Raw genomic sequence first — 103,713 nt, 5'->3', positions numbered from 1 at the left:
GCAGCAGCGGCGGTGGCAGCGGCAGCGGCGACGGCAGCAGCGGCGGTGGCAGCGGCGCAGCGGTGGCAGCAGCGGCAGCAGCAGCGGCGGCAGCAGCAGCAGTGGCGACAGCAGCAGCGGCAGGGGCAGTGGTGGCGGCAGAGGTTTTGGCACTGACTCCTGTCTGTGCAAATTGCAGTGTTCATGTCAACATCAGGGCTTGAGCAGCCTTCCTTGTGTGCTTTGAATAACAAGTTCACAGTTACATAATAGTCTCTGTGTTTGACTGACTCTGGATTCTCAAAGATTCTGGAAGCCTTTTGCAATGTTTTCTTTTTTTTTTGTCTTTTTGAGACAGGGTTTCTCTGTAATTTTGGAGCCTGTCCTGGAACTTGCTCTGTAGACCAGGCTGGTCTCGAACTCACAGAGATCCGCCTGCCTCTGCCTCCCGAGTGCTGGGATTAAAGGCATGCGCCACCACCGCCCGGCTGCAATGTTTTCTAAATAAAGCTTTATTTATTTTTATTTTATGCATATGGGTGTTCTATCCGCATGTATGTATGTGAACCACATGTGTGCAATGCCCAAAAAGGACAGAAGACATCAGATCTCCTAGAACTGAAGTAACAGAGTTGTGAGCTGCCACGTGGGTACTGGGGATTGAAACTGGGTTTTCTGGAAGAGCAGCCCGTGCTCTTAAGTGCTGAGTCTCTCTGGCTCCCTTTCTGCCATTTTTAAAGAAATTGTAGCACTCAAATACATAGATACAGTAATGATACCCATAGGAGTGTTGACGTCAGCAAAGCAAGAGCTGGGCCTCGGAGGGAGATTGGGAAACCGCTGTTCTCGGGCTGCAAACAGGAAGTCCGAGGAGAAAATAATTGTGAAATCCACAGTAACCACAGACCGCCTGTTCTTCTGCTGTGACTGATGAATGTGCCCTAATGTGTGTGCTCATGAGTGTGCAGGGCTGCACGCGTGAGTGTGTGCATGCCCTCCATAGAAGCACTGTCCTCTGAGTTCGTCCCCATTGGCTTGCTCTCACCAGTAAGACTAGACTGCCGGCCAGTGAGCCCCAGGGATACCACTGTCCCTGTCCCTCAGCCCCGGGGTTCTGAGGGTGTGCCACCATGTCTGGAGTCTGTACTTTGCTTCTGTGGATCCATGCTCCTCCTAGGCCTCGTGAGGTAAAGCCCTTCACCTGACCCTACATATTTGATTTTGCCTTTTTATTTTGGCAGGGGAGGGGGCTTTTAGCTTTGATTCCCTCTGTATATATTTGTACCCCCAAACAGACATGGCTCAGTTTCTTAGTGGGAAATGAACATTGTTTTAGGTGGGGTTTCCAGTGCTGGGATATAACATATGAGCAAAGCCACGTGGGAGGGGAGGGTTTGTTCCGCTTACAGCTTCAGAGCACAGGGCACAGTCCATGCCATGGGAAGAGCCTGCAGGAGGAGCTGGCGCAAGGCCATGGAGGAATTCTGCTTCCTGGCTTGCTTAGCCTGCCTTCATATGGTTCTTAGGACCACCTGACCAGAGTAGAACCGCCACAGTGGGCTGTCCCTCCCACACCAATCATCCATCAAGAAGAGGCGGCTGCAGGCCAGTCTGGTGGAGGAATTTTCTCCACTGAGGTTTCCTCTTCCAGAATGACTCTAGCCTGTGGCAAGCTGACAAAGAAAACTAAGCCAGACAAGGCTAAAACAAAAATATTTCTGGTGGGCGGTGGTGGCTTATGCCTTTAATCCCAGCACTTGGGATCTCTGTGAGTTCAAGGCCAGCCTGGTCTACAGAGTGAGTTCTAGGACGGCTAGGGCTACACAGAGAAACCTTGTCTAAACACACACACACAACAAACAAACAAACAAGCCGGGCAGTGGTGGCGCACGCCTTTAATCCCAGCACTTGGGAGGCAGAGGCAGGCGGATCTCTGTGAGTTCGAGACCAGCCTGGTCTACAGAGCTAGTTCCAGGACAGGCTCCAAAACCACAGAGAAACCCTGTCTCGAAAAAACCAAAAAAAACAACAACAACAACAACAACAACAACAAACAAACAAACAAAAATCCAAATTCTACCAAGATAAAACAAAATGTAAAATAGGCTTTAGTGACACAAATCTACAATTTTATGTCTTGGGAGGCTGAGGCAGGAAGATTAGGAATTCAAGATTATTCTTGGCCTTTAGCAGTTAGTTCAAGACCAGCTTGGGCACATGAGACCCTGCTGGAGAAGGAAGAGAAAGAAAATTTGAAATTTTTTTCATACAATATTTTGATCATGCTTTTCCCACAATCAAAATTATTTTCTTTATTAAGTGTGGTTTAGATAGATGCTCAGCACACCTGAGCTGGTGTGGAAGTTGGAAGAGGACATGGGGCTCCTTCAAGCGGAAGGCGGGCTTGACAGCTGGTTTGTCGGTTGGGTACTGGGCTCTAAGCTCCGCCCCTCACCCTTGTCTGTCAAGCTCTTTTCTCTTCCCAGCACAGCAGGGGACCTTGTTATCTGTTACTTATTTGAGACCAGGGCTCACTCTTACCCCAGCCTGGGCTCCCTGTCTCAGTCTCTTAAGGGTTGAGATTACAAGCAGGAGACAGTATGCCTGATTTGAATCAACTGTGTGTGTGTGGTCGTGGGGATTGCACTGATGGGGGCCAGAGGAGGACACCAAGTTCGTCCTTTTCCTTGAAGACAGGTTCTTTCTCTGAGCCCAGAGCTAGGCTGGGAGCCAGCATGCCCCAGGGATTTGTCTGTCTCTGCCCTGTTGTTCTGGGTTCTGCTCCCCGCCTGGGTTTTCCCGTGGGGCTGATGATTTGAATTCAGGTTCTCACCTTTGTGTAGCAAATGCTCCTCCTGCTTTTAAGACTCCTCCCCACAAAATGCCCACTCTTGAGCATCATACTCAATTTGGAGCAGGTTTTCCTGTGAGCCCCATCTGTGCAGAAGCCATGCTCTCACCGGCCTTGTGCCCTGCCCAGCCATTCTCACCTCTTCCTGGCTTTCTCTATTCCTTGACCTCTGTCTGGAAGATCCTCTTCAAGAACTTTTAGGATGCTGGGCAGTGGTGCATGTGAAGGACTCTTCTCTGTCATTTTCACCCCAGCCTAAGACATCTTTATTGGGATCAGACCACAAAAGATCACAAAGAAGACCTTGATTTGGTACATCAGTTGGTCTCTGCAGATTGAAGATCTGGTGATAAACCTCCATGACAGCAGAATATCTTCTCATCCACGATGGCTGCTATTGGTAGGCAGTTAAAACAGTCTGTGAACGTTTTCCATAGTTTAATGTTGTATCCCCTTTTGCATTCATTGTAAAATCCGTAGATTCTGTTGATGCTGGCACACTCAAGGTTCCCTCTGAGAAGGAAAAAAGTTCTCGGGATACTTGATTTTGTAGGCTAGCAAGAGGCAGATCATCTCCAGTGACTGCTTGCCCCTGTCCACATGTGCCTCCTGTAATTTCTCCTCAACAATCAACAATTCCTTTTCCTCTTCAGCTATTAATTCTCTGGGACTATTTAAGTCCTTATCACCAGCTAAAGTTTTATTCAAATGAACTATTAGGTCAGGTGTTATCCTAACAGCCGGTTGTAGACTGGAGATGTCTCCCAATAATCTTTGAAAGTCTTTAAGAGTCTGCAACTGGTCTCTCCTAATTTGTGCCTTTTGTGTTCTCATCTTCTGCAAACCTATTCTGTAACCTAGGTAATTAACAGAATCTCCTCTTTGAATCTTTTCAGGAGCAATTTGTAATCCCCATTTAGGCAAAACTTTCTTTACTTTTTCAAACATCCTTTCTAAAGTATCTGTGTTTGAATAATACAACAAAATGTCATCCATGTAATGGTAAATTATAGACTTAGGAAATTGCTTACATATTATTTCCAATGGCTGACTGACAAAGTATTGGCACAGGGTGGGGCTATTGAGCATTCCCTGCAGGAGGATAGTCCATTGATATCTCCTAGTAGGGTGAGAATTATTATAAGTAGGCACTATGAAGGCAAATTTTTCTCTAACCTTTTCTTGTAAAAGCATAGTGAAGAAACAATAACTATGAGAGGCCATCCCTTTGGTAATAGAGAAGGCAGAAGAATTCCAGATTGTAGAGGGCCCATAGGTTGAATAACCTTGTTGACAGCTCTAAGATCTGTCACCATTCTCCATTTTTCAGATTTCTTTTTAACAACAAATGCAGGAGAATTCAAGGGCTGGTAGATTCTTCAATATGTCGAGCATCTAGTTGCTCTTGTACCAGCTGTTGTACAGCCTGCAGCTTTTCTTCAGCTAGAGGCCACTGTTTAACCCATATTGGTTTCCCAGTTAACCATTTTAAAGGCAGGGCTGTTAGTACCTCTGAAGGTTTATCAATTGCTTTGTGTTCTTGTACAGCCCAAATGGCTGGTGACTGTCATCTATAATCCAAATTCTGAAGTTAAGATACCTTTATAATATGCATGCTGGTTTAGATTAGCAGACCATACAACGAAATGTCTCTCTGTACTTAGCTCCTTCACAGTCAAAAAATTCAAAGAAAACACAATAATATTCATAATCCAGACTCTCTGTGTATAGTCCATCTTTATGTGGTTTATTTTTCTTTACTCCTTTTAATTTATGACTATCTGTACTCTGTCTCTTTAAAGACTTACTTTTTAAAAACAATTTACTTCTTTTCCAATCCTCTATACTCTTTTTCTTCTCTCTCCCAAGCCTACATATATTTATCCAACACTATGACCCATTTAGATGTCTTTTCCATCTGGATTTGTCTTTATTGCATATATGTAATTCTTTTCTGTCCTGAAGAGCTTTTAAAATGGTAAGCAGCTTGGTTGCAGCGACCCTGGGTGCTGGCTCTGCCTCTCTCTTTCTTTCTTTCTTTCTTTCTTTCTTTCTTTCTTTCTTTCTTTCTTTCTTTCTTTCTTTCTTTCTTTCTTATGTATACAATATTCTGTCTGTGTGTATGTTGTTCACACGCCAGAAGAGGGCACCAGACCTCATTACAGATGGTTGTGAGCCACCATGTGGTTGCTGGGAACTGAACTCAGGACCTTTGGAAGAGCAGGCAATGCTTTTAACCTCTGAGCCATCTCTCCAGCCCCTCTCTCCACTTTCAAAATGGTGGAGGTACCATTATTGCCAGCTCTGGGGTCACCAGGTAGGAGCTACACTCGGCACTTTAACTCTGAGAATGGGCATGCAGTACATAAACACTTTTTATCTGAGTAATAGCTAAATCTGCCATGCAGAGCTCTGCACAGCCTGGAAACATCTTTGTGTATGGTGGTGGGAATCCGCCATGCTCTCCTGCCTGTGCAAGCCTTGTAGACCTGATTCTGCCACCTGCCCAGGTGGGGAGCTCTGAGCCATGGGCATAGTCTCAGCTACTTTCCTCCTGACCCCGAGAGGGTACAACAAACACCTGGGTCCCAAGTAAAATGCTCCATAGCTGGAGTTTGTGCTGGCAGCATGGCCCAGGAAGCCATGTTTGAAAACCATGCAGCTTTTTTTCTGCTATGGCTGAATCAGGAAAACCTCCCTTAAGGGAGCCTGGGAAATGAGGCTAAACTTTATTTTTCTGTGTCTATAGTTCCTTTTCAAGCCTTTTTAGGTTATACATGGATTTAGTCTACCACATTGCATGCCAAATGTAGTGGGAGGCTGCTTGTTGGTTCCCAGCTAGGTTAGATCCAAAATAATCACACAGAAACTGTATTAGTTAAATCACTGCTTGGCCCATTAGCTCTAGCTTCTTACTGGCTAACTCTTACACATAAATTTAACCCATTTCTATGAATCTATATATTGCCACATGGCAGTGGCTTACTGGCAAAATTTTGGCATGTCTGACTCTGGCAGCAGCTCCATAGCTTCTCCCTGACTCTGCCTTTCTTTCTCCCAGCATACAGCCTAGTTTTCCCCACCTAGTTCTGTTCTTCCCTGCCATAGGCTCAAAACAGTTCTTTATTAATTAACCAATGAAAACAACACATAGACAGAAGGACCTCCCACACCACTTCCCCTTTTCTGTTTAAACAAAAAGGAAGGCTTTAATTTTAACATAGTAAAATTACATATAACAAAACATATGTCAAGCAAGAATTACAGTTACAATATTTATATCTACTTTATCTTTTATCATAACTAAGGAAAACTATAACTATAATAATAAATTCTTCAACTCCATCAAAGACTCCAGAAGGATATAATATTACCTAAGTAAACAGGAAGTACATTGTAAGCGACTTCTAAAACTCTAGAATTGACAGAGACATCTCACTACCTGGACAGTCACCCAAAATTCTTCTGTACTGTTGGGGCATCCATCTTCAGCTCACAGGCCTATAGCATCTGGCAGGCTTTTCCATGAAGTAGGAAATTTCAAAGACAGTTCCACCTATATTGGCAGTTTGTCCGTCACATTTTTCTGTGTCCTGCAGAATGTCTGGCAGACTCTTCCATGAAGCAGGAACCCTGAAGGATCATCTTACCTTTAGGCAAGTTCAGCAGTCATTTCTCTGTGGGTCCTGCATGTCCAGTTCATATAGCATACCACCAAGCAGTCCAGGCAAGAGCAATTTCTTGCCCCAATGACTAACAAACTCCACAAGGAGCCTCTTCAATGCCCATCTTTCTCTTGAAGTAGCTGGTGCTGCCAGGAGCAGATGAGTCTCATTGTCATGAAAAGTCCTAAGTTATTAAAACATTTTAAATGCCATATTTTGAAGGTCTCTGAAAGACTTGAAGAATATCAATCTAACTGAAATATATCTCTATACATCTAGAAAATCTAACTAACATGACTACAAGCTTGACTATTATAGATGATTATCTATTAACCTATATTTTTTAATTATACATTACATTTTAAAAATAAACTACACAATCACAATACCTTAACCAAGAGAAGAAATATACATATAACAAGATTGACCTTAAATTTGTATCAATAAACCAAGATCTATACCAATGCAAATCTCAATAGCCTATCCCCCTTTAAATGTAAAGAAGCATTTACAAACAATATTTGGGAATATGGGTGTAGTTTTGTCCAAACTTCTTTCTGCTGTTTATTGGGCAAAGTAATTTTTGGGGGTGTTCATGGCAACCTCTCAGGGGGTCGTGGTCTATCAAAACATATTAGCCTGGAATGAATCTACAGGTTTTCATCCGCTGTAGAAACAAAAGAAGAACCTCTTTTCCTTAGAATACCAACGTAAATTACCCATAAATAATAGCTCACAAATATTCACTCTATTACCCACTATTACTATGGTGCAGCAAGCAGATTTAGACTCCTTAGGATAGAATGTTTATTGTATTTCTAATCTTATACTTGATATCTGTTCCTAGTGTATATAGTTTTGTATTGGGTTTGGAACTGTCTTATTTAAACAAAAGAGCTAGGTGTTGTGGGAACGCCTGCTTCTGGAACATTCCGAGGCAGCAAATTGGACTTTGTATACCAGATCTCCCCAGAAATGGTGCACACCAGCCACTCCAGGACCATCCAACTAGAGCGATGGGAAGAAAGGAGAGAGGCAGGCCGCTTGAAGGCTGGCGCCTTGTCGCTGAGGAAACACTCTCCCGATGGCTGGGAGGGAGAAATGAAAGGAGAAAGGGGAAGCACGGCCCAGCCACAGCCTGTCCTCTCTGCCCTGACACGGCCTGTCCTCTCTGCCCAGACACGGCCTGTTCTCTCTGCCCACACATGGCCTGTTCTCTCTGCCCAGACAACACAGCCTGTCCTCTCTGCCCAGACACGGCCTGTCCTCTCTGCCCAGACACGGACTGTTCTCTGCCCAGACACGGCCTGTCCTCTCTGCCCAGACAACACAGCCTGTCCTCTCTGCCCAGACACGGCCTGTCCTCTCTGTCCAGACACGGCCTGTCCTCTCTGCCCAGACACGGCCTGTCCTCTCTGCCCAGACACGGCCTGTCCTCTCTGCCCTGACACGGCCTGTTCTCTCTGCCCAGACAACACAGCCTGTCCTCTCTGCCCTGACACGGTCTGTCTTCTCTGCCCTGACACGGCCTGTCCTCTGAGTTTGGAAACCATCACCCCTCTGCTTCGTGATCCTGAAACAGCTGCTTCAAGGCCTTCTGAGGAACTGTCTTAATTTTAAAAGGCTCTGAACTTTAGGATGCTGATACAATGGCTGCTTTTTGTCTCCGACTCTACATGATCGAGCTGGGGATTTACAGCAGACAGTATCTTCACAGGAAAACTCACTCACCTACTCTTCCTGCATGGAGCTCACAGAAGCGAGGTGGAAGTGTAAAGGGCTTAGTAAGCAGGAAGGATTTAGGAAGGATAATGGGGGCTGAGGATCTGCACAGTGGGTAAAAGTGTGTCTGTGACAGCAAGGTCCTGAGTCTGAATCCCAGCACCCATGTACCAAGCCAGGAGGAGCTGCATGGTCCTTGTAACGCTGGCATTTCAGGGCGGGGACAGGCAGATCCCAAGAGCTTGCTGACCAGATAGCTTAGCTTCTGGTCCAATGAGATAACCTGTTTTAAAGGAACATGGACAATAAGGACAGAGAAAGGCACTTGATTGATGGAGGAAGGTCATTGGCTAATAAAGAAACTGCCTTGGCCCATTTAATTGGCCAACCTTTAGGTGGGTGGAGTAAACAGAATAGAATGCTGGGAGGAAGAAGAAGTGAGCTCAGATGCAGGGCAGCTCCTCTCAGAGCCAGACGCAATGAAGCAAGCCGCCAGGTCAGACATGCTGAATCTTTCCCGGTAAGACTGGTGTTACACAGATTATTAGAGATGGGTTGATCGGGATATGAGAATTAGCCAGTAAGGGCTAGAGCTAATGGGCCAAGCAGTGTTTAAAAGAATACAGTTTGTGTGTTGTTATTTTGGGGCATAAGCTAGCCAGGTGACCAGGAGCTAGGGCGGCAGGAACTCAGCCCGCAGCTCCCCACAACACTTGATATCATCCCTGCATGTGCATGGAGACATAGCCCCTACACATTACAATCGCATACGTGTAACACACATGTGGTTGGATTTTTCTTTGTGTTGCCAGTGTGGAGACTTATTATTATAAAAGTTTGACCTTAGCTTAGGCTTGTTCCACACTAGTCTTATAATTTAAATTAACCATATTTTTTAAATCTACGTTCTTCCACAAGGGTCGTTACCTCATTTCTTTACTGCCTGTCCTGCTTCCTCTGGTATGGCTATGGTGGCTGGTGACCCCTTCCCAGAGTCCTCTCTCCCCCAAGTCACTCTTCCTGCCTAGCTACTAGCTATTCGGCTCTTTATTAAACCAATCAGAAGGTGCCATAGCAAAGACACATCTTCACAGCGTAATCAGATATTCGGCAACACAAACCCACAGAGTAAATAGAGTAAGTAAATAGAAAGGATAATTGTAATATGCAGTTAGTTGAGGGAGAGTCTCTGCTAAACATTACATTAAATTACGTGGTAATGAATGGCGGGCGGAACGCTCCTATAATCCAAGGACAGTTTTGAGTCTGCGGCCAGCCACAGCTACGTATCAAAGACCCTGTCTCAAAAAACTGAAACGCTACCGTTACCAGACCATTTTAAAAAGTAGACGGCTTTTTACAGTAGTTTTAGGTTCCCAAAAAAGGGGGAGGGATAGAAAGTAGAGTTACAACAAACTTCTTCCCCGCACAACAACACATCCCTCTGTCATTTCCCACCCCCTGCTTTCCTCTTGAGCAGTAACCCGGAGCCCACTGCCTCCCCATCCGTGTGCTCTGTCCCCACGTGTGGAAGCGTGTGGACGGTTTACTAGGCTCACTTCACTTACTCTTTCTCTCTCTCTTTTTTTTTTTTTTTTTTTTTGATTTTTGAGACAGGGTTTCTCCATAGCTTCTTGGTTTCTGTCCTGCTACTAGCTCTTGTAGACCAGGCTGGCCTCGAACTCACTGAGATCCGCCTGCCTCTGCCTCCCGAGTGCTGGGACTAAAGGCGTGCGCCACCACCGCCCGGCTCACTTACTCTTTCTAAAGGTCCAGACATGTGTAGAATAGAGTTCTGTTTGTTTGAGATAGGATTCACCACTTAGCTCAGGCTGACCCGGAACTCACTATTCAGTCCCGGCCAGCCTTGGAATTGCGGCAGTGGTCCTTGCCCCTGCCTCCAGTGCTGGGATTGTAGGTGTGTGCTCCCTTTCCCAGCTCAGCGTTTCTCATGCCTGGATAACACTGACGAAAGCGTATGGAATAGTAATTTACCTTTTATTAGTCATTCATCTGTCTGATGGCTTCTTGTGTTGTAACTTCTGATTATTTTTTAAAAATGCCTCTACGATACAGCTCTCTCTGAATCCCTGCTTTCAAGCGGCTCTGTCTCTTGGAGCGAAATCAGCGGGCCACAGATAATTGAGTGTTTAACTTTCTGAAGACCCACAGACTGCTTTCCGCACTGGCTGAGTCATTTTGCACACCTTCCACTTGTTTGCTTTCTTTTTTCTCGGAGAGTGATAGGGTCTCATCACTAGCCCGGGCAGACTTAGAACTCACTATGTTGAGAATGGCTTTGAACTTGCAGCAATCCTCCTGCCTCAGCCTTCCAAGTGCTGGGACTACACACATGAACCACCATACCTAGGTTTTAGATAGGTTTTCTTTATGTTTGCTTTTATTTTCTCATTTTACTTTTACAGACTTGCTATGTAGCACTGGCTGGCCCAGAACTCACTGTGTAGACCAGGCCTCCACCTTACACTGGTCCTGCCTCTGCCTCCTGAGAGCTGAGATTGCGTGTGTCCTTCCTTGGCCAGCCTTTCTTAGCTCTCTAAAACAGAATTTTGTGGTTTGGTGTGGTTTTGTAATTGCTGTGCTTTATGTTTTTTCATTATTCTTTTGGATGTTACACTTTAGAGTTTTCTTAATTTTATGTTCAGATTATATAACCTCGTGTGTGTGTGTGTGTGTGTGTGTGTGTGTTTGAGACAGGGTTTCTCTGGGCTGTCCTGGGATTTCTCTGCCTGCCTCTGCCTCCCAAGTGCTGGGATTAAAGATTTGTTGCACTAGACCTGTCTGCCTTTTAAATCTTGATATTATGTTCTGCAACTATGTCAAACTCATTTCATTAATTCTGATTTTTTCAATGAATTTCCTATACATAAGGCCTTTCATTCATACATACACACACACCAAATCAACAATAAAAACTAACTAACTAATTAACTAACTAACTAACTAACTAACTAACTAACTAACTAACTAACTAACCAGCACCTTTATTCTATAGATCCATAGACGAAATATGGTGGTCTATGCCTATAATCACAGTGCTGAGGATTACAAGTCTGATGCTGGCCTGGGCTGTAGAGTAAGTTCCAGGGCAGCCTGAGGTAGAGCAAGAGCCTGTGTTAAAATAATAAAAATCCATCCATAGAAACTGTTCCAGGAGCCTAGGGAGATGGTTTAGCAGAAGGGGTTTATTGCTCCATCAGTTTGCATCCCTCTTCTACCCTGAGGTGGCTCCAGAAGATCTGGTGCCCTCTTCTGGCCTCTGAGGACACTGCACTCCCTACCTGCTTCCCCCTACTAATAAAATAACAAATCTTTTTTTAAAGAGCCTCGGGTTCTAGAGATAGGCTCCGCGTCTTAAGGGCCTGGATGGATCTGCTGTGGTCTTGGTCACACAGATAGCGTAGTGGTCATCTGGGCTATCAGCCACCTCTGGTCCAGACAATGCAGATGTCACCTAGACTATTAAGCATCTCCAGTCCTGCCTGGGGGAGCTTGGCGTGACCTGGCTCTACAGGTAGCACAGATCACCTGGTTTTTTATCATCTCCATTCCCAGTTGTCTGGGCAGAAAAAGAGGTTATACATCTCTTCATTGCAAAGACAATCCTGCCTGCACCCGCTTTCCTGAGTGCTTATCTGTGAGGATGAGGGTTTTTGTGCTCCAACAAGTAAAGATGAAGACAGCATTGTATGAGGAGGATGGGAGTGGGAAGGGCAGCTGATAAAGAAACAGCACGTGTGTTCATTGTGTATGGGCACACGCATGCGTATACCACAATATGTGTGTGTAGGTCAGAGGACAAGTTAGAGGAGTCTGCGCCCTCCTTCCACCGTGTAGGTCCTGAGGACCGAACTCAGGACCTCAGGCTTGATGGCAAGTTCCTGTACTTGCTGAACCACCTTGCCAGCCCCGCTGTAGACTTAATAACATCGTGTGGAAAGCTGCTTCCGTTCTGACTTGAAATAACTGACAGTGAAAAGGTACTTTAAGCAACTGAAGGAAAATTTAGACATGGACTAAATAGTAAATGATTTTTAACAATTGTGAGGCCTGGGGAGATAGCTCAGCAGCGGAGACTCTTGCTTTTCTGTAGAGGATCTAAGTTCAGTTCCCAGCTCCCATACCAGGAGGCCCAGAGCTGCTGTACCTCCAGCTGTGCCACTCAGACATCTTCTGAACTCTACGACACACACACAATATACATACTCACACGGACATCTTCTGAACTCTATGACATGCACACACACACACAATATACATACTCACACGGACATCTTCTGAACTCTACGACACGCACACACACACAAATATACATACTCACACAGACATCTTCTGAACTCTGCAACACACAAACACACAAATATACATACCCACAAGTAAAGTTTTGATGTTTTCCTTTTTAAAGCATGGGCAGGGCTGGAGAAATTGCTCAGTGGCTGAGGATTGGCAGAAAACCTGGATTCCGTTCCAGCACCCATATGGAGGTGAAAGACCTGGATAAATCCAGACCCCTCCAGCAGGAAGAGAAGAGCCAAAAATCTAGGGTTGGCTGGTTCAATGACTCTGTTTCAGGAACTAGCTGAAGATAAAGTTAGATTGTAATCTTGAGAATAATCTTGAGAAACAGGGAGTAAACCCCCTTGTGATTATCACTGGTATTTTCAGAATTTTCCAATGATGCCCTCCCTACCTCCTGTGCACTGGCTCCTGTCAATAAACCTCATGTGATTGCAGCAAGGGCGGTCTTTCATGAGTTACTGGGGGGGGGTCATGTTATCCCGAGACTTGAGTGAGAGTCTCCCTACACCGAGGGTCTTTCAGAAGCTCCCAACTGTCTAACTTCAGTTCTGGACAATCCACTGACTTTTTCTGGCCTCCCTGGGTACCAAGTAGGCAAGTAGAACTCACACTGATATGGAAAAAAATAATGTTAACAAAAATTAGCTAGGGCCATGAGTGACGAGTGGTTGTCACCCCAGGGCTAAGGAAGCAGGATAGGCGATTCCCTAATGCCTACTGGCCGCCAGACTCGCCAACTTGGAGAGTTCAATGAGCGACCGTGTAAAAGGAAGGACAACATCTGAGAAATAACATGCCAGGTGGTCCTCTGACTTCCACATACACAAGAACATATGTATATATGTACTCCCGCAAAGCACTAAAAAGACTGACAAATTCATCATTTTAAACTGTCTGTATCAAAAATATCAACTATTGGTTGCAACATTATTCATAACCTATAACGCTGAAAGTCATGTTTGATTAATGGGCGCTAAATAAATAAGTATATCTTCACTTTTCTTTACATTTACTCATTCATCGTGTATGTGTGTGAGTTAGACAACTAGTAGGCATCAGCTCTCTTATTCCATCATGGGGGTCTCAAGGTTAGCATCTGAATCATCAGGCATGGTGGCAAGAGCTCTACCCCAACTCAACTCACTGGCCCTGCGCATTCCACAGTGGAATTCATTGCACCTACAAAAATAATTATGTCTCTGGATCAAGATATTTTTTCTTTTTTTTTTTTTTGTTTTTTCGAGACAGGGTTTCTCTGTAGCTTTGGTGCCCGTCCCGGAATTAGCCAGGCTGGCCTCGAACTCCCAGAGATCCACCTGCCTCTGCCTCCCGAGTGCTGGGATTAAAGGTGTGCGCCACCACCACCTGGCTAAAACTGTATGTTTTTTGAGACAGTCTTGCTATGATATACAGTTAGGCTTTGAATCCCTGGGCGTAAGTAATTCTCTTGCTTCGCCTTTCAAAGAGTTAAAACTGCAGGACATGGCAAGACCACACGTGGCAGTCTATGACATTCTCAAAGTCAGAACTAATTTTTTTCATCCTTCTAGGTTTAAGTATAGCTTTCCACATGTCCACATATTTTCGGGTGGATAGGTTTAAGATAGGATCTCACTGGCTGTCTTGGGACTCAATATATAGAAGGGGCTGGGCTCAAATTCACAGAGGTCCACAGATTAAAGGCATATGCTACTCCAAAAATACCTGGCATGGGGAGGGTTTACCAAGAATGAAATAAGAGTTATGACATGGGAGAGGCTCAGAGGTTGAGAGCACTGACTGCTCTTCCAAAGGACGTAAGTTTGACTCTCAGCATCCACACTCCAGTCCCAGGAGATCTGACACCCTCTTCTGGCCTGTGTGGGCACCCGGCATGCACACGGCACACAGACATACATGCAGATATAACATCATATATATATCAAATAATTCAAATGTATAATTTTTTGTTTTGTTTTGTTTTGTTTTTCAAGACAGAGTTCTCTGTGTAGCCCTGTCTATCCTGGACTCTATCTGTAGATCAGGCTGGGCTTGAACTCAAAGATCCACCTGCCTCTACCTCCTGAGTGCTGGGATTAAAAGCATGCACCACCACCAACTGACTAAATTTAAAAACCACCGGTCTAGCAGCGACACATCCTAAAATCTGTTACTAAAGCACTGCACAAGACCATAAAGCCGTCTCTTGAATCTCTGAGGATCTTGAATCTCAGGCCAGCATATGCTACACGTGACTGGTTTGTTTTTCTTAAAAAGAAAACAAAACTTTGACCAGGAGTTTAGTTTGTGGTCTATCTCAGGTTCATAGTGAGTTTGAGGACAGCCTTATCTAGTTGAGGCTCTATCTCAAAAATAAAATTAAAACAATGTAAGGAAAACTGATTTTTGAAGGTTTAGGTATTCATGTCACTGCTGTGGTCCTCCTGCCTCTGCCTCTCAAGTGCTGGGACCTCGGGAACACACCACCGTGTCCAGCTTCATGGCAGTTTTAAATACTGCGATATCTTCTTGGGTGCACTTAATCCCAGAAATGTGTAGTTTCCATGATACAGTAAGTACTTAATAAATATAGCCTCGTACCATATCCGCTGTGAGTGTGGATACAATGTCATTTATTAAATTGTAAATGAGATACTTTATTTCAAATGCAAAGAAGGAAAAGAACACACATTTCTTATATCATGCAAATATGTCAGAGAATTATGAACAGGTTTGCGAATCTTGGCACTGGAGACGGGGATTTGGGGAGGTCACTCCAGCCTGCTGGAGACCTCCACTGTGTATCTACACAGTATCAGCCCCCAGACAGCAGAACCCAGTGAGTCAGGACCAGATCTCAGCCTCAGAGAACTGGGTGGAGAGAGGGAAAGTTACAGAGGTATCACCAGGAGCACGCCCACTCCAGGGGCGCTTTCTCAGCTCCCTTCCAAATACACCGCTACATGGCACCGTGGAAGAAGGAACAGGAGAACAGGATGTCTTGCCTGGCTGGATCACATCTTGGGGAAACTGGCCAGGTTGGTAATGCCACAGGCGTTGTTTTTATTCCGAGCCAAGAGAATATATCCTTTGTTTCCCCAGCTTTCTCCCCAGCTGTAGAACCAATCGAGAAAAATACTTAGCATCTTATCTATATCGTCCTTAAAACACTGTATTTTACTAGGCACTGATAATATACAAAAAATGAGCAAGTTGGTTTTTTTTTTTTTTTTTTGTAGTTTTTTGAGACAGGGTTCCTATGTAGCTTTGGAGCCTGTCCTGGACCTAGCTCTTATAAACCAGGCTGGCCTCGAACTCAGAGATCTGCGTGCTTCTGCCTCCTGAGCGCTGAGATTAAAGGCTTGCGCCACCGTTGCCCAACTAGAATGCCAATGTTTTTATTTTTCTTTGTTTGTTTTTGTTTTTTTGAGACAGAGTTTCTCTGTGTAGCCCTGGCTGTCCTGGAACTCACCGTGTAGACCAGGCTGATCTCGAACTCACAGAGATCGGCCTGTTTCTGCCTCCCGAGTGCTGGGATTAAGGCGTGAGCCACCAGCACTGGCTGGGTTTTATTTTTAAGGGCGTTATCTCCATTATGTTAACTGATGTGGGAGAACTATTCCCGGGACAGACCCTGGGTAGCCCAGCACTAGCATGCAATCTTCAGACTCAGCTCTCTGTTCCTGGCTGTGGCTGGGATGTGCGGCTTCAGCTCCTGCCGCCGAGACACTGCTGCCACAACTCCAGTGCCCTGAGACCGAGATAAGCCTTGTCCTCCTTATGTAACTTAGAACCCTCTACCACAGCAACCGAAGAAACCAAACCAAGGTCTTACAGATAATTGAGATGGCTGAGTGTGGTGGCGCATGGCTTTAATCCCAGCACCCGGGAGGCAGAGGTGGTCTACGCAGCAAGTTCAGGAAGCCTGTCTCCAGAGGAGGAGGAGAGATGAGGAAGAGGTGGTATTTAAGGCAGAACCTGAAGGATGAACAGACTTGGCATCTGCGGAGATGGGAGGTAAAGGATGTAAAACTGAGGACAGATGGGAAAGGGAGATGTGTTATGACAACGTGGCTAAAAACAGGGTATAAAGCAAATTCAAGTGGGAGACAGATCTGAGGAGGTGAATTAAGATAACATTGAAGAGTTCAGACCATATTGATCTCAAAGCTAACCTGAGACATAGGAGACCCTGTCTCACGAAATCAAAATCCATCGGCCAACCAAACACATTAGGCTGAGTGGCTTTTACTGTCATCTAGGGTGCTTAGCTTTACTCTGGGCGGGGACATTTGGAGTAGAACCGGGTGAGCCAGAGAGAGCGCTGGGAAAGAACTGCTCTCTGTCTGACTTCATCAGCAAAGTCTTCCTGATGGGCTGCACCAGCACGGACACAGCGTCTGCCCGTTGTCTGTGTGCACAAGGAGCAACTGAGCAGTACATACTTTGGACATTCATGTCCACCCATCGCATGGTAAGTTTTGTGGTTATGAACCTGAAGGAAATACTGGGAAGCTGGAGGGGAGGCTCAGCATTACAGAAGGGACAGAGGGACAGCAGTGCTGACTGTTACCTGTTTTTAATTATCCAGTGCTTGTTTCCCTTTTGCACGCCATAGCCCACCACCAACACTGCGTGGTTCACATTCTCACGGTCACAATTTTCATCATAGTACACACCTACGAAACAAACCGGGGATGAGGCCGTGTGGTCCCAGTCAGGGTTTACAACTGAGAACCAGACTTAGCAGATGGCACCGGGACCACGCCCACATCCTAGAAGGGGGCTCCACAGGAAGGGGCTCTCACCTCTGCTGTAAAACTGGAAAGATGTCAAGCTCGCGTCAACTGACACAGAGATAGGCCCCACCCGAGCCACTGCTCTCTTCAGGGCCTTCTCGTTCCCCACAGGAATCTCTCGGTACCCTCTGCATTTAGCTGCCTTTGCTGTTGGGTTGTACATACAACTTTGATCCTGGAAAGAAAATCAAAGGTGGAGAGGACTGTAGTCAATCGACTGGCAATAAGCTGGTAAGAAAGCAAACCAATGTGAGCGGCAATGGACCAGCTGTTGGGTCTTACCATTTTAGAAAACTATGAAAAGAAGCCAGGTTTGGTGATGCACACTGGTAAACCCAGCAATCAAGTGGCAGAGGCAGGAGGACTTCCATGAGTTCAAAGCCAGCCTGGGCTACAGTAGGATCCTGTCTCAAAAACAAAAAACAAAAAATGTGAGGAAAAAAGGTCAAGTAGTTTCCTGCTTTCTCACAAAAATCAGCTCCACAAGAGAAGAGACTGTTTCTCCTGGCAGCTGCGCTGTCTCTCCACAAGAGAAGACTGTTTCTCCTGGCCGCTGCGGTGTCTCTCCACAAGAGAAGACTGTTTCTCCTGGCCACTGCGCTGTCTCTCCACAAGAGAAGACTGTTTCTCCTGGCCACTGCGCTGTCTCTCCACAAGAGAAGACTGTTTCTCCTGGCCGCTGCGGTGTCTCTCCAGCCCTTGCCATCAGCATCTTCTTCTTCTTATTGAGACTGTGTACCATGTAGCAGGCTAGCCTTGAACTCACTACATAGTTATATAGTGATGACCCTAAACTCCTGACCCTCTCTGGCCTCTGTCTCCATGTGCTGGGATTACAAGCATGCCCTACCTCTTCCACCCTGAGAGGCAGTTTTTACTAATGCAGGATATGGAAACATTTTTCAAATAAAAGCTTTTTTTAAATGTAATTATCATCCGCCTGGACAGTATACATAAGGTTCAGGGTGCAGGAAGGTACCAGCTGCTCCTTGGGGAGTTTGCCAACACCAAGTCCAGCTGCAGAGATGGCCTTGATCACTGTATACTACTCAACAATGCTAGTATGGACAAAAGAGTTTAAGCTAAATCTTATGTTTTTATCAGAGACAGAAATAAGTACATAACATGACATGAAAATAAATTAACAGCTAAGTAATTTAACTTCTGATCTTTCAGAACCATGCAAGCTTTGCAGGCCCCACTAACAACACGAGGTCTGTCAAGGTGATGCGCTCTTTATGCAGCTCTCCTACATACTAGACCTTGAGCGCACTAAGGTAGGCTCTGTAAGAGCACATACCTAACACCAACAGTACTGCCAGCATTTGATGTCTAAGGTGACATGACCTACTGCCTCAATTTCTCAAAACCTGTTTGTTCGCTGCCACATGATTCTGGTGTTAAACTTCTCAGATCAACAAGACATTGTTGTGTGGCAACATTCCTGTGAGCTCAGCACGATACAGAGGATCTCAAATTCAGGCTAAGCTTGGCATTGCATGATCTTAAAGAGAAAGAAAGGAAGAAGGAGAGAGAGGGAGAAGAAGAGAGAGAGAGAAAGAGAGAGAGAGAGAGAGAGAGAGAGAACCTTGTGCAAATGAAATATCATATCTACAAAGGAAATGAAGTATCCTGTGAATGGACTTAGTAAGTATCAGGGCCTGGCCTGGCACAGACTTTGACCCACTCAGGAGGCAGAGCGACTGGGTCTGTGTGTACTCAAGCCGGTCTGGACTACAGTCTCAAAGCAAACAAACAAAACTCCAGGCCAAAAAAAAAATTCTCACCAATTTGATGAATGTAGTGCTGGCTAAACCGTTCTAGCCAGACTGGAGGGACCGACCGTTCAGCAGTTAAGACACCTGCTTTTGCAGGGGACCCAGGTGTGGCTCCCAGCACCCACAGGGTGGCTCACAACATCTGTAACTCCAGCTCCAGGGGTCCAATGTCCTTCTGACCTCTGGGGCACCAGGCATACACATGATGGACATGCAATCACTCATACACATAAAATAAAAAACAATCTTCTAAAAAGATGGAAGTTGTCAATTGTTAAGTGACTAATTGCTAGTTCTTTATACTTTTCTCAAATCTATCCTCTAACTGGTGAGTGGGAAATATGTGAAGTAACGTCAGTACATTAACAGGCAATAGGCTAGACTATAGGAGTCTCTCCTTTACTATTTTATTTTGGTTTTTGGTGTTTTGTTCCATCCTCCCCCCATAGAAGAGCTCATGTAGCTCAGGCTGGCTACATTCAGATTCACCATGTAGTTTAGGATGATCTTGAACTCCTAACCCTTGTGTCCCACCCCCAGGTGCTGGATTACAGGCATGCCCCTGGGCTCTCATCCTCAGTCTAAAAGAAGAAACACAGATGGCTGGGGACGTGGCAGTGAATCAGTGGGACTTCGTGTATACTGCAGGCAAACAATTGGACATTATATAGTAAATTTTAAGACACAGACAACTTCAAGCCCAGGTGACTCTGTTCCAAGGTAACAGCATATTATAAAGGTCTTACATGAACACGTGGGAGGAAAGGCTGTGCCAGAAAAGCAGGCTTGGAGGATAAATCTTGTTTGGTGAGATGGCTTAGTAGGTAAAACTCTTGCCGAATAAGCCTGATAACTAGAGCTTGATGCAGAGCCCATGGTGGAAGAAGAGAATCCAGGAAGCTTTTCTCTGGGCTTCACATGCATAAGAAAGCGCGAGCCCACCTTCACATACTGACATGTACCGTCCACACAAATACACACAGTAATGCGTTTTATAAAATCTTGGTTTTTGCTACAGACTGCAGTGTCAATTTGAGCATGTTGTAATATCTCCTTAAAAAGCAAGGATAAGCCAGCCTTTTAAGGAAATACGCCGAGCACACACGTTAGCAGATAGTCGCCAACATCTGTATCACTGGAACTTGCTCCTTTCTGAGGTCTGCATCACAGAGAATTCTATTGCCTACTATCTTATCTACATTAAAAACTCCAGGGGAGCCGGGCGATGGTGGCGCATGCCTTTAATCCCAGCACTCGGGAGGCAGAGGCAGGCGGATCTCTGTGAGTTCGAGACCAGCCTGGTCTACAGAGCTAGTTCCAGGACAGGCTCCAAAGCCACAGAGAAACCCTGTCTCGAAAAACCAAAAAAACAAAAACAAAAACAAAAACTCCAGGGGACTGGTGAGATGCTCAAAGTTTTTCTACATTATGGAAATTTTGGCTTTCTATGGCCATTTTATTAAGAAAGCAGGATAGCCATGTGTGGGACCCAGGCCTGTGATCCCAGCACTTGAAAGCTCGAGGCAAGAGGAGTTCAGGGTCATCCTCAGCTACATAGTAAGTTCAAGGCCAAAATGGACTACCTAAGATCTTGTCTCAAAAAAGGGGGCACCCTAGGATACCTAGTTGTGACTAGCTTGGGATACACAGTAAAATATTGTCTCAAAATTAAAAGATAAAAAGAGAGAAAGGGGGAGGGAGAGGAAGAAAGGAAGGAAGGAAGGAAAGAAGGAGAGAAAGAAAGGAGAGGAGAGAAGAAAAGGAAGGAAAGGCAGCAGTACAGTAACAAGAAACAAGATCGTGCTGGGGGAAGAGTCAGCACAGGGCTCCACCCTGCGGTGGGCGGAGTCTCACCTGCCCCACGTATGGATAAGCATCTTCAGAGTCAATGCCCCCATTCGTCTGCACGTAGCGGAAGGCAGTGGTCATATAGCCGCCCCCACAGCCATAATTCTCAGACACACAATCCACAAGGTTCTGAGGACTCAGATTTAAGAGTTTGCCAGTCTTCTTCTTGAGCTGGCCCTCCAGGGCACCCGCAGAGCTAAAAGCCCAACAGGAACCACAGTCACCCTGAGAGACACACAGAAAAACTGTCAGTCATCACTTCTCACGCCGGGTGCATCTTCCTAGCAGCCTGAAAACATCCGCACGCGAGTGTGCGCTATAAATTCAAGCACAAGCACCACCTTTGTTCTGAGGCCTTGTTAGCTCCCACTGATAACAACTGTGACCACTGCTTCCTTTACAGCTGTGGACCTTCTCCTGGATTCTAACCCTGACTCCACACTAGTGAAGTGACCTTGAGAGGCAGAGGCAAGAGGATCAGGAGTTCAAGGTCAGTCTCAGCCTGAGTGGAGTGGAGGCCAGCCTGGGCAACATGAGATCTTGTCTCAAAAGAAGAGAAAAAGGGAGTGATACCATAGCTAATGAATTGACTCTTGTGAGCACTGAGAGACTCCATTAAATGGAAATCGTAGGAACTCCTTGTGCACAGCAATCTCAGAAATCGTCAGCTATTATTAGTGTTTGCTCTCCTGGACTGTAGAATTTTCTACTCTTTAAGAATGAGAATTTCCTGAGGAGGAAGTCTTGAATCTTTACCAGCTGGACTTGTTTGGCTCTAGGAGAGGGGTGGTGTTTGCTGAATGAGTATTACATCAATTATTCCCCTTACTGATGACATAGCCCTGTACTGTTAAGGTCCTAGGAAAACTGAGATTCTCCTGAAGATAAGAACCTAACACTGCAAAAACCTTTTCTGGGGAAAGATTTTCTATGTCCTAGTAATTACAATTTCAGAATTTATTTTGCACAAATATTTCTACTTGAGCAGGAAAATATATGTGCAACGTGCTTGTTGTGACACTGCAAGTTCTTTAAAGTAGAAAAATCCTAAACATACAAAATAGGTGATGAATTAAATAACAGAACACGCTATATTCTTGTAGCATGAGATATACCACACTTCAGGCCAGACTCACACACAAGAAGGCACCTGATTTTTGACCGGAGTAACATATCCTTTCTTTCGATAGTCGATGGCGTCGGGGGCTCTGCCCTCCCACTCTGGGATGTAGAGAGTGTCATTACTGTGGGACTGAGAGGGTGGTGGTAATCTGAGTCCTGTCATCTTCCGAACCACTTCCTCACTGGTCTGAGACAAGGGAGGAGGTCAAGCATTAGCAAGGATGGGGGCGGGGGACAGTGGGTGGGCCTGGATCTGAGGGCAACTCACCATGTCTCCCAAGTGATTCATGGCCAGTTCATATGTATGGACACCAAGAGAGGCCTCAAGATTATGGATGGAAATATGCTTCAGGTTTTTTTCCCAAATTAAACGCCGAGAGATTTCATCTACCTAAATAGAATAGTCAATAGATCATAGTCATAGTCTGTGTGCAGTTATCTATGTAGGCTTTAGGAGAAAAGATGCACCATAACCAGAAAGTCTGGTCTAGCTAGGGAACAATGGACTCTCAAGAGTACACACGAGAATGTACGCAAAGTTCTCGAGAGACAATAGGATACTAAGACTACTATGAGAAGCATTCCCACATACACACCACACAGCCACGTCTGTGGTGCAGAATACTGGACTCGTGCTATTCCTGAGCCACCCCTCCAGCTAATATATCTGTGCAGCAGATACAGGGCTGAGCACACAAGCCAAAGTCAGCTGGAGTTAGGAAATAGGGACTGCTTGCTGGGGTGAAGCCCGCTATTTGATGGAAGCAGAGGCCTTAGGTCCCAGCCCTCCTACATGCTCCCCTCGCAGGACCAGGCACCTTGCTGTTATACTGCTTCCTGTGGGTCTTCTTCCATAGCTCCCACTGGGTATCCAGCATTTCCTCAGGGTAGAGAGCAAAGCTCAACATGGGTAACAGTAGAAACTTGAACACCCACATCCTGTCAAAGAAATAATTAGGGCAGACTTCCATTGGCAGGAGGTTCACAGGACTAGCCAGCCTGTGGGTGTGGAAATGACGGCAGACACGTTACCAGGAAGGTGGCTTTTAACCTTTCGCGAGCTTTAGAAATACGTTCTTAAAATTACAGAAAATCACACACACATGTATTAATCCTAAGGGATTCATAAACCCAAAAGAAACCACACACACACTCACTCACACACACACACTTTCTTGATTTTCTTGCTTTGTAAGTCTTGGCTATCCTTGAGCTCATTATGTTAGCCAAGATGGTTTTGAATTCAAAGATCTGCCCCCCTTCCACCCTGTGCTGGGATTAAAGGCCTGAGCTACTATGCCCAACCCAAGAATTGCTTCTTTTGAACTACAAGGCTGGCAAACTTGGCTGTATGTGGAAAATAGACAAGGAAGTGCAGGTAATTTTCATGATAAGCAGTAATGGGCGAAGTTGGGGGAGGGTACAAAAACATCTGCTTTCAATTATTGCAATTCAAAATGTCCCACCAACACTGCACACAGGCAACCAGAATGGTAACGGGAAAGGCTCAGCAGCGAACTTCTCCAGTATCCCCATGCACATGCAGTGAATGTGCTCAGAGACAGAGTCCTAACTCAGGAATGCGTCATGCTTTGTTGATGGCATCCTTTCTATCCTGCCAGGAGAGAACAGGACTGATGTGACAGCATTTATCTATGGCATGTTCTCTGTGCCTTCATTTGCCGTATTCATTTCTTCTTTCCTCACTCTCTCCCTCTTTTGGCAGGAAATGGCCCTAATCTTAACCAGATGCCATGGGTTTTCTTTTTTTTTTTCCAGAGACGTGGCTGCTTCACAGGACAAAAGCCTCAGATGCATAAGTGGAAAATGCAGGACAGACAGACAATATTCTGTAATAACCAAGTTCACAGTTCACAGCGTTTTAGGGATTTGCTCTGGCTTCATTAACTTCTTGCATTGGCTTAACTGCACACACTTAATTTAAAAACCATGTCCTGTCACCAGTACAAATACAACTTGTGCAACACTGACTACACTTTTATGTGCTCTTTGCAAAGCAACACAATATGCAGCAGAACATTTAGTGACTGGAATGTTACAGGCTTGGACGTGGCTGTTAACTATTCCTCTTCCTCAGGAGTCAGTTAACCCTTTAGTTAAGCAGAACTCCAGAAAAAAATCCACTTTTGGGGCAAGCTCACAATCCTCTTTCGCTTTTACCAACAACCACATATTCATTCACATACACAATCATACACAGAATCCTAAAGATTTCCAGACAGATTTCATTTAGCCAGAAAATAAACTAAGAAAGGATTATGCTTTTTATTCAGGGAACTTCAGTTATTTGATCCCCAACTCACTATATCTTTCTCTTCTTAAGAGAACCTAACTGGTAGGAATAAGAAGCTAAAAGATCTAGAAGTTAAAAACATTACCTGTGGTCGAGAATCTGTTGTCTAGGCTCCTTTCAGACAGGAAGTGTGGCTACTGTGAGCAGAAGACTAAGGGTGCTAGATTTATCCACCAGGATTGCGGAAGTCAACTCCAGCGGTGGCTGGAAAATTTGGATAAGGGAGGGAGGCAGGGATAGGATGAGAGAGGGGGGTTAGGGAGGAAGGATGAACACACATTTGCACAATGTTCCTGAGAGCTGCTAAATGTTCTGTTTCATCTGACTGTCTTTGGGGGGAAAATAAGACAGCATATTACTCAAACTGAGGCTTTGGAGAGGAAATGAAAGGACACAGCCCTAGCTGTCTCCATCCTTCCTCAAATGTCTTCTTGGAGAATTCCATCTTTTTCTACCCTTGCAGTCATGGACCAACCCCCTTACCCTGAACCATTTTCAACTTTGTGTCAGATCTTCTGAGATGACAGCAGGCACAGAGCAGTGTATGAGCACACGGAGGGGAAGGGGGCACCAGAGCTAGACTAGAGTAACATGTGGCATACAAGGCTCCAATTTAAACATTTAAAAAATTCTGTGACTCCTGGCTAGTGTTACTGCTTCTGGGAGGGAGCAGCTGCTCTAACCCACATGGCTGTGCACAAAGTCAGGGTGGAATGGGGTAGAAGCGGTCAGGAAGTTGAGTGCGTGTGGTGGTGCACACACTCAAGAAGCTGAAGTAAAATCAAAGCTGGCTGTGGGCACACCTTTCCCCCTGGCACAGGTTCTCTGTGAGGTCAGGCCAGGCCAGTCTACAGAGTGAGTCTGAAGTCAGTCAGGGTGATACAGCGAGATGCTGTCTCTAAATAAATAAGAGCAGACTCACAAGTTCAAGCCCACCCTAGATCCTGTCGAAAACTGAAAAGTTAAAAAAAGATTGAGGAACATAACTCAGTGGTGGTGTGCTTGCCAAACAGTATGAGGCCCAGGGCTCAGCGGCCACAGCACTAAGAAAGCAACCCAATGTAGCACCTTATTATTTACAACACCGGAATCAACATTAACAGGCTGATGGACACACGTGACTCTACTGTCAAACTCTCAGATGGGAGGATCTGATGAGCACTGCATCTCAATTATAAAACCCAACTAGACCCAGTCACAAGACCTTCTCCAAATGCTTCTCCAAAACCCATGCATGTGGCAGATCATAAGACTCTAGCTCAGCCAACCATAACCCTAAACTCCATTTCTTTCTATAAACAGATGTGAGAAATTAGAAAATGAGGGATCCTGAAATAAAAAGGATATTACCACAAATCTAGATTCCGTTTCAAGCTGGATTCCTCACGTAGACCCCAATTCCAGAGCCCAGGTTTGCCTTTGGATTTCAAGGCAAACCATGAATGTAGAGGGAGCCCAGATCCATATTCGAACAGTTTATCACTGACAATTCCCTCATTTCTCTAACCACCTTCAAACTGGGAGGACATACGGGGGAAAAGACATTCAGATGTCCCCCAGTGGCTTCAAGTTCCAAGAGCTCTTCCCAGCAACTTCTAAGAGACTAGACAGCCCCCACTCCCAGAGTGTGACTACTGACATTACTCACAATGTGTCAGGATCAGGAGGTAAGTGAGGAACAGGGGGCTGAGTGATCAGGGCCCTATGATCTCTAATTCCCGAAATCAACTCAACTATGCTTTATGTTTATGTGTCTGGAGTCCAATTAGGGATTCTTTTAGTTGCGCATGTCTGTTATTTATGAGTTGGAAGGGGATAATGAAGCCGCAAACAACATCACACAACACAATAAACTTTATAAAAGAAAAATACTTTGTTTTAAAATCTTTGCTACATGTCATTATTTTTGCCACTGTAAGGCTTAGCACAGATGGCTAACAAGAAAAAACAATCAAAAATAAAACCCTGAAGGAAAAGCAGAACAAAACCCTCAGAGTAGCTTCTCCCTCCCGCCCCTTCTTCAAAAGCCCTGTAATAACTGTACATTATAGTTCAGATCACATTTAAAAACAAGCTGATTATTAAAAAAAACAAATATTTCATTGGAAACTCAACTTTTTGGTTCTGTAAATTGTGATATAAATATATATGATACTGTATGTGTGCATATAGAATAAAAAAATAGCCTCCTTTTCCACTCTATTGCCTGGCACCAGACTGAAGAGAAACGGAGGGAAACTTAGTACACAACAATTCCTCAGCCTCGCCACGAGCCTCTCCATCCGGGCTCCTTACCCTATGAATACACTTAATACATCTTTTCTGTATTAGTTTAATCTTTCACTTATATACTGACAGGAGTCAGTAAAAAGAAGAAAGAAAAAGGCTACTGATACGTGAGACGCACCTGAGGACAGGAAAGGGTGAAGGCAGTAGCTTGTATCTGCGTTTCTATGGCTGTGATTATCAAGTGATCCTGTGCAGATTTGAGTCCGGACTCAACAACACATTGACTCACATTTATTCCAAAGCAAAGCCCAAATCCAGGTTTGGAGAGGGAGCAAAGGGCAGACTTCAGGAAGACCTACACGTGCTTCTGACAACAGGAAGGAGAGGCTAGTGTGTAGCAGGGCTTTCTATTTGGTTTATACCCTCGTCACTCAGCTGATCCAAGAAGTTGAGCTTCCATGCGGAAATAACCTCTCCAGAACATGTGTGACTCTGACAGAAAAATGCAGCATTAACTTATGGGCAAGTCTGAGATTTCTGACAGTGTTTATCTGGCCAGCCTATTTTGATCTGCAGATCTTCCACATAAATTGAGAGCACCAAAGAGGAGTAATCCAGCTTGATCATTAATGTGTTCTGTACAAACAGAAGACTGTACATTGGCCTAAAGTTCCATTTTGGCTGGGCATTGGTTTAAGTGCAGCAAAGACTTCATTTAAATACTCTTTGGCTGCAATACTAAACACAAAAATACCTGGAAAAATTACCTTTTTAGGACTCTTTGAAGACCAAGCAGAAAGACAAAGAACATCTGGGACAAACTTTGCATATACTCCCTAACAGGGAGGAAGGACACGACAGAGGGGCTCAGATACACACATACATACACACGCGCACACACACACACACTCTTTCATGTTCCTTTCCAGGGGATTGTTCACCTCCTAAAGCTCCACATATACCTATGAATTTTCATGATCCTTGGTTATGAGGATGTTTCTTTCTCTTCTCCTCCATTCTATTCAGAGTTTCTATTCAAAACAAGCCACAGTCTCCAAGGCAATTAGTGCTGTCAGGTTCTTCTATTCTGCCCCTTGACTCAGGCAAACACCACTTCTGTGCCACTTCTGGTGAGAAGACGTAAGGACAAGACTTCCAACCTCACCCGTCTTCAGATTTTCAGAGGACCCTAAAAGCCTGGGAATTCATTACATTTCTTCTATAAATGTTACTTCAGAGTCAAGGGGTGAAGGGGGGTACATATCAGGGGTGAGGGAAGGGAAGGGAGAGGAACTTTTATTCTGTTTACAAAAGATTTGCTTTTAAAAACAAACAGTGATTTCCCCCGCCCTTATCCTCACCCCAATAGTTCTATTCTGAAAAGGGGGGAAACATAGTTAGATCAGGAAATTCTTCATTGTTGTAGCTGTTGCTCTGGTCTCCCAGCATGGACAACATTTCCTAATGAAGAAAAAGATTAGAATTGGGTCACACACCCTTACTTTTATTGTGTCCCCTCAACATTCCCTGCCCACCATTCTTGACCTGCAGAAGCCTCGGCTCACAGCTTTTTTCCTAGTCCTGTCTCCATCTTCCTCCTATAGTTCCTTTATTTTTCTTGTTTCTAGGCCTTGATATTTTCTTTCTTTTCTAATTGTTCTGTGCGCTGGTGTTTGTCTGCATGTGTGTCTGTTTGAAGGTGCTGGAGGTACACACAGTGGTGAGCCGCCATGTAGGTGCTAGGAATTGAACCCAGGCCTCCTAGAAGAGCAGCCAGTGCCCTTTACAGCTAAGTCATGTCTCCAGCCCCACTTGGTATTTTCAAAGGAAGAAAATATGCATGCCAACATTTCACTTAACCCCTACAGTCATGTCTGAAATGTATCTCATCAATTTGTTTCCGACCAAACCCTATTTTGTCTTCTTTTTGCTGTGTTTTTGACTAGTTTATTCTCTGCCTAAGATTATCCCATTCAATCTTGTAGCACCCCTCAGGGGAAAACAAATATTTATAGCTATAATCAGTATGTTCTATGTAGTGTACTTTTAAATTATCCTATTTAAATCCAAAGCTACTTTGAGATGTAGATCTCTGTACATGAAATAAAATAACTTATCTTTACACGGTGCTTCACATCAGTAATTCTGGTCTGAACGAGTGTGTTCATAATGATCATGACAATTACTGACATTCATCCCTAGTTTCCTGTCTTCCCTTCTGCTCATCTCCTCGTATGACCCCAATCAGTACCATGTCTGCTCCCTTCTATCTCTCCTCCCCGACTCTCTCTCCGAAGTATGAATCTACTCACCTGGAAGACCTCAGGCTGGCTAGATGGTTGCGCTGACGCTGGCTGAACATGTTGCTCGTTGGAACTGGACCGATGATGGGGCTGCTGGCTCTGCCACTGTGGCCAGACACCCACACCCTCTGCTGTCCTGGTCTGGAACTGTCCTGAAGTCTGTCCACTCTCAGGAGCTAGAAATATAGTTAAGGATAAACATCTTGAATCTATTAATTTCAATGGAGAAGAGAAACCAGCACACAGCTACATAAAACTTAGTAATTTTATATATGATACCTTCTGCCCGTCTAGCTGCTAACCAATGCCTCTACTTCAAAGACCAGTCTCAAATTAAGTTTCATTCTCGAGACAGCATTTCTAAAGAATTCTGTTAATTTAAATATGCATTCCATTAAGTATATGTGGGTTTTGTAGTACTAGTGTTGTAAATTTTACAATAACTTTTTATAAAGGTTTTAAAAGTTTATTATTGTTTTGTGTTTGGTGCATGTGAGCGTATGTGCTGTGGCTCCCGATGGTCAGAAGACAGCATGGTGGAGTCAGCTTGCTCCTGTACACGGGCTCTGGGGAAGCACTTCGCTCAATGGGCCATTTCAACATCCTCTCTGCAAGGTTTTTAATTTCAAACAGACTGGGACTTTGCATTTCCTTTATAACTAGGTCAGCACATCAAGGACACAGGGAAACAATTCTAACCACCAAATCCTCCTTCTTTAGTAGTTTGGTTTTCTTGTTATCTTCCCTCTCATCTGAACTTACCGAAGTTGGATGCACGGTTGGTGAGAGCAGGGTAGGCTGCAGTACCCTGGGAGGCCGTGGGAGCACCCGGGAGAGACATAGCACTGAAGGAGGAGGAAGTCTGAAAGTTGCTCACACCAAATTGGGAAGAACGAGTCTTGGCTGTAGCCTGGGTGGGCACCTGGTAGAGAAAAGGAGGTCAGAACAAGGGAAACCTGTGCACTTCATTTCTGCACCAATGCTCATCAACCACTAGATTCTAGACACAGCGCATCACCAGCTCTGCCTGTGGACTGCTGATTTACTCCCAGCTCCCCTAAAACTATTTTCTTTAGGTAACTAAAAGTACAAAAAGCAAAGAATTACAGGTTTAATAAAAATTATAATAATTAGCTAAGCTCACTGGGTCAAGAAATAAGGGGAAAAGACATTAAAATAGAATAGGGATTGATTGATAAGAGGAAGAGGTATCAGTCTAGAGTAGAACAAGAGGTCATGGTCAAGATACATTATACACATACATGAAGGCATCTTAACAAACCCGTTCTTATGTATAATGAGCTCATAAAATTTTAAGAATCAACAGAAAGCATGTTATAAATTGCACATGTGTTTAACATATATGTGCAAGTGCGTGTGCACAAACATAGCAGCCAGAGATCAATGTGTCTTCTTCAGTTGTTCACCTTATGTGTGTGTTCATGTGTACATCTGTGGGTAGGTGGGTGCATGTACACACGTGTATAGAAGCCAGATGCCAACGTTACGTGTCTTCCTTTACTGCCCTCTACCTTACATTTTGTGTTATTTTTTGAGGCAAGGTTCCTCTCTGTAAACCAGGTTGGTCTGCAACTCACAGAGATTCACCTGCCTCTGCCTCTCAAGTGCTGGGATTAAAGATGTGCACCATCACCACCACCAGGTTCCACCTTATTTTATGAGACTGGGCTTCTCACTGACCCTGGAACTTATCCATCTGGCTTGACTAATTGGCTAGGAAGTTCTAGGGATCTGTCTCCACTTTCCCAGTGCTGGGAATACAGGTGTGTTCTATCACACCTGATTTACTTTGTTTTCTTTTTAAATATTTTGAGTGCATGAGCACACACACACATGAACACACGCATGCGTGAACACACACGCATGAACACGTGCATGCATGAGCACATACATGTGAACACATGCATGCATGAGCCTAGACGTTACGAGATAACATGCAGGAGTTGGTTCTCTTCCCACCATGTGGGTCTTGGGGATTACCATCAGGCACTTTACCACAGAGTCATCCCCCCAGTTCCCAGAAGATGTTTTAGAAATGAAAACCAGGGCATCATTGTCCTCAGTCTGCATTCCATCTCTTCCAGATTCTGTTCCTAAAGGAGTGACCTTTTCCTTCTGACGGGAATATATGTGTATTACAGGACAATGTGGTGACAGCTCTCTTAGGGAGTTCACGCCCATGCTCAGTTATATCTTTCTGAGTGCCTTTCTTTTGCTCTTGAATTTCATCTTAAATCTGCATGTAAAGAGTCTTTTAATAAAAATTCTAGATTTGCTTCAAAAAGAAAAGGAAAAAAAACTGGAAAAAGACGAAGCCTCATTACTAAGCTCACCAGGAGACTCATGGCTGATACTTTCTTTGGACAACAACTTCCTGCTTTTATTTTTCCTTGCATTTGTTTTTGTTCTTCCTTTTTTGAAACAGTTTACCTCGCTGTGTGGCCCAGGCAGGTCTTGTGTGTAGGACTGAAGCTGTGCACTGTCACACCCAGTTGTACTGTTTATTGCTATCCTGTAACTCACTCTGTAGACCAGGCTGGCCTTGAACTCACGGAGATCCTCCTGCCTCTGCCTCCCATATGCTATGGTTAAAGGTGTGTGCCACCACCAGAGTGGAATCATAATTTCTGCAAACATTTGTAAATACCACAATTTTAAAAATAACTCCGAGGGAGACAATATATGTATGCTTGATTATACCAAAGCCCTGAAAACTATGGCAGTAACTGTCTTCAACCTCGATGCTCGTCCTGGACAATAGAGAAATGGATCACCTTCTGTGTATTTTTACACAACTCTGAAGCCTGGTTTGTTTTCATTTTTTTACTTTTCTAAATATTATTTATACAAGAGAAATAAGCCTAATATATTTACTATATGTTATATACATGGATACTATGCCAAAATTTTCACTATTTTCACAAATAAACAGTCAACTAATTTCCTACTTTGGTACTGTATTACATAGTCCTAAATGAAGACAAACTCTTTGAATTTGCTCTAAACAAGCCTGAAATCAAAGTTGTTTAAACTGTTCTGACTTAAGGTGAAAATGTGAAAACCATAGGTACTAAGAAGATTTTTTTTTTTAAATCTTTGGTATTGTAATCATGTGGTTGCTCTCAACAAACATGAAAATTGTAAGTAAGATCAAGAGAGGGATCGGAGAGGAGGTGTCTAAGACGACAATAATAAATTCACTTATAAGGAAAAAAGACCCCAACAAACAAAAACAACATACCTGGGTAGAGAAGCCTGGCCGGGTACTAGGGGTCCAAGTTGGAGCTGCTCCCTGGGTAGGGTTGGAGTGACGAGAAATCTGGGCCAACATCTGCCCTGCAGAAGATGACGGCTGGACAATGGTTACAGGAGGGCTCAGACCACTATTCCTACGAACAAACAGACAGGTAAAAGATTAAAAGGTGACCCTATCAAGGAAGCTATGAAACAAAGGACAACGAAATTCTATCCCTAGATCCCTCTGATTCCCTTGGAGTTAAGGAAAACCTGATAAACCTGAAAACCATTAAGAAAGACTGACAGCACACACTGACCACACAGAGAGCCTACAAGGCAATAGGACAGGTGCAAGGAATAGGCGGAAAAAGCAGCTCCTTTGTCTCACCCTAGGTCCAGTGAGTTCTACTGCTTTGTCTGAAACGACCAGAGAAAGCAAGGGAAGAATGGCATGTGGATCCACCAACTGAATCCTGCAGAGCCTGTCAAGCAGCACACACATATGGGCTCACCTGAAGTTCTCTGCCGGCCGGGGGGTAGGAGGGAATGAGCTGCCCTGGGAGAATAGCTGTTGGGTGGCAGGGGCAGTGCTGGAGGAGATGCCTTTACTTTGATCTGTGGACCAAAAGGAGTTGGGGGAGGGCCATCAAGGGGCTGTAGCATATAGTTTAATAATTTCCTATTTACTACGAAGTACGTAATTTAGGTGGAAGTATGCTGGAAGACTACTGATTGGGCAGTAGCAGTCCCATCAGTGATGATAGAATCAGACTGTAAAAGGAATCTGCAGAAGAAAGCTGTACCTGCACTGATGTTGGGATAGATTTCTGAAAACCTTGGATCTCTGTCCTGGGCAAAGAGGCCGTCTGACTTTTCAAGGGGCTTGCTGCGTTCTGCTCCTGTAGCTGCCACAGGCTGGACAGAGACCTAGGGAATAAAATAATGAAAATCAATAAATGGTTAATGTAGCAATTCAATAGCATTAAACTTCATATTCTCACTGACACTGGGAGTTTTTAGGATTTATTTTATTTGATTGAGACAGAGTTTCTCTGTAGCTTTGGAGTCTGGAACTTGCTCTGTAGACCAGGCTGGCCTTGAACTCATAGAAATCGGCCTGCCTCTGCCTCCTGAGTGCTGGGATTAAAGGTGTTAGCCACCACTGCCTGGCAATTTTTTTAATCTTTTTAAATTATGCATGTTTGTATATACATACACGCATGAATACAGTGCCTCCTGAGGTCAGAGGCATCAGACCTGGAGCTAAAGTTACGGGTGGTTGTGAGTCACCTCACCCACTGTAGGTACTAGGAACTGAACTTGGGTCTTCTGCAAAAGTGGCTAACTCCCTTAACTACTAAGCCATCCTGCCAGCCTCGAGATACATTTTAAAAAAAATGTTCACTTTTCTCTTAAAAGAAAAAGAAACACACACATACACACACCTGGGAATGGTTATAGCTGGCTAGCCCATCTCTTCCTGGTACCATATCCAATTCTGCTTGCTGCTGCTGCTGCTGTTGCTGCTGCTGCCTGTTATGTCAAATGTCAGTGTGGAAAACAATAGGGAAAAAAAGATTTTTGACAAAGAATTTGGAGAAAATGCCTTTAAAAACATAAAACACATAAAGCAACAGTAAAAATATGACTGCACATCACTATTTTCTGGCTAGTGATTGCTCAAAACATAATTACTTCACCATTTCTTACCTGGATGCCAGCTGCCCTGTACCCATCTCTAGGGATAAACTGGTCGTCGAACCTAGCTGTGACCTCTGAATTGTGTTAGAAAGTGTAGGCCGTGGTTCCTGGCTAGTGTTCCTAAGAAAATAAAGTAGACAAGAACACAGAAAGGGGAAACAAGGAATGACTCACAAAATAAATTCCACACATTGACCTGTAATGGGAGGCAATCACTAACAGAGCTTTACAAAGTGCAGTCCCATAGGTAGCCTATGACCTTGGTTTCAGCAAAAAGACGTATGTTATGGACTACATGGTACTAACTGAAACATGTCTAAGAAACAAGGGTCTATCCTGTTTTTATTTGTTGTTGTTGCTCTGAAACGGCTTCAGACAGCCCAGGCTGGCATAAACTCACAAGTATGGTGACTTTTAGTTTCTGATCACCTGCCTGGACCTCCAAGGACGGGGATTACAGACATGCACCATCACATTCAGTTTATGAGGTGCTGGGGATCAAACTCAGGGTCACAGGCATGCTAGACAGGCACTCTACCAACTGAGCTATGGCCCTAGCCCAGCAGGTCTGTTTTCTAACTCCTTCAAGCTATTTGATACCTGGGTATTGTGAATATGTGTGTGTCCATATCCCGAGTTTTTAAAATTGTAAGTAAGAACTAAGATGAATGAATACATTAAAACAATTTGACCTTTTTGCTTTTTTAAGACAGAGTATCTCTATGAAACCCTGACTGTACTGGAACTCTCTAGGTCAGTGGTTCTCAATCTTCCTAATGTTAAGACCATTTATTTCAGTTCCTCATGTTGTGGTGGCCTCAACCATAAAATTATTTTTGTTGCTACTTCATAATTGTAATTTTGCTACAGTTATAAATTGTAATGTAAATATCCAATATGCAACCCCTATGAATGGGTCATTTGACCCCAGGGGTCATGACCCACAGGTTGAAAACCACTGTTCTAGGTAGACTAGGCTGGCCTCAAACTCACAGAGATCTGCCTGAGTACCACTACACTTTGTTAACAATCTGATCTTTAAAAAATAAGTTCAAAGCCGGGCGGTGGTGGCGCACGCCTTTAATCCCAGCACTCGGGAGGCAGAGGCAGGCGGATCTCTGTGAGTTCGAGACCAGCCTGGTCTACAAGAGCTAGTTCCAGGACAGGCTCCAAAACCACAGAGAAACCCTGTCTCAAAAAACCAAAAAAAAAAAAAAAAAAAAAAAAAAAAAGTTCAAGCCAGGCACGGTGGTGCTCAACTTTAATTCTAGCATTTGAAGGTCTGCAGAGGCGGGGGATTTCTATAAGTTTGAGGCCTATGTAGCATTCCTATGCTACACAAAACTTGCATAGGAATATTTACACTTCATCCTGAATAGCCAAATAGTAGAAATAACCCAGTGTCCAACAACTGATAAAGAGAATGGGCTCTCCATGTTTATTTTAGTACATCACACCTGACAAAAAGCTATCTGGAACTAATACTCACTTGCAAAAGAAAAATTAATTTTCTCCAATGGAATCTCATTAGGTGTATTAACCAGACTTCAAAGTAGGATCCTTGTCTATGAGCGGCTAGCCAACATGAAGTGTACTTGCTGGTATTTTTGTAGACTTTTTGTCTCATATTGCTCTGTTTGGGCATTTTTTATTTGCCTTATTTGTTTTTTGATATACATTTTTATTTCTGCTTGTGTGGGGGTAGGTGTGCGTGTGTGTGTGTACATGCATGCATTACGAGAAAGGAAAAAGGGGTATGGAGTTGGGTAGGTGGAGAGAACTGGGGGGGGGGGAGTGTGATCAGAATATAGTGTATGCAACTTTAAAACAAAAAAAATGCTATTTTCATAAAATGGAGCATTAATTCACAGCACCAAAAATAAAATGAGGTACTAATAATATCACATGGTTGACCCAGGAAACAGTGAGATCACTCACAAAGGAACCATCCTGTGATTTACATATCTCTAAAATAAGCAGGTTTATAGAGATAGTGAATTAAGAGTTTAGAGGAAAGGGGAGAATGGACAATTTTAGTGGGTAGGGATGAAAATGTTCTGAAAATTGGTGGTTGTATGAGTTACATGACTATATAATAAACTAAAAACAGTTCCTGTGTAATGGGTGGGATATACGGCCTGTGCAATGTAGTTAAAGAAAATGTTTTAAAACCCTGAGAGCTAGGGGCTGGAGAGATGGCTCAGTTGGTTGAGAGCACTTCCTGTCCTTGCAAAGGACCCAGGTTCAGTTCCTAGGACTCGTGGCTTCTCACAACTGTCTCCAACTCTAGTTCCAAGGGATCTGATCCCCTTCTTCTGACCTCTGAGGACATCAGACACATACGTAGTGCAGAGAGATACATGGAGGCAAAACACTCAAAACTGAAGGCTTGGCATGGTGTTGCATACCTGCTGTGAGGTCAAGTCCAGCCTGGTCTACTTAATGAGCTTCAGATCATTCAGGACTACATAGAGAAGAAGCCTTGTCTCAAAAAACCAAGTCAAACCAGACAAGACCAACAACAACAAAAAGCAAGTTCAGAGAAAGGAACAAAAATTAATAAAATTGTGTGATGCGACCATGCTCTGCAACAAGACCTGATTCATGGATCAACTTTAATCCATTGCCTGTTTTATATATGAAAATTCCAGGAGACAGCCATGTTATTTCTGTGCCCGTTTCCATGCACAACAGCAGAGCTGGGCAGCTGCAGTAAAGACCATATGGTCCAGACAAGGCTGAAGCATTTATCGTCCTGTCCTTCATAGAAAAGTCTGCCAACTTTGTCCTAGATGAAAATCTTCCTAGACTAGAACACTGGTGGCTAAAACAAAATCATGAAGGCAAGTGGAGCACACCTTTAACCCCGGCATTCAGGGAGAGAGGTAGCTATCTGTGAATGCAAGGCCAGCCTGGCCGGCAAGTCGAGTTCCAGACCAGCCAGGACTACACACCAAGACCCTGACTTAAAAACAAACAAATACAAAACCCTTCCAAAAAATCCTGAGGTAGGGAAACAGTTCAGTGGTCAGGAGTTTGCCTACTTTCTGCAAATCCCTTGGTTTGACCATTAGCAGCGCAATAAGTAAATTAACTAATAAAGGAAAATAAAATTATTACTAAGCAAATAAAACCTAGAAAATTGAAATGAGAATCTTTCCATCTCAAGAACTAATCTTTAAATTACTGTTTTATTTGCACCCTCTCACAGAAAGAAGTTCACTGAGTAGACTGCGTCAGCAGCAGGTGTGGGCACTGTCCACAGCATGAACTACTGCTGCTTACTAAAACTTACTCTACTGCGAGCCAGTAGACGGTTTGGTGGGAAAGGTGCTTGCCCCCAGGCTGACAACATAGGTTCATGCTTGGGCCCCACTTGGTGAAAGGAGAGGACTACCCCCACAAGCTGTCTTCTAATGTTCATACATGTTCTATTCCATGCCAGAGTGATATACACCAATTACTAAATGGCTGTCAACAGCAAACAGAATCTACCTTACTCTCTGCCTCAACTATATCAAATTCTATAGAAAGCTGTTAAGTGAGGACTCTCAAACTAATGGTATTTCATAAGTCAAGATTGACGAGAAGGCCATAAGGTTAAGACTTGCCCTCTCCCACCCCCCACCCCACCCCACCCCATGGGTGGCCACAGGAGAAATATCCCAACATGAGAAAAAGATAGAAGAGTACATACTTCACATTGGTGTTGGTACAGATAATATACTCAATTTCATCTGAATAAGGGTTTTGGAACGTAAATGAGCTGGTTCTCATCCAGAGCCATTCTCGGTTCTTAGATCGGAATCGGAACATGACAGATAGCACCTGGCCTTTTAATTTCACCACCTGAAAGGGTTTTCATCCATCAGTGGACTTAAAGAAAATTAAGTAATAATCGTCCCACTTTTACAACCTCAGGACTCTTGTGTTGTTGTCCTTGAAGCACCAGTCTTTTTCAATGGTCAAAAAAGAGGAAGAGGAGATTAAGGGGATCTATCTATCTATCTATCTATCTATCTATCTATCTATCTATCTATCTATCTATCTATCATCTATCTATCTATCATCCATCATCTATCTATCTATCTATCTATCTATCTATCTATCTATCTATCTATCTATCTATCTATCTATCTATCTATCTATCTATCTATCTATCTATCTATCTATCTTCTTCCCAGAGCTGCAGACTGCATGACTGTACAGTCAGGGGAGCACAGAAGAGACTGTCTCCATGTTTCCTTTTCTGCAGACACACTAGATGAACTGGCTTTGTAAGTCTATACCAGGAATTCCAGTTTGGTGACACCAAATACATTTTACACATTATTTACCAATCCCAGCTATTCTACTCAAAATTTGAGAATTTTGGTTTCCATAAAACCCTACACACACGAAGCCTTAGTTTTGCTAGAGTTTTAGTTCCTGCTCTTACAGAACAGAAGAGAATCTTTTAGTCCTCCATTTCTAATAATAGCATATTAGCAATTACTATTTATTTTTTATGTATCAAATGCTGGGCTATATGTGCCTTATGGCATTACCTTATTTAACCTTCCTAAAAGCTTCTACCTCTAAGTATTAGTATAGCCACTGTATCAGTAAGATCACTAAAGAGACTTAATTAAAATAGTTATCCAAAGCCAAGTCCATTATTTTCATGACGTATTTTCAGGAGCTCAGGCCTGAAAATTACAATTAGTTACAAGTGAGTTAACCTTCAGTTATCTATAAAAGAATTCTGAGGAAACTTTCCTGCTATGATCTAAGGTCAGTGAAACAAGTAATGCTTTAAGTGCTTTGAAGATAATTTCTTGGATACAGTTAGTTGAGTAGAAGACAGTAAGTAGCTAAAGCCCAGCAGAAACACCTTGGATTTTTATCTAGTTTCAAAGTATTATCATTTTCTATTTCTTAGAATATAAGCTCAGTATAAAGATTAGTATCCACCACAGTGCTCAAATGAACACTGACCAATAAGTATCTAGAACAAACATAAGGAATTGAGCAAAATATGTATTCAGACCCAAACCAGGAAAAATGTTACCTGTTGAAAGCTGTCTCTTAGAAGCTGTTGATCTTCAGGATGACAAAATTCTACAATATTCTTTCCTAAGAGCTCCTAGGTGGAGAGAGAAAAGTAAAATGTACATCTTCCTGTCAGCTAGAGATGTCAATGTTATTTCTTGCCTTTATCCTACTAAAAACAGGTGTGTGGAGGGGGAAAAGGAAACAAACAGAAGACAGAAGCAGAGCCAGTGAGACAGTGCAATGAGTACTTGCCACTAAGCCTGGTGACCACATGGTGGAGAACTGGCTCCTGCAAGCTCTCCTCTTAGCTCTAGCTGTGCTCTAAGGGACATGCATGTATGCACGTATTTGTAGGCCACAACACAGCAGCGGAAAACAAAGGGCCTTTCTTAAAAAGTCATCTTACTGGCTGTCTTAATGATAGCAGTTTAGAGGAGAAACTTTTGTCAGGCAAACCCTATAATCTCAGCATCTCAGGAGGCTAGGACATAAAGATTTCCAGTTTGAGGTAGGGAGAGAACCTATCTCAGAAAAAAAAAGACAGGGAAAGAAAACCACACATAGATAACATTCATACCTTGTAAATATGAAGACCTGAGTTTGGTCATTAGAATATGTATTTTCAAAAAGGTGGGGGAGTTGAGGTGAGACAGAAGAAATGGCTCATCCCTTAAGAGCACTTCTTGCTCTTAAAAAGATCATATACCAGGCAGTTAAAAATGAAGAGCCAAGTTGGAGGATTTACAATCTCTGAACCAACAGTTCCTAAAAAGTAGCTGTTATCAAGACGAGTGTTCTAACCATATAAACCCAGTTCCAGGGAATCCAAGGCATTCTTCTGGTCTCTGTGATGCCAGATATACACATGGTACACATACATATTCAGGTACTCACACCTACACATAAAATAAAAAATAGCTGGGCATGGTAGTGTACGCCTTTAATCGAAGCACCTAGGTGGCAAAGGCAGGCACATTTCTGAGCCTGAGGCCAGCCTGGTCCAAATACATAGAGTCAAGGCTGCAGAGTAAAACACTGTTTCAAAAATAAAAATAAAAAATAAAATCAAGTCAAGTGTGGTACATTCTCACAATTCCAGAGGAACCACAGACAGGTGAATTATGGGAGTTCAGAGGCCAGAAAGCTTAGATAGCTTTTCAAGTTCCAGGCCAATGAGAGACCATGCCTCAAAATGAAAAAGACAAATGGTACCCGGTGACCCCCAAGGCCGTGCCCTGGTCTTACCTATGTGCATGCACAAAGACTTTCTTATAAAAGCTTATTTCCAACTTTAGTTCTTAGCATTTAGGGCTCTGAGTTGATTTTTGTCTATGGTATGATGGTTTTTAGGGGTAATGGTGCATATACATCTGATATACTTTACTTGTTAAATCTTTTCCCCTTGAAATGTCTCAGCACCTTTGCTGAAAATCCAATGACCATGAATGTAAAAAAGGCTCTCTTCTGGCCTCGTCATCAGAGCAGATCAGTAAGTTAATACCTCCCTATAATAATGCCACACTGCCTTGATAAAATCTTGACAGGAAGGGTTGGATCAAGATGTAAGTAAATCCTCCAACTTAGTTCTTCATTTTCAAGATTTCTTCTTCACTGACCATTTCTTACATGTATAGCCAGGCTCATACAGATCACAGAGGTCATGTAAGTCAGGGAGAGTTAACGGATCTACTGCATGAGAACAATCTAATAACCAGTGCTACACTTACATTTATTATAGGTTATTATTCCATTAGTAATTATATAAATTACCTAAATGAGAGTAGCTATACTAGAATAATTAAAATAAATACTTTAGAATTATCTGTATTAATGTCAGAAATAAAAAGTAAGAATACATTTATACCCACTATTTCCATGTGGTTTCATAAACTATATTTCTCTATATGGGGTGACAGCCTTGGTAGGAAGTTGAGACTAGATTTTGCTATTAGTAAAGTAGGAGAATCTCTTTTCCTGAACTGGACTGCTATATTTTGATCGTCCCTGGAATTACATAGCCATGTAACCTCAACACTAGCATCAGAAAGCAAAGGCTTCAGTATCAACAATGTAGTAACGCCATTCTCACCTGTGGCTGGTAGCCAACAGTAGCCACACAGCGATGATCTACAAAAGTGAATATCCCCTCAATGTTGTGTCGGGAGATGAACTCTGTTGGTTGGCAAATGTTACTCATGTCTGTACAGTTGGGAGAACTAGTTACCTGAGAGTGGAGAGAGAAAATGAGCCAAAATAATACCATTACTTACAAAAAACATTTTCAATCCTCTTATGAGTATCTGCGTAGATATGAGACTATCAGATTTAGGAACTTATAAATGTTTCCCCCAGAAATGCAAAAATGGCAATCCCAATGAGATGCATAAAGTCTAGCTCTACTCCTATACATGTTTTCTTTACTACATTAGTCAAGTAAAAAATATATGAATGCAACTCTAAGCTAGCTACCTGTTATTTGGTTAGCCTGTGTTCATTATTCAGAATGGTTCAAGTTTCTGAGAAACTTAACTGTGTTCAGGAAAAGAATCAAAATCAAGGTGCTAGAGATGGTCGAATGGCTAAGGACACTGGCTGCTCTTCCTGAGACCCTGAGTTCAGTTCTAGAACCCATATGGCAGGTCACTTGATTCGAAATGGGTTAGTTTAAGTCACAAGAACTAGCTAAAAACAAGCTTAAGTCTCTGTCATTGTCTGGGAGCTGGTGGGACAGAGAAAGACTTGTCACATCTGGTGTCTAACCCGGGGCACATATTTCCACAAAGGACTGAGAAAGCTTAAAAAGAAAAGTTCCAAACACACAAACATGAAGCCAGATAGTTTCCTAGTCTGCAGTCTCTTAGGTGGACCACACTGTACAGAGGTGCAGTTCCTGACTGCTGCCTGTAGGCCTGAGCCAGCCAGCTCCAAGTGGAGACATGTGGTAGGTTTCAGGATGGCTCACATGGTCAGAGAAGGCTGTGGGTATGCAGTGAAGCGGTCCAAGTTAGAAAACCTTTAAACAGATACAGCAAAAACTGGGTATAGACAATCATAGGAAAAAATAAAGAAAGAGTAAAGTAATATAAAGGAAAAATGCTACATAAGGATGGGAAATACAGAGAGCGTCCGGATCCTATGTGGTGTTTTGCTCATTTGAATTTCATAAATGCTGATGAGTGAATGGCAGCTGCTGAGACAATGGATTATGGAAGGGACTGCTGAATTAAAACAGCATGCACGTGTGTGTGTGTGTGTGTGTGTGTGTGTGTGTGTGTGTGTATTAGAGATGTACTGGCATTTGAATGGAAGTTGGGGAATGTGTTGCATTGGGGAAGGGGTTATGCCTTTGTTTCCACAGAAAATAACAAGTTGTGGTTCTCTTCAAAATTAATAAAGATCAGATTTGATTGGGGAGACCTCATGAAAATCTTGGTTATAGACATAAAGAAGAAACCAAGAAAGACTACAGGACAGATGACGTATATGCTGATCCCTCTACTATGGGAACAGCTCTGAGACTGGATGATACATGATAAATCTTGTTGGCTACAGAGCCCTCATGACTTATAATTACATGCCATCCTTTCATATGGCATGGATAGAGATTATATTACAGTTTGGTTATATAGTTTAAATGGACTTATAAAGTTGATAGATGCCTTCTACCTGCTAAAACATAGGAAAAAAATTATCTTTAAATGTGCACACCACACATTCCAAACTTGTATTAATGCAGATATATGTTACCTTTAAAAGTTTATGCATTTTTCAGAAAGAAACAACAGGACCAGACCCCAATGAAGACAATTAGGCCAGGTGATCCAGCCTCTCAGAATGCCTCTGCTTGCAGTTTCCTCAAAATTCTGCATCAGAGCAACTGCAAAGCTGCTAGCTAAGATAGTCCAGCCTCACAGACTACTGCAGCCAAGACTTCAGGCAAGCTCTACACTTTCCCATCACACAGACACTAAACAAAAAACAATACAGCTGGCTCTCCCAGGACTTGATGATTATATTAATTTTCTCAGGGTCCCCTAAAGATGCCATTGCCCCAGACAACAAGAAGCAACCTAGAGAATATGATGCCCGCATTCCTAAGAGGTGGGTGGGATGGGTGGTTTTTGGTGATTCACTGGGTTATGGATGTTTGTCACTGTTCAGTGGAATTGGTTACAAGTAGTTATTGTTCATGGTCAGGAACTAAGCTGAACAAAGGGGATTAGATTGAGGAACTCTTTCTGAAGGGACAAAAGGGGGATATAGTATAAAAATGATTAAATAAAAGGGTGGATTAGTGAGTCTACTTTTGAACAATCACTAGTCTCAAATATTTTACATTGGTATGGATTTTTGTATATTGATAAAAAAATTAAAGTTATTTTTATTATACTTTATATATGCTTCTAATCTTAAGGTATCGTACCTATGTGGCACATTTAAAAACATAATTTAAAGTTTTAGTCCCTAAAAGTTATTTAAGATACGAAAGACATACTAGTAGTTAGTCATCTATAATAATCAAACTTGTAGTCTTATTAGGTATGTTTTCAAGATTAAAACAGATATATTTAGATAGACAGAAGGTCTTCAAACACTTCAAAGATGTGTAAATACACATGGCATTTAAAATGTTTTAATAACATGAGACTTTTTTTTTTCTGACAGTGAGACACATATGCTCCTGGCAGCACTAATTTACTTCAAAAGAAGATAAGCATCAAAGAAACTCCATGAAATTTGCTTCCCTTATGGTAAAAAGCTAGCAAAAATTTGGGCAAGAAACTGCCCTTGCTGACAGTATTCCGTCCAAACTGGACAAGCAGGTGCAAAAAAAGGGGACTGTCAAACCTTGCTAAGACAGGGTAGGACAGTACTTCAAAATTCCCTGCTTCCCAGAAATGTCTATTACAACATACTAGGCCTATAGGCCAGAGGTAGATGCCCCAACATTACAGAAGAACTTTGGGCAATTGTCTAGGCAGCTAGATGTCCCTGTCGTTAGGTAACATTACACCCTTCTGAGGTCTTTGATGAAGTTAGTCTAAGACCTAAAGTTTTCCTAAGTTATGACAAAAGGCAAATGAGGTATAAAACTTTAGACTCACAAAGATAAGATAAATAATAGAGCATTTTCTTTAATTTTGCCAAATACAAATGGATTGGATGATGTAACTGCAATTCTTACTTGATAACTGCTTTGCCGTATTTAATTTTACTATGTTAAAAGTTAACGACTTTCCTTTGTAATTAGACAAAGTGGGAGAAATGCTGTGGAACAATTTTTTTATATTGTAAATATGTATTATTCTTACTGGTTAATAAAAAGCTGACTGGCCTATAGCTGGGCAGTAAGAGATTGGACAGGAGAGCCAGACTAGGATGAATCTGGGGAGATGGGCAGAGTCAAGGGCTGGAGAGATGGCTTAGAAGAGCACTCACTGATCTTCCAGAGGACCCAGGTTCAATTCCCAGCACCCACATGCACCTCACAATTGACTGTAACTCTAGTTCCAGGTAGCTGACAACCTCAGACATATATGCAGGCAAATAAACAAACAAATAAACAAACAAATAAGAGGGGTGGAGTCAGAGGAGACACCATTAAACTGTAGAGTGAGCAGAATGGGAAGTATATACATGAGGTAAACGGGCCCGGGGGCAGCACATAGATTAATAGAGATGGGTTATGTTATAAGAACTAGTTAAAAATGAGCCTAAGCCTCACAACCATCTGTAATAAGATCTGGTGCCCTCTTCTGGCCTGAAGGCATGCTTGCAGGCAGAATACTGTATATATAATAATAAAGATAACATAAAAAATGTTATAAATTATATATATACATATATATATGTGTATACATATATATATATATATGCTAAGCATTTATAATTAATATTAAGTGTCTGTGATGGTGGGACAGAAAAGTCCACCTATACAAGTCCTAGCACCCATATGGCAGGTCAAGTGGTACACATACATGCAAGCAAAATACCCATAAACAAAATAAAAATAAACTTTAAAAATATTTTTAAAAAATCTATCATAAGGCATGTAATAACAAAAGAAAACCAGTTTGTACTTGTTTTGCACAGGGACAAAAGAAATTAACCAGAAATGGAAAAGTAACTACTGTAAAACTATAAATAACAGAGTCAAGCGAAGCCTGGCATGGTGTTGCCTTCTTAAACTTCAAGCTCTCAAAGGCTAACGTGGAAGGGTCCCTTGAATTATGAGCTAGAGGTCTAGACAACAGAGGGAAGTGTCGTCAGCAGTATCAACAACAAAAAGATTACCACCCTCTTTCACGCTCTTGATTTTTGGCAAATCTGAGAATAAGCAAGGTTTACTATAATTAACATATTTTTTCAGATTTTTACATTGATGGATTTTTTTCTATGTATTCACAGAGTAAAAAAGAATTAACACAAGTAAGTCCTGCAAAGATTTATTTCCTAATCTGAAAGGAACATAGATGTGAAGATTCACACTTGCCTGCAACCTGCCAATGGCCACTAGGCAGAATTTGCTCCCCTGGCCAGCCTCTGGGTCATCGTCTGGGAGGGAGACACCTTCATGAAGGAAAACAAGAATGACTCAGAGATCTCAAACTCAAATCCCTTTAAAGGCAAGTGACTAAAGGTTCACCAATACATTTCAGGATATATTATGCCAAATCATAGATGAGAAAACTGATGTAAAGATCAAGTAACTTACCATAGGTTAAACTGCTGACATAATGCCAGAAAGAAAATGCAGGTTTTTCCAAAACAATGTTAATTTTTTCTTAAAATTTTCTTAAAAACAGGAGTTGAGAAAAGACTCAATGGTTAAGATCACTGGCTCTTCCAGAGGACCCAGGTTTAATTCCCAGCACCCACACAGCAGCTCAAAACCATCTGTAACTCCAATCCCAGGTGATCTTATACTGTTTTCTGGACTCTGTGGGCACCAGGCAAACAGGTGGTGCCTAGACATACATGCAGACAAAACACCCATACACATAAAATAAATAATAATTAAAACTTGTCTCTCTTTTCTCTGCATTTCCGGCTTCTGTAAATGCCCGTTTCCCAATAATACTCTTCCAGTGGGGAAGTAGTAAAGAAGGTAAGATTTGGAAACTCTTGACAGCCAACGTAAAAAGCTGATTTTACTAGGCATGGAAAATCAAGTCTGTAATTCTGACACTCGTGAGGCTGAGGTGGGAGAGCATCTTCAAGGTCTTAAGACAAAACAAAAATCTGATCTGAACACAGTACCACCTTTGCTGCATCTCTGGTTTAATCTCAAATAAAAGTATTCTACTCACATGTACACTTTCCAGAGAAAAGTCCCCTTTTAAAATTACTGCAATCAAGGTATTTTCCATTTACTCCTCAAAGCCTGGCTCCCATTTCAGTTTGCCCAAATTAATTGCATGACATTCTAATGTTTCCAGCTGGGCACAGTGATGGCACACCTTTAATCCTAGCATTTAACCGGCAAAGGCAGGTGGAACTGTGTGGGTCTGAGGTTAGCTTGATCTATATAAAGAGTTCCAGGATATCCAGGGTAACATAGTGAGACCCTGTCTAAAGTAAAATAAAATCCCAGTGTTTCTTTGCCACAACTGCTTAAAGACATAGTATTTAGTGTAAAATATTATGAATTTGGATATTTTAAAACTATAATATAATAGTTACTTGGTTATTTGTTTGTTCATGTTTGGCAATTCCAGGAAGAGGTTGAAGAGGGGAAACTGCTTGAACTCAGGAGTCCAGGGCAGCAATAAGTATCTATTTTATATATGCTGTTACATGCTAAAAAATGAGTATCTATTTTATATATGCTGTTACATGCTAAAAAATGAGTATCTATTTTATATATGCTGTTACATGCTAAAAAATGAGTATCTATTTTATATATGCTGTTACATGCTAAAAAATGAGTATCTATTTTATATATGCTGTTACATGCTAAAAAATGAGTATCTATTTTATATATGCTGTTACATGCTAAAAAATGAGTATCTATTTTATATATGCTGTTACATGCTAAAAAATGAGTATCTATTTTATATATGCTGTTACATGCTAAAAAATGAGTAAGTATCAGCAATATACTTTAAAAGATTTATTTATTTTTGTGTATTTGCGTGTGTGAGTTCAGGGCACCACACGTGTATAGGAACCTGCAGAGGCCAGAAGAGGGTATCAGATCCCAACGAGCTGGAGTTGTAGGTGGCTGTAACCCAATATATGGGTGCTGAGAACTGTACCCGGGTTTTCTGCAAGAGTAGTAAGTGCTCTTAACTGCTGAGCCCTCTTTCCAGCCTCTTTTAATGTTTCCAATAACACATTAAGGAGGAAAAAAAAAAAAAAGCCAGGAGGTAGTGGCACACACCTTTAATCCAAGCACTCAGGAGGCAGAGGTAGGAGGCTCTCTGTGAGTTTGAGGTAAGCCTGGTCTACAAAGAGAGTTCCAGGATAGCCAGAGCTGTCACACAGAGAAACCCTGCCTAGAAAAACCCCACCAAAAGTTTTTTTCTTTTTAATCGACAATTTTCTAAGTAAGCAAGTGCATCAAGAGAGAAATTGTGACATTACTTTCTTACCTGCTGGAGGCCAGGCCTTGATGTAGCCTGTGCAGTGGACCACCACAAAGTGAGGTTCTCCGTCCTTCACAGAGCCAAGGCCATTCCTGGAAGAGATAGGAAACAGGGGCATGTCCTCTAAAAGCATTCATTCATCCACTTATTTACTTATCCATTTATTAGTCCTAACATATGTATGGTAAGTGTGGGGTTTTATATACCACCTAAAACCTGTGGAGGTAGGCAGTCAGAGGAGAACAACTCCGTGGAATCGAGTCTTTCCATCTTCCCTTTTGTGGACCGTGGGGACTGAATTCATTTTGAAGCAAGTGACTTTATCTGCTAAGCCATCTTGCTGGCCCCATTGGCTTGTTTATGTAAGTGTGTGTGTGTGTGGGGGGGACATGGAAGTCAGAGGACAACCTAAGAAAGTCAGTTCACTCCTTTTACCATGTGTGTGCCAGCTGTCAGGGTTGGCAGCAATTACCTTTATCAGATGAGCCACTCCAGAAGCTCCCACAAAGCAAATTTTTAGGGAAACAAAGTCTATGCACCTTTAACTTCAGCTTCCCGGAGAGCCAGAAAACTACCTACTCAGTGCCTGCTCTTTCCCACCCCAAAAATAGCCAAGTTTTTAACCCCTGTTGAAGTAAACCACACCATATAACAAAACAAAAAACACACACACCAAGAAAAATAGGTAAAGTAGAAGCAACTTTCTTAAACAGAATGAGCAAGAGAAGCTTTTAAAGTTCAGCAACTGGACACACACCTTTAAATAATAGCAGAACTCGGGAGGCAGAGGCAGGTGGATCTCTGTGTTCAAGGCCAGCCTCGTCTACAGAATGAGTTCCAGGAAAGCTAGGGCTACACAGAGAAACCCAAAAATAAGAAATAAGCTGAGAAACACTGCTAGAAAGTAAGTAACAGTGAGATAAAAGAGAGAGAGTGGTTAGCTAAAGCAAACCCCGTTTTCATTGCTACGGATTTTACCTGCATCTATTCCTCAAAAAGCTCAGTCTATTCATGGAAACTGGGTCCACGGAGCTATTGCCACACCTGTTTTAAAAGACAAAAAAATAAAATTTGCAGGGCTATGATAAATAACAACAGGAGGAAAAGAGATCCAACTATATATATAAAACTGGCAACAACAAGGAAGTCAAGATGACTTGTCAAACTAATATTTTTGTTGTTTTGTTTGAGACAGCACCTTTACGCGGGGCTGGCCTGGAAATATCTAAGGCCCAGAGAGTGCCTTCAACTGACCCTTCCTTCTGCCACCAGTACCTGAGTGATGGTATTTCAAGCATGTACCAACATACCAATTTTATATGGTGTTGGATATTGAACCCATAGCTCCATGCATTTTAGACAAGCACTCTACCAAAAATGTCATACTCCCAGACCATTTAAAAACACACATATACATACATGTCTGTCTGTATATATAATTTATTTGGTGTGTGTGTGTGTCACTGTGTACATGTAAAGGCAGAAAAAAATGCAGGGGAGCTGGCTCTCCTCACTATGTGGCTCTCTGCCAAGTCTCCTTACCCACTACACTATCTCTGTGGTCACCAACCCAGACCAGCCTTTGAGACAAGCTCTGGTGCAGCACAGCATGACCTCAGACTCTCTGGCTGCCTGCCTTTAACTGCCAAGCGATGAGATTACAGGGAAGCACCACCATGCCAACAATTTTGTGGACTACTTTAAAAAAACTGTTTTTAATAGTATTAACACATAAAAATTTTACTTTTTGGGGGGAGGTGGGGCGTTTTGAGACAGGGTTTCTCTGTAGCTTTGGAGCCTGTCCTGGAACTTCGCTCTGTAGATCAGGATGGCCTTGAACTCACCTGCCTCTGTCTCCCAAGTGCTGGGATTAAAGGCATGCGCCACAACCACCGCCTGGCCTAAAAAAAAGTTGTTTTTTTGTTTATAAGAGTACTAAGACTTTTGTGTAGCCAGGTGGTAGTAGCACATACCTTTAATCCCAGCACTCGGGAGGCAGAGGCGGGTGGATCTCTGTGAGTTTGAGGTCAGCCTGGTCTACAGAGCTAGTTTCAGGACAGCTAGGACTACACAGAGAAACTCTGGCCTGAAAATTCAAACAAACAGAATAACAATAAAAACAAAATAAAAAAAAAAAAAACTTTTGTGTATCCCAGGCAAGCATAATACCACTGAGCAGTAAGTCCCCTTTTCTATTTCATTTTATTTTTTATTTTTTTTAGAGATAGAGTATTATTATATAGTTTATGCTAGCCTAGAACTGATGATCTTCCCTCCTTGGCCTCCAAGGTTCTAGGATTACAAGCATGTACTACCAGATCTTGACTGTTTCCTTTAAGACAAGATCTCACTATAGGCCATGCTGGCCTTATAGAAATCCTCCTGCCTCAGCCTTTTAAGGGCTGGCAAAGGCCTGTGCCACCATACAACAAAAATGTCCATAATCCCAGAACTTAGATGCTGAAGCATGTTGATACTGAGTCTGAATACATGTAAGTGGGAGGGGGGTAAGGTCTTAACCATTGAGCCATCACTCCAGCTGGCCCTTCGACCTTGATGTTTGAGACAGAGTCTCTCAATAGGACCTGGGTTCACCAATCTGGCTAGGCCTCTCCAGAAATGGGATGAGCAGAGTGACCATGTCCAGCTTTCTCTGTGGGTTTTGGAACTAAATTCAGTTTCTCATGCTTGTACAGAAAGCACTTAGTATTGAACTATCTCTTCAGATTCTCTATCCAGTTTTTTTAAAGACTTATTTTTATATTTTGTGTATTTTTCCTGCATCGCACAGTTGTGCAATAAAGAATACAGAACTAAGGAGAAACATAGGACCTATCAACTATGCCATAAGAATACAGAACTAAGGAGAAACACAGGACCTATCAACTATGCCACATTAAGTGTTGTTTCTCTAAGGACTATTTAGAACTATGACAAAACATCCGGTTCTTGGGAATTAAATATAACCCACTGTGACCAGGAACGTAGCTCTAGGAATTCAATGTTAAAGCCTTTGACAGAATGGAAGCCTCAGCTGCTCATTATTCCTACCGCAACACAATCCCAACTTCACACTCACCTCATCCGACAAATAAACGACCTCCTGGAGCCCATACACATCCTCATGGAAGACTGCTGACCTTCCTTTTTCACTGTTCCAGTCTTCAGATCCAGGATTCGCCCTGGAGAAGGATGTGGAGAGCAATCTGAAGTTAATTCTTGTGATGGGAAAAGGAGGAGATACAGGAGGCAAGAGGAAGTGCCCTTCCCTGCCCTCCAGTCTTCTTGTTTATGATAGAGATGCTTTTCTTTTTTAAAGCCATAACTACTCCAATCCTCATCTAGGACTCTCACTGTGAGTTCTAAGACAGCACTGGAAATGTCTCTGAGCAAGGCAGGAATTTCCATTCCAATACCGGAAGAAGCAAGAGGCAATGTGTGTGTCTCTCTGTCTATCTCGCTCTCTCTTTTGGTTTTAGGAAACAGGGCTCTCTGTATAGCCCTGGCTGTCCTGGAACTCATTATTGTAGACCAGGCTGGCCTCAAACCCAGAGATCTGCCTGCCTCTGCCTCCCGAGTGCTGGGATTAAAGCGTGTGACACCATTGCTTTGGCCAAGCAAGGTGTATTCTTATGCTTGATTTTTTTTTTTTCACAAAACTTCAGTATTTTTGTTGCTGCGTGCATGAGTCTATTCATATACATGAGGTCAGAGGACAGCTCTGTGGAGTTATCTCCCCTCCACTTCATCCGGGCTCTGCAGGCTAAGTTGAGGTTGCTGGGCTCACACAACAAGTTCCTTTACCCACTAAGCCGTCTAGCCAGTTTACTAATTATCTTCAGGCTTGGGAATGGGGTGCCTTGTTTAAAAACTAGTAATTTTACATGCTAAGAAACATATCTGTCTGAAAACAAAACTTTTCTTTCCTTTATTTATTAAAAAGAAAACAGCAGTAACCTCTGGGGAAACAGAAAACTAGAGAAGTAAAATGTACAAAAATCACAAAAGAAGGAAAAAATTAAACTACAAAATTAATTCAAACATGTCCACCACAGAGATATTAGAATTTCATGGATTTTTAACTACCAGTTATTTCTTTCCATTTTATAACTTTCTATACAGTCGCCCAGAACAAATAACACTTATTCCTCTACCCAAATGCTGGCAGAGGACTGAATCTCATTTAAGCGGGTGGAGGAAGAATGACAAAGTAGAAACACAAGGGTAACAATCAAGTACCGTATACACTGATGAATAACCACTCTCCTATAATATTAGAATCTATTATCATAGAACCTAGCACTAAGTCAAGCACAAGTTGGTATGAAAAAAAGGCAGATAATAAATGAAATACAAGCACAGATAGTTCTTTTATTATGTAGAGACGGGAAGGAAACTATTGCAACATTTTAATTTCCCTGTTTTTTTAACAGTATAATTAGGACACAAAACAACTTATGAACACAACCACTTATGAAACATTTTCCAAGAATAAGCCACAGAGTAGATATTCTGCATGTGAATAAAATTTAAGAATTATATTCATAAAGGGAAAATTTTTATAAGCTCTGTCAGATTCAACAAACCAATATAAGGGCTTAAATATCTCTAATGCCTCAGCAAAATAAAGACTTTTCCCCACTCATTTACTATCCACCCAACTCTCACCTGTCAGGGCATTTTCTGAAGTAGACAGCTGCTCTCGGAGTTTATCCACATCGTCTGGGTGCACCTGATCATAGAGTGTGCTCCCGAACCATTCAGACTGTGGCTGATTCAAAACAGGAGTCACTGAATCAGAGACATAAACCACGCGGCCAGTCTCACAGGAAACAATAAATAGAAAGCCGTCTGCTGCCTCCAAGATCAAATGTTTCAGTTCCTGGTCAAGAAAATAAGTCAAGTCAGCAGTGAACTCTGAAAAACCATATATTTCTAGTCATGAGAAACAGGAAGACCCTTTGTATATACACATTGCTCCATTACAAATTCCAGGCTCATACCTCAGCCAAGCCATGGGTTCCCATCCTAAATATCCACTGGCAAAGTTTTTTACAATAAATATTTATTCCATTTCTCTAAGATGCTAGCTACCTCTTTTTCTTAAGACTCAAGGGAGAATAAAAAGACTTACAATGATAAAGTTTTTGGAGGGGGGCAGGGGTCTTCTGGCCTTGGACTCATGGCAATCCTCTAGCTTCAGCCTCTCAAGTACCGGAATTAGAATTAACACATATAGCTAATAACTGGCTAAAGGCATGGTCACAGTAATCACACACTGCATGTGTACACATATTTATTTTAGATAAGGTGTTATGTATAAAGGCTGGCCCTTGGGAGGATGACTTCCAACTTCTTACTCCTACCCTAGTGCTAAAATCACAGGTTATGAGCTACCATGTCTAGCTGTATTTGGTGTTAGGGATCAAGCTCAGTGTTTTTTGCTTTCTTGTTATGAATGATCATATATCTTTTTTAGTTTTTGAAAAAGGGTCTTGCTACATAGCTCAGGCTGACCTAGAATTCTCTATGTAAACCAGGCTGGCCTTGGCTTCCTTAGTGCTGGGATTAAAGGCATGTCCTGGATTTCTAATTAAAATGTAACTTGTCTTCCACAGTTACTTTCATTCAAGGTTAGAGAGACTAAATAAATTTAGACATCTCACCTTTATATTTACCACAAATAAAATACTAACAAAAAAGCCATCCGGCTCTCCATATGCCTCTTTCCATCATTTTTCATTCATAATTTTACCACTCACATATGTATTATGTTCAAATTTAGGTCTTTCTTCTGGCAGTAGCATAGACTGAACCGAGGATCTCCAGCACAGCCATAGCTCTTACATGGAGTTCCTGAATGACAGAACCATTTCTGCCATCCGTTTTCATGTGTATACCAAATTTAACAGAACGCATCATGGAGCAACAGCGACTGCCTGTTAGACTAGAAGTTGCTTCAGGGGTGAGACAGAACTCTTCCATCTTCTAGTATTCTAAACCTAAGGAATCCTGGTTCCGTGAACATGGTCCTCTCTCTGGCAGTCAGCCTCCTTCCACCTCACAGGCTGTATGTATGAGTCAAGTTCTAAAACACCTACAACCTACTGCTAAATAGTGCTCACAACTCTTGTCTACTTCTCACTACCCTAATACTTAGTTATACCCAAAGACCGAAATTCTTTTTTTTTTGGGGGGGGGGGGGGAGTGGAGTTTCAAGTCTGTTGTCCTGGAACTAGTGGTGCAGACCAGGCTGGCCTCGAACTCATAGGGATCTGCCTGTCTGAGCCTCCTGAGTGCTAGAATTAAAGGCGTGTGCCACCACTGCCTGGCTCTGAAATTCATTTTTCCATGTGGTCTGCTGTTTCCTGAGCAAACTTCTGAAGTTGGTCATGGTGGCACGTGGGAGATGGAGGCAAGAGATCAGGCCAATGTCACTGCTGACAGTATAGAAAGTTGGAGGCCACATGAGATCTTACCTCAAAAACAAAACAACAAAAACCCCACGAAATTAGTCTAAAGCTTTCAACTTATCTACTCAGAGTCACTTTAAGTTCCAGAGACCTGATCAGTGAGGAAAGATGGCTTGTAGGAGCCATCAGTGGATGTGTTGCCAGTTCCCCTCAAGGACTTCATGTGAGAAACAGCCATTCGTAAGATGGTCAGCTTGTCTGGTTTTCGAGCCAGGGCGCTACAGGTAGGTACCATGTCTGACAGTTCTGTGATGTAAGCTGTCATCTTGTTCCGTCGCCGCCGCTCTATTTCACTATGGTTTTCCCTGCATGGAGAGAGAGAGAGAAGCTCCATTCTAGGTCACGTCTGGCCCTCTGGTATCAGGAGAGTGATACAGGTACCAGGTCAGCTGCTGAAAGATATAGTACTTAGGTTTTAATGAAATTCAAGTCTCAGAAGTCAAGCAGGTCAACCTCATGCAGAGTAAGCATGAAACAAACCAAGGAAGTCTAGACAAAGAACAAGGATATAATGCCTTTCCAGGAAACCACTTCCTCTAGATTACTATTTCTTCAGAGTAAAGAAATGTCTTAAAAATAATAGTTAAAGATGGGCATGGTGGCACATGCCTTTAATCCCAGAACTCAGGAGGCAGAGACAGGGATATCTCTTGAGTTCAAGGCCAGAATGGTCTACAGAGTGAGTTCCAGGACAGCCAGAGTTACACAGAGAACCGCTGTCTCAAACAACAAACAAACAAACAATAGAAATAATAGTTTTTTAAAATGTTGATTTCATTTACTTAAGTTCCTAAGGGAGCAAGTCTCAGCTTCACTGACTGCATAGTTACTAATTAAAACACCTGAAGGCTAGAAAATGACCGACTTTTGCTGACTGAAGTACATGAATAGCTGATGAAAGAAGTAGCAGTACAGAGTCCAGACATGGGCAGCACTCGCTTATAACTCCAGCACAAGACTTTTAAGTCTGAGGCCAGTTTGAGCTACACAGTAAGATCTAGGGGAACTTAAACTACACAGTAATAGCCTGTTCTAAAAGAACCAAATGAGGCCAGGCATGGTGGCACATCCCAGCAACTGGGAGGCTAAGACAAGAGAATCATCATGAACTTCAAAGTGAGTTTAAGACCAGCCTGGGCTACACAGCAACACTGGTCTCAAAACTACCCCTGCTTCCTGCCCCTTTTAAAGGAGGAGAAGAAAAAGCAGCAGCAACCACCACCTCAGATTGGGAATTTACTTCAGCTAGTCGAGTGCTTGTTTAGCATGCACAAAGCTCTGGGTTTGATCTCCAGCAGCTCATAAAACAGGTGTAATTGTATAAATCTATAATCCCAGCATCTGAGTGGATCAAAAGTTTAAGTTCATTCTTGGCTACATATCAAGTCCATGGCCAGCTTGGAATACATAAAACTGTGCTTAAAAAAAAAAAAAAGAAAGAAAGAAAGAAAAAGAAAAGACAGAAAGGAAGAGGGAGAGGGAAAGGGGAAAGAGAAGCCACATATGGTGGTATCCGTCTTTAATCCCAGTACTCAAGAGGTAGAGGCAGAAGGATCTCTGTGAGCTCCATGACAGCCAGGGCTACAAAATGAGACCTGTCCCAAAAAGAAAAAAAGGAAGAAAAAAGAAAACATGATAGCATAAGTTCTCTTAGGATACTAAATGCTGCTTTGTTGTAAGTTTCTATGACATTAAAATGCAGAACTGAAAGATTCTGGAATTTTATTTGTTAGGCTAATGCACAAAAGTCCTACCTTCGTATCTGGTTTGGCAGTGCACTGAACTGAAGAGTACAAAGTTATCATGTGGGTCGGCAGACAGAGCAAATGTATGCAGGGACTAGGAGCAGAGTAGGGAGATGTGGAATTGAAAGCATGGAAAGAGAATTTGGATTTCACCAGGGTAACAAAGATTTCAACCAAGATAACAAAGATCTTCAAACTGAGGCAGAATTACGATGTGACTGTTAAGAGGAATAAGCTAAGAGTCAGTTGACAATCAGGAATTCCAGAAAGTTAAAAGGTTGCTCAGGGGCTTCCATGATGATGGAAGAGAAAGCCTCAAAGAGAAAGCCGAACAGGCTGCGTTTTGGCTCCTGGATGAACAACTTGGCTTTACCATCTTTATATACTTCCTTACCACTTACAGTGGCTATTCTGTAGAGACGGGAAGAGGGGGAGAATGATGGGGGGAGAGAGACACCAAACAAACCAAAAACCAAACCAAAACAACAACAAAAAAACCCACACTAATCTAACACAAATGTACTTCTTCTAAATGACAAATGAAGTCAAAAGATTAAAGGCTTTCCCAGAGCTTTCCTCCTCCTCCGTGCAATGCTTTCTTCACAACTGTCAGGTGAGTCAGGTCTCTGAAGGGTGGAAGCATTAGCAGTAGGCATGGGTTGAGATAGCCCCAGAATGAATTTGTGGCCCAGCTTGAAGAAGTAATATAGGGGGAAAGTAGTAAAAATATTTGTATTAATAATCCAGGTACTAGTAAGGCATGCCAACTCAAAGAGCAGACCAGAAAGGTTTGGGTGTAAAGCAGTATTTCTTTATCATGGTCAGTAGCCTAAAGAGAACTAACAGAGGGAGGGGCACAGTGTTCATCCACAGCACACAAAGCTAACTCCAACCCCTAGTACTCCCTCAAAAGAAAATCTGACTGTAGAGATTATTTATCTGGACATGATGGCACATACCTGGAATCCTAGTAATTGGAAGGTAGAAGCAGGAGAACCATGAGTTTAAGGCCAGCATAAGTATACAAGACCCTGTCTTGAAAGAGGAAAGATGGGCTGATTGTAAAGTCTCTTTCCAAAACACTAAAAGGTCCCACTACATAGGTTCATATTTAGTTGCCTTGTCTGGGACATAGAAAAAAATCTGCTCTCAAATTTAAAGTACCCATTTTCTTTGTACCTGACACATTTGAGTGTGATGTCCAGAGAAGTAATATGTGCACATATGCACACTGCAGGAGTGTGTGTGAGCACTTGTGTGCATGGATGTGGAAAAAGGCAAATCTCAGGAGTTACTTTTTTTTATTTTTGGCTTTCCAAGACAGGGTTTTTCTGTGTATCTTGGCTGTCCTGGAACTCACTTTGTAGAACAAGCTGGCCTCGAACTCACAGAGATTTGCCTACCTCTGCCTCTTGAGTGCTGGGAATAGAGGTGTGTGTCACCACACAGGTGTTAGTTCTCAGGACACCAGCCTCCCACCTTGTTTTCTAAGAGAGCATCTCTCAGTGGGACTCGGGTTTGACTACTAAGCTAGCATAGCTGCCTGGTGACTTGAGGGATTTGCTTGCTACTGCTTCCCTATTGTGCTAGAATTACACACATATGCAGAGTTATAAACCCATACCCTGCTTTTTAGTGGGTTCTGAGGACAAAACTCTGGTAATCATGCCTGCACAGCATGCTTTACAGACCAAGCAATCTCTCCAGCCTAGAAAAACCCATCTTTAAACAGTCATACTAAGGTAGCTAAAACTTTCCTCAGAAATGACAAGGATTCAATCAGTTCTGCTGACAGAGTAATCTAGTCTGTAAGTCTACATAGGGAAGTGCAAAGTAAGTGCTATGTCCTAAATATTGGGAATTATGGCGATTAGAGGTATTCTAATAGAGTATTTTTCTGTTAAAGCACCAATGAACATACATTATTTATTTTTTAAAGATTTATTTATTAGGTATACAATATACATAACTGTACAATGTTTTGCCTGCATGTATACCTGAATGCCAGAAGAGGGCACCAGATCTCATGATAGCTGGTTGTGAGCCACCATGTGGTTGCTGGGAACTAAACTCAGGACCTCTGGAAGAGCAGCCAGTGCTTGCTCTTAAACTTTGAGCCATTTCTCCAGCCCCCACTACATTATTTCTAAATTCTTTTCATTCTGTGAATTTAGTAATAGAGAAAATAAAAAATTTAAAATAATGAATACAGCAATTTCTAATCTTTGTTCTTTTTAGTTTGTTTTTAAGTTTTTCAAGGCAGGGTTACTCTGTCTTAGAACTCACTCTGTAGACCAGGCTGGTCTCAAACTCACAGAGATCCACCTGCCTCTGCTTCGCCACACCTGGGATTAAGAGAGTCTGCCACCACTGCCCAGCTTAACAACTTTCTGAAGGGGTAGCCGAAGTTCCTGTTACACCCAAACTTGTTAAAAACTGTGTCCTTTTTTTTTTTTTTTTTTTGCCACAGATAAGAGAAAATACAGAAAGGGGAAGAAATGATGGGTGAGACAAAGGTAAGAAGAACAGCAGCATCTGTTTCATGCTAACACACAGTTCCTACCTGGCCAGTCTCTCCTTATCCGCAGAGCTCTGCTCATCATCCGACCTAAAAACAGAATTGGTGAACTAAGCGAAAATTAAAATAAAAAGGAAGAAAGGAGAGAAGAGAGAAAGAGGGGATGAAAGGAGAAAAATGAGATGCAAATGGGGAAAAAAATCAAATGGATACAGAGAAAAGGAAGGAAAAGGAGATACAAGCAGGAACCTTGCTTATAATCTACAGAACCATTTTTTTTTAAGTAACTTATAAGACAAAAGGCAAGGCCAATCAGGAACTAACATGATCTCAACTCAGCAAAACATTTTGCCAGCCCATCTCTCTAGAGAACAAAGACAGAGTTTGAAGAGGAGCCAATCAGAGAGCTCAGGATGATCATCCTTGTAAGTTGTTGCCAACCTGGGAAGAAAATCATACCCACACAATATTCTACAGTGACTAAATCAAGCAGCTTCAAACAACTGACCAGAAATATAACTCAGTAACATAAACATGCACACATACACACACACACACATACACACACAAAATGATGACCAGATTTGTTTTTCCCAGTGTAATGTTTAGTGAATCTGTGTGCGTGCATATGCATGTCAAGAGTATACACAGACGTTAGAGGGCAATTTCTGGGTCTGTTCTCTCCTTTCATCATGAGATTTGGGGGTTAGAACTTGGGTCCTCAGGCTTGGTGGTATGAGTTATATGCTGAGCCATCTAGTTGGACGATGACCAGATGTTACTCATGAATTTATACCCTTGAACCGAGAGCATATCTTCTTGCATCATCTTCTCTATCACTGACATACTCCTAAGCTAATCGATTCTGATTTGGTCACCTTAGCACTTTTTCTGTAGTTTAATCAATATCAATTCCTTCTCCCTTGGAGAAAGACAGAAGTTATCACTAAATTCTTCCAGCAAACCAAGATACTGTTAAGACTGGGTGGCAGGTGGCAGAGAGTAGGTGTGGTGGTACATGTCTTTAATTTCAGCACTTGAGGATCTCAAGGCCAGCCTGGTCTACATAGTGAGTTCCAGAACAACCAGGGCTATGTACAAAGATCATCTCAAAATCCTCACCCCCAAAAAAGAGGTGTGGGGTAGCAAATGAAAAAACAAGGTATTAGCTAATTTACTCAATCAGTACTTACTTTAAGAGAGATAAGCCTCAAATAAATTTTCTAAGTAAAATATATTAACAGATCAAAAACGTTTAGCTATTAAAAATGACAACAATGGGGCTGGAGAGACAGCCAGTAGCTAAGAGCACTAGCTGCTCCTGCTGGGTTCAATCCCCAGCAGACACAAGACGTTCATAACAGTCTCTCGCTCCAGGTCTAGAAGATCTGACACTATCTTCTGTCCTCTATGGACACCAGGCATGCACAGGCTGGCTGCAGAGACATGCATGCAGGCAAGAGAAATACAGATAAAATAAGTGAATTTAAAGAAAAAAATTTAAGATGACAAGGAGTACGTATCTCAATGTTAGAACATATATGAACATGAGAACTGAGCAACAGGCTAGAGATTATCTCATATAAACAAAGACAATAAAACCAGTCATGCAAATAAAATAAGTTAAGACTCTGTGTTAGGATGGACACAGCAGGAGGCAGGGGCCTTATAGTTTCAGCTACTAGGGATAATGAAACAGGAGAACTGCTTGTGCCTAGGAATTTGCAAAAGAGCTAAACTTGAGTTTAATATTAATAACAATGAGCTTTATTGTTATTATTATTATGTTTTAAGAATATATGGAAAAATTCTAATAAAATAGAAACGCAAAATCCTTGGAACCTTGGCACTGGGAAGGCAGAGATAGGAGGATCCCAGGAGCTTACTAACAGCAGCCTAGCCAATTTGGTGACTCCCAAGACAGAGAAATGAGACCCTGTCTGAGGGCAGGGAGCAGATGGAGAGAAAGGTGGTGGCTCCTGATGAATGACAATGACACCTAAAGTTGTCCCTCTGGACTCTGTATGCATATATTCTTACTCAAAAAATGGTCAGTAGAAAAAGAAGAGCTGACTTTAATGCCAGTTCTTGGAAATCAGAGGCAAAATAATACCTGAAGGTTCCAGAAAAGTCAAGGATGGTGAAATCTTAGTTCAAAAAAAGAGACTAGAGATATTGCTAAGAGATTAAGAGCACACACTGTTCTGGAAGAGGATTTGAGTTTGGTTCCTAGCACTTATGTTGAACAGCTCACAACTGCCTATAAATCAAACTCTGGGGAACCCTATGGCTTCCAAGGGCACATACCCTCATATGCACAACATGCAGACAAACACAAACATATGCACAATCAACTAATGTTTAAAGACAGAATATTAATAGGCCATGTTTTAAAATGATTTAGAAGAGCCTCCTTAGCCTGATGGTGGTGGCACATGTCTTTAATCCCAGCACTCAGAAGGCAGAAGTAGGCGAATCTCTGAGTTCTGAGTTTGAGACCAGCCTCATCTACAGAGAGAATTCCAGGGCTACACAGAGAAACCCTGTCTTGAAAAACCAACTTAAAAAAGAAATGAAATTTTAAAAATATTTATTTATTTATTTATTTATTTATTTATTTATTTATTTATTTATTATGTATACAACATTCTGTCTGTGTGTATGCCTGCAGGCCAGAAGAGGGCACCAGACCTCATAACAGATGGTTGTGAGCCACTATGTGGTTGCTGGGAATTGAACTCAGGACCTCTGGAAGAACAGGCAATGCTCTTAACCTCTGAGCCATCTCTCCAGCCCCAAAATAAATGAATTTTTGTTTTAAAAATCCCTTTTAGTAGGTATATCTTGTCTACTCCAGTATTTCTGAACAGAACAGGAATAGGTAGATTAAAATACTCCAGGTTGTGTTTTTATGGATTTCTAGACTTTCAATCAAGAGATTGTGAACCTATACTACATGCCTTAATGATCTGGAACTTGCTCTTTAATCCAGGATAGCCTTAAATACATAAAGATCCACCTGTGTGCTGGTATTAAAGGCATGTGCTACCACTGCCTGGCTGCCAAATAACTTTTTTTAAAAAAAAGTATCTATTTTTATTTTTCTGTATGTTTTGCTTGTTATGTATGAATGTGCACCACAAGCATTCAAGGCCCAGAAGAGGGCCTGGGCATGTAAGTCCAGAGAAGGGTATTGGATCCGCTGGAATTGGACTCATAGACGGTTGTGAACCACCAGGTGAGTGCTGGGAATCGAATCCTTGTCATCTGCAGGAGCAGCCAGTGCTCTTAACTGTTGAGCCATCTCTCCAGACCCTAACACAGACTTCTGATAGTTTGCCTCTGCCTCTAGAGCACAGAGATTACAAGTGTCCAACCACATCCAGTTTTTTTTTGTTTTTTTTTTTTGTTTTTTTTTTTTTTTTTTTTTTGAGTCAGGCTTTCTATCTATAACAGCCCTAGCTGTCCTGGAACTAGTTCTGTAGACCAGGCTGGCCTTGAAATCAGAGATCCACCTGCCTCTGCCTCCTAGGTACTGGGATTAAAGGCGTGTGTCACCAGTTTTATGGCTTGACTTTTTAATAGAATCTAGATCATTACCACAAAAATCAGTAACTAACTTTTCACTTTGGAGACCATTTGTATCCTTAAAATTTCATTTATTTCAACACATTTTTAATAAACTCTTTACCTAGTGCCAAGGCCACTTCTCTGTGCCCAAGGACTCATGATTTCATAGCTGTCCTAACAGTTCAGCAGCTTCTGTCTACCTCCCTCCTTCTTTCTGCCTACCTACCTGTTTTCTTCAACCAGCCCTATACACTGCGAACACTGTTTCTAAGAGTTTTAAATTAATCTGCCTGATGCTTCTCGTTTCTCTGGATCAGTAACCTCAAAGTGGACCCCAGACAGGCAGGGTCAACAACGAATAAATACTATTACTAAGTACTCACAGAAGTGCTGGCAGGTGGCTCAGTGGGTTAAAGGCAAGAATCCACCCCCAGAAGTTGTGCTCTAAGTTCCACGTGTAGAATGCGGCTTTCTCTCTTTCTCTGTCAATTAATCAATCAATGAATGTAATAAAATCTTAAATCAATACTCACGGGGCTAGAGAAACAGCTCAGTGTGAAGAGTGCTTGCTGCTCTTCCTGCCTCTCTCGACACCCAACACTCACACGTGTGTTCCCATACACAGACACATATAAGCATAATTAAAAATAAATCATTTTGGGAGCTGGAGAGATGGCTCAGAGGTTAAGAGCACTGCCTGCTCTTCCAAAGGTCCTGAGTTCAATTCCCAGCAACCACATGGTGGCTCACAACCATCTGTAGAGGGGTCTGGTGCCCTCTTCTGGCCTGCAGGCATACACACAGACAGAATATTGTATACATAATAAATAAATAAATATTTAAAAAAATAAATAAATAAATCCTTTTTTAAAGTACTCAAATAAATATAACATTTAAAAATAAAATTACTTATCCTGGTGGTTACAACTGGGATGTATGTGGTGCATGGGAAGGTTAAAGGACAGCCTCAGGTGTTGGTCTATGCCTGGTCTGAGATAGGATGACTCTATTGTTCACTCTGCACACATCAAGTTAGCTGATTCATGGGCTTCTGTCTCTCCAAAGGATGCACTAGGATTATCGACTCTTGGGATATTGTATCAAGATTTTATGTGAGTTCTGGGGATAAGTACTTTAGACCCTGAGCCATCTCGTCATCCAAAAATTTAGTATTTTCTAAATTTTTATTTATTATCATTATGTGCATCTATATGATGTGCATGTGTATAAGTACAGGCACCTGAGTGACACAGTGTGTGTGGAAGGGGGTAACTTTCGGGAATAAGTCCTTCCTTTTACAGTTGGACTTAGGGATTGAGCTTAAAGTATTTATTTATTAATTTTCAGTGATTAGTAGAAGACCTATTTATGCTAGAATAAAAGTCATCTTTGCCAAACTTAATATGAGAAGTTAAATGTTCCTCCAATTTTCCTTCCTGGCTAAGTCTTTCCTTTCTGTCCCTGTTTTGAAACATAATATCAGAAGCTGAGGGGCCCAAATCCTCAAAGTTAGTTCCTAGGAGTGTTATAAAATTATGATGACATTTGCTGAACTTGCTTAGGTCCAGTGAGTCAAGATAAGATTTTTGATGTGTGTTTGGCATTTGGAGTCATTGTACTGAAGAAGATGCTCCTGTTTAGGACGGGGTGCTTCGTGCTTGACCTGTACCTTTCTGATCTCCTGGAACATGTCACACTGCTGGGTCAAGGGTACTGAGGAGAGTGGCCAGGGGCACAGGCTTATACTTGGAACCTGACATCGTGGCTCCCCAAGTATCTGCATGTCTGTATGATCATGTGCATTTGTAAGTCCCCAGAAGCCAAGAGGATGTCATATTCCCTGGAGCTAGAGTTACAGGTGGTTAAGAGCCACCATGTTCATGCTGGAAACAGAATTCAGGTCCTCTGCAAACGCAGCAGGTATTCTCACCCACAGAGCCATGTCTCCAGCCCCATAACCTCCTTTTGAAGAGTAACTCATAGCAAGAATTTGCTAAAAGTAAAACCAGTATCTGGGTTGAGAAATATTACTCTTTAATAAAAAATAAAATAAGCATATTTCATAATCTTCTAACACTTATTTAAACCATTTTAAGTTTATTATGTAGAAAAAATCATTTAAATGAGTAAAAATCATTTTCTTTAAAAATTCTTCCATTATCTGTACCAATTAATAATAAGTATATCCAGCCATGCGGTGGTGATGCACACTTTTAATCCCAGCACTTGGGAGGCAGAGGCAGGATGGATCTCTGAGCTCGAGGCCAGCCTGATCTACAGAATGAGTTCTAGGACAGCAGAGCTACACAGAGAAACACTGTCTCAAAAATAAACCAACCAACACAAGAAGTTCACAATTTGTGTTCCCAAAGATACAGTAAACATAATATTGTTACTTGTATACATGAGAAAAGCACTATGTAAAAATACATCACTAGTTTCAAGTCAGGTAATCTGAACACACATAAATTATAGGCTGTTTCAAAACTATTCAGAAAAGAAAAGACACTAAACAGAGAAATCCACTCTCACCTAGATAAAGTTTAAATCCAATATTTAGATGGCTTGATCCCATAACCAGGACAAAAATTCTAGTACATTACCTGGCAAAACGCTCTTTGTCATTACACATCTGTTCGTCATCACATCTGAAAAGAAGGGGCAGGGAAAAGATTAATTCAAACCACTGCACTTATCGATTCTACCCTGAAATAAAAACTAGAAAGAAGTAAAAATATTCAACAGGGAAAGGGCCAATGAACAAGCATCACAAAGCAACAGATACTAGTAGCAATTGACAGAATTTTAAACCTAACGATTATCACCTGCCATGGTTCTCAGTTATCAGACACACAAAAAGATGATGTGACAAGAACATGAGATGTCTCACAACTGCCCTGAAGTAGGGAATATATGTGGGTTTGTTGTTTATTTGTTTGTTTCTGATAGTCTGTTGTTGTTGCTGTTTTGTCTTGTTTGAGATGGGGTCTCAGGTATCCAGTCCTGGCTAGCCTGGTACTCACTGTGAACTTACAGAGACCCTGTTGCCTCTGTCTTCCAAATTCTGGGATGACAAGTGTGAAGTACTAGGTTTTTTTGTTTTTTGTTTTTTTAAATGTGGCTTTAACTGTTCTCTTTGGAGGGATCCCTTGCTCAGTCTGGATACAGGGGGGAGGGTCTTGGTCCTGTATCAAAGTGATGTACCAGACTTTGTTGACAGTGTTGTAATTAATATTATTTCTTTTTTATGATTTGGGTTAAGAAAGGACTTCCTGACTCAGCATTGGCAGCAAAGGTTGTGCAGCTCTTTTTAGGGGAGGGCTTCCTGGTTGGCTCTGGCACGAAAGGCTCTGGCTCTTTCAGGAGGTCCAGCTACAGAGCATTTGAATGGAGTTTGTGAGCAGAGTGCTACAGGTTGATGGTGAAGTGGACCTGCTGTGTCCCCGGAGCTGGGGTAGAGAGCATAGCTCACAGAGCTGGCAGTAAACATACCTCTGCCATGCTGGGCTAGGCAGAGCCAAAAGGCAAAGCAGTCTTAGTCCTAGCCACTTCCACTTAGCATTTAAAAAAAAAAAAAAAGGTGCTCCTGGTCAGAAAATAATTACCGATATGCAATAAAGACAGATTCAGATGTAAGAGCTAGTTAGTAATAAGGGAATATGGGTTAACTTAAAATGCAAGAGCTAGTTAGTAGTAAGCCCCAGCTATTGGCCGAGCATTTACACTTTATATTAAACCTCTGAGTGATTATTTGAGAGCAGCTGTGGGACGGAAAAACTCCACCTACAAGACAGTATCACCTGCCAAAACTAAAACAAATGCCTAATCTGTCCAAGTCCACAGTTCTGGGAAAGTCTCTAAATGGACTACCTTGCCTTTTAGCTTCTGTAGTCCTGTTTCTGGCTAACTGTTCTTGTTAATTTAAGTATGCCAACCCAAAACAAGGTTTTTGTGCTAAAAATCTCACCCTGAGAAAGGCTCAATGATCCACTTGGATTCCAAACACCTACTGTAGCTGTTAGTCAGCAAACAAAGACTTTCTATTGGACTAAATCCATGTCTTGGCAATCTTCTCTGGTGAATACCCCACAATACCAACACGGTGGCTCACAATCATCTGTAACTTTAGTTCCAGAGGATCTAATGCCTTCTTCTGGTCCCTGCCAACACCATATGCATGTGGTGCACCAACAATACTTGCAGGTAAAATATCCAGATACCTAAATGGTGTGGGAGAATTGTCTGTATTCTATCAATCATGTGAGAATTCTGGGAAGGAGGAAGCTGATTCCTCCCACTCCTGCCCAGCCCACCGAAGAAGCAATATATGAGCTGCCCTGCTGAGAAAGTTACCGAGCCACGTGGCTAACATAGATCAGAATAATGGATTAATAAATGCTACAAGAGCTAATAAGTAGCCTGACCTAATGGGCCAATCAGCTTTATAACTTATAGAGATCTCTGTGTGATTTTCTTTGGGGCTTCCCAGCTGTGGGGTACCAGGCAGGACAGAAAACCCCAACAAACAGGCCCCTCATGTTACAAGCAGCTCAGCCCGATTATGTTACACCTAAAAATACAAAAATTTAGAAAGAACAATAAAGAAGTCTGTCTACTGCCAGAAAGTGAATTTTTTTCCCTTCTTCACATTTATTAAGAGTCACTAAGTGTCAAGAAGAACTATTTTCAATTGCTGTGTTGATTGGGTTTTGTCAACTTGACACAAACTTAGATATATCTGAGAAAGGGAATCTAAGATGAGACAATGCCTCCATCAAATGGCCTGTGAGCAAGCCTGTAGGGTATTTTTCTTAGTAATTGATGAGGGCCCATCAATTGGCAGTTGGCAGTGCCTCCTCTGGGTAGGTAGCCCTGGAAGCATCTGATGGGGAGGCAAAGGGGCGCTGGCACAAAGAGTTGAGATCTCACATCTTGTTCCACAAACAAGAGGCAGAGAGAGTACACTAGGGATGGTCTAAGTCTTTCGAAACCTTAGAGAATGCCCCATTGACACACACCTCATCTAACAAGGCCACACCCAACACTTCCCAAACAGGTCCACCAATTGGGGACCCATGTATTCAAACATACAAGCCTATGGGGAACTTTCTCATTCAAACCACCATACACTCTTAGGTTCCAAATTTGAGGCTGGCCTGGATCCTGCCACCCAATCCCAAAACACATATACACACATATATACACAAAATTTCCAATTCCTGTTACCTAAAAGAGGAGTCAACAGGTACTGGAGTGTGACAAAGTAGAACATTATCAATTATACTTTCCAACACCCACATCCTTTTGTAGCCCTCTCCAACAGTGATGTAGGGCATGCATATACAAGCTGCTCTGGCCGGGCAGTGGTGGCGCACACCTTTAATCCCAGCACTCGGGAGGCAGAGGCAGGCGGATCTCTGTGAGTTCGAGACCAGCCTGGTCTACAAGAGCTAGCTCCAGGACAAGCTCCAAAGCTACAGAGAAACCCTGTCTTGAAAAAACAAAACAAGCTGCTCTGGCCAATATTAGTACAAGTCACAGAAGCAGAGGTTTATTAAGCACACAAAGACTTGCCCTTTGTATTACAGTCATCATCATACACTGCCCTGTTTCAAGATGAGGAAATGGGGGTGGAAAGAGGTAGGAACAGGAAGTTGCGGGAAGAATGGAGAAAGAGAGACTGGTGCAACTATGCTGGTTGAGTATAACTTTCAACAGACCAGATGACTGAGCACAGTCTTACCATGAATCCAAGTAAGAGTCAGTCAACCCACTGACTCTTTTCCAACACACAATTCTCCATTTGTGTGTATGTGCACATATGCATGTATATGGGCAAAGGTCTGTATGGGCGTACATGAAGAGGCGCAAAGTTGATGTGGGGAATGATCCTTCATCTCTCTTCTATCTTATGAGATGAGGGAGAATCATTTCCTCACAAGCAAGGCTCATGGAAGTGAAGGAAATAAAATAATAAATTCAGCACTCATATGTGTAGGTGCATATATGTATAGAGAAGCCCAAGGTCAATGTCAGGAATCCTTCTCTATCCCTCTCCCACCTTATTCAGTGAGACAGGATTTCTCAAATTCAGAGCGTGCAGATAACTACTCTCCATGCTAGCTTGCTCTAGGGGTCTCCTATCTCCACCTTCCAAGGCTAGAATTACAAGCATGGTGCCATGCCCACCTGACATTTATGTGGGTTCTGGGGATCTGATCCTTAGATTTGCAAAGTCAAACCCTTAACCACTGAGTTATCTTCCAAGCCTGCTATTCTTTTAAAGTCATGAATCAACACATGACTTGGTTTATGGATGGTCTTCTAAATTTTCTGTGCCCTCTTCTCTGATGTGCTATCTCTAAAAATAATAGAATCCCTAAAATTGTCCTATGATATAAGAAAACGTACAGTTTTAGGATAAAGCATATTCTTTTTTGTTTGTTTGTTTTTCAAGACAGGGTTTCTCTGTAGCTTTGGAGCCTGTCCTGGAATTAGCCCTTGTAGACCAGGCTGGCCTCGAACTCACAGAGATACGCCTGCCTCTGCCTCCCGAGTGCTGGGATGAAAGGCGTGCGCCACCACCTCCCGGCTATAAAGCATATTCTCTAGGCCAATAAACAAAAACATTATAAGCCAAAAGTATAAAGATACTTAAATAACATTTTTGGTACTAAGGACTGACCCAAAAGCCTTGTGTGAGGCAAGCACTCTTGTGAGCTACATTCCCAGTCCACTGATTTTAAATAATTTTATGAAAGGTACTTGTCCCATACGCAGTATGTGGAGATCAGAGGACAATTTGCAACAGTCAGTTTTTCCCTTTGGTAATGTGAGTTCTGGGAAATCAAACTTAGACCATCAGGCTTGGTAGAAATACCATTACCCATTGATCCAGCCCTCCAGCCCCCAGTCCACTCATCAGAGGGCACATTATCAGAAGCATTTAAAAAAAATCGAAACTCTTACCTCAAAAATTTACTGTTCCCTTCTCCGTCATCATCAAAATCCAACCTGGGAAAAACAATGAAAAGTATTCTGAGTCTATAGATAATACAGAATCTTAAGAAAGTACGATATATTAATACAAGATGCCTATGTGCTCACCTAAATAGAAGGAAAAGAAGTGGGAAGAAGCAAAACAAATCTAAAATACATGTTTTTCATAGTGTCATGACAAAACAGCCATGGTGGCACATGCCTAAAACCCATCAACCAGAACCAGAGAGGAAGACTGAAAGGCCACCCTCGGATACATAGGGAGTTCTAGGCTAGCCCTGGCTACACAATTAGAAACCATTTCAAAAAGCCAAAGGAAGAAGAGGGGAAAAGCAGCAGCAGCACAACTGATACCTCCAGCAGGGTTTTGTATACACGAGGCAAGTACTGTAACCAGGAACAGACCCAAGAGAAGTATAAATAGTTCCTATGATCTTAAGAACATGTATGAAGTTTCCTTTATAGCATAAAACTAGGCATGGTGGCACACACATGTAATCTCGTCACATGGGAGGTGGCAACAGGATGATTAGGAGCTCAAGCTCAACCCTGGTTATATTGTTGAGTTCAAGGTTAGCCTGGTCTGCATGAGACCCTGCCTGGGGGAAAAAAAGTCCTAAGATCCTAAGATCTCATTTTTATGGTCTAATCTAAAGCTCTGTCATCAGTTTTCTGAAACATCTTTCAAAGCAATGATATTACATAAAGGAAAGAAGACATAACATACTGTTAGTCTAAAAGTGAAATATACACTATATTCAAGGCACTATGCTAAGTGGCCAGCTTTGGTGGCACATACCTTTAACTCAAGTAGAAGCAAAAGAATGGTAAGTTCAAGGCCACCTTAAGCTACATAGACAGACACCGTCAGAGAGAGAAGAAGCAAAACAAATCTAAAATGCATGTTTTTCATAGTGTTACAACTGGGCAAGCAAGATCACATGCACACAAGATATTGGGGACATACGACAAAGATAAACTAGCCTTGCAGGCCCTTTCAGCCCAGACAACTACTAATGTAAAAGAAAGGGCTAGAGAGACAGCTCTACAGGTTAAGGCACTTGTCACCAAGCCTGAACTAGATCCCTGAATAGTGAAGAAATAACCACAAGTTCTTTTTTTTTTTTTTTTTTTTTTTTTTTTTGGTTTTTCGAGACAGGGTTTCTCTGTGGTTTTGGAGCCTGTCCTGGAACTAGCTCTTGTAGACCAGGCTGGTCTCGAACTCACAGAGATCCGCCTACCTCTGCCTCCCAAGTGCTGGGATTAAAGGCGTGCGCCACCACCGCCCGGCTAACCACAAGTTCTTTTCTGACCTAAACACATACTGAGTAAGTAAGTAAGTAAATAAATAAGTGAATAAATAAATGTTAATATAGTTTTGGTGCCTGTCCTGGAACTCACTCAGTACACCAGGCTGGCCTCAAATTCACAGAGATCCACCTGCCTCTGCCTCCCAAGGGCTGGAATTAAAGGTGTGCTGAAACAGGATCTTTCTACATTGCTCTGGCTGACCTGGAAATCACTATGTATACCAGGCTGGCCTCTCTCAAGTGCTGGGATCAAAGACCTGTAGTGGCAATTGGTTGTACCTTTGGAACATCTAGCAGAGGCAAGAGGAGTATGAGTGGGAGGTCAGCTTGGGCAACAAGGTGAACTCCAGGCCAACACAGCTACACAGCAGGACTGTGGTGGTCACAGGTTTTTGTTTCCAAGCACTTGGGAAGTGGAACCAAGAGGAACAGGAGCCCAACTGGCGCCACAAGAAAGCTGTATCAAACAACAAAAACAGACTGTGCTACAAAATAAAAAAAGTAAACACTTTTTTAAATGTGTGTTTGATATTGAAGAGACCATCTCTTAAGATTTCTAAAAAGATTTTATTTTCTTATGTCTTTCGGGGACATGTGCACACGTGAAGGTTATGTGCCCAAAGTCTAGAAAAGGGCATCAGATCCCCTGGACCTGGAGTCATAGATGGTTGTGACCCACCAAAAGGAGGTACTAGCAACTGAATTCAGGTGTTCTGTAAGAGCACTATGTACTCTTAACCACTAAACCATCTCACTGAAACAAAAGATTTCATGTATTTTTCTGCAAGGAATGGTGATACAAAACTGTGGTCCTAGCATTCAGGGGATGATCATGAGTTCCAGATCATGATCATGGGATATACAAGATCTTATTTCAAAAACAAAAACAAAAGCAGGTAACAGCTGTGGAAACTACCTTGTTAGTAGACTACTGGTCTAAGAATTCACAAGGCTTTGTGTTTGAGCCCCAACACCACTCCCTACCACACACACACAAATTTTGTAGCAAAAAGTGGGTAAAACAGTATTCACTGTCCCAGGTGCTTCTAAAAGAACTTTGTTTCATTTACTTATTTATACATTTAGTATTTTTTTGTGTTTGAGAGTATGATGTATATATGGGCACCACACTCACGTAGAAGTCAGGGAACAACTTGGTGGAGGTAATTTTCTCTTTCTACCTTTACGTGGGTTCTGGGGACCAAACAAAGGTAACTGGCCTCAAAGGCAAGCATCTTCAACCACTGAGCGACCTCACTGACCCTACAGCAGCAGGTCTGTCCTCACCATCATATCATTTATGCCCGGGCAATGCCTAAGCGTGCATGGGCAGCCTGTGCATGGCGGTTCTCCAGTTGTTCCTGTCCTGGCAGTCCTAGATGCCTGTGTTATTGTCACACCCGAGGTTCACTGCGGACCTTGGGTAGTTCTATCCTACATATCAGATATTCCCATTACAATTTAAAACAAGAGCAAAATTAGAATTATGAAGTAGCAACAAAATAATTTTATGGTTGGGAGTCACCACTATATGAGGAACTATATTAAAGGTCAAACATTAGAGAGGGTAAGAATCACTGCCCCAAAGCAACCTTCTTTCAAAAACTGTTCTGAATCTTTTCCATCCAAAATTAGTTTTTATATGCTTTAAAAAAAAAAAAAAAGGTAGCCGGGTGGTGGTCTCTGTGAGTTCAAGGCAAGTCTGGTCTATAAGAGCTAGTTCTAGGAATAGGCTCCAAAGCTACAGAAAACCCTCTCTCGAAGAAACCAAAACAAACTTTTTCCTGTTGTGTATTTTTAGTTAATTTTCTTTGTTTTCAGTTTTGTTTTGAGACAGAGCATCACTATGTAACCCAGGATGGTCTCATAGTCTCCATCCTCCTGAGTAGTAGAGTACTAGGATTTCAGGTATGAGACACCACGTCTCACTTATTTTTGCCATATTCTATCTTGCATGATATCTATCTATCTATCTATCTATCTATCTATCTATCTATCTATCTATCTATCTATCTCACCATCATCTATCATCTATCTATCTATCTATCTATCTATCTATCTATCTATCTACCTACCTACCTATCGATCTATCTATCTATCTCATCATCATCCATCTATCTATCTATCTACCTACCTACCTACCTACCTACCTACCTACCTACCTATCTGCGATTCAGAGTTGTAATGAAGGCAGCTCAAGACAAGTATCTCATATACTTGTAAATTTTTGCTCCTTAGAACAGTGGCTGAATATGTTCAAGATGGCATGTCGCAGGAGGATTCTAGCTGTCACACAAAGAGATAGGCTGCACATCGATGACATTAAGAAACATCTCCATCTACAGAAGAAAGTAAACTACAGGATACAGCAACAGCGCTTGAAATACCTCAACTATGTTATGAGAATGAATGATGGCAGATATCCAAAGATAGTCCTGCTTAGAGGAGTGCACGGGATAAAGCGAAGAGGAAGCCCCCAAAATGCTGGATAGACAGCATAAAGGAAGACTGTGGAAGCTTGGATATGACAAGAACACACGCATCTAGGACTGCCCAGGATAGGAACAACTGGAGAACCACCATAAACAGGTTGCCCATGAACATGTAAACATTTGAATCTAGTACTTAATAAATACTTTTGGGGGCTGGAGAGATGGCTCTGAGGTCAAGAGCACTGGCTGCTCTTCCAGAGGTTCTGAGTTCAATTTCCAGCAATCACTTGGTGGCTCACAACCATCTGTAATGAGATCTGGTGCCCTTTTCTGGCCTGCAGGTGTACATGCAGACAGAACACTGTACACATAATAGGTAGGTAGGTAGGTAGGTAGGTAGGTAGGTAGGTAGGTAGGTAGGTAGGAAAGTAGTCTTTAAAATAAACAGATAAATAAATAAATACTTTGGAACCTTAAATGGACTGTGCTTTTCAGGTCAATAACTTAGAAAATGATTTAAGAATGCAAACACAAGAACTTAAAGAAAGCCAACAGTTTTCTTTTTTGGAGGGGTGTGGGATTGTTTAAGACAAAGTTTCTTTGTGTAACCTTAGCTGTTCTGGAACTCACAAAGACCCGCCTGCCTCTGCCTCCCAAGTGCGGGAAGTAAAGGCACTACCGCCTAGCCCTCAGAGGGTTTTTTGTTTGTTTGGCTTGGGGTTTTGTTTTTGGTGTATGTATGGGATTTTTTTTTTTTTTGATATTTTGTTTGTTTTTTGCTTTTTTGTTTCAGCCTGCTTATCAATAAAGATACATTGAAAAAGAAGCTTTCAAAGTTCAGAAACCATAGGGCAGTGATGGTATACATCTTTGATCCCAGTATTCTGGATGCAGAAGCAGGTGGATCTCTGAATTCAAGGTCAGCCTGGTCTACAGAGTGAGTTCCAGGACAGCCAGGGCTACACAGAGAAACCCTGTCTAGAAAGACAAAACAAAACAAAAAGATACATCAACAGAAAAATTTTTTAACCTGCTTAGAAATTTTCATGTGGGTCAGGTGGTGGTGCATGCTTTAATCCCAGCACTTGGGAGGCAGAGTCAGGTGGATCTTCGTGAGTTTGAGTCCAGCCTGGTCTACAAAGCAAGTTCCAGGACAGTTAGGACTATTACAAAGAGAAACCCTGTCTTGAAAAATAAAAATAAAAAATAAAAAGGAAAAGAGAAAGAAATTTTCTTGTGAGATATAGGAAAGTAGTGTAATAACTGGAGTCAATACTACATGTGAAACACTTGGTTCTCTGAATGAGGTAAGATGAGAGCAAAGTGACGGGCAACTGGCACAACATGTTCATCTTTTTCTCCGCAGCTATGCTATATTTCTACTCAAATTATATAGATTTTTTAAAAATAAATTTACATAGGATAGCAAGCCTATATAAGGAAAAATCCGGGACTAAGAATTAGTTATGTGACAGCAGTGTAGTGAGGAACCAGTTAAAGCTCAGGAACAGACAAGTAGAAGCAGAGACTAAGTCAATCAAATTGATTTTACAAGAGAGACACTGAGGATATACATTCAAACTTACCCTGATCGTCGCTTAATAGCCCTCTGTACAACAGCTCCTCCACCCTGAATCCCAGGTCCAGGGTTTCCAGAAGCAATGGTGGGACCCAGCGATGGTACATCTGATGACATTTCTGTTAGGAAAGAAAATCATCATCAGTATCCTCAACAATCAATGTCATGACGCCGGCTAAAGACAGTACTCTCACCAGGGGTCATCACACAGTTCAACAGGTAAAGGTACTTACTGCTAACTCCGATGACTTTAGTTCAATACTTAGCACCCACATGGTGGTGCAAAGAGACAACTGACTCATAAAGTGGCCTCTGACCTCGACACATGCACTGTGATATCCCACAGTCATACACACAAATAAATATAACTTAAAAGTTAAAAGAAAGAAAGAAAGAAAGAGAGAGAGAGAGAGAGAGAGAGAGAGAGAGAGAGAGAGAGAGAGAGAGAGAAAGAAAGAAATGCTCAGGCCAGGCCTGGTGGGAAACATCTGTGATCCCAGTACTTGGAAGGCTAGAGAGAGGAAAATCAAGAATTCAAAGTGAGCCGAACAGTGGTAGCTCACGTCTTTTATCTCAGCACTGAAAAGACAGGCAGATCTCTGAGTTCAAGGCCAGCCTGGTCTACAGAGTGAGCTCCAGAACAGCCAGATCTGTTACACAGAGAACCAACCCTGTCTCAAAAAACCAAAAAGAGTTCAAAGTCATCTTCCCATACAAAGTAAATTTGGGTCTAAGTTTTGCAAGCAAAAATGATAAAATTCTTTGATAAGCAACTAAAAAAAATTTGAAACAAACGTTTAAAACACAAAGACAGCCATTAGCAAATAAAGCCACAGGACACGAAAAAACAAAAACTGGAAACTTTGAAATAAAAACTCTTAAGTGGGCTAGGTATGGTGGTTCATCTCTATAATGCTTGCACTTGAAAGGCAGAGGCAAAGGACTGAAAGCTGGAGGTCAACCTGTGCTATATATAGTTTGAGGCAGCATGGACTAACTTCACAGTACGACAGTCACAAGTGTGGACGAGGGGAGGAAGTAGGAAGTGTATTATGTGTACAGATATATGCACAATTCAAATAAAAATGTCCTATGGTCTTAGCAATAGATAGTGGACATCAATGAAAATGAGTCAGAGCTATAGAAAACAAAACAAAACTATCTGAACTGAGAGAAAACAGGTTGAGGGCAAAAACAAACAGAAGAAAAACTTCCAGAACTTCAGATATCATGGGGCTACAGCAGAAAGAGCTAACGTTTTGTCATAGGAGTCATGAAAAGAGATGAAGAAGAAAACAAGGCTAAAAAAATTGTGGAAAATTCTTAATTTTGACAAGTGTAAACCTTCATAATAAAGAAGTTGCAAAAAGTCCAAAAATAAAAGATTCAAAGAAACCCATTCTATCACACATCATAATTAAACTTGTGAAAAGTCAGAACAGGTTTGAGTCTAGAAAGATGGCTCGATGGGCAAGGCAGCAGCCTGCAAACAGCCTGACCAGGAGGAACCTGATCACCTGAGCTGGATACACAGTGGAAGGACAACAATGACTTAGGCAAGTTGTCCTCTGTCTCTATGTACTTGCCAGCATGCACATACGCATGCTCTGTGAAAAACAAACATAAGAAAATTTTTAAAATGAGCCAATGGTAGAAGCTTCAAATTAGTCCAAAACTAGCCTTGGGATTTAGAGAGAAAGATGACTCAGGAAAGTATTTATCACTGTGGTAATTTGAATGTAACTGACCCCCATAAACCCACAGGGATTGGCATATTTGGAGGTGTGGCTTTGTTGGAGTGGGTATGGACTTGTTGGAGAAAGTATATCACTGTGGGGGCGGGTTTTGAGGTTTCATATGCTCAGGCTACTGCCCAGTGTCTCAATCAACTTCCTGTTGCCTTCTCTCTGCTACCTCTCCAGTACCACGTCTGCCTACATGTTGTCATGCCCCCACCATGATGATAATGGACTTAACCTCTGAAACTGTAAGCAAGCCACACAAATCAAATGTTTTCCTTATAAGAGTTGCAATGGTCATGGTGTCTCTTCACATCAATAAAAATCCTAATACGACCACACAAGCATATGGACCTGAGTTCAGATACCCAACACTGATGTAAAAGCTGAGAGGTAAAGACACGTAGACAAGCTAGTCACCCAGTGCAGTTTACTTAGTAAGCTCCAGGCCAATGAGAGCTTGTCTCAAATAACAAAGTGGACTCCTAAGGAATAACACTTGAGGTTGCCCACTGATTTATGTGTACACAAACACGTAAGAACTCAAACAAATTTTAAAATTATTTTTAAAGGTAAACTGACATTATTCAAAGTTGTTATTTATTCCTTCCTGGTCCAAAGCTAACAACACTAGACAGTAAACTAACAACACTAAATGCAGTTAGTTATTATTCTTTCTAGTCTAAGACAAATTCTGAGTCCTAGGCCACCTAGAACAACTCTTGACTGAGCACAAAACTAACCCAAATAACCAGGTGATGGTGGCGCACGCCTTTAATCCCAGCACTAGGGAGGCAGAGGCAGGCAGATCTCTGTGAGTTCGAGACCAGCCTGGTCTACAGAGCTAGTTCCAGGACAGGCTCCAAAGCCACAGAGAAACCCTGTCTCGAAAAACCAAAAAAAAAAAAAAAAAAAAAAATACACTAATCCAAATAATACTAATATTTCCATCCAAATATAGAGCTTCTTGTCTGTAATTGCAGCACTCAAGATGATCACAATACCAGGCTACCTTGGACTACATAGTGAGTTCTAGGCCAGTTTGAGCTACAGTGTGAGACTGTGTCATAAATATATAAATAAATAAATAAATTTGTACCCAAAGCCCTCCTGGCTCAGAGAGGAGGACAGTTTGGTGCCAGGCTCTGAATGTCCCAGTTCTCTGGTGTGCCCCCCTGTCTTCCAAGGTGTCCCTTTTCCTCTTGCTCTACTTAAGGATATTACGTTTTCCTCTTTGTCTTCTTCATGTCCCCTTCTTCCTGACAGTGCTAAGATCTCCAGCTTGCCTGCCCTGCTCTTCCCTTCTGACTCTAATAAACTATCCCTCTAAATGCATGTTTTCTAAAGATTTACTTTAAATTGGAGGGGAATATGTGCACATGTGAGTGCAGTTGCCTGCTGATGCCAAAAGAAGGTGCTGGATGCCCTGCAGCTGAAGACTCACAGTTGTGAGTCACCTGATATGGGCAACCTGAATCCGAGCTCAGTTCCTATGCAAGAGCAACACATGCTCTTAACCACTGAGACATCTCTAGTCCCTTGAGTCTTTTAGGCAGGAGTCCTCGCAAAAGGGATCCACACTTTGTCACATGGGGCTGGGTGTGTGGCTCAGGCAGTAGAGTGCTAGTCTAGCATACTGGCGGCCTTGGGTGTAGTATTGATGCATTCCTATAATTCCAGCACTCAAGAGGCTGGAAGGTCAAAGTCATCCTCAGTTACACGAGTCCCTGCTCAAAAAACAGAACCATCATGCACACATTAATTAATCAAAGGAAAGTAAGACTGCAATAGACTCAGAGGCTATGCTGGATGACTTCATGTCAAATTGACACAAACCAGAGTCCTGGGAAGAGGGAACCTCAACTGAAAAAAATGCATCCACTAGGTGGGCATGTGGGCAAGCCTACAAAACATTTCCTTAATTAGTGATTGATATGATATTGATATGCAGGCAATGATGGGCAGGTGGCCCTGGATGCTATAAGAAAGCAGGCTGACTGGATGCTCACCTTCCTGGACCTGGATAGAAGTGGGAGGACCTTGGACTTCCCACAGGGCAGGGAATCTGGACTGCTCTTCAGTCTCGAGAGGGAGGGGGAATGGAGTGTGGGGGGGTGAGGAATGGGGAGAGGGGGCGATGTGTGGGAGGAGGGGGAGGGAAATGGGAAACGGGGAGGAGGCGGAAATTTTTTTCAACAAAAAGAAAGCAGGCTGAGCAAGCCAGTAAGTAGAACTTACTGGCTTATGCTTGAGTTCCTGCCTCGACTTCCAGCAGTAACGGACTGTGATGTGGACACAGAAGTGTAGGTTGAAATACTTTTCTCCAAGTCATTCTGGTCACAGATGGTGTTTTTATCAAAGCACCAGAAACCCTAATTAAGACAGAGTTATTATTTCAATGGCTGATGATGGGCTCTTGCTTTAACTAAAAGTAGAAAATGTCCAGCTAGAAACTCCACCTCAACCTCACTCCTCCCCATTCCAAATCCTGCCCCTCTCAGGGAGAAAGAACGCCAAAAGTCCAGGCTCTTCCCTAAAAGTTCAAGACCCCATGTACAGGGTCTTTAATCACCCAAGAGCACTTGGCCCAATAAACCTGTTTTTTTTTTGTTGTTGTTGTTGTTTTGTTTTTAAATTCGGCTTTACTGTATTGGCAGAGAAACCTACTTTCTGCGTGACCCCCCATCCCCCCCCCCAAAAAAAACCAAAAACCTATCAGTTAGAAAGTCTGGCATCTCTGCTTTCATTTGTCTCTGTCTCCTTCACTTTTGCTATGGACACAGAGCTAGGTCGCAGTCTTCAATCTGTCCTCTTGAGTCATCTTGGATTCCAGCAAAAACGAGATAAATTTCTTCATGATAAAGAACTGGAACTATCCACACAGGGTAGACTACCTATAAATGAGAACAATTACCTGTGATGAAGAGGCTACAGCCAGAATAAACTATCTTGTAGGAGCCACACTGATTCTGCCCAGAAAAATTTAATTTGACCACCTGGTAGGACCTGAGACAATATGACCAGAACTGCTAAACCTCTTGCTTACTGTTCTAACTTTTCTATTTGAACCTAAAGCTCTTATCAGTGTAGTGAAAAAGACTTAGGGGGTCAGTGGACCCTTGTATCTGTTTTCTCTCCCAAAGTGGCCACATAAGTATATCTGCTTCTTCATCATTATTTGTCAACTGATTGGTGTATTGTGAAAGGTGATTGCGCCTAGCCAGCTAACACTAAGAGAGCCCAAGCTTTTCTCCTAAAAGTTTTGGTTACAGGAAAGGCTATTTACAAATAAATCTGATAAAACAGCAAATAAAAATTTATATACATCTACACCTCAGGATATTACACAGTGAAAATCTACCAAAAATAACACAGAAATGCACATAAACTAAACAAGACTGGGCAAAATGTGTTGTAAAATCTGACACAACTAAAAGGGAAAAAAAAACACATCTTACTTATCTGGAGCTCTGTACATTCCTCTCTTAACAACTGAAAGAGTAACTGGAAAATCCGCAAAAAAATGGAAGGCAACATCACTAACTAGAAGCTTAACCAAACGCAAATAAAGCAAGCACTGCTCTTTTTTTTATAAATTTTTATTGCTTTATAAATAATACCATTCAAAATTTCCACTTCCTCCCCTCCTCCCACTTCCCTCGGCTCCCCTACTCACCCTCCATCCTCCCCCTCCAGTCCTAAGAGAGGGCAGGGTACCCTGCCCTGTGGGAAGTCCAAGACCCTCCCCACTCCACCCAGGCCTAAGAAGGTGAGCATCCAAACAGACTAGGATCCCAAAAAGCCAGTACAAGCAGTAGAGACAAATCCCAGTGCCATTATCGTTGGCTGCTCAGAGAAGCACTGCTCTCACAGCCATTCTCCTCTGCTGGCTCACAACCATTACTAACTCAAGCTCCAGAGGACCCCACATCCTTGTCTGGTCTCTAAGGGCACTGCACTCAAAAGCTCATACACAGATATGCACAAATACACAAAACAAAAATATATTATGGAGCTGACAAGGTGGCTCGGAGAGTAAAAGTACCAGTCATGCAAATCTGACAGAAGTTCCACCTCCAGAGCCCACAATAAGATAGAAATGACTCCCCAAAGCTGTACTCTGTACATGCCAATACAGAGAGAGAGACAGAGACAGAGACAGAGAGAAAGTATAATCATAGTAAATAATTAAAGTTGGGCCCTGGTGACAAATGCCTTTAATCCCAGCACTCAGGAGGCAGAGTCAGGTGGATCTCTGTGAGTTCAAGGCCAGCCTGGTCTTCAGAGCGAGTTCCAGAACAGGCTCCAAAGCTACAGAGAAACAGTCTCAGAAAAAGAAAGAAAGGAAGGAAGGGAAGAAAGGGAAGGAGGGAGGGAGGGAGGGAGATATAAATTAAAAACTCGATAATTAAGCTTTTACTGCAAAATCCTAGAGTGGGGGAAAAACAGGCCCAAAGTAAACAAACAAACAAAAAGACAGAAGTCGATGAATTTCTAAGTGGAAAACAGTAAAAACTAGTGAAATAAAAGGCTGGTTCTTTGAACAGATCAACAAAACTGACCCAATCTCCAATAAGAGGGGGAAAACTCATATAATTATAACGGACTCAAAATGAAAATAAATATAACATTCCATAACTAAGGAAACTCAATTCCTAATTTCACAATCCTCCAAAAAGAAATGTCCAAGTTCCAATTATTTTACTACAGATTTAATTAAACATGTACAGAATTAACACCAACTCTACATAGTCTCTTCCAGAAAATATCTGGATGAGATATCCCTTCCCACCTCATTTTACTGATGAATCTACTATTACCCTGATATTAAAACAAACAATAAGAAAAAAATATACAAAATTATAGACTAATGTTCTTCCTGAAAACATACTAAAGTACTTAATCAAAGTTTACCAAATAGAATTTAGTCATATACAAAGCAGGTATAAAATCCCAAAACTCGAGAAATCGAGGGAGGAAGATGAGGGAGACCCAGACTCAGTAAATAAAATGAAGAGCAATGCAGGAAGACACCTGGTACCCACCTCTGCCCTCCGCACTAGCACATATGAGCATATGTATACTAACACACACTCATATTAAGAATCAGGAGCACTCTGCCAGCCCTGTTTGGTCTGGACCATGTGGGTAATGGCTTTGTCAATTTCCCATGGGTCTGAGACCTTGGAGACCTCAACATGGTCATGCCTATGTCAACAACGCACATTCACTCAGGACTTCCTCTGTTCCCTACACCTGGCAGCTCAGCCTGTAACTCTAGCACCAGGGAACCCAACACCTCTTCTGACCCCAAGGGCACCTGCACTCACACACACACACACACACACACACACACACACACACACACACACACACTTAAAAATAAATCTTTAAGAAACAGTTATCAGGAGTGGTGGTACATGTCTTTAATATCGGGAGTACTTGGAAGGCAGAGGCAGGTAGGTTTCTTTTAATTCTAGAGTATCCTGGTCAACATAGCAAAAGAAACAGCAAAGGTGTTGGAACTGTGTGTATACACACACATATGTCTGAACGTAAAGATTACTGATATCAATCAACAAGGCTGACTCCCCCTTCATGGAAAATGATAAAGCTAAATATACATGAAAAAGGCAGTGAGCTGAAGGAATTTTCTGACTGAGATTCATTTGTCTGTAGTGCAGGTCTGTACCTGCACTGAGGAGGCAGAGGTAGGAGAACCAACCAAATTCAAGGTGGCCTGATTTTCACAAAGTTTCAAGCCAGCTACACAGTTAGGACTCGATCTCAGAGAGGAAAAACAAACAAACAAAAAACAGATATAAGCCACCACCATACAAAGACTAGAAACCACATGGTGGTTTGAGGGAGGGTGGGGTTTTCACATTCTGGGGATTAAACCCAGGATCCTGTGCCAGACGAGCAAGGGCTCAACTAATTGAGCTGTATCCTTGGCCTATTATTATTATTTATTATTATTATTATTATTTTAAGACAGGACCTCACCTTATCCATGGCTGACTTGGAATTCATGTAGCTCAGCTAGGTGCTTGCCTGGGATGCACGACGCTCCGGGCTTGAGCCCAATAAACCTGGAGTGATGGCACATAACTGTATCGCACCACTAAGGAGGTACAAGCAAGGCCATCTGAATGTCAACATTACATTACCCTTAGCTACACAGTAAGATCAAGGTAAACCTGGTATTTGAAAATTTGTCTCAAGGAAAACTTATTTTGGTCATGTGATGATAGTGAAAATGAGAAGGGAAAATAGAGAAGTAAAAATGTAATTTTTTTAAATATGTAATTTACTTGGGAAGTAGAAGAGACTTCATGATATAGACAATAAGAACTGCAGAGATGGCCCATGGGTTAAGAGCACTGCTGTTCTTCCAAAAGACCCGGGTACAATTCCCAGCACCCACATGGCAGCTCACAAGCATCTGTATCTCCAGTTCCAAGAAACCCACTGGCCTCCTCTTTTCACCTATGAAGGCTTCTAAACACATGTGGTACACTTAGGCACAGATACACATAAAACAAAGAAATATTTTAAAAATAAATAATACAGTGAGCAAATGACAAAACAGTAAAGTAGAACCTGGCACACAGAGAAAATTAATAAATGCTTAGTAAATATGTTCGTTTCTTTCCTTAGGTTTGTTTCCTTATTGTAAAATAAAAAGGGTTATCTTTGCTTTTATTTTTTTCTTTTGTTTTTTATTTTAAAGATTTATTTATTTATTATGTATACAACATTCTGCTTCCATGTATACCCACACACCAGAAGAGGGCACCAGATCTCATTACAGATGGTTGTGAACCATTATGTGGTTGCTGGGAATTGAACTCACGACCTCTGGAAGAGCAGTCAATGCTCTTAACCACTGAGTCATCTCTCCAGCCCTTTCTTTTGTTTTTTAAACAGGATTTCTTTGCATACCCTTGGACAAGCTGTTTAGACCAGGATGGCTTCAAACTCACAGACATACACCTGCCTCTGTCTTCCTAGTATTGAGGTTAAAGGCGTGTACCACCACTGCCCAGCTTGTTTCTGTTTTGAGACAGGGTTTCACTGTATAGTTTCATGTGGCCTTGGAACTTACAGATCTTTGGAGGCACTGAAGCCCTCTCAGAGACAGGGATGTCTTATTCACAATGTGCTTTACTCACTGATGGCTACTTATTGCAGCTATCGTGGAAAATAAGACAGCATTCCTAAAAACAGATGGATCTAGTCAGGCCTATATAAAACCTAATACTGAGGAAGTTGAGGCAATCTCATGTAGCCCAGATTAGCTGAGATTGGCCATGTACTCCTTCCTGATCCTCCCTTGTCCATCTCCTCAGCACTGGGAAGATTGAGGCAGGAAGATGGGGAGTTTAAGTCCAGCCTCAGCCACATAGCTAGACCCTGTCAAAAGAGCAAATCAAGAAGTCAACCAGAAGATTATACAAGCACGGTTTACCACCTGAGGGTGAGAGGACTGGTGAGTCTCCCTGCACTTTGGGAGGGGTGTTAAAGACATTCTTTTACCATTATGACATCTGAATGAAATCGTTCAACAGTTAGAAAACACTATTTAGCACTAACATAAATGTTTCCCAAGTTCTTTTTTTTATAGTATTGTAACATCAGAGAACTTTTCTGTTTTGTGCTTAAAAGACTTTATTTAACGTGTGTGAGTGTTTTGCCTGCATGAATGTATGCATGCAATACATGCATACCTGGTGTCCAGGAGGCCAGGGGGGCAACGGATCCACTGGGATTACAGTTGTAGATGGCACCATGTGGGTGCTGGGAACCAAACCTGAGTCCTCTGAAAAACCAATCAGTGCTCTTAATGGCAAAGCCACTCTCCAGCTCCCTGTTTTTTGCTGATGCAAGGTCTCATGTAGCCCTGTCTGGTCTGAAACTCACGAAGTGCTGAGGCTGGCCTTGAAATCCTAATCTCCCTTGCCCCAGCTTCCCCAGAGATGAGATCACACGTATGTACCACTGGGACCAGTTGAGCATATTATTCTCATCCCTTGATAAACTATTTGAGTGAGGAGAAAGACTCGGTAGTGGTTTGAAAGAAAATGGGCCCCGTAGGCAGTAGGGAAATGTAGCCTTGTTGGAGTAGGTGTGATCTTATTGGAGGAAGTATGTCACTATATAGGTGGACTTTGAGGTGAGGTCTCATATGTGCTCAAGCCAAACCAAGTGTTTCAGTTCACTTCCTGTTGCCTTTGGATCAAGATGTAATAAGGATTCTCAGCTCTAGCACCATGTCTGCTTGCTGCCCTGTTTCCTGCCATGACAGTGATGGACTGAACCTCTGAACTGTAAGCCAGTCATAATTAAATTTTCCTTTATCAGAGTTGCTGTGGTCATGGTGTCTCCATAGAAACCCTAACTACGACAGACTCTAATGCTAAAGAGCTGAGCTGAAACTGGGCCCGGTAGTAGGCCTGGCAGCACATGCTTTTAATGCCATCACTCAGGAAGCAGACACAGGCAAACCTCTGTACTGAAATGAATTTGATTCATATATCCAGTTCCAAACAAGCCAGGACAGCATGGCAAACAAGCAAAAAACCTAAACAAAGAGATCCCTACTTCAAAATGACAAGAATGTATAAATTCTCACAACTAGGCATGGTAGTGCATGCTTTTAACACCAGAACTTAGGAGGCAGAACTTAGGAGGGAGAGGCAAGCAGATCACTCTGAGTTAGAGGCCAACCTGATCTACAAGTGAGTTACCAGGACAGCTAGAGCAAATAATGAGACTCTGCCACAAATAAAAGGAAAAAAACACACAAAAAAAACAGAAGAGCCTCTACTATTTTTGTTGTTGTTTTGGCTTCTGAGACTGGTTCTCTCTATTGCTGTCCTAGCTGTCCTGAAGTAGACCAGACAGACCATGAACTCACAGAGATCCACCTGCCTCTGCCTCCCAAGTGCTGGGTTTAAAGATGTGTCCACCATGCCCAGACATTATGTCTCTACATCTTAATTTCTAGGAAAATAAGATTAAAAAACAAACAAACAAAACTGGTACCACAAGTCTAGTGCACAAAATACACCAGCTGAGGTTCTTTTTCAGAACTGTTACCCATCGAGTATGGAGTTCAATTGACAAGAGTGCTTGTCAAGCATGCACCAAGCCATAGGCTCCATCCCTAGCACAGCAGAAGCCAAGCATGGTTGTGCCTTTAAAGATTACAGCAGCAGGATGAGAAAATCAAGGTCATCTTCAGCAACACAGTGAGGTTCAGGCTACCCTGAACTAAATGGGAGACCTGCCTCAAAAAAAAAAAAAAAAGTTTTTATATTTTAACTGATGAGTTAGTAAAATGGTTTATTATTTAAAAAAAAAGAAAAAAGAAAGAAGAAAAGAGATTTCGGGAGCTGGAGAGATGGCTCTGTAGTAAAGACCACTACTTACTCCTACAGAGGACCTAAGTTCAGTTCCCAGAACCCACATCAGATGACTCACAACTGCCTGTAATTGCAAATTGCAGCTCCAAGAGATTGCCCTCTCCAGCGTCCAGGGGCACCAGCATTCACACGAACAACCTAACACAGGCACACAGTGACTGTGTTCTTTTGAATGAGAATGGTCCCCATAGGCTCATATATTTGAATGCCTGGTCTTCAATCAGTGGAACTGCCATGCTTCCCACCACAACGGTCATGGACTCATCCTCTGAAAATATAATTGCAAAATTTCAATAAATTGTTCTATAAGTTGCCTTGGTCATGGTGTCTCTTCATGGACAAAGAAAAGTAACTAAGATACCAACGTACATAATTTAATTCAAATAATGTTTAAAAAAAACAGAGGGGTTGGAGAGATGGCTCAGCAGTTAGCACTGGCTGCTCTTCCAAAGGTCCTGGGTTCAATTCCCAGCACCTACATGGTGGCTCACAGCTGTTTGTAACTCCAGTTCTAGGGTATCTGACACCCTCACACAGACATATATGCATGGAGGAAAAACACCAACACACATAGAATAAAAATAAATAAATCATTAAAGAAATGCCCAGGTTCAGGAAGAAATTCTGCCTCAAAGGAATAAGACAGAGTCATAGAGGTGAACATCCAACGCTTTCTGTCCATGTGTGGACACTTACACCTGTGCATACACTATACAGACACCTCCTCGACCACATATACACCAAAAAAAGAAAGCTGACAGTGCCTAAGGAAGGAACTGACCTCTGGCCTGCACATGTACTTGTGCACACATATACTCACGCACACACATAAGGGAACAAGATGTGATTGCTCACACCTGTAATGCTAACACTTAAAAGTCGAGGCCGAAAGCTCACTGCAAGTTCCAAACTAGCCTGAGCTATAGCGTGACAACTTGTTTAAAAATTAAAAAAAAAAATTATTCATTTAACTTAACTAATAAAAGGTTGGGAACTAAGATTGGGTGGCTAAAGAGATGGTTCAGCTAAGAGTGCTTTTTGTTCTTGTAGAGGACCCAGGTTTAGTTCCTAGCAGCCACATAGAAGCTCACAGACACCTGTAACTCTAGGTCCATAGTATCTGACTCCCTCTTTGACTGACTTGGGCTCCTGCGTGCATGTGGTGTGTGTATACAGATACTCAAGCACATACAGATATAGTAAATGTTTTTAAAAAGAAAATGTCTGTAAGCTGAGTGTGTTGACATGCTCCTTTAATCCCAGCACTCTGAGTTGGAGACCAGCCTGGTCTACAAATCAAGTTCCAGGATAGCCAGGACTATAATACAGAGAAACCCTGTTCTGAAAAACACACACACACACAAATCAACAAAAGCAATGGTATAAGGATGCAGTTTAAGGTCTGTCACAAGAACATGGGCTCAAACCCCAGTTGAACCCAAAAGGAGGGGGAAAATTCTTGACATCTAAATTTCACACTGCCTGAGTTTTTTCTCATATATCTGAAAAAAGTAAATAAAGGTACCAAGTAAAACTTCTGATGCTTTTAAAGCTCTAATTTATATAAATAAAAGTTATGCTTATCCTTTTCTTCTTGGCCTTGCAATGTGGCTCAACAATTAAAAGCACTGGCAGTTGCTGCAGAGGACCTGGGTTTGACTCCAGCTTTCTCAGGGTGGCTCACAACCACCTGTAACTCCAGTTCTGGGGCCCTCATCCATCTCTGTGGACACTGCATGCATGCGCTGTACTTATATGCAAGCAAAACACTCATACACATAAAATTTTTAAATAAATAAATAACTCTTGAGGGAGGGGAGCAGCATTTGTTACAAAAGCCTGAGAATCCAAGTTCAACCTCAGGGACCCACAGGCTGGAAGGAGAGAACGGACTCTTACAAGTTATCCTCTTGTATATCTGCCAGTCATATACATCCCTAATAGTCACAAATATAAATAAATGAGTGCTAACTTTTACATTTTTTCTAGGCTGGTGCGGTGCTGTGTACCTGCAGTTCCAGCACTTGGGACACAGGAACAGGATTGAACTCCTGGTCACTCTCAGCTACAAAGCAAAGCTCCAGATCGGCCTGAGCTACATAAGACCTTGGATCAAGGGGCCGGGCGGTGGTGTCGCACGCCTTTAATCCCAGCACTCGGGAGGCAGAGGCAGGCGGATCTCTGTGAGTTCGAGACCAGCCTGGTCTACAAGAGCTAGTTCCAGGACAGGCTCCAAAACCACAGAGAAACCCTGTCTCGAAAAAAAAAAAAAAAAAAAGACCTTGGATCAAAAGAAAAATACAATGAGTTGGAGTGAGGCTGCTGAGGGCTAAAGCATTTGTGGCACAAGTATGAAGACCTAGTTCAAATCTCCAGAATCCATGTATAATCTGTTACAGTAGTGTTATCTGTAACCAGTGTCCCTACTGTGAGGTGGAAGCAGAGACAAGAGCATCCCTGAAAGCTACAGTTAGTCTGCCATACACAACCGCGAACAATAAAGAGACCCTGTCTTAAACAAGGCGCAAGGTGAGGAAACTGGAGACTGTCCTTTGACCTCTACACACATACTGTGGGGCACAGGCCTGTTTACTCATGCATGCACGCGCACACACAGACTAGGAATATAACGCGGTGTTAGAGACTTGCATAGCATGTGAGGAGCCCTAAGTTCAATTCCTAACACCAAAAGAAAGTACCATTTGTAGACTTTTGAAAAACTACATTACATGTGTATGCACAAGAGCACACATGTGAGGTCAGCTCTCTCCTGCTATCATGTGGGTCCATCACTGGAACTCAGGTCATCAGGCCTGTCAACAGATAATTAACCCCGATCCATCTCAGAGACCTTATACATGTGCGTCTGTGTACAACATGTACATCTGGCATCCACAGAGGCCAGAAGAGGACATTAGATCTCCTGGAACTGAAGTTAGAGGTTGTGTGAAGTCATGTGGGTGCTGGGAGTCGAACCTGGATCCTCTACAAGGGTAGCCAGCACTCTTAACCACTAAGCTATCTCTCAAGCACCACCTTGCACACAAATTAACATGCTCAAGAATGCTTCCAACCCTAATATTAACTTAAATGAAGCTCAGAGAGAAAAGTTTTTTAAGGTATATTTATTTATTATGTATACAGTGTTCTGTCTGCATGTATGCCTGCAGGCCAGAAGAGGTCACGAGTTCTCATTACAGATGGTTGTGAGCCACCACGTGACTGGGAATTGAACTCAGGACCTAGAGCAGCCAATGCTCTTAACTTCTGAGCCATCTCTCCAGCCTATGAAAAGTCTTTCTGTTTGTTTGGCCTTAACCTGTGATAATCTTCATAACTCAGTCTCCCAAGGACTCGAATTACAGGCATGAGCAGGAGGAAATCAATTCTGTAGAGTTGATCTCTGACCTCCACACTGCAAACCATGAGCAACATACACAAACAGATACACACATAACACTTTTAAAAATTATTATTTATTTAATGTGCATTGGTATTTTGCCTGCATGTATGTCTGTGTGAAAGTCTTGGATCCTCTGGAACTGGAGTTACAGACAGAGCTGCCATATGGGTGCTGAGAATTGAACCCAGGTCCTCTGGAAGAAGCAGCCAGTACTCTTAACCGCTGAGCCATCTCTCCAGCCCTACAACAGTACTTAAAAGAAATTTTTTTCAGGCATTTAAAAACTAACAATTGCAAAGAAATATATTCAGAACTCACTTAAGCAAAAATAAAATTGAAAAATTTCAAAGAGTCAGGCAGTGATGGTGCACACCTTTAATCCCAGCACTTGAGAGGCAGGGGCAGGTGGGACTCTAATTAATTAGAGGCCAGCCTGTTCTACAGAGTTCCAGGACAGCAAGGGCTACACAGGGAAACCCTATCCTGGAGGAAAAAAAAAAAAAAGAGAGAGAGAGAAAGGATAAAAAATTCAAAGAAATGATGTCACTGGTCTCTAAAACTGATCTAAGGAAATAAGCCATGATAATCCCTAATGGCTGAGTGTCAAATCTATAATTTTAGCATTAAGAAGGCAAAGGCAGAAGGATCAAAGTAAGTTTGAGGACAGCCTGGACAACATAGTGAGTTCCAGGCTAGCCTGGTCTCAAGAGGGCAGGAAATTTGACATAAGAACCATTTCCTTCCTTTTCATTGAACACAGTACATCTCCCATAGGATGCCCCTTCAGTCATGGATCTCATTTTCCAAAATTCAACCGGTAACTAAGAAGTCCACAACACATCCTCTATTTGACACACAAAGGAAAGGGGGAAACAAGAGCAAAAGGGCATTATGTTCTAACTTCGTTACCACATGTTACCGAAACAGGAATCAGTAAGTTAGAAGAGATGGAAATCCTAGGCTGGGAACGTAGCCCCAGAGAAAGGAAGGACGGACAGATGATACACAAAACCAGCAGAGGGTCAATCTCACCGGGTGTGGTGGTCCTTCCTATGCTCATGCCTATGACCCAACACTCCAGAGCTGAGCTAGCCTGGTCAGCTACAGCAGGAACAAAGACTGAGTTCAAGGCTTTCACTGACAGCAGTCTGGAGAGCTTCCTTTCCCTTTAGGGAACTGTACTCAGGCAAACCTAGGATTCCTGAGTTTACTCAGAGAAGAATTTCAGGATAAGCAAGTATGATGATTTATGTTTATTAAAAGCAATTACAATTCAGATTTCAAGCACACGAGTTTAAAAATAAAAAGATAATCAGAAAAAAAGTGTGTGTGAATGACGTCTGTATGCATAATTAATTGGAAAAAAAAGTTAAAAAAAAAAAAAGAAAGAAAAGGCTCTCAGGAAAGTGAAGAGTATTGGTTAAGCGAGCCCAGCACTGAAACCACTTACAAGACTTGTGATTCACAGGTTCCACCTCAAGGTTTGCTAAGAACCCACTCCTCCCCTTTGTACTGATTTGCCTTTTTTTTTTTTTTTTTTTTTTTTTTTTTTGACAAGGTCTCACTGTGTAGCCCGGAACTCACTATTAGACCAAGATGGCCTTGAACTCAGATATGCCTATGCCTCTGCAAATATTAAAGGAGTTCATAAGTTTTCCTTCTTCCTTTAGTGAGTACAATTACAGGATGACTCAACACCAGGAGCCAGGAGGTTCCATGAGGGGTTCAGAACGTGCCCTTGGATTACAAAGGCAAATTTTGGTGAGACTTCTACAAAACTGAAGTTTTACAGCAGGAAGAGGATAAAGGCTGTAGCAAATGCAGTAATGTCTTCAGTCAGATTGTGAAAAGACTCCTTTCCCTTCCCATGACTCCACAATTATCTATCTTCCTATCCTGCATCAGGGAGATGCTGTCTCCAAAATAAAAATTAATTAAAATAAAAATAAAATGCAATCTCAAAATTGAAGAAGAAAGCAACCAAATGAAAATAAACAAAATCAACTGTTGGTGGCGCACACCTTTAATCCCAGCACTAGGGAGCAGAGGCAGGAGGATCTCTGTGTACAAGGTCCACCTTGCCAGCTGAGCAACTCCAGGACAGCCAGGACTACACAAAGAAACCCTGCCTCAAAACTCCAAAACAAAACAAAAAACCTAACTGTTTCATTAAAAGAGTTTCTTCACCATATTAAAAGTTTTGCAAGTTTATATACTGTATACGCTGTAATGCCAGCACCTGAAGACAGAAGAGGACATTGAAAGTTCAAGGCGAGGCTGATCGACATAGAAAGCTCCAGGACAGCCTCCCAAATATCTCTACTGCTTAGAGACTTAGGCTACTATTGATCAGGAAAGAAAAGTCTGATCCAGAAACTGTCATTCTGGTGGCTTGTTTAAAAACAGAATGCAGAAGGCAGCTCCACCCACACAGCTGGAAAAGCGCCTGACTTACACACCAAAATCTGTTTGTCTGTGTACTTCTTAACAAGAGTATCGTGCTGCACTCGGAAGAGTTATATAAGGGTTTTGCAATGTGTGATCAGTTTGAAATCTTGTTTACTTTCTAAATCAGACCTGAGCTACTTACTACAGGTTGGCTTTCCCTAACATTTTCCAGTTGTATACTTCCATTCTATGATTCCACAATTACTCCAATAGAATCCTGAAGATTTATTTCATCTTTTTTCATGTAAAAAATAATTTAATGTTAAGAAACTGATATTTAGGCACTGAAGAGAAGGTTCAGTGGTGAGCAGTATGTATTCTTGTAGGGCCTTAGGTGGGTCTCCAGCATCCACATCACATGGCTTTACCACTCTTATTGTAATACCTCATTCTGGACTCCCCACACCTGCACTCACGAGTAAACATTCCCACTTAACTTAAAAAAAAAAATCACTTTTTTAAAACTGACATTGACATATGATTTCCATGAGTTTGAGGCCAGGCTGGCCTCTTATATAATGAGTTCTAGGACAGCCTGGGCTATGTAGAGAGACCCCCAAAAAAAAAAAGAAAGAAAGGAAAAAAGGTGGTTCCCAGATGTAATGGAAAAGCAGTGATTTGATTCACTATCGTATACAAACCTGCTATTGCAATATGATACTGTTTTAAATTTTAATGTTAGGCAGCAGAAACCAACACTTCACTCCTCCCTCCAAACCCTTACTTTCTAAAAGGTTGTTAAGATACAAATTTCTGGGAAATTGGGGATTTGGGGATTTACTTTGCCGGACAATGTCAAGATAAACCAGGCCCACTAAAATGGAATATTTCATAAGAAATAACAGTAATGTAGTAGAAGGATAACTGGGCAATCGGGTGAGATGGGTCATGCCTGGTAATTCCAGTAGCGGGAAAGCTGAGACGCAAAACTTCAGCGGTTCGAGACCAACCCGGGAATAGACTGAGACCGTGTCTCAAAATAATAGCAAAGGGGGGAAAGGGCGTCCACAGACAAATGCATGGGACATATTTTGAAAGAATATTTCAAATAGGAATTGTTCCATCTCGACCTGGATTAAACCTGGATTCTGGATAAAGACCTGTCATGAAATGAAACTATTACCCAAATCTCCGCCTTCAGCAGCAGGCACTAACTACACAGAAACCCCAAGTTTCAAAGTCTAGCCCGAGGGTGAGGGTGGCGGGGCGGGGGAGTTACAAACGACAAGAACCGGAGCAGATACTTAAAGAACGAAGTTATACCTGTAAATGTAAACTTTCCAAGTGTGAGATCCAGACCCGGGAAGCATCAGTGTGGTCCCATGTTTACAGCCCAGACTACTCTCAGTAAACCATGCCCACTCTGCATCGGGACGTCAGCGGGCAGAGCGCTGAGACCACGCCACTCCCGAACGCCGCCCGCACACTGGAAGGGGCCCAACCCGGCACCTCCCCTACTCCGCGCCTGGGCCGGAGCCCCCAAACGCCCTCACCCGCTCCCCAGCTCCTCCGGGCAAGGCGCCTCCCACACCCCTCCCCCACCTCCCGTCCGCCACGGCCCGGGTGCTCAGCCGACTTCTCCGCACTTGTCAGTCCCTCCGGTCTCCTCACCTGGGTTAGCCGTAGTCGCCGCCATGGTCCAGATGGCACCGTCGCTGCGCCACCCTCAGTGGGAGGGGCCGCCGCCACCGAGCTGGGGGAGGGGAGGGAAGAGCCACTCCACAGAAGCGACACCTTACCGCCGCCACCGCTACCACGGAATCCAAGATGGCGGACGCCCACCCCCCCATCCTGCGGGAGAAGACACGCCCCGAGACACGCCCCGCGCGGTGGGCGCGGCCAGGCGGCGGCCGGCCTTCTGGGGAAAACTGACCAATAGGAATACGAAGTCGACAGAGGGCCGGGCTAAAGTCACTGTGAGCCCAGTGACCCGAGAGCTAGGAAGCCGACCAGCTGTTTCCCTAATCCTGCCTTCTTTGCGTCAGAGATTCAGGACCAAGCTGACGTCAGTGAAAAGCAATAAAAGCGAGTATTTTACTAAAAAGTTTACTTTCCTATTCTACTCGTCCGAATATGCTCCCTACAGATGGTTTGTTATGTAATCTTCTTTATGTGTTCTAATATGTCAACTTCACGTAGTGATCGTTAATCCCATCTAGACTATTTTCCTTTAAGGACCTTTGTCCCGGTAAAAAACTAATTTTTTAAAGCCTGTTTTGAACTTGGTAGGATAAAAGCTGGGTAATTAAAAATCAACACGTGGTGCCAAAGATGTCAACACGCAAAACTGGAAGCAATGAATGAATATATTTTTATTAAAACATGTATACCAGCACTCAGAAGGCAGAGTCCAGTCTGTACTACAAAATGAAACTAGTTCTCCTAAGTCAATAAGTATAAAGTGACAAGTTTTTAACAAATGGTAAGGCGATAACCACACAGAATTATTGTCTAATTATAAAATATTATCTAATTACAAGGGCCATTCAGGACAGACACTGTATACTCACAACACCATGAGAGAAATTCCACAATTTTACAGATCAAGATATACAATCGAAGCAGTGCATAGTAGTGCACACCTTTAACCCAGCACTCAGAGCCAGAGGCAGGTGGATGTCTGTGAGTTCAAAGCCAGCCTGATCTACAGAGTGAGTTCCAAAATAGCCAGGACTATGTAGAGAGACCCTGTCTCAAAAAAAGTAAAATAAAAATACAGACATAACGCAAATGACACCTTGTAAATTAACCCAGGAGTGAGAAGCAAACTGGAACTAACACTCAAAACCTATTACGTTCATTCCCATGTAAACGTGGAGGGAGGGGTTGTGTTTTGTTTAATTTTTATCCTTTGAATCAAGGTCTCATGTAGCCAATACTGGCCTCAAATTTACAATGTAGATAAGAATAGCCTTGAATTCCTGCTTCTACTGGCTCTTCTTCCAATGTTGGGAGTACCAGCATATCGCACTACCCTTGTCTTGTTGTCTTACAGTCTAATTCAACAAATATTTAAGAATTTGCCATCAAGATGACTTCACTGGTAAAGGCATACACAGACAAGCCTAGCAACCCAAGTTCCAATGCTCAAAACTTACAGAATGAAAGAGAACCAACTCCTACAAATTGTCTGCAGTTTTTCACACATGTGTACTCACACACACACACACACACACACACAGTATGTTAAAAAAACATTTAAAAATAAGTAAGCAGAACAGGTAAAATGGATCAAGAGCTAAGGTACTTGAAGCTCCAAAGGCACATAGAGATGGAAGGAGAGACCTAACTTCACTGTTGTCCTCTGACCTCCATATATAGAACACACACACACACACAAAAATAACTATAAACAAACAAAAGTTTAATAAATCACCCACTAAAAGAACATATAGTGAGAGAATACATACCATGTTGGCTTCTTGTTTAATTGGTTTGTTGGTTGCCTTTGGTTGTATTGGTTGAATGGGTGGTTTGTTTTAGAGGCTTTGGATGGTTGTTTTAAATTTTTCTTTGATTTTTGTTTTGGTTTGGTTTTTCAAGACAAGGTTTCTCTGTATAACTCTGGGTGAATTTTTATTATTTTTAATTATATGTATCTATGCCTACATTTAAGTTTGTGTACCTAAGTGCAGGCACTTGAATAGGCAGAGATGTCAGATCCCATGGAGTGAGAACTACAGATAGTTGTGAACATCAGATATGGCTGCTGGAAACTCAGGCCATGCAGAGGAGCAGCAAGTACTCCCACACACCAGTCCCTAGCCCTCTGCTGAGACAGGGTCTCGGTACCACAAGGCTGCTGACCTTGAACTACTGAGAACCTCTTCTCGCCAGTTCCCAAGTGCTGGGATTATAGCAATTGGAACCACACGCAGCTAACAATTGATAGCTTTATGAGACAAGATCTCACAGTGTCACTTAGGCTACACTGGACCACACCATGTAGCCCAGGTTATCCTCAAATTTGAAGTGATCCTTGTGCCACAGCTTTTTGACAAAATTATAGGTTTGAGTCACCCTGCAAATCATAATTTTTTTAAATTGCAAATTATGTATTTTATTTTGGTTTTTTTGACACAAGGTTTGTCTGTACAACAGCCCTGGCTGTCCTGGAACTGCCTTTGTAGACCACACTGGGATCCAACTCAGAGAGCCCTCTGCCTCTGCCTCTTTAAAGGCATTCACCTCCATACATGGCTAAACTATAATGTTATAAATTCGAGTATGCTCTTTATTTTGCAGACATAACACAAGTCTAAGATCATTTGAGAAGAGGAAATGTCAACCTTCAATGCCAATACTTGGTGGACCTCTGTGAGCTTTAGGACAGGATGGACTATATATTGAGTTCTAGGCTACCCAGAGTTACAAGATCCCGCCACCAAAATAAATAAATAAATAGATAGATAAAAATTTAAAAAAAAAATGAAAAGGAAGGAGAAAATCCTTCCATTACACTGGCCAGCAGACAAATGTGTACGGCATTTTCTTGTGGGATAGTCCAGCACACTGCAGAGGGCGCAACCCTAAGCAGGTTATCCTACAAACAAAAATATGAGAGTAGCCTGAACTCCACATAGAGATGCTGTCTTTAAAAGAAGAAAAGAAATGACATGGGAAGAGAGGAAGGGTTTCTGATTACAAAGGATGAAAACACAAAAGCTGGCAGTGAAATCTTGCCCATGGTATGAATAGTGGGGTGCTGTGCTCCCAGCTCCCCTACAATCTACAAACCCGCCCAGGTACCTGAGCTTGTTCTTGACGTTGGGGGTCTCAGCTACAATGCCAGCATAAAGCCAGACCTGATTTCCGTCTTTGTATTTGGCCACCACTCGACTGCCCACGAACAGCTTGTCGGCAGGAGGGTGGTAATCGTAGGCAATATGGTTGCCAGACAGCAGACTCTTCCCTTTGTTGTCAAACTTCACTTTGTATTTCTTTCCTAGCCCTGGGTATAAGACAAACAAAATTAAAACAAAACAAACGACAACAACACAACTCTAAGTCCTGGGTGCAATGGAGGAGTTGAAAGGAAAGGCTTTGGGGAAAGAATCCGCAATGGAGACCTGCAGGAGACCTTTCCTTAGTCCTTCCTCTAGCTTGAACATACCAACAGTCTGGATGGCAATAAGGGTGCCTTTGTGCCATGTCTTGGTCCTCTTCTTGCCCAGAATCCGCATGTTGACTATCAGGTCCCCATCTTTGCTCAGTTCTCCAGACATCTGACCCAAGGTTCCTACGGACACACAGAGTTGTTATAAAGAGTGACGTCATAGGTTAGAGAAAGGAAAGGTCAAGAGGGCAGTACGGTAGGATGGGGATGCAGCTCAGCTGGTGGAGTGCTTACCTAGCACGCACAAAGCCCTGAATTTCAATCTAACTATGACATATACCCAACATAGTATTTCATGCCTAAAATCCCAAGTATTCAGGTAGGGAAGGTAGGAGAATCAGAAGTTTAAGGTCATCCTCAGCAAAATATGAAGCTCAAGTCTAGCCTGGGACACAGAAGACACCATCACAAGAGCGTAGCACAGGAAATAAAGGAAACTAGTACCCTGCGACCTTAGACACTTTTGCTGAACCCTTGGACAGAGGCAGCGACACAAGACAACTCACCTGTTTATGCTAACAGGAGAAACAGAACACTGAATACAGAACATCCCCACGTTCATACCTAAAGGTATCCTTCGGCACACCCTACCAGCACGTCCTTACTAACAGCAAGAGTAACAACAGTTACCAGCCTGAGCCACCACATCAAACAAGCTCAGGCCGACTGTGGACACCTCTCATCTCTGTAGCTACTCCTCAACACCAACCTTTGTGCAGATCCTGGGAACTGCTTTTCTTGTTGACAGCATCCATGAACTTTTGGACATCTTGAGCTGATTTTCTTAAGGCAGCCATAGCTTCACGGAGCTGTAGGAAAACAGAAGGGTTCAGGGATGCAGTTATCAGGAGTTAAGACACAATGAGAAAGCCAGGGACTTAGTGAGACAGAACTTGCTTAACATGTCCAGGGACCCCTGCTTCACATACCTAGTGCTGCAAATAAACAAATGAATCAAACAAGAAAAGGGATGCTACCTGTTAAGAACTATCTTCAACAACCAAAAGAGATTCAACTATATTTGAAGGGCTGGGAGAGGGCTCAGTGGGTAGGAGAGCTTGCTGTGCAAGCAAGATTATCCTAGTTCAAATCTCCAACACACATGTTAAAAAACCAGTGTGGTTTACACAAGCACAGTCCCCACAGGCTCATATATTTGAAGGCTTAGTCACCAGGGAGGGGAACTGCTGGAATGGATTACAAGAATTAAGAGGTATGGCCTTGTTGAAGGAAGTGTGTCACTGAGGGGGAGGGGTGGGCTTTGAGGTTTCAAAGGTCCATGCCAGGTCCTGGGTCACTCAGTCTGGGAATCGGGATGTAGCTCTGAGGTACTGCTGCAGTGTCATGAGCAACAACATGTTCTCCAGCATGATGATAATAAATTAAGCCTCTCAAAGTGGACGCAAGACAACAATTAAATGCTTTATGTGTTGCCTTGGTCACGGTGTCTCGTCACACCAAAAGAACAGTAACTATGACAGTCAGCCAAAGACTTAAGTGCCTATAAGACCAGTGCTGTTGGGTATTTCCCAGAACTGAAAACAATAGGCTTCAGATTCTATTAGAGATACTGTGTCAAGAGAATAAGGTAGAGGAAAGTGCACAGGCACAATTATACACAGACACAGACAGACAGACAAGTCACACAGATAAAATACAAATAAAGTATTTGAGAACTGGGCAGTGGTGGCAGAGGCAGGTATCCACCTGTGAATCTGAGGCCTTTTATACACTGTGAAGATGTGTTGCTTTCGTTGTTAACAGAAGGCTGACTGGCCAATGGCTAAGCAGGAATTTCAGGATAAAAAGAATGCTGTGGAGGAGGGCGGAGTCAGAGAAAAGGCAAGTCAGGTGTGGAAGAAACAATGGAAGTTCATAGATGAGGTAGTAGAGCCTCAGCGCAGCACACAAATGAATAGCATGGGTTAGTTTAAGTTGTAAGAGCCGGCTGGAGACAAGCCTAAGCTATCCACTTAGCTTTTATAATAAGTCTCTCTGTAGTTATTTGGGAGCTAGCAGTTCCAATGAAAAACTCTGCCTACAAGACCCTGACTCAAAAACAAAAAACAAACAAAAAGGTTTTGGGAGCTTGTAGTTACTTTGTCAAGATACTGTTTCTTACTAATCTGACACAAAAGTCATTCTGGGGTGGCATTTCTCCCTGGCATGAACTCAGCTGATGTTATTATCATGAAACAGTATATACAGCCCTTGGTAACTTTTCTTCTTTGTGCTTCTGATGTGATAGATATAGATATAGATATAGATATAGATATAGATATAGATATAGATATATAGATATAGATATAGATATGTTGTGCAACAAGCAGCAGGCATGAGAACCCCAAGCACGCAGAGGCTAAAGCAACGCCAGGTATCATCCTGCATTGCTCGCCCAGGCCTCCAGACAGGGTCTATCACTGAGCCAGAAGTTTGCATTGCACTAGTTGGCCACGGAGATCCTGGGGAATCCACTCCTATCCTACAAGCGCTAGGATTACATACACAGCCTTGTTCAGCTAATTTTTTATGTGAGTCCAAGGGATTCAAACTCGGGTCCCTCACGCTTCAAAACCAGGCATGAGCCATCATCTCCTCGGCTCCTTCCTACTTTTCCTACATCCTGGCAATGCCTATGAGAAGACTGTAACTCACAGAGCTTACTGTATGAGGAATACATAGGTTAAACTGAAGGTAGGACCAGGTCAAAACTTACTGCCATTTTCAAATTCATATTAATTTCTTAAAGAAAAGGTCATACATAATGCAAGTTGGCCTCGAACTTAATATTGGCATGCAGATGACCGTTCATCGCTGAGTGCTGAGACTGTAAGCACGCATCACCCCGGCTGCTGGCACACTGCTGGAACTGAACCCAGGGTTCCCTGCAACTAGGCAAGGACTGTATCTAATGAGAAACTTCGGCAGTCCCTGAAATTCATATGTAGATGAATATTTATGTGTAGGTATATATATAATACTGTAATGCTTTTTAAAGACTACTTTATGATATATTTGTATCTGTGTACAAGACAGGACCCTCTATCCAGGTGCCTGCAGAGCCCAGAAGACAGATTCTGGTGATCTGGCATTGAAGCTACAGAGAGCTGAAATCTGCCACACGTGGAGGCTTGAAACTGATCTCAAGTCTTCTGGAAAAGCAGTACCTGCTCATAACCACTAACTAAAGGCTTCAAACCAAGATGGGTAGTAGTGGCTCATGCCTTTAATCCCAGGACTCAGGAGGCAGAAGCAAGTGATCTCTGAGTTCAAGGCCAGTCTGCTCTACAGAGAGAGTTCCAGGGCTAAAAGGGAAACCCTATCTCATGAACAAACAAACAATAATTTTTTAAAAAAAAATGATATAAATCTTTAAAAGAGCAAAACCAAATCTTAAACTCCAAAACAAAACAAACAAACAAGTATAAGGTCGGTGCAGTAACATTTATTGGTAACATATATGAGTCCCTAGGTTCAAGTCCCAGTATAGGGGACACAAAGTATTGAAAGGAGTCTGGAGTTAAAAAAAGTAAGCGCCTGCCAATGCTTACCTCTAGATGAAGTACTGAGGCGGGTGGTCGTCTACAACACTTAGGGTATTCATCACGTGTTTATTAAAAGTAATAGGATGACTATCTGTCTCGACACGGCGTCTAACCTAAGTGCCACGGCCACCTGTAGACAGCGGATGGTAATTAACTAATTCCATCTTGGGTTCTTTCTCACGCTACCAAGGCTTCCCTGTGGAAAGTAGCTCCTACGACCAGGCAGGGGGATGGCTGCGTTGGGGAAGGGGTTCTCAGCGGCACCAGGCCCCGGATTCCATGCCCAGCAGAAAGCAAAGGAAGACAGACAAGGTCTCCCTGCGTGAACAGAGCAAAGCCTGCTGCGAAGGCGACCACTCACACCCACGCTCCAGGAACCGCGCGCACGGGGCTCGGCGGCCGGGGCGGCGACGGGATCGCAGCGGCAGCAGTGGCGGCGGCGGCGGCCCCGGTGCAGCGCCCGCAGCCCCGGCCTCACACCCGCCGCCCGCTCGGCCCCGCCCCCGGCCTTCTCCGCCCTCCGCCGAGTCTCACACAGCCGCGGGCTCCGAGAAAAGCAGCCCGGGTCCGCCTCAGCCTCCCTCAGTCCGTCCTCCCCACAACGCCGCTCCTCACCACAGGGCTGCGTCTCTCCACACGGACCCCAGATTTCGACGCCAGGGCTCGGCCTCGCCGACAAACACAAAAACCGCTGCGAGCGACAGCGGGGGTGGGGAGGCAGCGTGAGGGAGACGAGGGGGAGAAAAGCAAAAGTAAGGCCGGGAAGCAATGTCGAGCTCACTTCCGGCTACGGTAGGCCGAAGGGGTCAAATTTCACAGCCTGCCATCGTGTAACGGTGGGAATAAAGAGATTATGGAGGCATCAAGCAGGGCATTGCCGGAGGAGGAGCTGATTGGACAAAGTGGGCTTTGACAGGTCTATTTTATGAAGGCTCCCCGCCCTAGTGGTCCATTTATTATTGTTCAGATATTTTTTAATGTTTTTGTTTAGTTGGTTTTGGTTTTTAGAGACAGGATTTCTCTGTGTAGTCCTGGCTGTCCACCTGTAGCCCACCTGCCTCTGCCTCCCAAGTGCTGGGATTAAAGGCACATGCCACCACTATTGGCGCCCCTATGTCTCTCTCCCTCTCCCTTTATCTGTATGTGTGTGTGTGTCACTGAAAAAATATATATAATATGTAAATATATGTTTGCATATATTAGACACATGTAAATATATGCATGCATGTATATGCATACAAGTATGCATGTATGTATGTGCATACAAGTATGCGTGCATGCACATTTATGCCCGTACACATGTTATGTGCTGCATATGTATGTGTGCACATATGCATACATGTTTATATGCACATATAAATATGTAAATATATATATATTTTTTAAAGCTAGCCATTGGGAAGCAGAGGCAAGTAGATATCTGTTAGCTCAAGGCCAGCTTGGTACATAGTGAGTTCTAGAACAGCCACAGCTATGCAATGAGACCATCCATTTTGTGTATGTGTGTGTGTATATACATACATATATATATACACACACACAAACGGTATATATATGTGTGTGTTTTATAAATTTTATTTATATATTATTTTTTAAGTTAATTTTATATCTATGTGTGTTTTACCTATGATGGACCAACCTGACTCCATCTTAAGATTGAAAACCATTGTAGGACCCAGCTATGACACTCTCAATAGAGACCTGAGTGGTCCCAACCAGCAAGATACGAATCTGGAGCACAAACCCTGAAGGAGAGGAATAAAAGGGGCAAGAGACACGAGAGATGGACAGCAAGTCTGTATTCTGATCAAGCTGCCAACTTTATTTTTTCTCAGGAGCATGATATAGCAAAAAGACAGGGGGGAGGGTAGGATGCTGGAATGTCAGGTCTGGGGACATCCGGAGCTGATAGAAAAAGATAAGGAAATGCTGAGGGTCTGTAAATGTTTACTAACGGGGGAATGCTAATTACTTCTGGGTCCTGTGGCCTGCAAGTCTATAGGCACTCTTAACTCACAGGGAGAGATAGGAAGATACTGGGTTATTTCCTGGGCCTGGAACTTGCCCTACAGAGGTAAATAGCTTATTTAACTTTGTGAGCTAAGATGACTATAACCAAATACAGGTTTTTGCTCCCAGCACTGAGTCTCAGTAGTTCACTCTAAGGCAATACCTGGTTCTGAGAAAGACCACAAACTGAGACCACCCAGGCACCACCCGGGAACACATTCAAAGGAAATTCCTAACGTTCCAACCATTGTAGATTGGATAACCTGCCAGCACACACCCACCACTTTTCACCAGGACACTCCTAGACAAATGTGGGTCAATCAGGGGTCCTGAACCTTAGCAATCCCTCACTCCCACCTTTGCTACTGTAAAAACCCAACCCCAACTGAACTCAGGGCTCTCCGATCACTCCAATATATTGGACACACAGAGTCCAAGTTTGCAAACTTGTGTAAGAACAAAGGCTCTTTGCTTTTATGTACAGGACTCAGTCTCCTAATTGGTTTTGGGGAGACTCTGTGCTCTGGGCTGTAATGGTCTGTCCTGTCCATTTAAGAGACAAGCCTCATCCACTTCCCCAAGGCAAGGGGACCTTCCTTCTGCTTCCAGCCTGCCCGCCCTCCCTCCCTGCCTCCCTCCCCCTTCCCTTTCCTTCTATAACCCATTGAATAAACTAAATCCAAACCCTCTCTCTCTCCATGGCATGCTTATCTGTCTCTTTCTCTCACCTGCCGTGGCTCCTTGTGGGACCGGCTGACCCACTGACCTGCCAAGGTCTCTCACCCACTGTCTCCCACCCGCCTGGGACCCATAAAGGCCTCAGGTGGTGCCCTGGTGGCCCACTGCTGCCCACCCTCAGGAATCTGCACCTCACTGTTAAACTTTGTCTTTCACAAGTACAAATATCACCTGTTAAGTTGAGAGCCAGTACAGTCAAGCTTGGACTCAGCTCTCCAGGCAGATTCTACACTGTAGTTATAACTCATCTACACCCGATAAACAGCCCTCAGCTGCTCAGAGATCTAGGGAATATGGCATTTAAATGCTTAGTTATTAAAAGACTTTCCATAGCAAAAAGAGACAGGTTGGCTCCTAGCAGCAGCACTCTACTTCCTCCAAAGAAGACAGAAGACAAATGGGCACAGAACAACGTCCATCTGCAGTTCGCTTCAACCGCCAAGCACTGACCACTGGGTGAAACTGCCTTTCATCTCAACTGAAGATCACCAGACAGTGGACAAACTCACCGGAATCAGCCTAGATGCTCAAGGTAGGATTGTCTTCCTACAGATTTCTTAGCCCACAGGATCTTCTGGAGCCTGGCAGGCAGTGCACTAAACAGCAAAAGGCAAATACAACCCTCAGCAACCATGGAGGACCCTGAGGAGTAGCTCTAGGTGCCAACCAAGTAAGTTCTCTGTCATATTTTAATCAATAACTCAAGTAAAATTTTATCCTTCTCAAAGATCTCTGATGCAGTTTGACAGCTGAGAGGTTTGTCATTTGAAAGGACAACCTCACCAAACAAGGTAACAAAATTCTCCTTCATGCTGCCTTTCATAGTCTTAAAGATACTTTTTATTATGCAAAAATATCTGTCACAGTCATACTAATGTTTTCATAAACCCAAAAAATTCTTGTGAGTTCCAGGGAGCCGAATTAAAGGATCCACCTTAAATAGGTCAAATGCATCCCCTCTCAATTCCCTGGTCCTAAAATTTTTTTTATTCTTAAACTTAACTTTGTCCTCTGTTCTGCCAATACCTTAAACAGGTGTAAAATACACCAGCTATTTCCATACCACAAACCCTGGACAGGAGCAAAGAGACCAGCTACCCCAGGATGTGACCAGCACCCAGTTTTCTCAGGTTCCTCCTCCCAAAGATGAAACCCACAAATAAGCAGGAA

At 42.6% G+C, this 103,713-nt stretch overlaps 3 protein-coding genes and 1 pseudogene across 6 annotated transcripts; all 4 read right to left on the bottom strand.

Annotated features, from left to right (window-relative positions):
* Nucleotides 1-15,164: 15,164 nt before the first annotated feature.
* Ctsk (cathepsin K) lies at nt 15,165-26,118 on the bottom strand. Of its 2 annotated transcripts, none has more exons than XM_057794189.1 (8): nt 24,463-26,118; nt 22,882-23,062; nt 22,332-22,454; nt 22,092-22,250; nt 20,948-21,166; nt 17,325-17,490; nt 17,090-17,195; nt 15,165-15,630 (listed from the first exon to the last, which is right to left on the bottom strand). In XM_057794189.1, the coding sequence occupies exons 2-8, from the start codon at nt 23,032-23,034 to the stop codon at nt 15,531-15,533; spliced, it is 1,026 nt and encodes a 341-aa protein (XP_057650172.1). In that variant the 5' UTR covers nt 23,035-23,062; nt 24,463-26,118; the 3' UTR covers nt 15,165-15,530. The 2 variants fall into 2 exon arrangements, with proteins under 2 accessions (XP_057650172.1, XP_057650173.1); XM_057794190.1 differs by having other exon boundaries at nt 22,882-23,002.
* A 110-nt stretch (nt 26,119-26,228) lies between these two features.
* Arnt (aryl hydrocarbon receptor nuclear translocator) lies at nt 26,229-92,895 on the bottom strand. Of its 3 annotated transcripts, none has more exons than XM_057794186.1 (22): nt 92,746-92,895; nt 74,124-74,235; nt 68,766-68,810; nt 64,400-64,444; nt 58,272-58,316; nt 54,055-54,268; nt 52,159-52,372; nt 50,570-50,672; nt 48,469-48,534; nt 47,497-47,582; nt 45,396-45,472; nt 40,992-41,126; nt 38,919-38,993; nt 37,566-37,717; nt 33,878-33,988; nt 33,613-33,700; nt 32,971-33,094; nt 32,680-32,782; nt 32,172-32,319; nt 29,672-29,831; nt 28,919-29,085; nt 26,229-28,067 (listed from the first exon to the last, which is right to left on the bottom strand). In XM_057794186.1, the coding sequence occupies exons 1-22, from the start codon at nt 92,768-92,770 to the stop codon at nt 27,978-27,980; spliced, it is 2,385 nt and encodes a 794-aa protein (XP_057650169.1). In that variant the 5' UTR covers nt 92,771-92,895; the 3' UTR covers nt 26,229-27,977. The 3 variants fall into 3 exon arrangements, with proteins under 3 accessions (XP_057650169.1, XP_057650170.1, XP_057650171.1); XM_057794187.1 differs by lacking the exon at nt 92,746-92,895 and adding an exon at nt 78,094-78,163; XM_057794188.1 differs by lacking the exon at nt 58,272-58,316.
* Nucleotides 63,140-63,556, bottom strand: LOC130889850 (NADH dehydrogenase [ubiquinone] 1 beta subcomplex subunit 4-like; annotated as a pseudogene).
* A 541-nt stretch (nt 92,896-93,436) lies between the features above and the next one.
* LOC130890220 (histone-lysine N-methyltransferase SETDB1-like) lies at nt 93,437-100,539 on the bottom strand. Its single transcript, XM_057794243.1, has 4 exons — nt 100,411-100,539; nt 96,960-97,059; nt 96,248-96,373; nt 93,437-96,085 (listed from the first exon to the last, which is right to left on the bottom strand). The coding sequence occupies exons 2-4, from the start codon at nt 97,045-97,047 to the stop codon at nt 95,673-95,675; spliced, it is 627 nt and encodes a 208-aa protein (XP_057650226.1). The 5' UTR covers nt 97,048-97,059; nt 100,411-100,539; the 3' UTR covers nt 93,437-95,672.
* Between the last annotated feature and the right edge of the window lie 3,174 nt (nt 100,540-103,713).

The sequence above is a fragment of the Chionomys nivalis genome, chromosome 18 (genome assembly GCF_950005125.1).
Source record: "Chionomys nivalis chromosome 18, mChiNiv1.1, whole genome shotgun sequence".
Classification (NCBI taxonomy): domain Eukaryota; kingdom Metazoa; phylum Chordata; class Mammalia; order Rodentia; family Cricetidae; genus Chionomys; species Chionomys nivalis.
Note: the sequence above shows the minus strand (reverse complement) of the source record. Positions and strands in the feature narration are given on the sequence as shown.

Coding starts and splice junctions, on each gene's coding strand:
- Ctsk (XM_057794189.1), bottom strand. CDS start 23,034: ATGGAAGTCTGCCCTAATTATTTCTTTGACAGGATGTGGGTGTTCAAG. Junction 21,167..22,091: donor TTACTCCGGTCAAAAATCAG/GTGCCTTCTTGT, acceptor TGTGTCTCTCAG/GGTGACTGTGGTTCCTGTTG. Junction 15,631..17,089: donor CACTGGATAATTAAAAACAG/GTAACAGTCAGC, acceptor TTGGTTCTACAG/CTGGGGAGAAAGCTGGGGAA.
- LOC130890220 (XM_057794243.1), bottom strand. CDS start 97,047: ATGGCTGCCTTAAGAAAATCAGCTCAAGATGTCCAAAAGTTCATGGAT. Junction 96,374..96,959: donor TTCCCAGGATCTGCACAAAG/GTTGGTGTTGAG, acceptor GTGTGTCCGTAG/GAACCTTGGGTCAGATGTCT. Junction 96,086..96,247: donor TATTGCCATCCAGACTGTTG/GTATGTTCAAGC, acceptor TCTTATACCCAG/GGCTAGGAAAGAAATACAAA.
- Arnt (XM_057794186.1), bottom strand. CDS start 92,770: ATGGCGGCGACTACGGCTAACCCAG. Junction 47,583..48,468: donor TTTTTGAGGAATAGATGCAG/GTAAAATCCGTA, acceptor TATCTCTTCCAG/GAATGGCCTTGGCTCTGTGA. Junction 33,701..33,877: donor ACAGGGCAGCTGGCATCCAG/GTAAGAAATGGT, acceptor TTGACATAACAG/GCAGCAGCAGCAACAGCAGC.